The sequence below is a fragment of the Mauremys mutica genome, chromosome 2 (genome assembly GCF_020497125.1).
Source record: "Mauremys mutica isolate MM-2020 ecotype Southern chromosome 2, ASM2049712v1, whole genome shotgun sequence".
Taxonomy (NCBI): Eukaryota; Metazoa; Chordata; order Testudines; family Geoemydidae; genus Mauremys; species Mauremys mutica.
The window spans coordinates 5,823,388-5,963,565 of record NC_059073.1 but is presented as its reverse complement, the minus strand read 5'-3'; the positions used below and the strand labels follow the sequence as shown (position 1 = coordinate 5,963,565).

General features: G+C 55.9%; 4 protein-coding genes across 8 annotated transcripts in view; 2 read left to right on the top strand and 2 right to left on the bottom strand.

Annotated features, from left to right (window-relative positions):
* Positions 1–35,227, top strand: part of LOC123365225 — a 111,526-nt gene extending 76,299 nt beyond the window's left edge. The window contains exons 11-14 of the mRNA XM_045007931.1: positions 32,872–33,032; positions 33,723–33,879; positions 34,103–34,243; positions 34,990–35,227. Of these exons, the coding sequence (XP_044863866.1) occupies positions 32,872–33,032; positions 33,723–33,879; positions 34,103–34,243; positions 34,990–35,212 (682 nt within the window). The 3' untranslated portion in view covers positions 35,213–35,227. The remainder of the gene's footprint in view (positions 1–32,871; positions 33,033–33,722; positions 33,880–34,102; positions 34,244–34,989) is intronic.
* Positions 35,228–46,816: 11,589 nt separating this feature from the next.
* LOC123365218 lies at positions 46,817–85,372 on the top strand. Its single transcript, XM_045007922.1, has 13 exons — positions 46,817–46,945; positions 51,297–51,388; positions 52,477–52,774; positions 56,658–56,818; positions 57,432–57,729; positions 60,251–60,411; positions 61,024–61,321; positions 63,990–64,150; positions 64,767–65,064; positions 74,056–74,216; positions 74,673–74,970; positions 79,546–79,706; positions 85,208–85,372. The coding sequence occupies exons 1-13, from the start codon at positions 46,899–46,901 to the stop codon at positions 85,306–85,308; spliced, it is 2,535 nt and encodes an 844-aa protein (XP_044863857.1). The 5' UTR covers positions 46,817–46,898; the 3' UTR covers positions 85,309–85,372.
* Positions 85,373–86,972: 1,600 nt separating this feature from the next.
* LOC123364343 (alanine aminotransferase 2-like) lies at positions 86,973–101,699 on the bottom strand. Of its 4 annotated transcripts, none has more exons than XM_045006391.1 (11): positions 101,501–101,699; positions 100,327–100,416; positions 96,029–96,137; positions 95,497–95,630; positions 95,048–95,291; positions 94,068–94,147; positions 92,075–92,211; positions 88,917–89,088; positions 88,157–88,312; positions 87,932–88,054; positions 86,973–87,125 (listed from the first exon to the last, which is right to left on the bottom strand). In XM_045006391.1, the coding sequence occupies exons 1-11, from the start codon at positions 101,621–101,623 to the stop codon at positions 86,982–86,984; spliced, it is 1,512 nt and encodes a 503-aa protein (XP_044862326.1). In that variant the 5' UTR covers positions 101,624–101,699; the 3' UTR covers positions 86,973–86,981. The 4 variants fall into 4 exon arrangements, with proteins under 4 accessions (XP_044862326.1, XP_044862327.1, XP_044862324.1 ...); XM_045006392.1 differs by having other exon boundaries at positions 87,942–88,054; positions 101,501–101,698; XM_045006389.1 differs by lacking the exon at positions 101,501–101,699 and having other exon boundaries at positions 100,327–100,960.
* Positions 101,700–109,173: 7,474 nt separating this feature from the next.
* On the bottom strand, positions 109,174–134,475 carry GPT (glutamic--pyruvic transaminase). 2 transcript variants are annotated; one of them, XM_045006405.1, is made up of 12 exons: positions 134,321–134,475; positions 126,613–126,751; positions 120,134–120,223; positions 119,360–119,468; positions 117,888–118,021; positions 116,454–116,697; positions 115,181–115,260; positions 114,682–114,818; positions 111,772–111,946; positions 111,306–111,461; positions 110,631–110,743; positions 109,174–110,290 (listed from the first exon to the last, which is right to left on the bottom strand). In XM_045006405.1, the coding sequence occupies exons 2-12, from the start codon at positions 126,742–126,744 to the stop codon at positions 110,200–110,202; spliced, it is 1,461 nt and encodes a 486-aa protein (XP_044862340.1). In that variant the 5' UTR covers positions 126,745–126,751; positions 134,321–134,475; the 3' UTR covers positions 109,174–110,199. The 2 variants fall into 2 exon arrangements, with proteins under 2 accessions (XP_044862340.1, XP_044862339.1); XM_045006404.1 differs by lacking the exon at positions 134,321–134,475 and adding an exon at positions 127,084–127,157.
* Between the last annotated feature and the right edge of the window lie 5,703 nt (positions 134,476–140,178).

Here is a 140,178-nt window from a genome sequence, read left to right as displayed (position 1 = left end):
GGAGTCACATGGGCCAGTCCCTGCATACTTTGCTGAGTCACAAGGCGTGTCTGCCTTCTCTCCATGGGTCCATTGTGTAGCTGACGGTCCTTAATGGGCCATCAAACAGGCTAGGCAGAGCTAACACCAGCTTGTCTGGGAGGCTTCCCCCAGAAGCACAGCACAAACTTGAAATACAGACAGCATAGAGCCAACATTCATAACTTCAACTAAAAATGATACAGACATATAGACAGCATAATTATAATCAGCAACCCAGAACCTGGTCTTAGACACCTTATATGACCCCCTTTACTTAGGATTTGGAGCCACTACAGGACCTTGGTTGCAACCCATGTTCTATATGGTCCCCATTTATATCAATAACGTCACACCCCCAACGCAAAATTGATGCAGGAAGGGATGACAAAACATCGCTGACTGCATCCCAAGAGCCCCCTTTCCTTGGGTCTGTCTCACTACAGCTAGTGTTGGGCTAGAGGCCGTACCAGTGTATAATCGAAATGGTTTATCAAAGTCATGTTCAATAACATGAATGGATCTCTTTACAAACTCAAGGTATAACTTGGTTAGCTTTTGCAGCATGGTTCCTGTATGTTTCATGTGATCTTGCCAAGAGCTAAAGAAAATTGCTACTTTATCCATACCAGTTCTGGCCAATGTTTTGAACCCAAATAACATTAAACCAATGTAGATATTGAGGTTGTTCATAGTACAGGAATCTTGGCATTTAGCCATGAAAGCAATATGGTAGTGTGCCTCAGTTTCCCCTTTCATACAGCACATCAGGTCTGGAATGTATTTTCCCCTGTGAAAAGTTCCAACACTGTTTACATGCATTAACTGTGAAACATCAGTATAGCAAGGCCCTTTAACATAAAGTGTGTTTTCATGTATTCCTTTCAACATGTTTAAGGGATTTTCCAAAAGATTAGGCACATTGTACATTGTTACAGTTCTTGGCCATAGCAACACATTAGTTACAAAAATTAGCATTAGCAATAACAACAAATTCATTGCAAGTGTCCATTTACAATCATGTTTGTCATGCCACACCCTTGGCTCAATACCATTGGAGTTTGGGCATTTTAGGGTTAACCTGTGGCTTCCCTTTGCAAAATTCAGTCTTCTCTTTCCTTCTGGATTAAACCCTGATTTCTCTTGCTTAACAGAATTCACTGGCTGATGGGGCGGGCCCTCTGTGCTAACAGCTATTAGCAATTCTGTCTTCTCCCTGCCAGCCAAGTAATTCGCATCAACCCAGACACTAGCTTTTAACTGTTCAGCTGCTATGGATTCCAAGGCTGGACTTTGTCTCACAGAGGTACCACACCAATCCAAAGAGTCTGAGGGTGAGAGCTGGCTTGCTCTCCCCTGCCTCCTCAAGCATTTAGCCATACAACTGTTCTGCTCTGAAACACCAGTAACTGAATCTGTCCTCAGATCCTGAAGCACAGACTGCTCACTTACAGATTCAGCATGGAGACATTCCTGTCCCAACAGCATTGTCTCCCCACCAACAAGCTGGCCACACACAGCCAGGTGGTTATAGGGCTGCTCAACTTCCTTAACAGCTTCTACTCCACCTGAGACCTTTTCAAAGCTGCCCACACTGGATCTCTCAAAAGGAAAGTCAGTGGATCCATTCACAACAGAAAATTTCTGGCTGTTAGGAACTGAAACTTTCTTGATTAAATCACTTTTACACCCTTCAGTTGCAGTAAACTGCTTGCACAGGCTACCATGAGGATTCCTTTCCCTAGGAGCTTCTCTAAGCAGCAATTCACCCCTCACAGAAATTCTGCCCTTCCCCTCTTCACCTAGGGCTTGCTCTACAGGAACACTTCCCTGAGCAACCACAGATGCTACAGACTTTCTAGATAACAGGTTAGAAACAATCTCCTTCCCTTGGCCATGAACAAGTTCAGGAATCTTTTCCTTCTTGCTACAAGTTGTCAAACTGTCAGTCGGTAACACAATTAAATCACCTTTATGCTCTCCTTGTGCCCTGGCTGGGGTATCACCCTGATCAGACAGAGCTGCTACACCCTTTTCCAACCACACATTAGCAACTGGCAAACCACAAGCACCAGAATTGTCTGTTCTCTGGGATTTTGCTAAGACACTAACTGGATGCAACCTAGTCACAGTGCCATTCTCCCCAGCAGACCCAAACTCAGGACCATTCCCTTCCTGGGCTTTAGCTGTATTTACAACCAACTTCGAGACAACTGAATCACCCTCAACCATCACAGGCTGACAGGCACCTTCTGTCTGCTCCACAGACACAGAAGAGCCGGAGACACATTCTCCTTCACCAGACACACAGCTTGGGATTTCATTTCCCTCGTCCCAGCACACAGGGCTGTTCACAGACAACTGCTTGGAGACTGGGGTAGCTTCCTTCATAGGCAAGTCAATACTCCTGACAGAGACAGGCACATTCCCTCCACTGTCACATTTCTCCACACAGGAAACAGGTAAGGGATATGGACACTCATCTTCCACTATCCCTCCCTTCCCAAACTGCTGATTAGACAAAGCCATCAGCTCACAAGGCTGCCTAGGCTCCTCCAAACTTTCCCTACCAGGCACATTGCCACTCCCAACAGATAAGCTGCTGCTCTTTTCACTACACTGAGCTACTTTTAGCAAATCACAGTTACCCATTTCAGGTTTACTTCTACAAGCTGCACTAGCCACCAATCCATTACCCATTACAAATTTACCCTCTCCTTCCTTAGTTAGGGCTTTAACCTGACCATCTACTTTAATCTGCTCCTGAGAAACATTTTCCTCCCCAATGAGATCTTTCTGCTCTTGATCTAACTCCAGATTAACTTCTGAGACATTAGACAGACATTCAGAAACTTCATTTCCAGACACACTGCTTTTTTGCACAGACAAACCTTTGGAGCAACCCACCTCAGGCAAATTATTGCTCACAATAGACACAGGTTTAAGATTATTCCTCTCCTGTGACTGGCTACCTGGATTGAACAAAGCTTTAACATTTTCCCCAATTAAAAGATCTTTAGGCAATAACTTCCTGACGCCAGCTATCGCCTCATGCTGAGCCCCATTCCACTCAAGGTGGATTCTGGCTAAAGGCACACGGACAGTAAACTCACACAGAGGATTACAACATTCACACTCTGATTTGGTAAATAATCTTCCTCTTTGACCAGATCTGCTCTAACAAGAGTGATGTTAGAAGCCATAATTTGCCCTAAACAGCTTTTACCATTGACTTTTACACACTCTATGAATTTTCCATTACCATTCCCATCCATAGCACTGGCACAATTTATGGGGCCACCCCCTACTGAACACACAGTAACAGCATTGACATAAAAGGTGGCATTGTTGGGGTACATTTGGTTACCCCCAGACAACTGCTCAGAGTTATACAACATACCAACATTGTTACAAACTGGACTTTCAAGAGGATACAGTTTCTGCCGTTCTTCCCTTGCTTTTTTGACTTGGAGTTGGAGTCTAGCTGTCTCCTGTTGCATCTGTCGAGTTTTCTCCTCAGCAGCCAGCAGCTCCAGACGCCTCTTACGAGCTTTTTCTTCTCTCTTAGCAACTTCTTTCTTTCTCTCATCAGCCTCTTTCTCCATTCGAATTTCTGCCAGTTCTTGCTCATAATCAAACTGCAGACTGTCTCTCAAGGCTTGCAGTTTCCTTGCTTTTCCTGATGCTCTCTGTCGCATGGTCACTGATCTTTAACCAACCAAACTCTCAATCCCAAAGTTAAAATTTGGATAGCGTGGGGTTCTGACCCAAAGCTTAATTGACCTGGTTCTGTGGATCCTAGCACGACTACGCCACTGTGACGGAGCGATTCTGGCGGGACCCAACTGAGAGTGCCAAATCAGGACCAATTGCTCAAACAGGGCAGTCACAGCCCTAGGCTGGGGTTTTTCCACCTCTAAGGCCAACCAAACCAGCCAGACAAAAAGGACTTTGGTCTCACCCCACTGGCTAACCACAAGTCACACAAGCAATTTCCTTAGACACTCCAGTCTCCCAGCATCACCACCAGTGCACTCGTCCTGGGGATGAATGGTTATGAAAACCAACACCCCAATAAAAGAAAACGGTTCCCTCGATCCCAAAGGACCAAGCCCCAGACCCAGGTCAATATACACATCAGATCTTACCCACAAATCACGCTGTTGCCAATCCTTTAGAATCGGCTGGACTTTGTCTCACAGAGGTACCACACCAATCCAAAGAGTCTGAGGGTGAGAGCTGGCTTGCTCTCCCCTGCCTCCTCAAGCATTTAGCCATACAACTGTTCTGCTCTGAAACACCAGTAACTGAATCTGTCCTCAGATCCTGAAGCACAGACTGCTCACTTACAGATTCAGCATGGAGACATTCCTGTCCCAACAGCATTGTCTCCCCACCAACAAGCTGGCCACACACAGCCAGGTGGTTATAGGGCTGCTCAACTTCCTTAACAGCTTCTACTCCACCTGAGACCTTTTCAAAGCTGCCCACACTGGATCTCTCAAAAGGAAAGTCAGTGGATCCATTCACAACAGAAAATTTCTGGCTGTTAGGAACTGAAACTTTCTTGATTAAATCACTTTTACACCCTTCAGTTGCAGTAAACTGCTTGCACAGGCTACCATGAGGATTCCTTTCCCTAGGAGCTTCTCTAAGCAGCAATTCACCCCTCACAGAAATTCTGCCCTTCCCCTCTTCACCTAGGGCTTGCTCTACAGGAACACTTCCCTGAGCAACCACAGATGCTACAGACTTTCTAGATAACAGGTTAGAAACAATCTCCTTCCCTTGGCCATGAACAAGTTCAGGAATCTTTTCCTTCTTGCTACAAGTTGTCAAACTGTCAGTCGGTAACACAATTAAATCACCTTTATGCTCTCCTTGTGCCCTGGCTGGGGTATCACCCTGATCAGACAGAGCTGCTACACCCTTTTCCAACCACACATTAGCAACTGGCAAACCACAAGCACCAGAATTGTCTGTTCTCTGGGATTTTGCTAAGACACTAACTGGATGCAACCTAGTCACAGTGCCATTCTCCCCAGCAGACCCAAACTCAGGACCATTCCCTTCCTGGGCTTTAGCTGTATTTACAACCAACTTCGAGACAACTGAATCACCCTCAACCATCACAGGCTGACAGGCACCTTCTGTCTGCTCCACAGACACAGAAGAGCCGGAGACACATTCTCCTTCACCAGACACACAGCTTGGGATTTCATTTCCCTCGTCCCAGCACACAGGGCTGTTCACAGACAACTGCTTGGAGACTGGGGTAGCTTCCTTCATAGGCAAGTCAATACTCCTGACAGAGACAGGCACATTCCCTCCACTGTCACATTTCTCCACACAGGAAACAGGTAAGGGATATGGACACTCATCTTCCACTATCCCTCCCTTCCCAAACTGCTGATTAGACAAAGCCATCAGCTCACAAGGCTGCCTAGGCTCCTCCAAACTTTCCCTACCAGGCACATTGCCACTCCCAACAGATAAGCTGCTGCTCTTTTCACTACACTGAGCTACTTTTAGCAAATCACAGTTACCCATTTCAGGTTTACTTCTACAAGCTGCACTAGCCACCAATCCATTACCCATTACAAATTTACCCTCTCCTTCCTTAGTTAGGGCTTTAACCTGACCATCTACTTTAATCTGCTCCTGAGAAACATTTTCCTCCCCAATGAGATCTTTCTGCTCTTGATCTAACTCCAGATTAACTTCTGAGACATTAGACAGACATTCAGAAACTTCATTTCCAGACACACTGCTTTTTTGCACAGACAAACCTTTGGAGCAACCCACCTCAGGCAAATTATTGCTCACAATAGACACAGGTTTAAGATTATTCCTCTCCTGTGACTGGCTACCTGGATTGAACAAAGCTTTAACATTTTCCCCAATTAAAAGATCTTTAGGCAATAACTTCCTGACGCCAGCTATCGCCTCATGCTGAGCCCCATTCCACTCAAGGTGGATTCTGGCTAAAGGCACACGGACAGTAAACTCACAGAGGATTACAACATTCACACTCTGATTTGGTAAATAATCTTCCTCTTTGACCAGATCTGCTCTAACAAGAGTGATGTTAGAAGCCATAATTTGCCCTAAACAGCTTTTACCATTGACTTTTACACACTCTATGAATTTTCCATTACCATTCCCATCCATAGCACTGGCACAATTTATGGGGCCACCCCCTACTGAACACACAGTAACAGCATTGACATAAAAGGTGGCATTGTTGGGGTACATTTGGTTACCCCCAGACAACTGCTCAGAGTTATACAACATACCAACATTGTTACAAACTGGACTTTCAAGAGGATACAGTTTCTGCCGTTCTTCCCTTGCTTTTTTGACTTGGAGTTGGAGTCTAGCTGTCTCCTGTTGCATCTGTCGAGTTTTCTCCTCAGCAGCCAGCAGCTCCAGACGCCTCTTACGAGCTTTTTCTTCTCTCTTAGCAACTTCTTTCTTTCTCTCATCAGCCTCTTTCTCCATTCGAATTTCTGCCAGTTCTTGCTCATAATCAAACTGCAGACTGTCTCTCAAGGCTTGCAGTTTCCTTGCTTTTCCTGATGCTCTCTGTCGCATGGTCACTGATCTTTAACCAACCAAACTCTCAATCCCAAAGTTAAAATTTGGATAGCGTGGGGTTCTGACCCAAAGCTTAATTGACCTGGTTCTGTGGATCCTGCCGACTACGCCACTGTGACGGAGCGATTCTGGCGGGACCCAACTGAGAGTGCCAAATCAGGACCAATTGCTCAAACAGGGCAGTCACAGCCCTAGGCTGGGGTTTTTCCACCTCTAAGGCCAACCAAACCAGCCAGACAAAAAGGACTTTGGTCTCACCCCACTGGCTAACCACAAGTCACACAAGCAATTTCCTTAGACACTCCAGTCTCCCAGCATCACCACCAGTGCACTCGTCCTGGGGATGAATGGTTATGAAAACCAACACCCCAATAAAAGAAAACGGTTCCCTCGATCCCAAAGGACCAAGCCCCAGACCCAGGTCAATATACACATCAGATCTTACCCACAAATCACGCTGTTGCCAATCCTTTAGAATCTAAAATCTAAAGGTTTATTTACAAAGGGAAAAAGGTGGAAATGAGAGGTAGAATTGGTTAAATGGAATCAATTACATACAGTAATGGCAAAGTTCTTAGTTCAGGCTTGCAGCAGTGATGGCATAAACTGCAGGTTCAAATTGAGTCTCTGGAATACGTCCCCCACTGGGATGGGTCGTTCAGTCCCTTGTGTAAAGCTTCAGTTTGTAGCAAAGTCCTTCCAGAGGTCAGAAGCAGGATTGAAGACCAGATGGAGATGAAGCATCAGCCTTATATAGACTTTTCCAGGTGTAAGAATCTCTTTGTCTTCACTGTGGAAATTTACAGCAAAATGGAGCCTGGAGTCACATGGGCCAGTCCCTGCATACTTTGCTGAGTCACAAGGCGTGTCTGCCTTCTCTCCATGGGTCCATTGTGTAGCTGACGGTCCTTAATGGGCCATCAAACAGGCTAGGCAGAGCTAACACCAGCTTGTCTGGGAGGCTTCCCCCAGAAGCACAGCACAAACTTGAAATACAGACAGCATAGAGCCAACATTCATAACTTCAACTAAAAATGATACAGACATATAGACAGCATAATTATAATCAGCAACCCAGAACCTGGTCTTAGACACCTTATATGACCCCCTTTACTTAGGATTTGGAGCCACTACAGGACCTTGGTTGCAACCCATGTTCTATATGGTCCCCATTTATATCAATAACGTCACAGCCCTATACAGGCGCCTGGGACAGCGACAAGGAACTCTTTAAATACCAGCGAGCAGCGAGCAGCGTGACCTGTGACTGTTCAGTTTCTTTACAGAGAAGCTGAACCTGCCCCTGTTTCTTTACCCACTGACTGTTGACTCTCCTCTTCGGTTAAATACCCCGTTCTCCCCGTTTCCCCCACTTCCAAGACACGTGTAAAAATAAAATACATGTCACACTGTTACTGAGGAGAGCTTTCTTTATTCATGACTTTTCGTTAAAGGGTTGAAACTGGAACGCAGACTGTGGTGGGTAGGGTGTGCGCTGATGTAAAGACCGCCTCTAAACTCAAGGAATGACAGGCTTCTGCTCCTATAGCGGTCCCCATTGCCAGACTGCTTGTTTCAACGGAGCCTGCCATCCCTCCTTTTTGGGATTCTGTGTGCAGGGGGCTATGTGGCCTTGTGGCGGAGGAGGACGGATACAGATTCCTCTGCTGCATGACTCAGCGGTCCAGGACAAGGACCGCTGTATAAGATCTGTAACAGCCCTCCCCCGCTAAAAAGTCACATCCCCACCGCCCACACAGAACCTGGAAACCACCTCCCATACCGACCACGGTGCCTACTGACTGCACTGTGTGTGTGACCCGCTGCTGATCCGGCCCCCGTGTCCAGGGCCGGCTTTAGGAAGCGCGGGGCCCGATTCGAACAGTTTTGACCGGGCCCGGCAGGGATGACTAAAAAAAAAAAAACACGTTAAAAAAACAAAACAAAACACGTGGCGCTTGTACTCACCGGGCGGTGCTCCTAGTCTTCGGCAGCGGGTCCTTCACTCGCTCCAGGTCTTCGGTGGCACTGAAGGACCTGCCGCTGAAGTGCTGCTGAAGACCCGGAGCGAGTGAAGGACCTGCCGCTGAGGACCCGGAGCGCTGCCAGGTGAGTAAAAATTTAAAAGGAGCCTCTAGCCAGGGAAGGGATTTTGGCCACTTGCCCCACCCCCCGGTGGCTCTGCCACTGGGCACGGGGCCCTCTTAGGTGCGGGGCCCGATTCGGGGGAATTGGTGGAATTGGCCTAAAGCCGGCCCTGCCCGTGTCTGTACCCTGGGAAAGGTGCCTGTCCTATGCAATTAGCAACGCACTTCCCCACGCACCCCATTCAAACACAGTCTTCAGTGAAAAAACATGACGGAAACAGTACTTAACAGCAAAGTATTTTTATTACTTAAGTACACAGTTATGGGATGGGACTGGGATTGGGACTTGTTTGAGTCCGGAAGGGAAGGACTTATGCAAACGTAGGGTATGAGAGCTTTTGGTTACTTGAGCACTCTGCTGGGGTGCAGTGACAGTATTCACGTCCCAGGGCGGGCATCCTCCTGGTTATTTAGGGTGAGGGGGGTATGTGACTTTGTGGCGGGGGAGGGCGGTTGCAGAGATACTGCCGGGGGCTCTGTCCTGCAGCGGTCCTGCAGAACATACACAAGTCGCCGGAGCGTGTCCGTTTGCTCCCTCACTAGTACAAGCATTGCTTGAGTCGCCTGCTTGTGTTCCTCACGCCACCTCTCCTCCCATTCGCTGTGTGAGCGCTGGTACAGAGAGACTTTCTCCCTCCACTGCCTCTGCTGGTCCGCCTCGGCTAGGTAGCAGCCCACACATTCATCGAAAATCGTGTCCCTTGTCTTTTTCTTTCACCGCCTAATCTTCGCCAGCCTCTGCGAGGGGGATGCTGTGGAAGGTCTGGAGACAGTGGAAGCTGTGAGATGGGAAACAGTTAGTGAATTCCTTGCAAAGATACTTTTTTGCGAACAATTAACTGAGTCTAGGCTGTCTCTGTGAATTTTTTGTTGAGACCCCTGTGCCTGCTGTTGCACAAATCATTTGCGTGGTGGATTCTGGGTAAATGTCGGCAGTCATTCCTTCCTCCGGGAAAGCAACGGCAGACAATCATTTCGAGCACGTTTTCCATGAAATGCCCTGGCACACGCCATAGCGTGGCAACAATGGACCCTATTTTGCCTTTTGTGTATGTCACCGTATGTGTACTAGATGCCGCTGACAGAGGCGGACCAGCAGCGCTACACAGCAGCATGCTTTTGCTTTTGCATGACAGCAGTGATGGTTACTAGGCATACTGTACCGTCTACCATACCATGAACTGGTAAGAATATGGTAATAAGATGGTCATGGTTACCTGTCCTTTTGCACTGCGCCATTTGGTGCTGTCATAAGTGCCCCTGGCCGATCAGCCAGGGGCGCAAAAGCAAAATTTGGGAATGAGTCCCCGAGTCAATCCCTCCTTTTTGGGTATCTAAAAATAGAATCAGTCCTGCCTAGAATATGGGCAACTGTACTAGAGAACCACTGTATCATAGAACCAGAGAGCACAGCTGCTCTCTGTCCAATCATGCATAAATTTTGAGCTGAATGCTATTCACAGGGTGTGCTCCTGAAACAACCCCAGCTGTTCATTCCGTTCTTCCCCCAGCCTTCCTGGGTTCTAATACCATTGTCCCCCCACTTGTGTGATGAAGTAATATAGAATGCATGAATAAGACACAGGTAGTCGTTTGTGAGAAATGAGTGGAAGGAAGCCTCCAGCTGCAATGATAGTCCAGAGATGACATTAAGGGGTGTGGAGGAGGGAGCCAATCATCCCTCTGCTAGTCCAGGGGCAATTGAATCTTTTCTTTACAATGAAGGGTGGGGGCTGATGGAGCTCAGCCCCCTGTTGCAATGATGAGGACGGTTACCAGCCATACTGCACCATCTACCATGAAAAATTAGGACCAGGCGACCTTGATCGACCTGTCCCAAGCAAGTTGGTATGGTTACCAGTCCTTTTGCACTGCCCCATGTGCCAATAGGCTGATGATGAGGACGGGTAGCAGTCCTATTGTACCATCAGCCACCCATGGCGGGGTGGGAGGAAGGATGTTGTTGTTGAGTGCTGCAGCAGCGCGTCTATCTGCAGCATTCAGTACAGATACGGTGACATGTAAAAGAGTCAACAGAGGATTGTTTTCCCTTTAACTTCTGGGGGTCGGGGGGGGGTGCGTAAATTGCCGAGCTATGCCCCGACCCACCGCGGACACTGTGTTTGACCCTAGAAGCATTTGGAGATCAGCCAAGAATGCAAATGCTTTTCGGAGACAGCAGGAACTGTGGGATACCTTGCGTCCTCGTTCCCCCCTCCCTCCATGAGCGTCCATTTGATTCTTTGGCTTTCCGTTACGCTCGTCACGCAGCTGCGTGCTGAGTCTGTGCTATGCCGTCTGTCCGTTTATTTATTAAAAATACTTTGGACCAGGCGTAACGTAACAGTTCTTCCCCTACTTAGATGCAGGAGTCTCCGAGCGAGATAACCGTGAGGACGGGCACTGAAGGAGATAGAGAGCGCATGCTGCGTGAAATCTAGCACGAACCACGGACCTATGCAGCCGTGCTCTGGGAGGCAGTGCTCCCTGAATACCGCATGAAAGCCTCGCGTGGAAAAGTGTGCTATCACGGAGCACCCAATAAGGCAGCTCTCCCCAGGAACCTCCTGCTGATGCTTATCGATTAACGGCAGGAGAGCTTCGTGGAGATCTCCCAGGAGGATTTCTGTTCTATCACCATATATACAGAGACCTCCTTTTCACACACTTCAGATTCCTGTTATATTAAGAATAAAAGTTAACATGGTTAAAGCACTTACCGACTGCTCCTACCCCTGATTCAGGATCCGGGTTCATGGCCGGGGAGGGTTGGTAGGGGATCTCCGTGAGGGTGATGAAGAGATCCTGGCTGTCGGGGAAACCAGCGTTGTAAGCGCTGTCACCTGCCTCGTCCTCCACAAACCCTTCCTCATCTTCCCCGTCCGTGAACATCGTCGAGGAACTGTCCGTCGACACTGTCCCATCATCAGAGTCCATGGTCACTGGTGGGGCAGTGGTGGCAGGCTCTGTAGCATCCGTTGGCCGCTTTGATTTTTTGGTAGGCTTGTCTGGGGTCCTTGATTTTCACGCGGCACTGCGTTGCATGACGGCTGTATCCTCTGTCTGTATCATGGCTTTGGAGACCTTCTCGTAGGTCTTTGCATTCCGTTTGTTGGAGCGCAGCTCCGAAAGCACAGACTACTCGCCCCCCACACCGATCAGATCGAAGAGTTCCCGGTCAGTCTATGCCGGGTCCCTCTTTCTATTCAGAGATTACATGAACTCCTCTGCTGGAGAGCTCTGCATTGCTGCCGGTGCTGCTGAGCTCGCCCCGATGTCCAACCACAAAATGAGATTCTAACTGTCCAGAAAGGAAAAGGAATTCAAATTTTCCCGGGTCGTTTCCTGTGTGGCTGGTCAGAGCATCGAAGCTCGGACTGCTGTCCAGAGCGTCAACAGAGTGGTGCACTGTGGGATAGCTCCCGGAGCTACTAAGTTCGATTTCATCCACACCTAGCCTAATTCGAACTAGCCATGTCGAATTTAGCGTTACTCCACCTGTCGGGGTGGAGTACCAAATTCGAACTAAAGAGCCCTCTAGTTCAAATTAAATGGCTTCCTGGTGTGGACGGTTGAGCGGTTAGTTCGAATTAACGCTGCTAAATTCGATTTAAAGTCCTAGTGTAGACCAGGCCTCAGAGGGGACATGATAGCAGTTTTCAGGTATCTAAAAGGGTGTCATCGGGAGGAGGGAGATAACTTGTTCACCTTCGCCTCTAAGTATGAAGCAGGAAGTAATGGGCTTAAACTGCAGCAAGGGAGGTTTAGGTTGGACATTAGGAAAAACTTCCTAACTGTCAGGGTGGTTACACACTGGAATAAACTGCCTAGGGAGGTTGTGGAATCTCCATCTCTGGAGATATTTAAAAGTAGGTTAGATAAATGTCTCTCAGGGATGGTCTAGACAGTATTTGGTCCTGCCATGAGGGCAGGGGACTGCACTCGATGACCTGTCGAGGTCCCTTCCAGTCCTAGAGTCTATGAATCTATTAAATAAATTATCAAAATAATTGAAACTGGCATGATTATATGGTATTATTTTGACAAATAAAATATGAAGAATTTTGCAAAATTTTAAAATAATGTGCACAACATTTTTAATATTTTGGTGCAGAATTCCCCCATGTTAGGTACAAGAACTAGAATGGATAAGGCAGCAGGGAGCCCCTAACAATCAATGAGCTCTCAGTCCTTTACTGTGAGACCAGCATCTGTCATCTGGTTGGCCATCACCCCCTACCATGTAATTTCCCTCCCCCTTCCTATGATGGGTAATGATAGGAGTGAAGACAGGCGTGTGTAAACCAAACAGAAAGTGTTTGTTTGGGGTCAGGTATACAAAGTGGGGACAAGGGACGCGAGTAAACATGAACTGAAACTTATTTTTCTACAGGTACAGTAACCTAGTGAACGCGTGGTGTGAAGCCAGCACCCAAATCAATACCAGAGGGGGTACAAGGTCAGTGTGACATACATATGTCACCCTCCGTCGGTCACTCAGGGCATCTATCCCTTAGCTCGTATCGAGCCTCGAGAGAGGAACACCGGGGCGATCCCTTGTTGGTCTGTTCTTCCTTGATGACACCAAGGCAGGTATCCACGATGACAGCGGGCGGCTGGAGGCAGCTGAAGGCGGCTGTGACTGTGACAGGTAACTGGTCTGGCGTCTAGACGGCCTGTTGGAGCAAAACGGGCGCACCAGCCTCTGGGAGGTCTGAGCTCACTGCCGGCCTTATAAAGATTCTAAGGCGGGAAACCCCGTAGAATCCTCGCACAAAACCGGTTTGAGCTGGTTCTTGTTTACCACTGTACCACTGATGACCGTTGAAAAGGGCGGGAAGCATTCTAGCTAACCCTCGGGTCACATGACCAATACTCTATTTTAGACTATAACACGGATGCCACCCAAATACAATAAACTATGATAATACAAACACAGACTTTAGGATTTTGCCCCTAACACCCAGGAGTACCTGGACTGAAACACAAATTATTTGCTTGCACCCAGTTTGCCAAGCAGTCTCGAACGCTCTGTATCACTGACCTGTCCTCTACATTATTTACCTCTCCCCCAACTTTTATCATCTGCAAACTTCATCAGTCATGATCTTGTGTTTTCTTCCTGGCCACTGATAAAAATGCTAAATATCATGGGCCCAAGAACCAATCTTGAGGAACCCTTCTGGAAACAGAGCCACCCAATAACAATTCCCCACTTACAGTTACATTTTTGAGACCAATCACCTGCTCCATTATCTTGCCCAGGATCGATGACAGACCTATAATTACGCTGGTCATCCTGTTTACCATTTAAAAAACAGGCACAACATTAGCTTTCTTCCAGTCTTCTGGAACTTCCCCAGTGTTGCCGGCCCAAAGGGCCCGAGGGGGCAACAGTGGGTTCGTTGCCCGGTGTGCGTCGCACTAATTAACACACCAGGGTGGAGAAGCAAACCAAGTTTATTCAAGATCTTGAAAAAGGCACTTGGAGAAGCAGTATCTCAAATCAAGCGCACTAATTACAAGCAAGTCCCCCTTTTATATTTCAAGCTGTCTGTACAAGCCTTTGTTTCTCCCTGTTTTTCCCCCTTCCTCCCTCCCCCTTGCAACAGTTACACTAAACACTATATTGTAGCTTGTTAGAACTGTTCTCATTCACATGTTTATCTATGGCCTTCTCAGCACAGACGCATGCAGACTTCCCTCTCCCTTCTTACTGCCGCTTTTTGCTGTTTTGAGTTGTACTGCAGCTGCAAGCTAAAAAAGCTGACAGTTACAAATTTTGCTTGCTGTTTATTAGCATTTTAGGCTGGTTAAAGTTCACAGCATGGAAGAACTTTGGTTCACTCAGGCCTAGAGTCACAACTTTGGTTCACTTAGGCCTAGGGACACCAACAATTGTACTCCAAGTCTTATGAAAATCAGTGCTAGCAGTCCAGCTAGCTCCTCAGCCAGCTCTTTTAAAACTCTTGGGTGCAAGTTATCTGGATCTGCTGATTTTAAAATGTCTGACTTTATTAGCTTCTGTTTAACATCCTCCAGAGATACTAGTGGAACAGAAAGAATATTATCATCACCATATGACAAGAGTGTTTCATTAGTTGCCACCCCAAATACAGAACAGGAATATTTATTGAACACTTCTGCCTCTTCTTCATTATTATTGATAATTCTCCCATTTCCATCTAATAATGGACCAATACCATTGTGAAGATTCTTTTTGTTCCTAATACAGAATATTTTAAAAACGACTTATTGTCTTTAGCACTGGTGGCCTTAGATTTCTCTTTGTATTCCTAGGCTTCATTGTCAATTTTCTACAATTCCTAACTTCTGATTTATATTCATTACTATCATTTCCTCTTTCTTCTATTTGTTGTATATTTTTATTATGATTATTATTTTACAGATGCCTTCACTTCCTCTCTAAACCAGGTTGATTTTTTAACCAGCATGGCCTTCCTCCACTGCGGAATTGTGACTTATTGGACACACAGTATGTATGAGAGCAGCAAAGAATCCTGTGGTACCTTATAGACTAACAGATGTTTTGCAGCATGAGCTTTCGTGGGTGAATACCCACTTATGTATGAGAGTCATTTAAGAACACCCATTATTCAGATTTTTCTGATTAAATTTTTCCTCCCAGTTGATTTCACTCATAATTGTTTTCAGCTTTGTGAAATTGGCCCTAGTAAAGCACCAAGTATGTATATTACTGGTCTGGACTCTATTCTGTTTGCACATTTTAAATGCGATCAAGTCATGATCACTTGTACCTAAGTTACCATTCACTTTTAGTTCTGTGATCAGTTCCCTTCTGTTAGGACATTGCTAACCTTAACTACTGGCCTCAAGTTTATATGACAGGTGTCAGGGCCGTCAGCTCCTCCATTCCTTTTGTGAATGCTGTCTCAGTACCAACTTCTTTTTCCCCCCAAAAAAACTATTTGGTGAATTCATGTCAAATTTGTGGCTAGTTCTGGCTCACCGCAACATGCATGTTTCAGTGAATTTATTATTAGCAGAATAAATAAATCACCCACCTCTAATTCTCAGGTCAGAACTGGAGCCAAAAGCAGTTTAGCACCATCTGGGATGTTCTATGCCTGGGGTAGCCAAACTGTGGCTCCGGAGCCAGATGCGGCTCTTCAGAAGTTATTATGCGGCTCTTTGTACAGGCACCAACTCCGGGGCTGGAGCTACAGGCACCAACTTTCCAATGTGCCGGGGGTGCTCACTGCTCAACCCCTGGCTCTGCCACAGGCCTTGCCCCCCTACACCCCTTCCTGCCCCTTCCCCTGAGCCTGCCGTGCCCTCGCTCCTCCCTCTCAAAGCCTCCTGTATGCCAGGAAACAGCTGATCAGGAGGTGTGGGGAGAGAGCGGGAGGTGCTGATCGGCGGGGCCGGTGGGTGTGAGGTGCTGGGAGTGCGGGGAGCTGATGGGGGGCTGCTGACATAGTACTGTGGCTCTTTGACAATGTTCATGGAGAAGCTGCGGACAGGGGAGCGCCGTTTCTGGGCCCGCAAAACCAGCATTGACTGGTGGGATTGCATCATAATGCAGCTTTGGGACGATGAGCAGTGGCTGCAGAATTTTTCAATGCGAAAGGCCACATTCCTGGAAATGTGGGCTGAGCTTACCCCAGCCCTGCAGCGCATGGACACCGGACGGAGAGTCGCATTGACAGCAGAGAAGTCAGTAGTGAGAGCACTCTGGAAGTTTGCAACAACGGATTGGAATCAGCCAGTGGGAAATAGTTTTGGAGTTGAAAAATCCACAGTGGGGGCCGTTGTTATGCAAGTGTGCAGGGCCATTAATGGTCTCCTGCTATGCAGGACTGTGCCTCTCGGCTATGTATAGGACAAAGCAGATAGATGTGCAGCAATGGGGTTCCCTAATGGTTGTGGGGCAGTAGATGGCACATATATCCCTAGTTTGGCACCACCCCACCCTGCCACAGAGAACATCAACAGAAAAGGCTCCTTTTATCTGGTTATGGAGGTGTTGGTGGATTACCAGGGTGTAGTGGGGTGGATTGCCCCACTCCCTGTGAGAATGGGCTGTGGCAGGCCAGGGCGCCTGTGCAGACAAGGCTTATTGTGAGCCAATCAGAGAGGGGCTTATTGTGAGCCAATCAGGGCCCAGTTTAGAGCCAGCCAATCAGGGCCAGGCTCAGAGGTATATAAAGGCTGCCCAGAGCAGGAGCAGTCAGTCTGTCCCAGGCCTTTGACAGGGGAAGGTCAGTCTCCAAGAGAGGAGATTAGCACCGTGGACAGCGCAGTGCTGGCCAGGCTCGGGGAGGCTAGGGAGCTTGAACCCGTAGCCTGCCAGGCTGCAGGCCCCTGAAGGGAAGGGCCTAGCGGGTGCAAGGGGCCATGTAAGGGAAGCGGCCCAGGGAAACAGACAGCGGAAGGGGAGAGAAGGACAGCGAGGCTGATGCCAGAGGGTCCCTGGGCCGGGACCCAGAGTAGAGGGCGGGCCTGGGACCCCCCTTTGCAGTGCACCCAGCCATTGGCTGTAGGGAGCGGCCATCTTTCTACGCCAGGTCCCTGACAGGAGGGATTAGACTCAGAGGGCGATTGCACATAGTGACTGGGGTGTAAGACTGCTGAGCACTGACCCCCCAGAAGGGGGCGCAGAAGGACTAAGGGGCACTACCGGAGGGCAGTGGCCTCGAAGAGGACGCCGCCGAGCACGCAGCAACGCGGGTCCAGAGACAACAGAGGACAGAACGACGGACAGGACACCACCAGGAGGAGGCGCTCCACTGGAAAGAGCTAATTCCCAGAGCAACCAGCAGGAGGCGCCGCAGGGGTGAGTCCCAACCCGTTACACAGGGACATTTCACCAATCTCAGTGTGGGTTGGTCAGGGAAGGTGCACGGTTCTTGCACTTTCAGAACACAAGACTGTTCAGAAAGCTTCAAGCAGGGACATTGTTTCCTGACGGGTGGATCACCACTGGCGATATTGAAATGCCAATAGTGATTCAGGGAGACCCGGCCTCCCCCTTTCTCCCCTGGAGAAGCTGTATATGGGCTACCTTGACAGCACCAAGGAAAGACTCAGCTTCTGGTTCAGCAGCTGCAGAATGACACTTGAATGTGCTTTTGGTAGATTGAAGGGATGCCGACAAATGCCTGGCTGACTGGCCTTGCTCACATGCTCCGGGTTTAACTGACCGCCCGACTTGGCATCAGGAAGGAATTTTTCCCCAGGTCACACTGGCAGTGCAGCCGATGATTTTAATTTAGTATCCATTCATTGTGTGATGTTATGATTAATCAATATGTTATATTACAGATCTTTGTTGTATGTTGTCAGAGAAAAACATAGTTCTCACTTTCTGGTTTTGTGCAGCAAAGTCAGATACTTTATTTTCAAGCGATTGCATAGAGGGAGAGAGTGCGCTAGGACACAGGGTTTCCCCCTCCTAGGAAGGTCTCTCTGCAGGTAAACGATTACAGCAAAGATTTATACCTTTATTACAGACAATAATAAGCAACACTGTACAGACAGTAGCAAGCAACAGCTGCATTTTGTTTATACATAGGTCATCCTGATAACTTATTTTTCTTGTTTATTTTGACTCTAGTCCACATTCTATCTTATCTACACAAGGTCGCAACAACTTCTCACACATTTCTTTCCCTCTTGCCTCACACAATCCTCGCTTCTACAAATCTCGCATTATTAGAGTTACAGTTAGCCTGACTCTTGCTAACAGATACTGTCTGCATTGAAATCCCTTTCAAATCCCTGTCAGTTCTTTCTCTACTTCCACATCTCCCCTTTTGTACTTCTAGTACAACAAATATTCTCAAACCTCTATTTGCATTAAGCCTCGGATTTCAGATTCTACATTAGATGTTTCAACCATAATAGCATGGACATGAAAGGTGTTACTATTATCACGTCCTTTACGACAACAATAACATAATCCAAAAACTAACTAATAGCAATACAAGCAATAACATTCCCATGGCAATAATACGATGGGGTCGTTGTACAGTTTTAGTCACAAAGCACAATACATCATACTTAGTACATAAAGCAGACATTCTATAAGCTGTATGAAAGGCATTCTTTTCAACTTGAAGCATGGGCATTTTCCCTTGGACTTCAGAGATTCTTTGAACCTCTAGTAACAATGAAAGCAAATCTTGAAACCAATCAGGTACTAAACTAGTCCAATTAAAGAAACCTAAGGGCTACTTGTAAGATTCTATCTGCAAGCCCGTAAATAATATGATTGCCTGCAGCAGTAGTGAGATTAAAATGTGTATCTTACAACGTGGTGGCTTCAACATACACACAGCTATCATCATTCGCTTGAAAAAGTAGGTGTCCTGTCAGGGTAGTTCCTTGTCCCCTACCCTCCCAGCAAACGTTGTCATGAACAGTGACAACTTCCCCTGGCTTCAGTTTACAGATACACTGAAGCTGTGGGGGTTCTAATGGCCAAAATGTCCATTGACTCCCTAACCCCATCCAAATGTCAGGTGTTATTCTAGGGGCCCTGACTATAAATCAGTTAGGCATACCAGGAGGTCAAATCTTCCAGATGTCACGGTGAATAATCCAGTCCCACATGCATCCTCTCCATGGACCCAGCAGGTTTGGTATGTGGGAGCCCACACCCCTCCTACCGGCCCATATGCTTGGGAGGAGCATTGTGAGTATATACAATTCCATCCTGAAAGTCTCCAAGTATGTCTCCATGGCCACAGATCAGATGATACTCTTGAAGTGTCTGTAAGGGCAGTGGGCCAAGCCTGGTGCTCAAGATCATTCTGAATGGCCATCAGCTGGTCATTCAGGAAATCCTGAATTTCTGAACATGCTAGATACCACTGCAATGCCTTCCCAGCCTCAGTGATATTCAATACCATCTCTGTCAGTAACTTCTGGGTCATAGAACTAAGGGCGGAAATAACATGTAACTCACCCACTCCGGTTTGTACTTGGGTTAGCTGAGCCCGAGAGATAAGGCTAGTGGACTTTTCTAGTTGCCCCAATTTCTCATCATGTTCTTGGTTCTTAAAAATATTCCAAATGGCTGCTGCACTACTGACCCCATCCCATAGGGATCCGGTCCAGTCCCTCTTCTTCTAGACTCAGAGGAAATAACCAAGCCCTCTGTTGTGCTAATCTAATGGCAGCCCCTTGTGAGCAATTTGGGTATGTAGAGGTGATCTGGAACCTGGATAAGGGCAATGTAAATTTGACAGTCCCTAGTGTAGTATTAATCACAGTCCATCGATATCCTAATACATCTCTCTTCGGTGTAGTACTAATCATATCTGTTATTTAACTAATATGAGGCACTTTCAAGAGGCATTAACATTAATAGCATAGGAGGGGGTGTATTGCAATAAGGTATAGGTTACATTATTAGTCACTGGAATAATTTCAATACTGGTAAAATTTCCACTGGCAGAACAAACTCTTTGGATATTCGTTTGATTATTTACTAATTGGTGACCACATAACAATAAGGGCCTCTTTCATCTAACACATTGCAAACTCCAGGAACAGCCATCATATCTACTTCACTATGGAACCCATTGATTTCAATTACAGATTCTTGGGGTTCATTTGTAGTGATGGCATAGATTTCTATTTCCACTGATCCATTTATTTTCCACTCAATTGTTCACTTATATGGGATATCCTGAACTTTAAATTTTCTTTTTCCAAACAGTCTTTAAATACATCACTAAAGTGTGAAGGCCTTGGCCATTGGTTTTATCAGATATATGCCATTGTCTTTATTTGGATGTATTACAGGGATAATAGTGTAATGGAGGAGATGGCAGGGGCAGTGGCAACAAGGTGCCTTTGATACTTGTCATTTAAAATCCAATTAGGGAGGGCAACACATGCTGAAGGATTTATCCAAACCACAGGGCGCATCCTGTAGAATAAACCCCAATGTCCAATCAATACCACATTCCCAAGCACAGGTCCCACAAATTTCTTCCTGCCAGCGTATAATTCTTTGTTTCTTCACCAGGGTCAGTTCTTAATATAATTTCTAGTCAGGAATTCCTGGACTTTGGCAATTTCAGTGGAGCGAGTGTTCCTTCTTCTTTCCTGAAACAGTCGTGATTCAGCATCCTACAGGGGAGAGGTTACCAGCACATCACCCTGTAATGGTCTTGCTTCTTCTAGAAAAAATCCAAAGGCGCAGTAGGTCTGTTAGTGGACAAGGAAGAGGTTACTAGCACTTCACCTTGTCCTTTTTCCCTGTTGTCCAGAAGGCACAGCAGAGCTAGAAGGAGAAATAGGCTAATCATCAGTCGGAGAATCCTCCCGAGGTGGAGGGGTCTTTTTGCAGTGAGAAGCATGGGTCCATGCAGTCAGTCCTTGGTACTTCATGGCAGTGTTGGTGGTTAACAGGACTTAAAAAGGGCCCTTCCAGTGTGGATCCAGAGCAGTCTTTCGCTGATGGACCTTTACATAGATCCAGTCTCCTGGTTCCAAGGAGTGGCAGGGCTGCTAGGGTCTTTGGGTAGCGCTTCTTTACCTGTGAGAAAAGAAACCTAACACATTTCATTAATGCCTAGCAGTGTTTTGCAGATCTCATAGCTGCTTGGGCACATTCAAGCCCCCCTTTTCTTGGTTGTCAGCCAAGCCTTAGCTGTGAGCAGTGTCCTTGAGTGGGGCCAGCATCTTATCTTTGGACTGAGTTTGCTAGCTATTTTTTTTTTCCAGTTAATTCATTCTGTTCTTTTCCCTTCTCCCCTTCTTAGCTTCTTTTAACCTACAAAGGAAATTTCCACTCTTCACTCATACACTTTTTCCAACAATGAACACATACACATTGAATAATAAGACTAATGTACTGTATAATGGCAATGTATGCCACATATACCCTTCCACTAAAATAACTTTATTACAGAGCTTTGGAGCAACAAGCCAGGACAAGCACACCCACTTTGAGGAGTCCACTCAGTACAATCTCTGGTGTCCAATAGCTTCCCACCCTCCCCAGCCCTCTGGCTAGAAATCTGAGGTAGCCAGAAGGATCCCATGTACAATATGGAGAGTGGGTTAACCTTTCATGTCCTTGCTTCCAAAGACTGTTGGTATGCAAATTTAACAACATTTTTTTCAATTAAAAGATCTGGCCAACGAAATTTCTTTTTCCTTACTTAAGCAAATGTATTCGACTTTAGTATATCACATTTTCTGGATTTATCCAAACGCTTTGTATTTCAAGTTGAATAAAACAAGTATCTGCATTTTGATTTAACCCTTCTGTTTGATTTTAAACTAGACTATCCGATTAAAATATTAAACACAACAATTCTGGCCACGAGACAAACACCACAAGACAGGACATAAAACACAGAACATAATTCCTATTGTGCCAGTAAATGCATGGTACGTTGAATGCTGTTCAGCTGGCATCAGTTTTCTCTGGTTATCTGAAAGACAAAAGAACAGAGGTCTACCCCTTCCAGGCAGTCAGTTATTGCTTAAAATATACAAATACCCTTGTTGATTTCAGGCAAAACAGAGGAATTACCCCATATTTTCTTACATTTGTTTCATAGGCAGACCAGGTTTCAGTGGTTTCTACCTTTTTCACTAGTAAGGTGGTGAAGAACTGGAATGGGTTACCTAGGGAGGTGGTGGAATCTCCTTCCTTGGAGGTTTTTAAGGTCAGGCTTGACAAAGCCCTGGCTGGGATGATTTAGTTGGGTTTGGTCCTGCTTTGAGCAGGGGGTTGGACTAGATGACCTCCTGAGGTCCCTTCCAACCCTGAGATTCTATGATTCTACCTTATCAGTTAGATAATTTGCATTAATAGAGATGCTTTCTGGCTTGCTTCTGGATCCAAAGCTATTCACAGCCTAAAGATTCTTACTTAAAAAGGGACACAATTAACTTTACCAGAATTTTCGTGGCTTTTTACTTCTAACTCCTGCTTTCAAACACACAATGATCTGAAAGAAAAACACTTCTTATAGTGCCCCTTAAACCCTAATAGGATTTCAATTACCTAGCACTGTATACATTTCTTTAGCTAATTCGACTAAATTGTTCATAGTCAAATGCTTGCAATCAAATAATTTCTTTGCCTGGATTTATTTACAAACATTTCAAAGACACCAAGAACTTTAGCATTTTTACAAAGTTCAACTGCTGTTCCCTCCAGCAACTAGAGTTAACTTCTCATTTCTTCCTTAAATCACTTGGTTGTCTCCCAACAGCCACTTTTATCAACGCAAATCACCATTTCAAGTATTATCCTGGGTATTTGAAATCCCCATGCTTATACTTACTTATTCCTTCCTTCCACTTTGCGCTCAAACTTTCCAACCTATTTTCCAATCACTCTATCTGTTGCCTGCCCCCTTGGGCCCGATCCTGCTTTTCTTGCAGAACCGTCCCTTCAATGGGTGCCGGCTTGTTCCAATACCAGTTTAGGAGAGTGGGCTTCTCAACTAGCCCCCACCTTTCCTGGTCTCCTCCCTTAAACATTCTTACTCACAAGGCTACCCGAGTCCTCCCCCATGAGGCTCGCCACCTGGACAGAACACATGGCCCATTGGCGTTTAACTGTTTAATTTCCGCTTGTGGCAAACACACTGCTGCTACGGCGTATGCTGAGCACAAATGGTTACATTTTGACAAGTCCCTGAAGGACCGGTACTTGCTCAGCCAGTGCTTCCTTTTCTGCCTGGAAGTCCTGTCTCAAGGCCTGCAACTTGCCCTGGGCGTAGGTTTGAGTTGCTGCCTAGTTCATGATCTATGCTCTTAATTGCTCAATTCTAGTTATCAAGTTGTGACGATGCAGTTCTGGTGGGACCCAACTGAGAGTGCCAATTCAGGACAGATCGCTTAAACAGGGCAGTTACAGTTCTAGGCTGGGGTTTTTCCACCTCTAAGACAAACCAAACCAGGCAGACAAAGAGGACTTCGGTTTCGCCCCACTGGCTAACCACAAGTCACACAAGCAATTTCCTTAGACACTCCAGTTTCCCAGTATCACCACCAGTGCCACTCATCCTGGGGATGAGTGGTTATGAAAACCAACGCCCCAATAAAAGAAAAAGGTTCTCTTGATCCCAAAGGACCAAGCCCCAGACCCAGGTCAACATACACATCAGATCTTACCCACAAATCACGCTGTTGCCAATCCTTTAGAATCTAAAATCTAAAGATTTATTCACAAAAGGAAAAAAATATAGATGAGAGCTAGAATTGGTTAAATGGAATCAGTTACATACAGTAATGGCAAAGTTCTTAGTTCAGGCTTGTAGCAGTGATGGAGTAAACTGCAGGTTTAAATCAAGTCTCTGGAACATCCCCCGCTGGGATGGGTCATTCAGTCCTTTGTTCAGAGCGTCAGTTTGTAGCAAAGTCCCTCCAGAGGTAAGAAGCAGGATTGAAGACAAGATGGAGATGAGGCATCAGCCTTGTATAGGCTTTTCCAGGTGTAAGAACCTCTTTGTCCTTACTGTGGAAAATTACAGCAAAATGGAATCTGCAGTCACATGGGCAAGTCCCTGCATACTTAGCTGAGTTACAAGGCGGATCTGCCTTCTCTCCATGGGTCGACTGTGTAGCTGATGGTCCTTAATGGGCCATCAAGCAGGCTAGGCAGAGGTAACACCAACTTGTTTGGGGTGTCTCCCAGAAACACAGCACAAATTTGAAATACAGACAGTATAGAGCCAATACTCATAACTTCAACTACAAAATGATACATGCACACAGACAGCATAATCATAACCAGCAACCCATAACCTGGTCTTAGACACTTTATATGACCCCCTTTACATAAGATTTGGTGCCACTACAGGACCTTGGTTGCAAACCATGTTCTATATGATCCCAGTTTATATCAATAACGTCACACAAGTACACATCTCTTCCCTTTTCTCCAGCTTCTCTATTGCCCAGTCCTGCTATGACTGGGGTAGATCCACCTCCACCCTTCCCCATCAACTGGGCTGGAGTGAGGAATGCTAAACCCCTCTCTGGTTCTCAGACTTACTGCGGCTGAGAGTGAGCACATTTTTAATCATGCAATCCTCAACATACAACACCAACAGTACCAAGCAAAGCAAACATAAAATAACAAGGGTAAAACAGATAGATGGTGTAAATTCTGCAGGGCTCCCCCCTTCTCAATTGCCCACTAAACTGTGACAAATTTCCATAACCAATCTATTGCTCGTGTCAGGTGATCAGGCTGACACCGCAGGATCATTGGGGGAAGATAAAGACTTCACCGTATGACTGAATTTTAAAGCTTCATTAATAAAATAATAAAACAACAACAGAGAGTGTTGGGAATGCTCCCACATCACTCAGGAAAAATTTTAATGCCTCAAGCCCTAAGCCACTTTCATACTCACACATGTACGTCCAGACTGGCCATGTCTGTGTATAACGTTCAGAGAAGGGGGAGAGGTAGACGGGAGATTATCCTGTATACAGCTTGTCCAGAATTTCCAACATGCTTCCGCTCTTGGTAGGGCTGTTCTTTTACACCCTGGGATCTCCTGTGGCGTCTCTGTCAGAGATTCCAGTCCAGGTTGGCTGTCTGTGGCTTCTTCAGCATCCCCATACCACACCGGCCCCACCCATTTTCCAATCCCACACAGAGAAAACACCCTGTTCGCTAGCAGCTGATAAACTAAGGATCTCATCCTACAGGGCACTCACACAGGAGAGGCACTTGGAGAGAAAAAGGAGGAGGGAAGATGGGTTCACACACCCCTAGACCCAGGTAGCTGCCACGCCGGACGATGCCAGGCCGAGTCAGCCCCCGTGGGTCGGATCTTCTACAGATCCTCTAGATGGAGTTACTGGATTTGCTTTAGAATATTTCTGGTCACGAGCTATTGCTTCGCAGAATACTCTGGGCGTCTTCCGGCTCTCTCTCTCTCTCTTTCACACACACACACACACACACACACACACACACTTTGTTTCTAAATACCACAGTGCATCTGTACCTTATGTCCGGACTCAATACACTTTCCCTTATGAGGTGGTAACAACCCCTCTTGAGGCAGTAAAAACCCCTCAGCACAGTCAATAAGTTCAGGGACAGACGACCCCACGGACAGTGCTCCTCCGATACCCCAATAGAGATTTCAAAAGGTCTCATACCTCTCTTGTGGCACGATGGGGTTCGAAGGGGAACGATCCGCAGCAGCTGCCGTCATCTCAGTAGGCATTGCCATCCTGGACGAGCCCCCAAATTGTCGGAGAAAAACATAGTTCTCACTTTCTGGTTGGGTGCAGCAAAGTCAGATACTTTATTTTCAAGCAATTGCATAGAGGGAGAGAGTGCGCTAGGACAGAGGGTTTCACCCTCCTAGGCAGGTCTCTCTCCAGGTAAACAATTACAGCAGCATTTATACCCTTTATTACAGACAATAATAAGCAACACTGTACAGACAGTAGCAAGCAACAGCTGCATTTTGTTTATACATAGGTCATTCTGATAACTTATTTTTCTCACATATTTTGACTCTAGTCCACATTCTATCTTATCTACACAAGGTCGCAACAACTTCTCACACATTTCTTTCCCACTCGCCCCACACAATCCTCGCTTCTACAAATCTCGCGTTATTAGGGTTACAGTTAGCCTGACTCTTGCTAACAGATACTATCTGCATTGAAATCCCTTTCAAATCCCTGTCAGTTCTTTCTCTACTTCCACAATGTTAATTGGAGTTGATTTATAGGATTATAAAGCTTTAAGACTGATCAGTATTTAGAGGAACTATGTAGTAGACATGAGTGAGACAAACTGAAATGCAAGAAACTGTGGGCTGAGGCCTGCAAGACTTTAGCTTGGCTATTTTAGGCCTTGGGACAAGAAATGATGGTGCAAGTCAATGACCAAGAAATAACCCGAAAGATTATGGGAAAGACGTACCAGCTGGTCATACTGTGAAAGTATAGCTGGGAAGATTATATTTACATTATAAAATGCTGTAAGGACAAATATTGTCTCTAGCACCTGCCTTAACCGCAAGATAAATGTGGCATGTCAATGTTAACAAGAACCTACCCAGCCTACAGAATTTGGGGTCCCTTGTGTTTCCAGGGGACAAAGGCCAATAAGAAAGAGAGGGTTGTCACTTCCATGTCCATGGGCAGAATGTACGTATAGACAGACTCACAGGATAAGGAAGGGTGCCCAGAACAGGACAATTGAGCTTCCTCTGGGAAACTCCAGCAGGAACCACGCCCGTCTTGATGATCAATCCGTAAGAGGGCCAACAGCCTCCAGTACCATCTAGGGGGATGTGAGTACATCTGTAGGTATAATGGGCGCATTGTACTTATCTCTAGGAATTGTCTAGGCTGTGACATTTATAACTTTGTTGGCAACTTTAATAAAACTACTAAAAGATAGACACTCTTGTAACTGTCTGTTATTTGCCTATGATTTCATGTGTTCCTATGAGCTCTAGATCCAGAACAAACAGAGATAACCCTGTTGAACTCGAGACTGTAGCCATCACAGCTGAACCCACTGAAGTCTGATTAATATTAAATAGAATAAAAGGCCACAGCAGGGACCTGCTTTCAGCTTTCTGAATAGTACTGTGTTCTTAAAGTGCGAGCATCAAGCACCTTCCCTGACCAGCCCACAGTGATACTGGTGACGTGTCCCTGGTAATCCACCAACACTTCCATAACGCCTTCCTCTGCAGCGTGGGGTGTGGATCACCCAGGCAGGTATCACCGAACCAGTTCCCTGCCATTGCAGCTGCCTTGGGTACTTGGGTACGAACGCTTTAATGGTCGGTCTCAGTAGAGTTCTGTGCTGGAGTGTTCTCTGGGCCTGGAGCCTTGGGTGCTGCTCAGAATTGTGTAGTGCTTTGCAGATCATGTCTAAATACGACCAGGTATTTTCCTGAAGTGAAGCTATGAATTATATGGTGCTTAGTGTGTATTTACATGGACTGTTTGCTTTGGCTACTGCTATGCAGTCTGCAATATTTGTTGTGTGCTAATAAAGATAATTCAATTCTCCATAAACCCAGCTTCACTCAGTGGGGGGAAAAGAATGCAGAAAAGTAATGTGCAAAACCCCCACACAGCCAATGTCGTACAGCTTTTTAACATAAATTAATGGGGTGAAAAGTTAAAATTAGAAAGGAAGTAAACCCTTAGGTCCTTTTGAGTGCACAAATGTCCTGTGTTGTGACTACGTAGAAGCTGAGCTGTGAGAGCCACGTTTTGCACATGTGGAGCTGTGGCTGGTTTTCCTTGCCGTCCCCTGTGCATTTCCCTCTCCTTGCCCTGATGGGAGTCCTGGGCCTCTTTCCTGTCCTCTTTCTTTTTCCATGCTGTTGATCCTATTGGCCCTCCAAGCCCTGTGTTCATGGTCTAATGCAGCGCTGGGTCCCAGGCCCCCACAGAACCCCTCATCAGGGCCAGGCATTCTGAGGGTGCCCAGGGGGCACCCCTCAAGGCAGCCATGCCAGAAGCTGCTGATAAAAACAGACAGAGATAGCACTGGATTTAGTCACAATGGAAAGGGAAATGTAAATTTCAAAGCTCCCTTCACTTATTCCCATAAACTCTTTTAAGAAGCACAGCACCGCTCTCCCACCCCAGCTACGGTGAGTACAGCCCAGAAGGGGTGAGAAGGCGGTGTAACAATGCTGGCTTTGGTGGGACCCAGCTGAGAGCACCAACTCAGGACAAATTGCTTAAAGCCGGGCAGTGACAGCCCAAGGCTGGGGTTTCTGTGCACACCAAGGCAAACCAAACCAGCCAAACAGAGAAGACTTTGGTCTCACCCCACTGGCTAACCACAAGTCACACAAGCAATTCCCTTAGACACTCCAGTTTCCCAGTATCACCAACAGCGCCACTCGTTATGGGGATGAATGGTTATGAAAACCAACACCCCAGTAAAAGAAAAAAGGTTCTCCTGATCCCAAAGGACCCAGACCCATACCCAACTCAATATACAAATCAGATCTTACCCACAAATCACGCTGTTGCCAATCCTTAGAATCTAAAATCTAAAGGTTTATTCATAAAAGGAAAAAAATATAGATGAGAGCTAGAATTGGTTAAATGGAATCAATTACATACAGTAATGGCAAAGTTCTTGATTTAGGCTTCTAGCAGTGATAGAATAAACTGCAGGTTCAAATCAAGTCTCTGGAGTACATCCCCCGCTGGGATGGGCCATTCAGTCCTTTGTTCAGAGCTTCCGTTTGTAGCAAAGTCCCTCCAGAGGCCAGAAGCAGGATGGAGGAGCTGCCGCAGCCTTTTATAGTCTCTTACCATGTGACTTTCTTTCTTTGTCCCAAAGACAAGCTATCCAGCATATGGCATGAAAAAACCTCCGAGTTCTGTCCATAGGCATGTCCCTGCATGCCTTGCTGAGTGACAAAGTGTATCTGCCTTCTCTCAATGGGTCAGTTGTATAGCTGATGGTCCTTAGTGGACCATCAAGCAGGATAGGCAGAGCTGACACCAGATTGTCTGGGGTGTCATCCAGAAGCATAGCACAAGTTTGAACTACAGACAGTATAGAGCCAATACTTATAACTTTAAATACAAAAATGATACACACATAAAGATATCATAATTATAACCAGAAAATCATAACCTTTCCATAGACACCTTACATGACAACCTTTGTACAATGTTTGCTGCAAATATATAACAGTGGTTGCAACAATGATCTATACGGTCACAGGTTATGTCAGTAACGTCACAGGCGGGCATGGTTTCATTTAGGGATCTGGGGCAAAAATCTGTTGGGGGATGGGTCCTGCTTTGAGCAGGGAGTTGGACTAGATACCTCCTGAGTTCCCTTCCAACCCTGATATTCTATGATTGGCTGCAGCACTTTCCAAGTTAGGAAATTCTCATCTATTATGTGTAGCAATTCCAGGGATGTTTTAGTATGTTTTAGCATGAGCCCTCCAGCACATAGTCAAACTGACATCCCCCATGATCACACAGCTTTTATTGGTACACATTGTAGCTAGGTGCATAAAGCAGCGCTTGTCCTGTTCCCTAGTGGGGTGTCCTGGAATAAGAGGGTATGACAAAGAGAGGCATTTTCTTGAGGTTTTTTTGTTTTTCTTTCAATGGTTTGCATGCAGAGGAGGTGGGACTCAGTTTCCCTGGGTGTTACTGGACTATCCTTGTAGCCACAAAGGGTTTCCTAATATTTAATCTAAGTCTTCCTTGCTCCAGGCTAAGGAGATGACTTCTTGTCCTACTGTTGGTGGACATGGAGAGCAATTGATCACCGATCTCTTTGGAACAATCTGGTCTGCTGGTCACATGCCCCTGGAGCAGCACTGACCGTCCGAGTGCAGAACTGTGGTTGTGTCCTTGCCTGTTTCCCCTTGTTGGCTTTCAGGGAATTCAATGCGGGTTGGATGTAGTGAACATTAGTGCCCCATCAGAGGTCTAATTTATTTAACCAAAGGCCAAAGCGCGTTGCACAAGCCAGCGTCCATCCCCACGAATCCTAGACGAGGGAGGAGGGGAGTTAACCTTCGTCTGTCTGCCCCGCTTGGCTCCATCCGTCTCCTTCATCCAGGCTCCTCACCTGTAAACAGGGCAAGATGTGCACCTTACGCGCCCCTCGGCACAGCATCTTCAGCGCCCCTCCTCCCTGCCCATGTGCCCTGGGCCACTCCAGCAGCCCTGTGTGGCCCCCTGCCTCCTAGCCTGGCCCCAAGAAGGCTGCTGTGACCTGTCACCTGAGGACAAAATGCCCCGTCACCCACCGGCCAGCTGCCACCCACCAGACCTGTCACCCTCAGCCAGCTCAGGGTGCTCTGGAGCCCCAGCGACCTCTGGAGGGTGAATGGTGGAACTGCAGCACATTTTCTGCAGAAAAAATAGATTTGACTTCTCTCGGGCAAGAATTCTGTGCATGCTGCAAACGTCGCCTAAGGGGAGAGGACATGACATGAGACAAGCAGCATGAGGGGCATCTTGGCAGGGCACGGGGCAGCCCGAGAGGCTCCCTCCCTCCCGAGAACTCCTGAGCAATGCGGCCAGCGTCGGCATGGCAGCAAAATAGCCCCAAATATCGCAACTGCTAAAAAACCTGGCAACTGACAGCTAAAAATAGCCCAGTTGGATAAAAAATTGCAAACTTGTCAATCTTGGGCACCCCTAGAATGCCAGCTCCCCTAGGCACATCTCTACTGTGCATAATTGGAAATCTGGCCCCACTCAACCTGGGGCCCCACTCTGGACTCAGCCCTCCTGCCATCACCTGGAAAGAGTCCCCTCTGGATTCAACACCTCCCACCCACCCCCAGGGTCAAACCACTGCAGCTCTTCTCCGCAGGACGTGTAGTTCTGCTGCAGTCTGGAGCACTGCCCTTGTCTGGAAAGGTCCCTTCTCTATGGCCAGCTCTCCCTCCAGACTTGGCATCTCCCCGCTTTTAGCATCTCTTCCATCCAGGACACCTTTCCTAGGTTCCCTTTCCTGGGAAGCTCCCTAACCAGCTCCCCTGAGAAGCCCCTTGCCTCAGGAGCTTCCTCTCTGATCTGTGTCCTGACTCATAACCCATTGTTAGGCCCAGGATTTCCTTAGCTAATTGACGGACACCCAGCCACCTAGGGAATTAACTGCTCACAGGGGGATCTGGCTTGGCTCCTTCTCCTTTGCTGAGCTTGTCACGAGGAGGCTGGGTGCCTGACCTCCTCAGGGATCTGCTACCCTGGGACACAGCCTGTGACTTGTCTGAATACTAGTAAACTGTGTTTTCAAATGCAAAGTTTTATGTGGGGATTATAGAGGTATTGTTTCCTTAAACTCAGAGGTGGCATTGTATTTTGAGTTCTGCAGCAAACCACATTGAATTCTGTTCATCAAAGCATTAATCTACTGAATCCTCCCCCACCCCGCCCAGTCCTTCCATCCACCAAAATAAACCTCCATATTTATGCAGAGAAATTAAGTTTTTTCCATTGATTTTCACCTGTTTTTGTTGTTCTAATAAACATAGATAAATACCAGGAAAAAATTAAATAACCCTCCCCCTCCCCCCAAAAAACGAAGGGCCCTAGATACAGTATTCCAGCTGAGGCCTCACCAGTCCTGAATAGAGCAGGACAATTACCTCCCATGTCTTGCATACAACACTTTTGTTGATACAGCCTAGAATGACTTTTGCTTTTTTTTTTTTTTGCAATGAAATCACCCTCTTAAGTCATAGTCAGTTTGGGATCCAGGATAACCCAGATCCTATTCAGCAGTACTACAGCTAAGCCCCCTTTTGTGGTGGTGCATTTTATTTTTCCTTCCTAAGTGCAGTACTTGGCACTTGTCTTTATTGAATTTAATCTTGTTGATTTCAGGCCAGTTCTCAAATTTATCAAGGTCATTTTGAATTTGAATCCTTTCCCCCAAAGTGCTTGTGCCCCCTCCTGCTTGGTGTCACCCATAAATCTGATAAGCACACTCTGCACTCCATCATCGAAGTCATTAATGAAGATATTGAACAGTACTCAAAACAGGACAGACCCTTATGGGAAACCCCTAGAAACGTCCCTCAGTTTGACAGAGAACCATTGATAACTACTCTGAGTGTGGTTTTCCAACCAACTGTGCACCCACCTTCTAGTGATATCATCTAGAGCACATTTCCCTTAGTTTGCGTATGAGAATGTCACATGGGACTGTGTCAAAAGCCTCACTGAAGTCCAGATATATCACATCTGCCTCTTCCCCTATCTACTAATCCAATGCAAAGAAGGAAATTAGATTGTTTGGCATGATTTACTTTTGACAAATCCATGCTGGCTACAAAATAGAACTTTGTTATCCTCTAGGTTTGAACAAATTTCTTGTTCAATAAATTGTTCCAGTCTCGTTCCAGGTATGGAATTTGGGCTGATTGATCTAGAATTCCTGACATCCTCCTTGTTCCCCTTTTTAGAGAGAGGTTCTATGTTTCTCCTGTTTCATTCCTCTGGGACCTTACCCTTCCTCCATAAATTCTTGAGCAAATCATTAATAGTTCTGAGATTGCTTAAGAACTCTAGGGTGAATTTCATCAGACCCTGTCGATTTGAATACATCTATTTTGTTTTGTCTTCTTGTCTTCTGCTCTGTTTTTAGCTGCGGGACCATCACCAACACTACACTGGGATCCGTCAGCACCATCCCCTGCAACGGGCTGGAGGGCCGTTACGTCACCATCGTCATCCCAGGCAGAAGGGGGATTCTCACTCTGTGTGAGGTCGAGGTCATAGCTCAGGGTTGTCCCCGACCACCAGTGGGTAAGGAGCTGGCACAACGTGAATGGAAACTTGTCCCCTTTTTTGTTATACCCCATTCCCTTCGACCCCAACCTCTGCCTAATGAGACAGCAGAAATCCTGGATCACTCTTCCCTTCCTACCACTGGCCTGGGCAGGGGGTCCTGCTGGCAGGGGCAGACAGGAGAGGCTCCATCTGAACATCCTGTCCCATCCCTGCCTTGGGGAGCAGTGCCAGCTGGGTATGGGATGTGGGGAGGCTGAGAGGGGCTCACCCAGGGCTGAGACCCCAGCACAGATCTGCTGTCACTCCTGTCTCCGGGGGCCATGGCTCCCACTGTGAACCTGGCTCTCATGCAGTGGCTGGTTTGTGTCACTGCCGGGAAGTGGCTCTGGCTCTGTGTGGGATACAGGGTGTCTAGAGGCTCTCAGCAGAGGTGGTGGAAGCTTCCTAACAGGTGGGGTGGGGTGGGGGGGGGGGGCACCAGTGCCTGAACTGAGATCCCCACCTTCATGCCACCCCTTCCCCCCAGTGTATGTTCCTGCACCACCTCTTCCCCCCCCCAAGACTCTGCCCCCTCCCCCTGTTGCTTGTCCTTACAGCCAGTAAAAAATGGGAGGGCCCTGTTCCCCTGCCCCGCCTTGTTCCAGCGCCCCTGTCCCCTAGCCAGGGGCATGTCCCACTTCCCCTCTTCCCGCCCTTTGATTCCAGGTTATAACTTGGCACGGGAGCAGCCTGTCTCTCAGTCCTCCACGCACAAGGAATACGGGCTTGAAAAAGCCGGGCCTGGAAAGGCCGTGGATGGAAAATGCGATGGGATTTTGGACCATGGCTCCTGCAGCCACACCCAGGACGAGAGTGATCCATGGTGGAATCAACAAAGAATCCTGTGGCACCTTATAGACTAACAGACGTTTTGCAGCATGAGCTTTCGTGGGTGAATACCCACTTCTTCAGATGCAAGAAGTGGGTATTCACCCACGAAAGCTCATGCTGCAAAACGTCTGTTAGTCTATAAGGTGCCACAGGATTCTTTGTTGCTTTTACAGATCCAGACTAACACGGCTACCCCTCTGATACTTGACACCATGGTGGAATGTGGACTTGGGCAGTCGGTATTCTGTCTCCACGGTGATCGTGAAGAACAGGGAAGACTGCTGTGGAGAGAGACTCAAGGGGGCCCAGATCCATGTGGGAGACTCCAAGGATGGCCAGGGCAAGCAAGACCCCATGTGAGTTGCTTCCCCGTCCCCTGGAGTGAGATGACTCCTCCCAGCTCAGACACAGGCGTTGGGTCTCATTGCCACCGGGGCCATGGCATAGTCTATTCCCCTCGGAGCTGCCTGGGGCAGGGAGCGCGGTGCTGGCGGTGCTCTCAGCTCCTGGATGGAAGGGAACCGCATGTCACTGAGCACAGCGACCCCTGCAGGGCAATCCAGGGAAGAGCCGATCTCTCTCCAGGCTCCTGCGTGTTCTCTCTCTGCCCTCACAGCTGCTCTGTGCCTAGAATCACCTCATCCAAGTCAACAGGAGCTGATTTTCCTGGAACCCATAGATTTCTAAGACCCGAAGGGACATTTCCGACCCCTTAGTCTGACCTCCAGTATCACACTTGTCAGAAAACTGCACAGAGTGATTCTGTGCTGAGCCCATAATTTCAGTATGAGCTGCAGTGTATCTATTAGACAGACGTCTAGTCTTGATTTCAAGACTACAAGGGAAGGAGAATCCACAATGTCCTTGGTTATCTGCTCCCTCGGTTAATGACCTTGGCTGATGAAATGTAAACCTTATGTCTAGTTGGAGTTGGGTTGTGATGGGGAACAGGGACACGGTCACCCCTGCGTCTATTACAGTCTGTCATTCACTCCGTGCTTTGGCCTCTGCGGGCTCAGAATTAAAGGGTCGTCAGTCCTGCTGCCAACTCGCCTGTGCTCCCTAATCTCAGCCTCTAGCTCTTGTCTTCTGCTCTTTGCAGCTGTGGGACCATCACCGACACCGCACCAGGATCCCTCAGCACCATCTCCTGTGATGGGAGGAAGGGCCGTTACGTCACTATCACCATCCCGGGCAGGGTGGAGGCTCTCACCCTGTGTGAGGTTGAGGTCTACGGCCCTTCCTGCGTCTCTCCTGTCGTTTGTCTGCATCCCACGCTGTTCTGCCCATGTCTCCCCTCCCCTTCCCTGGCAACGTGGTTCTGATCCCACAGGAGCCAGAGGGGCCTTGGCCAACTCTCCCCAGACAGACTTTGGGTTAATCCTGTCCTGCAGCTGCTGCTTCCAGACCTTCCCTCCTCCCACTGCCCATTCCCCAGTCTGCTCCCCCCTCTGAGTACAACCCACTCTCTGGCTCCCCTGCCCCTTCTCCCAACCTGGGGCTGAGGCGCCTGTTCTCCATTCCCCCTTCAACCCAACACTCCTTCACAGCCCTCCCCCGAACTCCAACTGCCCTGCTGTCACTGCTAGCCCTGGGCCATCAGCAGAGCGGGGCTGGCTTTGGCCTGTTTATCTATGAACTCTGCAGCTGCTTGGGCCCTGCTGGGACGCCTCTGACCCTGAGGAGCCCCGGGAGGTTGGAAGAGCAGAGCTGACAGCTGATATGGGGCCAGATGCCAGGTGGGTGCAATTGGGCACAATTCCACTGGTGGCCCTGGGATTGCAGCCGCTTATGCCAGGGCTGAATTTCACCCTTATATTGTGCACAGTGAACGTGAGCCAGGCAGCAGCAACAAAGCGGTGCCCAGCCCCGAGCCTGGGCCGCCAGGTGACTGTCAATGTGTGGAGGAGTACGGCCAAGTTCCCGTGGTAACAGTTTGATGTACGTCTGCTGTCATCATCCTGGCGTCCCCCCCCCAGCTCGGCTGATGCCCCTCAGTCCTGCCCCCAGCCTCCTGCTATCCCAGAGAGCCGTGTTTGCTGAGCAGACACAGACATTCCTGGCACTTTGTATTGTGACTCTGCTGTGGGCAAATGGCCAAAGGAGACATTGATTTTCTATAGACTCATAGGCTTTAAGCCCAGAAGGGACCAGCATGATCATCTAGTCTGACCTTCTGCACATCACAGGCCACAGACCCTCACCCACCCACTCCTGTAACAAACCCCTAACCTCTGGCTGAGTTACCGACGTCCTCACATCATGATCTGAAGACTACACCTTACAGAAAATCCATCATTTGCACTCGTTTAAACCTGCAAGTGACCGGTGTCCCATGCTGCAGAAGGGGAAAAATCCACAGGGTCTCTGCCAATCTGACTCAGGGAAAAATTCCTTCCCGACCCCAAATATGGCCAATTAGACCCTGCGCATGTGGGCAAGACCCACTTGCCAGACACCCAGGAAAGAATTTTCTGTAGTAACTCAGAGCCCTCCCTGGCTAGCATCCCATCACTGGCCATTGGAGATACTTGCTGCTGGCAGTCACAGATCGGCTACATGCCATTGTAGGCAGTTCCATCATATCATCCCCTCCATAAACTTATCAAGCTCAGTCTTGAAGCCAGTTAGTTTTTTTACCCCCACTGCTCCCCTTGGGAGGTGGCTCCAGAACTTCACTCCTCTGATGGTTAGAAACCTTCACCTAATTTCAAGCATAAACTTGTTGCTGGCCAGTTTATATCCCTTTGGTCTTGTGTTCACATTGCTGCTTAACGTAAATAACTCCTCTCCCTCCCTGGTATTTATCCGTCTGATGTATTTACAGAGATCAATCAGATCTCCCCTCGGTCTTCTTTTGGTTAGGCTAAACAAGCCAAGCTTTGAGTCTCCTCTCATAAGGTAGGTTTGCCATTCCTCGGATCATCCTAGTAGCCCTTCTCAGCTCCTGTTCCAGTTTGAATTCATCTTTCTTAAATGTGAGAGACCAGAGCTGCACACAGTGTTCCAGGTGAAGTCTCACCCCAGTGCCTTGTATAAGACACTAGCACTTCCCTGTCTCTACTGGAAACACCTCGCCTGATACATCCTAGGACTGCATTAGCCTTTTTCATGGTTGCCTCACATTGGAGGCTCATAGTCTTCCTGTGATCAACCAATACACCCAGGTCTTTCTCCTTCTCTGTCAATTCCAACTGATAAGCTTATAGCAAAAATTCTTATTAGTCCCTAAGTGCCTGACCTTGCACATTGCACTATTAAATTTCATCCTATTGCTATTACTCCAGTTTTCAAGGTCATCCAGATCTTCTTGTATGATATTCCAATCCCCCTCCATATTGGCAATACCTCCCAACTTTGTGTCATCTGCAAATTTTATTAGCAAACTCCCACTTTTTGTGCCAAGGACATTAATAAAGGTGTTAAATAAGATTGGTCCCAAGACTGATCCCTGAAGAACTCCATTTGTAGCCTCCCTCCAGCCTGACAGATCACCTATCAGTATGGCTTGTAGTAGTCTCCCCTTTATCCAGTTTTTTGTCCATCTATCAATTCTCAAATTAATCCCCATCTTCTCCAATTGAATTAATAATTTCCTACGTGGAACTGTATCAAATGCCTTATTGAAATCCTTGTAGATTAGATCTGCTGCATTTCCTTTGTCTAAAAAATCAGTTATCTTCTCAGAGAAGGAAATCTGGCATGATCTACCTTTTGTAAAAGCATGTTGTATTGTATCCGAGTTACCTCTATGTCCTTAGCTACTTTCTCTTTCAAAATTGTGTGCCCTGGCACGCTTGGCAGATCTCCATTTGGTGGGAGGACACTTGATCCCCCGAGTTATGAGCCAAGTTCCATGCAAGCTGCGCGGCAGCCTTCTTAGCATCATGCAGGTGGTCAAGGAACCCATCCAGGGACCTGCGCTCCTCCCCCAGACCCAACTTAGCCCACCCCCCAACCTGCTGTCACCGGGGCATCCTTCCCCCAGCCCCAACTGTGCCCCGGCCGGGGAGTCTGGCCTGGCCAGGGCTCTCCTACCCCAGCCCTGACCCAACCGCAGCCAGGGCGGCCCAGCCAGGCCCAAACCCAGCTGTGACCGGTGTGGCCCGGCCCCGCCCTAGCTGCGGTGGAGGTGGCCCGGCCCAGCTCAGACCCAGCCGTGGCTGGCACGGCCCAGCCCGGCCTGGCACCGGCCCCAGACCCAGCCGGGTGCCCCTGTTGTACCAATATAATAAAAACCAGCAGGATCTTATTAAGAGGGATAAGGCAAAGATGCCACATTTATTGTAAATACCATAACAAAACAAAAGACAATGTTTTTCTACTTATTTCTATCACTACTTATTCCTTATACACACACAGACACAGACACACACATATTCATTCACACAATCATTCATTCAGGTTCTGTATAGATGTTATAGTTACCAGCCTAGATGTTGCTCATGCCAAGTTACTGGCCAGGTATCTTGGTCATGAGGATGGAGCCGAGTCTGTGTCAGATGCATCTGATGCTCCTGGAGGTTGGTATCAGAACCATAGACTCAAAGTCCTTATTCTTTAGAGTCCAGTTTTATAGGGATTTTTCCCTATGTTAGTTGATAGGAGTTGCTTCATTCTGCTGTTGCTAAATCAATCAGCAGATGGCTGGCTCCATTCTGTCAGATGCTTGTTTTTCCTTCCTTTGAGGTGTGGTGGGTCATCTGGTTGATCCCACTTGACACCTTCTTCAGCCAACACTGAATTCTTCAGACTGGTAACTCCCTAACCATTCAGTCACATACATTCTCTATCTTAATCACATCTATTTCACTGTTTTGGCTTACTTAGAGTTAATTAATGTTTAACAAGTTTTATACAAAGTATTTCTTTGAGCAGGCTTCACACAGACACAGCTGGTGGCTTGCAGGTTAGAATCACAAATTTACTTTTAACATAAACCTTTAGTTATGAGGCATCAATTAACAATAAGTCATTTTTCATATAAACCATGTCTAATATAAACCTTCTTTAATATCCCTACACCCCTCCTCTGGCCCAAACCCAGCCCCAGCCCATATGTGCCACAGTGCCCCTTCCCCCGCCCGAAAACAGCCCAGACCTGCTGGGGGAGGGGCGCCTTTCCTACAGCCCCAGCCCCAGAGCTGCCGCGGCGGGAAGAGGTGCCGCTCACCCCCAGCCCAGGTGCTGCTATGGGGCTAGAGAGCTGGGGGGAGTCCTTTCTCACCGCCGTAGCCCCAGAGCACCCTGCTGCATCCCAAACCCCTCATCTCTGGCCCCAAGCCTGCCTGCATGTGGACAGTCACTCCCCTCCCACACTAGCCCCTCTACACTGCCCACAGCCCCCCCAGAGTTTCGTGGTCCGGTCAAAAGCCTCTAGGGGTCTGGATTTGGTTCACAGTCTGCCTACTGACTACCCCTGCAATAGGCCCTGGCTATGTTACACAGCGTTGTCTGTGTTTGCTGAACAGGGGCTCTTGCGGTGTGAAAACTGTTTCTCTGGAGTCTGGACCTTGGCTGTAGCTTGACCAAGAAATGTGGATCTTGACAAATAATAATTGGCTACCCCTGCTCCCCTCAGGCAGGGAGAGACAGTCAGGGGATCTCCCACATCCCTCAGGCAGGGGGGAGACAGGCAGGGCAGCGTCCATGCTCCCATCAGGCAGGGAGAGACAGTCAGGGGATCTCCTGCATCCCTCAGGCTGGGGGGGAGACAGGCAGGGCAGCGTCCATGCTCCCCTCAGGCAGGGAGAGACAGTCAGGAGATCTCCCGCATCCCTCAGGCCGGAGGGGGAGACAGGCAGGGCAGCGTCCATGCTCCCCTCAGGCAGGGAGAGACAGTCAGGGGATCTCCTGCATCCCTCAGGCCAGGGGTGGGAGACAGGCAGGGCAGCGTCCATGCTCCCCTCAGGCAGGGAGAGACAGTCAGGGGATCTCCTGCATCCCTCAGGCTGGGGGGGAGACAGGCAGGGCAGCGTCCACGCTCCCCTCAGGCAGGGAGAGACAGTCAGGAGATCTCCCGCATCCCTCAGGCCGGAGGGGGAGACAGGCAGGGCAGCGTCCATGCTCCCCTCAGGCAGGGAGAGACAGTCAGGGGATCTCCCGCATCCCTCAGGCCGGGGGTGGGAGACAGGCAGGGCAGTGTCCATGCTCCCCTCAGGCAGGGAGAGACAGTCAGGGGATCTCCTGCATCCCTCAGGCTGGGGGGAGACAGGCAGGGGACAGTCCATGTTCCCCTCAGTCGGAAGGGAGAGAGTGAGGGTACCATCCATGCTCCCCTCAGGCCAGGGGGGACAGGCAGGGGAGCACCCACACTTTCCTCAGGTGGGGGGAGAGAGAGTCAGAGGAGCGCCTGTGATCCTCTCAGTCAGTGGGGAAAGTGAGGGGATCGCCCGCATGTCCCTGAGTCGAGTGAGACAAACAGGCGTGCCCGCACTCCCCTCAGGTGGGGAGGAGACAGAGAGGTGTTGCCGGCACAAAGGCCCGAGGCGACAGCAACAGTGGTTCGTTGCCCGGAGTGCCTCGCTCCAATAGACACACCAGGGTGGAGAAGAAAAAAAAAAGGTTTATTTGAGCCCAAATAAGGTGGTGCAAGGGAGACATAGCAATCTCAAATCCTGCACACAGATACAAACAGCTTTCTCTCTTTATACATGATTTTAGCTAAGCATCTTTATTACCCCCCACTACCTACCCCTCCCTCTACTCACCCCCCCTCCTTCCCCTTGCGTTCCCATACAGCAAGCACATTATAAAGACTTGGCAGCAAACATATTATCTCGTTAGTAACTTTTCTTGACCGGTCATTCTGTTTCACTCCCTTCAGCCAGGTGCAAGCAGGCTGTATAATTGCCTCCTGGTACTGATAACTAGTTGCCACACATTCCATTCTTTCCATCTGGCCTGTGGGGTTAATTAAAGTCTAAACATGGAAGCGGTTCGGGCAAGCAGAGGCCTGATACAGGGAGCCTTCGTTGGCACTGTTGTTTTCCACCCCTCTGTCAACACTGGGCCATGCCTGGTGACACCAACAGAGGGGATCGCCCCACTCCCCTCAGGCAGTGGGTAGATAGTGAGGGGATCAACAGTGCTCCCTTCAGGTGGTGGGGGAGACAGTAAGGGTATTACCTGTGCTTCCCTCAGGCAGGCGGAGGGGGGAGTGAGGGGACTCCCTATGCTCCCATCTGTTGTGGGGGAGAAAGTGAGAGGAGCACCCACTCTCCCCTCAGTTGCGGGACAGAGTCAGAGAAGCACTCACACTACCCTCAGGTTGCGGGGAAGAGAGTGGGGGGACGAGGGGGAGAGTCAGGGAAGTGCCTGCACTCTCCTCAGGCGCGAGAGAGAGACTGAGGGACCCCCCACACTTTCCTTAGGTGCGGGGGAGACAGTGAGGATATCGCCCTCGCTCCCCTCAGGCAGGGGAAGACAGAGGGGCTCTCCCACGCTTCCCTGAGTCGGGAGTGAGACAAACAGGAGTGCCCGTGCTCCCCTCAGGCAGGGGGAGACAGTGAGTGCATTGCCCGCATTCCCCAGAGGCTGGGGGAGTCAGTCAGGGGATCGCCTGTGCTCCCCTCAGGCCTGGGGAGGGAGTCTGGGGATCGCCCGCGCTCCCTCAGGCAGGGGTGCGTCTAATACTTGTCTTTGTATGTGGAGCCACCATGGTCAGTTGGGCAGTTGAACACAAGGGTGAACTGCTAGGTATGCTCGCCAAGTTGGGGAACCAGGAAAAGTCATTTCAAAATTAAATGGGGGTGTTTAAAGGGGACAGACGGGTGTGTAGCTTCTGGTCTGTGTGATCCTTGGACAGTAAAATTTAAAATTGTGACCTGGGTGGTCACCATTGCAGAGAATGGGACGTTGTGGACAGCTGCTGGAGGACTGCTAGGGTGAACCCAGGCCATGCAGTGTCTACACTTGCACTGCATCGATGTCAGTAGGTTCACCAGGGCTCTGTGCTATTGGAAGAAGTGGTTTTACTGCAATACTTGTAACCGGTCTTACATTGGCTGGAGAACAATGTGAGGTTAGACACTTGCATGATTGTAAGTCGCCTTCAGGGACCTAACTTTGTAGTGTAGACCAGGCCTCAGTAAAGCTAAATCACTAATCTGGGTTAAGTATCAGGGCGTAGCCATGTTAGTCTGTGTCGACAAAAAATCCAGTTTTGTAAACTGGGTTAGATGGTGGTGTGGCGAACTGGGAATGTTCTTAATGTTTTCTCTGAATATGGTGTTGGTGCCTCAGTGTCCCCTATGCAGTTCTTAAGTATCCAGATGGTGGAATCAGGGTATATGGTTGCTACAGAGCAAAGGGCCAGTGCACCTAAATGCCTGGCACTCTGTCTTCTAGCAACTGATGGCCTGGGCCCCTCCTCTGCAAAGGTGCCAACTGAAGGTGTTGGAGACAAAGAGGTCAGATGACCTCCTGGCAGGGGCGGCTCTAGACCCCAGCGCGCCAAGCAGGCGCGTGGGGCGGCCCTTTCCCGGGGGGGCGGCATTTGGCTCCGGTGGACCTGCTGCAGGCATGCCGGCGGCCGGTCCACCGGAGCCCGGGACGAGCGGACCTGCCGCAGGCATGACTACGGCGGGTCCCCTCTTCCCGCGGCTCCGGTTGAGCTCCCGCAGGCATGCCTGCGGGAGGTCCACCGGAGCCGCGGGACCACGGCACCCGCCGCAGTCATGCCTGCGGCAGGTCCGCTCGTCCCGGGCTCCGGTGGACCTGCCGCAGGCATGCCGGCGGGAGCTCAACCGGAGCCGCGGGAAGAGGGGACCCGCCGCAGGACCGGGGAAGGGCGGCGCAGCGCACCGCGCTGCTTGGGGCAGCCTACTTTCTAGAGCCGCCCCTGCCTCCTGGCCCGGGAAAGGAACTGAGCAGAGGAGGAGGGGCTGGAGGTGGTTTGGGAGTCTGGAGCTGGCTGGGGATGAGGAGTGAAGTGCAGACGTGGGGGTCTGGCTCACTGCCCCCCAGAATGGACCCGGACGAGGGGTCCCGTTCACGGTACCTACAAGCTCTGTTTTAAGACCCTGTTCCTGACATCGAATAAACCTCTGTTTTACTGGCTGGCTGAGAGTCACGTCTGAATGCGAAGTGGGGGTGCAGGACCCTGTGGCTTCCCCAGGACCCCGCTGGGGCGGGCTCGCTGTGGGAAGCGCACGGAGGGGCAGAGGATGATGAATGCTCCAAGGAGAGACCCAGGAGGTGAAAACGTGTGAGCTTCTTGCCCTGAAAAAGTCTGCTCCAAGAGAGAGGAGGCTCCCCAAAGTCCTGACTGGCTTTGTGGGGAGCAGTTCCAGAGCAGCGCCCGGGGACTCCGTGATAGGTGGCACCTCTGTGTAAGCAGCTTCCTGAGGACCAGGGACAGAATTGCAAAGAGAGACTTGGATGTTGCCACTCTCTGATCTCATGAGTGGGGCTTGATGCATGAGAGAGGTGGTGCAGCCAAGGGACCTGTGAGACATTCTCACTGGCAGATGGGAAGGGAGTTAGATGGACGGCTGCCAGAGTTACTGGAAGGGCATGGGTATTTTGCTATTTATTTGCATAGTCTGTTGCTGTCTTTCTTCCCAAAGATATTCATAGCTTCATATAGTTTAAAGCCAGAAAGGCCATTAGATCATCTAGTCTGACCTCCTGTATATCACTCAATTTCACCCAAACACCCTATGTTGACCCTCATTACTTGAGATTTTAGTCCTCAAGAAACTACATTGTTGAGGGCCACGGGCAGAGAACAGGAGAGACCGAGGTGCCACTGATGCCTGAGGCCCCTGAAATGGTAGGGGATTGACTAGGGGAGACACGGTCAGATGCTTCCAGCAGATGATCCATGCCCCATGATGCAGAAGAAGGCAAAAAAAACCTTAAGTCCCTTCCAATCTGACCTAGAGGAAAATGTCTGACTGGTCCCTTTCCCCTGAAAAGGATGTCCTTGTTTGCACACTCCTCCCTGTTTGTAACTGAAGAAGGGCTGCCAGTTAATGGTACCTGGGAAGGGTGTGTTTAGTTTTCTCGGGTTTCTGGAGGATCAAGCAAAGGTAGTTGTTTGTCAAGGGTGTGTGTTTAGTTTTCACAGGTTTCTGGGAAACTGGTACCCCAGGTTTCTGGAGGCGTAAATGGATTTAGTTTGGCAAGGTATACAAGACATTTGATATATTTGAACCCAGACCTTATTGTACTGTTAACCACAAGGTAGAAGGGTTACATACAGAGGGGGCACAGCTTGTATTCAAATTAGGCAAACTTGACTCTTCATTAGAAGCACAGATCACATCCTCATTGGTCCATGTCAGCTTGTAAACTAATAACCAGTCGCTGAACCACCCATCGGGAACTGAATAAAAGCAGCTGGACTTCGCTTCCCAAGCGCAGTCGCCCACAGACCGTGGCAATATCAGGGAACAAGGCTGTAGCTGTTGAAGCACCTGGAAGCGAACTGAAGTTTCTGGCTATCTCACAAAATTGGTCACTGAGCTGCCCAGGTGAGCTGGAGAGTCCCTCTTCCCCTTTTCCCCAGCTGGTCAGTAGCTTTGTACCTGCCTTTCCTTTCAGCCAAGCGAGGACATGAGCCTCCTAATGTAAACCCTTCCCAGAGGACGTGCACTGAGCTAGCAATTCAGGGAGGGTGCAATTCACCCCAGTGCCATGAGCCAGCAACAGAGCCAGGCTCCAGCTGAGTCCTCAAACGAGGGTGACAGTGGGACTGCAATGGTGATTGGGCATCTGCCCAAGGGAATTTCTCTCCAAGTAGGGTGACCAAGCCTCCCATTTTTAAAGGGACAGTCCCATATTTAAGCCCTCCTGCAGGTGTCCTGACTTTTTCTTTAAAAATGGACAAATTGTCCCATATTTTCTGTCTCCTCCCCTCCCCCATCAGTACTGGGAGGTCCTGCTGCTTGCCAGCTGCCCGCCCACCAGCGGTGAGTGTGAGGGGGTCCAGTGGTTGACGACGGGGGTGGGTGTGCAAGGCTAGTGGCGGGGCGAAGATGTAGTGAATGGGGCCAGCCACTCCCCCACTGGTCCATCAGCGCAGCCCCTGCTGCATGCCAGCTCTCGGCCAGCAGGGCCCCAGCCACCATCCCATTTCTGGCCAGCACTGGCCACGTGCTATGAGCTGCAGAGGCTGGTGTGTGTGGGCAGGCGCCAGACGGTGGCTGGCCATGTGTCTCCTCTGCTGCCCAGCCATCGGCCCTTTACGTGCTCCCCCTCTCACTCTCCTCTCCCTGCCTTGCCCCTTCACCCCTGCAGGGCGGGAGCTATTTCTGGCCTGTTCACGCCCCAAACCTGCAGGCTCCATAGCAGCCCCCAGGGCAGGAGCTTAGCACCATCTTCATCCCCCACAGCCCCACCCATGGTCCTGCCCAGGGAGCGCGGGGCTGCTCCATCCCCTAGGCACCCTCCCCTGCTGAGCCACCTCTCTGGCCAGGTTCGCTGAATCCCCTGCAGTCAGGTTCCCTGGGCCCTGGTGCACAATGCATCCTTCGGTCTTAACTCCTTCCTGCCTGCGCTGGAGGCAGCTGGGTTATGTTGGCGGCCTGGTTATGTCAGTGGCCAGCAGCTGTCTGGAGGTGTTAGCTGCCTTTTGACAGCCCAGGCAGGAAGGGACAAGCTGCTTCCAGTCACAGGTCAGTAGGGGTAGGGAAGGGATGAGCTCTGCAAAGACATGGGCCAGGCCCCACGTTGTGGCTGGAAGCAGCTCCCATCCCTTCCCTCCCGCACAGCGCCGAAAGGCTGCTGCTGGCCACATTCTGGTGGGAACCCTGGCAAAAATCTGGGGAGGGGGTCATGTGACCCTGTGTGCCCCCCCCCCCACATGTTGCCTCGGGAAGACTCTCCGCCAGGTACCAGGAGAGGCAGGTCTGTCCTGGGGGGGCAGAGAGCATGGAGGGCAGAGAGCGCCAGGCAGGGAGCGTTGGGTTGGTCAGTCACCCCCCCCCATTTTGTGAGAGAGTTGTATGGGAGTGTGGGTGTGTCATCTCTCCGTGTGTGTGTATGTGGGGATTGCGGGGGGTGTCACCCCTCCCTGTGTAAACCCTAAAGCCTTAAAGATCAGAAGGTAAATAGAAAGAATCCAACTACACAGGGACTCAGTCAACCTGATGTTAATTTGAATGTTTGTACTGCATAGTTCTAACCTGTAAGGGATTAAGAAGCTCAAATTACCTAGTTGACACCCGACCAGAAGGACCAACGAGGAAAAAAAATTCTTCCAAATCTGAAGGGGAGGATTTGTTTGTCTCTCTCTCTTTGTTCCCTCTCCGGACGGAAGGAGAGACCCAGCAGGTACAACATTTCCTGAAAATATACCTGGAATAATAGATCTAAAACCACAGAAATTGTAAGTAGGCAAGGAAATGCACTAGATTATCTTTTGTTTTAGCTTGTGAATTTTCCTATGCTACAGAGGTAGTTTTATTCCTGTTTTTGCAACTGTGAAGCTAAGCCAGAGGGGAATCCTCTGTATTTTAAATCTTTTATTTACCCTGTAAAGTTACCCTCCATCCTGATTTTGCTGTGCAGTGAGATGGTGTAGCTCCCGCCGCCCCAGACGGGGAAGAGCCCATCCCAAGGCCGGAGTGGGCGAAGCTAGGGAGCTCTGAGCCCGCCCCTCAGAGGGTCAGGTGGCGACCCGGAACTATAAAGGCCGGCCCTCGGAGCTCAGTAGGAGCCCAGCCGCCGGAGCGAGCAGACATCCCTAGCAGAGCCCGCGACGGGGAAACCCCCACGGCCCCAGGTGGCTGCCCAGGTTGGCCGGATCTGCCCGGCGCCCGCTACCCGGAGGAGTTGCCGGACCTGCCCGGCGCCCGCTATCTGGAGGAGTTGCCGGACCTGCCCAGCGCCCGCTACCCGGAGGAGTTGCCGGACCTGCCCGGCGCCCGCTATCTGGAGGAGTTGCCGGACCTGCCCAGCGCCCGCTACCCGGAGGAGTTGCCGGACCTGCCCGGCGCCCGCTATCTGGAGGAGCTGCCGGGCCTGCCCCGCGCCCGCTATCCAGAGGACTTGCCGGACCTGCCGATGAACCCATGCTCCTGGATCCCCCAGAGGCCAACCCCAGGACCCAGGTAGGTCCCGAGGGGGAGTACGGAAGTAGCCCGGGGGCAGCCGACCCCAGTCTGGCTACAGCACAACCAGAGCCCATGTCGGTGTGTTGCGGCCAGGATCCCCACTGACTAAGCAGGGGGTCTTTGGCCGCTGCTAGGGCCCCGGGCTGGAACGCAGTGGAGTGGGAGGGCCTGCGTCCCCCCTCCCACCCAACTCCTAGGTGGCAGACTCCCCCTCACCCCGGCCTGAGCAGGCTGGAGCCTGTTGTTACTGCTCAGCCCTGCCCGAGGGCCTGAGCCCCCTGACTCAGCATTTGTTGCCCTGCCCTGACCTAGGGCCTGGGCTTAATACCATGTACTACTATTGCTCAGCCCTGACAGAGCCCGAACCCAGACTTAGCGGTGTTGCCCCGCCCTGAGCCAGGGCCGGGCTAACCGCATTTCGGCTGGCTACAGCAAGGGCTATCGAGGGGAGACCCCCGGGCCGGACTAATTCCCCGGAACCAATGGGGTGTAGTGAGCCAGTGTGGCTCCCCACCGCCCCGGAGAGGGTCGAGCCCTGGCAAACTATTGTACATGCAGATATGATTCTTTTACTTTTTCTTTATAAATAAAGTTCTTCTTTTAAGAACCTGATTGATTTTTCAGTGTCCTAAAGACAAAGAGTCTGGCCTGTGCTCACATTGCTAACCAATGGGCTGGTATATTATTCTCAAGCCCCCCAGGAAAGGGGGTGAACGGGTTTGGGGGGATATTTTGGCTGGGGGGATATTTTGGGGGGATAGGGATTCCAAGTGACCCTTCCCTGAATTTTTGTGTAAACCACTTGGTGGTGGCAGCAATACTGTCCAAGGACAAGGAAAGGAATTTGTGCATTGGGGAAGTTTTAACCTAAGCTGGTAAAATATAAGCTTAGCTGGTCTTTCATGAGGGTCCCCACATCTGTACCCCAGAGTTCAGAGTGGGTGGGGGACCCTGACATGGTGGTAGAATGGGATCATTTTGAACCAGAAACACAGACCTCGGGGTTTTAAAAGGACACTTTTTTTTACGCTGAGAGTAGCTGGAGTTTGTTTTTTTTCCTTTGCCTGAAGGCAGAGTAGTTAAGCTACAGCAAGAAAATTCACAAGCTAAAACAAAAGAGAACCTAACACATTTCCTTGCCTACTTACAATTTCTGTGGTTTTAGATCTATTATTCCAGGTATATTTTCAGGAGATGTTGTACCTGCTTGGTCTCTCCTTCCATCCGGAGAGGGAACAACAAAGAGAGAGACACAAACAAATCTTCTCCTCCTGCCACCACCAGATTTGAAAGTATCTTCTTTCCTTGTTGATCCTTCTGGTCAGGTGCCAACTAGGTTATTTGAACTTCTTAACCCCTTATAGGTAAAGCGATTCAGTACAGCTGCCAAGGAGGGATTGTATGCTACCCTTCTCTCTATGTTTATGACAGTACCCAAACAGCCTTAACTCTGCCCTGCCACAAACTCTTCCAACTTCCCATACAGTTAAAACTCACTGCAATCTTGTGCCTGGGCTACACTTGAATAGTCTAGTATATGATTAATTATAGCTTGTTCCCGTTATTCTTCATTGCAAAAATGTTCTTTGTTAGCATAATTCTGCCCTACCATGGTGCCATGCAAACCCATACCTTTATGATTAAGACAATTTAGTGGGTGGGAGCCCAGATAACATTAAATTGATTGTTAAAAACATATTAATTTTTTTTCTTATTTTTTCCTCACAGACAACTACAAGCTAGAGTTAAGATTATTTGGGCGCCTTAACTGTGCATTTTCATACCTTAACATGTGTGAATCTTTTTTATATTTAACCCTAGCTGTGAATTTCCTGGGTTTTTAAGGCTTGTTTTTTGGATCATCATAACAGCTCTGTAATGTACTTTACCTAAATGACCGATATGTGATCTCAACCTTAACTAAAGTACCTATGATTCTACTAACAGGTGAATTTCCAGATGAACCAAAAATAATTTGATAACGTTTCTCAATTCTAACTTTCTAATAATCTTTGGCTGAGCTGTCACTGACCATCCCATAATTTGATTGGCATAAAAGCCTGATTTCCAGATGGATAAAGACCTGTATTAAAGGTGTGACGGGATCCCCAGGGTGCAGCCTATGACTGTGGGACCACTGTGCCCCTGAACTCTCTCGAGCCTGGGCTGTCTCTCACAATGCCTTGCTAGTGACCAGCAGCAAACCCCTCCAGATACTGTTATCACTCAGCACAACCACATGTGGGGATCCCACACCCAGCTAGATTGCATGAATGCTCCCAGAGCCACTCATGATTCACACAGAGAAAGGCACCAGCCAAATACCCCCAGCACTGTACCTCAGGAATATACCATTTTGCACTGCTTAAGATGGGCAGTGCAGATTTATTAATTGGTTCTCCACCTCATCAATGGAGAGTGGACATACACTAGCCTTTGCAAAAGCTGAGCAGATTTACCACACACTTCAAGCAAACTCACTGGTGAAGATAAACGGTAAAACAAATTTATTGACTACAAAAGATAGATTTTAAGTGATAGGCAAAAAGTCAGAGTTAATTACCAAAAGAAATAAAATATAAGCACGCAGTCTAAACCCTCAGCCCTATTAGACCGGGCAGCAACTAGATTAAGCAGTTTTTCTCACCCCGGTGGATATTGCAGTCCTTAATATACAGGTTTGTCCCTTAAATCTGGGCCAGTCTCCTCTGTTGGAGTCTTCAGTCTTCTTCTCAGTGTCGTTGTTGTTTGCAGCATGGGTGGGGGCAAGAGAAAGGCCCCGTATGGGCCCCCTGTGTTCGGTTTCATACCCTCAGTCCATGTGCTTGGAAAACACAAGTCCAGGCATGTCTGGGCGCATTGCTGAGGGCTTGGCTACACTGGAGAGTTGCAGCGCTGGTGGTGGCTTTACAGCGCTGCAACTCACTCACCGTCCACACTTGCAAGGCACATACAGCGCTGTATCTCCCTGGCTACAGCGCTGGCTGTACTCCACGTCTGCCTGGGGAATAACGACTGCAGCGCTGGTGCTGCAGCGCTGGAGTGCCAGTGTAAACAGTGATTAATCTTACTATGCTGTAACTGACCTCCGGAATTTTCCCATAATGCTTTTAACTAAATAACTCTCTTTGTTTTGTTATGATGCCTCTCTTTGTTTTGTTGTGAACTCGGGGCTCCCGCAGCTGCTTGTCTAAAAAACAAACACAGCTCCTGTTTGCTGTGAATGAGGCAGGCAGGGGGATGAATGTCCACAGCCTAGTGTTTGCTTGAGGAGAGAAACAGCACGGCGGGGGGGGGGGGGGGGAAGGGAGTCCGTCGGAGCAGCTGCTTATCTGGTCTGCAGGCTATTTGCATTTAAGAGTGAATGAGGGGTCGGGGAAGTGGTCAGAATTTGCAAGGCAGGGAGCTGACAGTGTCGGCTCCAATAATCCCCTCTCTCTTTCTCCCCCACACTCCCTGTCACACTCCACCCCACCCCCCTCTTTTGAAAAGCACGTTGCAGCCACTTGAACGCTGGGATAGCTGCCCATAATGCACCACTCCCAACACCGCTGCAAATGCTGCAAATGTGGCCACACTGCAGCGCTGGTAGCTGTCAGTGTGGCCACACACCAGCGCTTTCCCTACACAGCCGTACAAAGACAGCTGTAACTCCCAGTGCTGCACACCTGCAAGTGTAGCCAAGCCCTAAGTCTCCAGGCAAGGTTGAGCAATTCCCCTGGTGTGGCCTCATGCAGGTGAGTCATTGCATTGTAGCTCCCTTGCTGGACAATGGTTGTTGATGGGTTGATTGATACCACGACTAGGTGTTGGCTTCTTCCTTTGCTGTTGCTTCTGGGGAGCTAATATCTGGCTGGTTCCCCAATTTACAGCATATTTTAGTGACCACCCTACAACACAATTCTCATAACTTCATATGCATCAATGATACACATCTATGGGCAGAGAAATGACTTTCAGCAGATCACAACATTTCTCCTGATACTTTACAAGGCATGCTTTATATGTAAGCTCACAATTATATAAAAATGAGGAATATGGGGGTGCCAGGATGCTCCCCCAAGGTATAGAATGTCACAAAAGGATCTAGCCACCCTGAAACAGGTTCACTGATTCAGGATGGTCTAGTAGGCAGAAGAAGGGAATAGACTTTAGTGGACCATGGTTCTATTCACAGGTCTGCTCTTTACCTGCTTCAGGATCTCAGACAAGTTGCTGGTTCCCTGTGCCTCAGTTTCCCTCTCTGTAAAATGAGGATCATTGGTTGTGTGAGGTGCTCATCTGAAACTTGCTATGGCCATAGGTTTTTTTTCTAATAGAACATTCATGTGATCTCCTATGCTGACAGTGCAAGGATGGAGTTTCTTTGGCATCTGTTCATGATGATTGGGATCCTTGCAAGGACTGGGATGTCTCAGGGCTGCACCCCACCACCAGGGGGTAAGGAGCTGGCACAACTTGAATGGAAACTTCTTCTCTTTTATTTCATACCTAGGGCCCTACCAAATTTATGGTCCATTTTGGTCAATTTCAAGGTCACAGGTCAATTTTAAAAATCATAAATTTCATGATTTCAGATATTTTCATCTGAAATTTCATGGTGTTGTAATTGCAGAGGTCCTGACGCAAATGGGATTTGTGGACGGGTCGCAAGGTTATTGTAGGGCAGGTTCCGGTACTATTCCCCTTACTTCTGCACTGCTGCTGGCGATGGCACTATCAGAGCTGGGTGGCTGGAGAGCGTCAGCTGCTGGCCGGGAGCCCAGCTCTTAAGGCAGAACTTCTGCCAGGAGCAGCACAGAAGTAAGGATGCAATGGGATGATATTGCCACCCATATTTCTGTGCTGCTGCCTTCAGAGCTGGGCCCTTGGTCAGCAGCCACCACCCTCTGGCCACCCAGCTCTGAAGGCAGCTCTGAAGTGAGGGTGGCAATACTGCGACCCCCCTAAAATAACCTTGCAACTCCCCTGTAACTCCCTTTTGAGTCAGGACCCCCAATTTGAGAAAAGCTGGTATCCCCAATGAAATCTGTATAGTGTAGGGTAAAACCACACAAAAGACCAGATTTCACCATCCGTGACGCGTTTTGCATAGCCGTGAATTTGGTAGGGTCCTTTTTATACCCCATTCCCTTCTGCCCCAACCTCTGCCTAGTGAGACAGCAGAAACCCTGGGAGACACTTCCCTTCCCACCACTGGCCTGGGCAGGGGCTCCAGCTGGCAGGGGAAGATGGGGGAGGCTCCATGTGAACATCCTGCCCCATCCCTGCTTCAGGGACCAGGTCCAGCTGGGTATGGGATGTGGGGAGGCTGAGAGGGGCTCAGCCAGGGCTGAGACCCCAGCACTCACCTGCTGTCACTCCTGTCCCCTGGGGCCATGGCTCCCACTATGAACCTGGCTCTCATGCAGTGGCTGGTTTGTGCCACTGCCGGGAAGTGGCTCTGGCTCCATGTGGGACAAAGGGCATCTAGAGCCCCCCAGTGAAGGGCACGTCCCACCTCCCCTCTTCTCGCCCTCTGATTCCAGCTCAGAACTTGGCGCTGGGGCGCCCGGCCACTCAGTCCTCCATATTTGAAGATGTGACTGGAAAAGCCGTGGCTGGAAAGGCCGTGGATGGAAAACGCGATGGGAAATGGGTACAAGGCTCCTGCAGCCACACCCAGCTCGACACAGAGCCGTGGTGGAACGTGGACTTGGGCAGTCGTCAGTCTGTCTCTGCGGTGATTGTGAAGAACAGGGAAGACGAATGCTGTGGGGAGAGAATCAGAGGGGCCCAGATCCGCGTAGGAGACTCCCTGGCCGACCATGGCAAGCAGAACCCCATGTGAGTTGCTTCCCCATCCTATGGAGTGAAACGACTCCTCCCAGCTCAGAAGCAGCGGTATCATTGCCAGCCAGGGCCAGGGCGAGGTCTCTTCCCCTTGGAGCTGCCTGGGGCTGGGGGTGCTGTGCTGCTGGTCCTCTCAGCTCCTGGTTGAATGGAACTGCCTGTCACTGAGCACAGCGACTCCTCCAGGGCAATCCAGGGTAGAGCTGATCCCTCCAGACTCCTGTGTGTTCTTCCTCTCTCCTTACAGCTGCTCCTCCCATAGAATCATCACATTCATGGCAATAGGATCTGATTTTTCCAAGACCCATAGACTTCTGAGTCCAGGCACGACCTTTCCCATCATCTACTTCAGTGGTTCTCAACCTGTGGGCTGCTTGTGACCCAGTCAGCTCAGAGCTGCGGCCCAGGTGACATCCTTAGGGTGAGGCAGGAGGGGTATGTGCCCTTGGTGCAGAGCCAGCAGGGGGATGCAAAAATGGGGCAGTGGAGGATCAAGCCCAGCAGCAGTTCCCCCCTCCCCCCCCCAGCAGCATTGGCAGGAGGCCAGGATGCTTAGCACCCCTCCAACCCACAGGATTACGGGTCCAGTGGTCCCAGCTGGAGCAGACTCCCTGGCAATAGGACCATAACAGCAGGAGCGCAGGGCGGTCTGCACGGCTGAGCTACGTGCAGCTGAGGGAGGAGACCAGCGGGTACAGGGAGGGGGTACAGGGCACTAGGGCCACATGGGGAGGGAGTACGAGGGTCTGGGTGAGGGAAGACATGCAGAGAGCTAGGGTTGTGGGGAAGGGGGGGCAGCCGGGGCATGGGGCACAGACTCTGGGTGTGGGGACTGGTGGCTGGATGCCGTCCCTGGATGTGGAGCTAGGTACTGGGACAGTCACTTGATTGGGGGTTGAGTGCTGGGGGGTGCTGGGAGCAGTCCCTAGGTGGGGCACTGGATGCTGGTGGGGGCAGACGGACTCCACAGCCACACTCTCCGTGCGCTCAGCCGCACCTCCAGCAGCAGTGTTGAAGGGAGGGTCACAATACACCATGGCACCCTTACAGTAAATTAATTCATTTTAACAGTTAATGTTTTGACTTATTTTGCTAATTTAAAATGCTCTTGGTAGACATTTGCCAGTCTTGAAATGAAAGGTGCTATATCGATTTGAATCATATTGCTGTCATATAACAAATACTAAACCTTAGTTCTTTCATAGATGTCCAGGTAGCAAATACATTGTGTGGATGCGACCCACATAACACATACAGAGCTGCATATTTGGCCCACAATGGCAAATAGGTTGAGAACCACTGATCTATCACCCAGGCCAGAGAACCTCATGCAGTGATTCTGACTGAGCCCATCATTTCTGTGTAATCTGCTCCAGCAAATAGCTCCCCTGTGAACTGCAATCCTCAGGAGCTTCCCCGGTGATCTGTGCATCCTGACTGAGCCCTCATAATCCTTCATTAGACCCTGGTGTTCCTTAGCTAATTGGCAGCTGCCCAGCACCTGGGGAATTAACTGCTCACAGGTGGGTCTGGTTTGGCTTTCTCCTTAGAGAAGCCTGTCACAGGGACACTGACTTCCTCAGGGGCCTGCTACCCTGTGACTGTCTGAGGACTATTACCATGTCCCCCATCGGCTCTCTCTTCTGTAGACTAAATACGCCCAGTTCTGTCAACCTTTCCCTAGGGGTTGGGTTGTCTAAACCTCTCATCATTTATGTTGCTCCCCTCTGAACTCTTTCCACTCTTTCCACATCTTTCTTAAAGTGTGATGTAAAAAACTGGACATTGTTTTCCAGCTAAGGTTTCACCAATGCCGAGTAAAGTGGACCAATTACCTTCCACGTCTTAAAACATCCCAGAGTGGCATTTGCCTTTTTCACAACAGCATCACACTGTTGACTCAGATTCAATTTGTGATCCACTATAACCTAAGATCCTTTTCCACAGAGATACTGCCTCACCAGTCATTCCGCATTTTGTAGTTGGGCATTTGATTTTTCTTTCCTAAGTGCAGTACCTTCACAGCATTTCATCTTGTTCATTTCAGACCAATTCTCCAAATTGTCAGTCATTTTAAATTCTAATCACTTCCTCCAAAGAGGTCTCAACTGTACTGAGCCGGCATCACCCACAAATTTTATTAGTGTACTTTCCACTCTATCATCCAAGTCATTAATTAGATGGATGATGGATTATCCCATTCCTTCAACAGATGTATTTTCAGCTAGTGCTAACTTGAGTCCTGAGTTTATTTGTTTCTATGGCTTCTCACATGAGTAGTGACTGTAATCCTGGATTTACAAGTCATTAATGAAAAAATTGAATAGTACCAGACCCAGGATGGACCCGTGGGGAACTGCACAAGATACATCCTCCCAGGTTGACAGTGAACTAATGATAACCACTCTTTGAGTATGTTTTCTCAACCAGTTGTGTACCCGCCTAATGGTAATTTCATCTAGACCAGGGATGGGCAAACTATGGCCCGCGGGCCGGATCCGGCCCTTCAGGGCTTTGGATCCGGCCCGCGGGATTACCCCTGGTGGTGCTGCGGGCCCAGCGCTGCTCTCAGAAGCAGCCCCCGGGCCGGGAGGCAAAGGGCTCCATGTGCGCACGCAGAGCCCTCTGCCCCCCCCCCCCCCCAGGGGCCGCAGCACTTCCTGGAGTGGCGTGGGGACAGGGCAGGCATGCAGGGAGCCTGCCCTGGCCCTGGTGTGCGCCACTGCCACCCCGGAGCCACTTTAGGTAAGCGGCACCGGGCTGGAGCTCAAACCCCTCCTGCCCCCCGCCCCCCAACTTCCTGCCCTAAGCCCTCTGCCTGTACCTCGCACCCCTCCTGCACCCAGCTCCCTGCCCTGAGCCCCTTTCTGCACTCCTGTGCTTTCCAACCACCTGCCCTGAGCTCCCTGCTGCACCCTGCACCCCGTGCACCCCAACTCCCTGCCCTGAGCCCCATCCTGCACTCCGCACCCCTCCTGTACCCCAACCCCCTTCCCTGAGCCCCCTCCTACACTCTGCACCCCTTCTCTGCCCCAATCCCTTGTCCTGAGCCCCTTCCTCCACATCCCGCACTCCACCCCCCCGCCCCGGCCCTGCATACAATTTCCTCACCCAGATGTGGCCCTCGCCCCAAAAAGTTTGCCCACCCCTGATCTAGACCATATTTCCCTAGTTTGCTCATGAGAGTGTCATGTGCGACTGTGTCACAAGCCTCACAAAAGTGCAGATCTATCACATATATTGCTTCCACCTCATCCATAAAGCCAGTCAAAGAAGGAAATGAGATTGGTTTGGCATGATTAGTTCTTCACAAATCCACGTTGGCTACATAAGAACAATGTGGGTCAGACCAAAGGTCCATCTAGCCCAGTATCCTGTCTTCCAACAGTGGCCAGTGCCAGGTGGGAATGAACAGAACTGGGCAATTATTGAGTGATCCATCTCCTGTTCACCAGTCCCAGCATTTGGCAGTCACAGGTCTGGGGACACCGAGAGCATGAGGTTGCATCCCTGACCATCTTGGCTAATAGCCATTGATGGACCCTGTCCTCCATGAACTTATCTAGATCTTTTTTTAACCCAGTTATAATTTAACTAGGCTATTGCATATCACCTTATTAGTCTCTAAGGTGCTTACAAATTGATTGTTTGATAATTTGTTCCAGTTTCTTTCCAGGTATCAAAGTTGGGCTGATTGCTCTAGACTTCCCCACGTCCTCTTTGTTCCCCTTTTCCATTCTCCTGGGATCTCACCCGTCTTCCATGAGTTCTCAAACAAAATTGTTAATGGACCTGAGAAAGTTCAGCTAGCTCCTTAGGAACTCTAGGGTGAATGTCATCAGGCCCTTTGTCTTCTTGGCTTCTGCTCTGTTTTTAGCTGCGGGACGATCACCGACACCAGACCAGGATCCGTCAGCACCATCTGCTGCAACGGGCTGGAGGGCCGCTACGTCACCATCGTCATCCCGGGCAGGGCGGAGTATCTCACCCTGTGTGAGGTTGAGGTCCTAGCTCAGGGCTGCACCCCACCACCCGGGGGTAAGGAGCTGGCACAATGTGAATGGAAACTTGTTTCCCTTTATAGAATCCTAGGGTTGGAAGGGCCCTCAGGAGGTCATCTAGTCCAACCCGCTGCTCAAAGCAGGACCAATCCCCAGACAGACTTTTACCCCAGTTCCCTAAATGGCCCCCTCAAGGATTGAGCTCACAACCCTGGGTTTAGCAGGCCAATGCTCAAACCACTGAGCTATCCCTCCCCCATTTCCTTATAGCCCATTCTCTTCTGCCCCAACCTCTGCCTAGTGAGAGAGCAGAAACTCTGGGAGACCCTTCCCTTCCCACCACTGACCTGGGCAGGGGCTCCAGCTGGCAGGAGCAGACTGGGGAGGCTCCATCTGAACATCCTGCCCCATTCCTGCCTTGGGGAGCAGCTCCAGTTGGATATGGGATGGGATATGAGACCCCAGCATCGACCTGCTGTCACTCCCATCCCCGGGGGCCATGGCTCCCACTATGAACCTGGCTCTCATGCAGTGGCTGGTTTGTGCCACTGCCGGGAAGCGGCTCTGGCTCCATGTGGGACAAAGGGCATCTAGACCCCCCCCAGTGAAGGGCACGTCCCACCTCCCCTCTTCTCGCCCTCTGATTCCAGCTCAGAACTTGGCGCTGGGGCGCCCGGCCACTCAGTCCTCCATATTTGAAGATGTGACTGGAAAAGCCGTGGCTGGAAAGGCCGTGGATGGAAAACGCGATGGGAAGTGGGTACAAGGCTCCTGCAGCCACACCCAGCTCGACACAGAGCCGTGGTGGAACGTGGACTTGGGCAGTCGTCAGTCTGTCTCCGCGGTGATCGTGAAGAACAGGGAAGACGAATGCTGTGGGGAGAGAATCAGAGGGGCCCAGATCCGCGTAGGAGACTCCCTGGCCGACCATGGCAAGCAGAACCCCATGTGAGTTGCTTCCCCTTTCTCTGGAGTGAGACGACTCCTCCCAGCTCAGACCCAGGGGTATCATTGCCCACTCGGACCAGGGCTTGGTCTCTTCCCCTCGGAGCTCCCTGTGCTCTCAGCTCCTGGTTGGAAGGGAACCCCATGTCACTGAGCACAGCGACCCCTGCAGGGCAATCCAGGGGAGAGCCGATCCCTCAAGGCCCCCCTGCGTGTTCTCTCTCTGCCCTCACAGCTCCTGCCCAAGTAGGATTATCACATCCAAGGCAACAGGAACAGATTTTTCTGAAATCCATAGATTTCTAACGCCAAGAGTGACCTTTCTGATCATCTAGTCTGACTTCCTGTACCACACGGGCCAGAAAATCTCTCACAGGGATTCTGCACTGAGCCCACAATTTCCCTGTGAGCTGCCACGTATCTATTAGACAGACGTCCGGTTTTGATTTAAAGACTCCAAGGAAAGGAGACTCTACTGTGCTCCCCAGCAATATGCTCCAGTGGTAAATGGCCACCGCCGATAAAAACATGAACCTTATGTCTAGGCTGAATTGGGTTGTGATGGGGACGAGGACAGGCAGGGTCTCTCTCAGTGTTCCAGTCACACCATACAGATACCCAGAGATGTAGGGCAGGAAGGGATCTCAAGAGCATATCTAGTGCATCCCCCCATGCTGAGGCAGGGCCAAATATACCTAGACCATCTAACCTCTTCCTAAATCCCTCCAGTGATGGGGATCCCACAACCTCCCTTGATAACCAATTCCAATACTGAACTATCCTTATAGCCAGAAAGATTTTCCTAATATCCAACCTAAATCATCCTTGCTCCATACTAAGCCAATTATTTCTTGTCCTACACCGGGTGGACAATTGATCACCGATCTCTTTGTAACAACTTGTTCTGGTGGGTACACACGTGTGGTGCACCACTTGCTGGCCCGGTGCAGAACTGTCGTTGTGTCCCTGCCTCAGTTTCCCACTGTGGGCTCTCCATGAGTTCAGTGAGGCTGTTATATGGAGTACAGTGTCCCTTCAGGGTCTGATTTATTTAACCAAAGGCTAAATCATAGTACACAAGCCAGCCTTCACCCCAGCATCCTAGCTTGGGGTGGGGGAAGGAGAGTTAATCTTAGTGTGTCTGCCCCACCAGAGACGGAGTCCATCTATCTTCTCCATCAGGCTCCTTACCACATCCCAGAGTGGCATTTGCCTTTTTCACAACAGCATCACACTGTTGACTCAGATTCAATTTGTGATCCACTATAACCCAAGATCCTTTTCCGCAGTGCTACTGCCTCACCAGGCATTCCCCATTTTGTAGCTGGGCATTTGATTTTTCTTTCCTAAGTGCAGTACCTTCACAGCATTTCATCTAGTTCATTTCAGACCAAATCTCCAAATTGTCAGTCGTTTTAAATTCTAATCACTTCCTCCAAAGAGGTCTCAACTGTACTGAGCCGGCATCACCCACAAATTTTATTAGTGTTCTTTCCACTCTATCATCTAAGTTATTAATTAGATGGATGATGGATTATCCCATTCCTTCAACAGATGTATTTTCAGCTAGTGCTAACTTGAGTCCTGAGTTTATTTGTTTCTATGGCTTCTCACATGAGTAGTGACTCTAATCCTGGATTTACAAGTCATTAATGAAAAAATTGAATAGTACCAGACCCAGGATGGACCCGTGGGGAACTGCACAAGATACATCCTCCCAGGTTGACAGTGGACTAATGATAACCACTCTTTGAGTATGTTTTCTCAACCAGTTGTGTACCCGCCTAATGGTAATTTCATCTAGACCATATTTCCCTAGTTTGCTCATGAGAGTGTCATGTGCGACTGTGTCACAAGCCTCACAAAAGTGCAGATCTATCACATATATTGCTTCCACCTCATCCATAAGGCCAGTCAAAGAAGGAAATGAGATTGGTTTGGCATGATTAGTTCTTCACAAATCCACGTTGGCTACATAAGAACAATGTGGGTCAGACCAAAGGTCCATCTAGCCCAGTATCCTGTCTTCCAACAGTGGCCAGTGCCAGGTGGGAATGAACAGAACTGGGCAATTATTGAGTGATCCATCTCCTGTTCACCAGTCCCAGCATTTGGCAGTCACAGGTCTGGGGACACCGAGAGCATGAGGTTGCATCCCTGACCATCTTGGCTAATAGCCATTGATGGACCCTGTCCTCCATGAACTTATCTAGATCTTTTTTGAACCCAGTTATAATTTAACTAGGCTATTGCATATCACCTTATTAGTCTCTAAGGTGCTTACAAATTGATTGTTTGATAATTTGTTCCAGTTTCTTTCCAGGTATCAAAGTTGGGCTGATTGCTCTAGACTTCCCCACGTCCTCTTTGTTCCCCTTTTCCATTCTCCTGGGATCTCACCCGTCTTCCATGAGTTCTCAAACAAAATTGTTCATGGACCTGAGAAAGTTCAGCTAGCTCCTTAAGAGCTCTAGGGTGAGTTTCATCAGGCCCTTTGTCTTCTTGGCTTCTGCTCTGTTTTTAGCTGCGGGACGATCACCGACACCAGACCAGGATCCGTCAGCACCATCTGCTGCAACGGGCTGGAGGGCCGCTACGTCACCATCGTCATCCCGGGCAGGGCGGAGTGTCTCACCCTGTGTGAGGTCGAGGTCCTAGCTCAGGGCTGCACCCCACCACCCGGGGGTAAGGAGCTGGCACAATGTGAATGGAAACTTGTTTCCCTTTATAGAATCCTAGGGTTGGAAGGGCCCTCAGGAGGTGATCTAGTCCAACCTGCTGCTCAAAGCAGGACCAATCCCCAGACAGACTTTTACCCCAGTTCCCTAAATGGCCCCCTCAAGGATTGAGCTCACAACCCTGGGTTTAGCAGGCCACTGCTCAAACCACTGAGCTATCCCTCCCCCATTCCCTTATAGCCCATTCTCTTCTGCCCCAACCTCTGCCTAGTGAGAGAGCAGAAACTCTGGGAGACCCTTCCCTTCCCACCACTGACCTGGGCAGGGGCTCCAGCTGGCAGGAGCAGACTGGGGAGGCTCCATCTGAACATCCTGCCCCATCCCTGCCTTGGGGAGCAGATCCAGCTGGATATGGGATGAGATATGAGACCCCAGCATCGATCTGCTATCACTCCTGACCCCGGGGGCCATGGCTCCCACTATGAACCTGGCTCTCATGCAGTGGCTGGTTTGTGCCACTGCCGGGAAGCGGCTCTGGCTCTATGTGGGACAAAGGGCATCTAGAGCCCCCCAGTGAAGGGCACGTCCCACCTCCCCTCTTCTCGCCTTCTGATTCCAGCTCAGAACTTGGCGCTGGGGCGCCCAGCCACTCAGTCCTCCATATTTGAAGATGTGACTGGAAAAGCCGTGGCTGGAAAGGCCGTGGATGGAAAACGCGATGGGAAGTGGGTACAAGGCTCCTGCAGCCACACCCAGCTCGACACAGAGCCATGGTGGAACGTGGACTTGGGCAGTCGTCAGTCTGTCTCTGCGGTGATCGTGAAGAACAGGGAAGACGAATGCTGTGGGGAGAGAATCAGAGGGGCCCAGATCCGCGTAGGAGACTCCCTGGCCGACCATGGCAAGCAGAACCCCATGTGAGTTGCTTCCCCATCCTATGGAGTGAAACGACTCCTCCCAGCTCAGAAGCAGCGGTATCATTGCCAGCCAGGGCCAGGGCGAGGTCTCTTCCCCTCGGAGCTGCCTGGGGCTGGGGGTGCTGTGCTGCTGGTCCTCTCAGCTCCTGGTTGAATGGAACTGCCTGTCACTGAGCACAGCGACTCCTCCAGGGCAATCCAGGGTAGAGCTGATCCCTCCAGACTCCTGTGTGTTCTTCCTCTCTCCTTACAGCTGCTCCTCCCATAGAATCATCACATTCATGGCAATAGGATCTGATTTTTCCAAGACCCATAGACTTCTGAGTCCAGGCACGACCTTTCCCATCATCTACTTCAGTGGTTCTCAACCTGTGGGCTGCTTGTGACCCAGTCAGCTCAGAGCTGCGGCCCAGGTGACATCCTTAGGGTGAGGCAGGAGGGGTATGTGCCCTTGGTGCAGAGCCAGCAGGGGGATGCAAAAATGGGGCAGTGGAGGATCAAGCCCAGCAGCAGTTCCCCCCTCCCCCCCCCAGCAGCATTGGCAGGAGGCCAGGATGCGTAGCACCCCTCCAAACCACAGGATTACGGATCCAGTGGTCCCAGCTGGAGCAGGCTCCCTGGCAATAGGACCATAACAGCAGGAGCGCAGGGCGGTCTGCACGGCTGAGCTACGTGCAGCTGAGGGAGGAGACCAGCGGGTACAGGGAGGGGGTACAGGGCACTAGGGCCACATGGGGAGGGAGTACGAGGGTCTGGGTGAGGGAAGACATGCAGAGAGCTAGGGTTGTGGGGAAGGGGGGGCAGCCGGGGCATGGGGTACAGACTCTAGGTGTGGGGACTGGTGGCTGGATGCAGTCCCTGGATGTGGGGCTAGGTACTGGGACAGTCACTTGATTGGGGGTTGAGTGCTGGGGGGTGCTGGGAGCAGTCCCTAGGTGGGGCACTGGATGCTGGTGGGGGCAGACGGACTCCACAGCCACACTCGCTGTGCGCTCAGCCGCACCTCCAGCAGCAGTGTTGAAGGGAGGGTCACAATACACCATGCCACCCTTACAGTAAATTAATTCATTTTAACAGTTAATGTTTTGACTTATTTTGCTATCCCTCCCCCATTGGCTCGCTCTTCTGTAGACTAAATACGCCCAGTTCTGTCAACCTTTCCCTAGGGGTTGGGTTGTCTAAACCTCTCATCATTTATGTTGCTCCCCTCTGAACTCTTTCCACTCTTTCCACATCTTTCTTAAAGTGTGATGTAAAAAACTGGACATTGTTTTCCAGCTAAGGTTTCACCAATGCCGAGTAAAGTGGACCAATTACCTTCCACGTCTTAAAACATCCCAGAGTGGCATTTGCCTTTTTCACAACAGCATCACACTGTTGACTCAGATTCAATTTGTGATCCACTATAACCTAAGATCCTTTTCCGCAGAGCTACTGCCTCACCAGTCATTCTGCATTTTGTAGTTGGGCATTTGATTTTTCTTTCCTAAGTGCAGTACCTTCACAGCATTTCATCTTGTTCATTTCAGACCAATTTTCCAAATTGTCAGTCATTTTAAATTCTAATCACTTCCTCCAAAGAGGTCTCAACTGTACTGAGCCGGCATCACCCACAAATGTTATTAGTGTACTTTCCACTCTATCATCCAAGTCATTAATTAGATGGATGATGGATTATCCCATTCCTTCAACAGATGTATTTTCAGCTAGTGCTAACTTGAGTCCTGAGTTTATCTGTTTCTATGGCTTCTCACATAAGTAGTGACTCTAATCCTGGATTTACAAGTCATTAATGAAAAAATTGAATAGTACCAGACCCAGGATGGACCCGTGGGGAACTGCACAAGATACATCCTCCCAGGTTGACAGTGGACTAATGATAACCACTCTTTGAGTATGTTTTCTCAACCAGTTGTGTAACCGCCTAATGGTAATTTCATCTAGACCATATTTCCCTAGTTTGCTCATGAGAGTGTCATGTGCGACTGTGTCACAAGCCTCACAAAAGTGCAGATCTATCACATATATTGCTTCCACCTCATCCATAAGGCTAGTCAAAGAAGGAAATGAGATTGGTTTGGCATGATTAGTTCTTCACAAATCCACGTTGGCTACATAAGAACAGCCATACTGGGTCAGACCAAAGTTCTATCTAGCCCAGTATCCTGTCTTCCAACAGTGGCCAATGCCAGGTGGGAATGAACAGAACTGGGTAATTATTGAGTGATCCATCTCCTGTTCACCAGTCCCAGCATTTGGCAGTCACAGGTTTAGGGACACTGAGAGCATGAGGTTGCATCCCTGACCATCTTGGCTAATAGCCATTGATGGACCCTGTCCTCCATGAACTTATCTAGATCTTTTTTGAACCCAGTTATAATTTAACTAGGCTATTGCATATCACCTTATTAGTCTCTAAGGTGTTTACAAATTGATTGTTTGATCATTTGTTCCAGTTTCTTTCCAGGTATCAAAGTTGGGCTGATTGCTCTAGACTTCCCCACGTCCTCTTTGTTCCCCTTTTCCATTCTCCTGGGATCTCACCCATCTTCCATGAGTTCTCAAACAAAATTGTTCATGGACCTGAGAAAGTTCAGCTAGCTCCTTAAGAGCTCTAGGGTGAATTTCATCAGGCCCTTTGTCTTCTTGGCTTCTGCTCTGTTTTTAGCTGCGGGACGATCACCGACACCAGACCAGGATCCGTCAGCACCATCTGCTGCAACGGGCTGGAGGGCCGCTACGTCACCATCGTCATCCCGGGCAGGGCGGAGTGTCTCACCCTGTGTGAGGTCGAGGTCCTAGCTCAGGGCTGCACCCCACCACCCGGGGGTAAGGAGCTGGCACAATGTGAATGGAAACTTGTTTCCCTTTATAGAATCCTAGGGTTGGAAGGGCCCTCAGGAGGTCATCTAGTCCAACCCGCTGCTCAAAGCAGGACCAATCCCCAGACAGACTTTTACCCCAGTTCCCTAAATGGCCCCCTCAAGGATTGAGCTCACAACCCTGGGTTTAGCAGGCCAATGCTCAAACCACTGAGCTATCCCTCCCCCATTCCCTTATAGCCCATCCTCTTCTGCCCCAACCTCTGCCTAGTGAGAGAGCAGAAACTCTGGGAGACCCTTCCCTTCCCACCACTGACCTGGGTAGGGGCTCCAGCTGGCAGGAGCAGACTGGGGAGGCTCCATCTGAACATCCTGCCCCAACCCTGCCTTGGGGAGCAGCTCCAGCTGGATATGGGATGAGATATGAGACCCCAGCATCGATCTGCTATCACTCCTGACCCCGGGGGCCATGGCTCCCACTATGAACCTGGCTCTCATGCAGTGGCTGGTTTGTGCCACTGCCGGGAAGCGGCTCTGGCTCTATGTGGGACAAAGGGCATCTAGAGCCCCCCCCCCAGTGAAGGGCACGTCCCACCTCCCCTCTTCTTGCCCTCTGATTCCAGCTTGGAACTTGGCGCTGGGGCACCCGGCCACTCAGTCCTCCATATTTGAAGATGTGACTGGAAAAGCCATGGCTGAAAAGGCCGTGGATGGAAAACGCGATGGGAAGTGGGTACAAGGCTCCTGCAGCCACACCCAGTTCGACACAGAGCCGTGGTGGAACGTGGACTTGGGCAGTCGTCAGTCTGTCTCCGTGGTGATCGTGAAGAACAGGGAAGACGAATGCTGTGGAGAGAGAATCAGAGGGGCCCAGATCCATGTGGGAGACTCCCTGGCTGACCATGGCAAGCAGAACCCCATGTGAGTTGCTTCCCCTTTCTGTGGAGTGAGACAACTCCTCCCAGCTCAGACACAGGGGTTATATTGCTATTCACCCTAAGTTCTGAAGGACTCTTGAAGCCACTGGCAATAATATTTGCAAACTCATGGATGACAGGAGAGGTTCTGGAAGACCTAGAGAGGGCTAGCGTAGTGCCCATCTTGGGAAAAGGGGGAGCTGGGGAACTACAGACCAGTCAGCCTGACCTCAATACCTGGGTAGCTACTTGAACAATTGTATAAGAATTCAATTTGTAAATACCTGGAGGCTGAAGGGATGATCACTAGCAGCCAGCATGGATTTACTAAAAACAAATCATGCCAGACCAGCCTGATTTCCTTCTTTGACAAGGTAACTGGCTTGGTGGATAGAGGAATGCGGTGCATACAATATACCTGGACTTCAGCAAGCCTTTTGGCACAGTCCCACACGACATTCTCATAGGTAAGCTGGAGAAATGCAGGCTTGGTGGAACTACCATTAAGGGCTTGGCTACACTTACAAGTTGCAGCGCTGGGAGTTACAGCGCTGGTCATGCAGCTGTGGAAGGGCCAGCGCTGGAGTGTGGCCACACTGACAGCTACCAGCGCTGCAGTGTGGCCACACTTGCAGCACTTTCCAGCGCTGTATTGAGAGGTGCATTGTGGGCAGCTATCCCACAGAGCACCTCGTCCCGTTTTGGCGCCGTTTTGGCGCTGAGTATTGTGGGAAGGGGAAGGAAGTGTGCGGGTCATTCCGCTTCCTGTTTGCCAGCGCCCCGTGGTGCATCGCTTCACATCCCAGCATTCACTCTTTCCAGCAGCGTTTGGCGCCATTGTGAGTGTCTTTCTGTTACTCTCTGTGTGAATCGCGATTTCTGTGGCAAATGGAGCCCGATCTGCTGAGGACTCTGCTGATGAGTGTCACCAGCACAACACGTTTGGCAGTCCAGCTATTCCTTCAGCTCCAAAGTGACAGTGAGGATTCCGACGATGATATCAATATGGATTTGCCTGCCGCGTGTGACACTAAAGTGCTTGCGGCATTTACGGAAATGCTCAGCACCGTTGAACGCCGCTTTTGGGCTCGGGAAACAAGCACTGAGTGGTGGGATCACATCGTCATGGAAGTCTGGGATGACGAGCAGTGGCTGCAGAACTTTCGTATGAGAAAAGCCACTTTCATGGGACTGTGTGCTGAGCTCGCCCCCACTCTGCGGCGCAAGGACACAAGATTGAGAGCTGCCCTGACGGTGGAAAAGCGAGTGGCTATTGCAATCTGGAAGCTGGCAACTCCAGACAGCTACCGGTCGGTCGGGAACCAGTTTGGTGTGGGAAAGTCGACCGTGGGAATCGTTTTGATGCAAGTTTGCAAGGCAATTAATCGCATCCTGCTAAGAAAGACCGTGACTCTGGGGAGCGTGCAGGACATTGTGGATGGCTTTGCACACATGGGTTTCCCTAACTGTGGAGGGGCGATAGATGGGACGCATATTCCTATTCTGGCCCCCCCCCACCTGGCATCAGAGTACGTTAATCGGAAGGGGTATTTCTCTATGGTTCTCCAGGCGCTTGTGGATCACCGCGGGCGTTTCATTGACATTTACACAGGCTGGCCTGGAAAGGTGCATGATGCACGCATCTTTCGGAACAGTGGCCTGTTCAGGAAGATGCAGGCAGGGACTTTTTTCCCAGACAGGAAGATCACAGTAGGGGATGTCGAAATGCCCACTGTGATCCTTGGAGACCCCGCGTACCCGTTACTGCCTTGGCTCATGAAACCCTATACAGGGAAGCTTGACAGGAGCAAGGACCGGTTCAACTACAGGCTGAGCCGGTGCAGAATGACTGTGGAGTGTGCTTTTGGGCGTTTAAAAGCCCGCTGGCGTTGCTTGTATGGGAAGCTAGACTTGGGGGAAAGCAGCATCCCCGCGGTTATATGCGCTTGCTGTACCCTCCATAATATTTGTGAAGGGAAGGGTGAAACATTCAGTGAGGCATGGACCACCGAGGTTCAAGTCCTGGAGGCTGAATATGCACAGCCAGAGAGCAGGGCTAATAGAGAGGCCCAGCACAGGGCTACAAGGATTAGGGATGCCTTGAGGGAAGAATTTGAGGCTGAAAGCCAACAATAATGTTTGCTGCCTTGCATGGGAGTGAATTGCACTGCTTACACTGTTATTCTATTATCCATAATAATAATATGATTTGTAGTGCCTCTTTCTTTACTGGGCTAAGGTATCTTTCACTATCTGCTATAATAAAGACTGTTTTCAAAGCCAAGAATTGTTTTATTGAAAAGAAAAAAACTTCCTTGACAGACAGACAGACACACAACATTTCATGAACACAAGAGGGCAGGGGTGTGGGTTGGTGAACTGTACAGTCACAAGTTTGCATATGCCCTGTCTGGATTGCTGTTTAATGAATCCTGCACTTCAGGGTTCATATACTGCATGGTGATGGGGGTTGAATGCAGAGGGTAAGGGTGGTGGTAGGTATCAGGGCTGGTTGGGGAACATACAGGTGTTGGAGGCAGCTGGTGGTGGTAAGAACCTGGATGCTGGGGAAAGGTGGTTTGAGCTGACATTGGGGCACAAGGCACAAAGGACGGGGCGGGTGGGGGAGTAGCACGGTAGTGCTCTGCTTGCATGGCAACGAGTGACTCTATAGACTCCGCTTGGCGCTCCAGGATGCTTAGCAGCCGCTCCGTGGTTTTCCTCTTGGCCACTGCATTTCTCTTGCGTGTCCTGCTTTCTTTCTCTCGCCAATCCTTCAAGTCCTTACTCTCTCGAGCAGACTGATTAAGAACAGTTTTCAGCATGTCTTCTTTGCTCTTTCGGGGATTTTTTCTCAAATTTTGAAGCCTCTGTGATGTTGAACATCTGGGCAGTCCAGTAGTCAAGGTCACTGTAGAAACAGAAATGACAACATTTAACACGGGCAGCATTGTATCCACTATCTCCAGACATGAATTGTTACACTGAGGGAGTGAGTTCTTATTTAAGCATTCTTTTACCCACACGCATAACACTACAGAAGCCACGACATGGTGAGTGAGCAGTGCTTATATGGGGAGAAGTGGGGCTTGGGTGTAAGAGGGGAGCTGGTTGCTTCGGGTAATCTGGAGTGCTAGAGGGGTTGAGTGAAATGCAGATGCAGGGGTGATCTTATCTCCCTATCTCTTCACTAAAGAGTCTCCCAACATTTTTCACAGGACTTAATCCTGGAAGATGTTTCCCTACTGCGAGTCACTAGGGAACAGCGGGGGGCTCTTTTAGAGCAATGTGGATTCCGCCCGGACCCTATGCGGCTTGCCTGTGTTCAGAAATGGTCCCCCCACCACTGGCAGAAGAGTGGCGCGGACGCGTCACCGTCACTGGGACAAGGGACACAGTGGCTCTGCCTATAAACCTGCGCAGGCATATTGCCCACGCTCTGGATGAAGCTTTTGCTGAGATAACTGAGGCAGATTACCGCGACGTGATAGACCACATCAACGGGCTATTCCACATCTAGAGGCTGGCATGCATGCATCCATAACCCCCCCTCCTCTCCAGAAACATTTCACCCAGAAAATAAAAGCCGCTTACCGGTAACACGCTCCTCTGCTTGTCCTTCTGCAACTGCTGGCTGCTGCGATTGGGTGCTTTCCTCCTGGCTTGAGAAGAGCTCCTGGCTGCATGCCTCCAGGGAATCTGCGGTTTCTTCCCCCATGCCAGGAGCTTCACTCGCGGTTTCCTCCCCCCCCCACGCCTCCGCCTCCGCCGCCTCCTCCTCCTGTCCCCCAGCCTGCTCAGAAGTGTCCATCGTTATCCTGGGATTGGCAGTGGGGTCACCCCCAAGTATCTCATCCATCTCCCTGTAAAAACGGCAGGTCGTGGGAGCAGCTCCGGATCGTCGATTCCCCTCTCGGGCTTTGTAATAGGCACTCCGCAGCTCTTTAATTTTCACCCTGCATTGTACTGCGTCCCGATCATGGCCCCGATCCAGCATGGCCCTTGATATCTGCTCAAAGATATCGTAATTCCTACGGCCGGAGCGCAGCTGTGCCTGAACAGATGCCTCACCCCAAACACTGATGAGGTCCTGCAATTCACCAGTGCTCCATGCTGGGGCTCGTTTGCCGCGTGGAGGCATGGTCACCTGTAACTGATTAAAACTGATTGCACTCCACACCTGGCTGCAGCAAACAGGAAGGAGATTTTTAAATTTCCCGGGGCATTTACAGGGCGGGTCACCTGAGCCAAGAGCAGTAGAGTGCAAACTGATGTGCAGAGTGGCTGAACAGGAATTCTGGGATACCTCCTTATTCCCTGGAGGACAGGTAAAGCGCTGGTGAGTGTCCACACCTGCTGGGCAGCGCTGGATCACCAGCGCTGCACTCCTTATACCCCTGCCGGGATGGGTTTTCAGCCAGCGCTGCAACCAGGGAGTTGCAGCGCTGGTTGTGCCCTGCAAGTGTGGACGGGGTGTTGTTGCAGCGCTGGAAAGCCTCCACCAGCGCTGCAACTTGTAAGTGTAGCCAAGCCCTAAGTGGATACAGAATTTGTTAAACAACCACAAACAAAGAGTAACTATTAATGGGATGATGTCAGACTGTAGGGAGATCTCAAGTGGGGTTCCACAGGGATCTGTTCTGGAGCCAGTGTTATTTAGCATCTTTATTAATTACCTGGATATAGGAATACAGAGCATACTGATCACATTTGCAGATGACACAAAGCTGGGTGGGTTGCCACTACTTTGGAGGATGGAGCTAAAATTCAAAGATATCTTGACAAATTGGAGAACTGGGATATAGACAAGAAAATGAAATTCAACAAAGACAAATGTGAGGTGCTACACTTAGGGAAGAAAAACCAAATGCTCAAATACAGAACGGGGGAAAACTGGCTTGGCAGCAGCACTGCTGAGAAGGATCTGGGAGTTGTGGTGGATCACAGCCTCAACATGAGCCAGCAATGAGATGCCGTTGCAAAAAAAGCAAATGCAATTCTGGGTTGTATTATCAGAGGCACAGCGTGCACGTCACGGGAGGTGACAGTACCGCTCTACTCGGCGCTGGTTAGGCCTCAGCTGGAGAACTGTGCCCAGTTTTGGTCACCGCCATATAGAGAAACTGGAAAGGATCCAGAGGCGAGCGACAAAGATGATCAAAGGGCTGGAACACAAGCCAGATGAGCAAAGGCTGAAGGAACTGGGCATGTTTAGTTTGGAAGAGAGGAGATTAAGGGGGACATGATAGCGGTCTTCAAATACTTGAAAGCCTGCCATAAAAAAATGGAGAAAAGATGTTTTCTCTTGCCACAGAGGACAGGACAAGAAGTGATGAGTTTAAGCTACAGCAGAGCAGATTTAGATTAAATCTCAGGAAAAACTTCCTAACTGTAAGAACAGTAGGACAGCGGAACAGACACCTAGGGAGATCATGGAAGCTCCTTCACGGGGGGGGTTTCAAAAGGAGGCTGGAGCCATCTGTCTGGCTCAGACACAACAAATCCTGCATCTTGGCAGGGGTTAGACTAGATGTCCCTTGCAGTCCCTTCAAAGCCTATGGTTCGATTCTATGGCTGCCAGCCAGGTTAAGGCTGTAGTCCCCTCCCCTTGGAGTTCCCTGGGGCTGGGAGCACGGTGCTGGCGGTGCTCTCAGCCCGTGGATGGAAGGGAACCGCATGTCACTGAGCACAGCGACCCCTGCAGGGCAATCCCGGGTAGAGCCGATCTCTCTCCAGGCTCCTGCGTGTTCTCTCTCTGTCCTCGCAGCTCCTGCCCAGGTAGAATCATCTCATGCAAGAAACAGGAACTGATTTTTCTGACATCCATGGAGTTCTGAGGCCAGACGAAACCTTTCCAATCATCTAGTCTGACCTCCTGTATCACACAGGCCAGAGAAACTAACACGGTGATTCTGCACTGATCCCATAATTTCTGTGTGATGTGTGGTGTATCTTTGAGACAGACATCCAGTCTTGATCTAAAGGCTCCAAGGGAAGGAGAATCCATTGTGTCCTTCATTAATATTCTCCAGCGGTTAATAGCCCTCACTGATAAATGTGTGTACCTTACATGTATTCTAAACTCGGTTGTGATGGGGACTCAGGCAGGCATGTTTCTTACAGTGCTCCATTTGCTCCACCGAGACACAGAAATGTAGGGTGGGAAGCGATCTCAAAGGTCATCTACTCCATCCCCCCACTCTCACCAGTTTTTCCACATCTATCTTAAAGTGCAGTGCCCAGGACTGGACGCAGTTCTCCAGCTGAGGCCTCACCAGCACCGAATAAAGTGGGACAGTTACCCCCCCATCTTACATACAACACTCCGAATTGATCCCAGAATGACATTTGCCTTTTTTGCAACAACATCACACTGTCAATTCATATTCATACTTAGGCCATCCTTGGCAGGGGCTTGGTCAACCTGTTCTTCAAAACCTCCAATGATGGGATGCCACAATCTCCCTTGGTAACTTATACCAGTATTTAACTATCCTTCTGGTTCAAAAGCTTTTCTCTATGTCTAAACTAAATCTCAATTTCTCCAAGTCCATATACAGGCGATTAGTTCTTGTCCTGCCCTTGATTTGGCAATTGATCTTTGATTATCAGCAGGTAAGTATGCCCAGTGGTCTGGGATGGGATGTTAGATGGGTGGGATCTGAGTTACTACAGAGAATTCTTTCCTGGGTGCTGGCTGGTGAGTCTTGCCCACATGCTCAGGGTTTAACTGATCACCATATTTGGGGTCGGGAAGGAATTTTCCTCCAGGGCAGATTGGCAGAGGCCCTGGAGGTTTTTCGCCTTCCTCTGCAGCATGGGGCATGGGTCACTTGCTGGGGGATTCTCTGCAGTTTGAGGTCTTCAAACCACAATTTGAGGACTTCAGTAACTCAGACATAGGTTAGGGGTTTGTTATTGAAGTGGATGGGTGAGATTCTGTGGCCTGCATTGTGCAGGCGATCAGACTAGATGATCATAATGGTCCTTCTGACCTTAAAGTCTATGAGTCTATGGACATGGATAACAGGTGATTACAGTCCTCTTTGTAACAACCTAACACTGACTTTTGGAGCGCCCCTGCTGGCCCAGAGCAGAATAGTGGTGGGGTCCCTGCCTCAGTTTCCCCATATGGGATTTCAGGGAGATCAATGAGGCTTTGATGCAGTGAACAGTTCCCCTTCAGGGGTACAATTGATTTAACCCAAGGTCAAAATGAGGTACACAAGCAAGCTTTTATCCCCACACATCCTAGATCAGGGAGGAGGGGAATAAAGGATTTGCCCCACATGACTCCATCCTTCTCCTCTGTCCAGGTTCCTTACTAGGAAGGCCCTGTCATCCTGGGGCCTCCCTATGGAGTTGGGCCTCCTGCCATCACCCGGGAAATGTTCCCGCTCTGGACTCAGGTCCCCTGCAGAGGTCAAAGCACTGCAGCTCTTTTGCACAGCAGTTTGTAGTTCCACTGCAATCTGGAGCACCTGCCATTGTCTGGAAAGGTCCTTTCTCTGGGGCCAGCTCTCCCTCCGCACTTGGCTTCCTCTGTGATCTGTGTGTCCTGACTGAGTCCTCATAACCCTTTGTTAGGCCCAGGATTTCCTTAGCTAATTGACGGACGCCCAGCCACCTAGGGAATTAACTGCTCACAGGGGGATCTGGGTTGGCTCCTTCTCCTTAGCGGAGCCTGTCACGGGGAGGCTGGGTGCCTGACCTCCTCAGGGATCTGCTACCCTGGGACCTGTTTGAAGACTATCATGTCCCCCATCAGCCATCTCTTCCCTAGACTAAACACACCCCATTCTTTCACCCTCCTGAGAGGTAGGGTGACCAGAGAGCAAGTGTGAAAAATCAGGATGGGGGTGGGGGTAATAGGAGCCTTTATAAGAAAAAGACCCAAAAATCAGGACTGTCCCTATAAAATCGGGACATCTGGTCACCCTACTGAGAGGTCAGGTTGTCTAAATAAGGGTTTCTCAACCCAGGGATTGGGACCCAAAATTGGGTCATCAGAATGTTTCAAAGGGTCATGTGCAGCTCCTGTGGCTCCTGTCCCATGGGGCTGGCTGGGCTCGTCTCCCTGCTCCAGGCACTGCAACCTCTGGGGTCCATCCTAGGTGCGGAACTTGGCACTCGTCTTTATTGAATTTTATCTTGTTGATTTCAGACCAGTTCTCCAATTTGTCAAGGTCATTTTGAATTCAAATCCTTTTCCCAAAAGCATTTGCAACCTCTCCCAGCTCAGTGTCACCTGTACATTTTATAAGTGTATTCTCCACTCCATCATCCAAGTCATTAATAAAAATATTGACTGGTACCCAAAACAGTACAGGCCTCTACTGGACCCCCCTAGATACGTCCCCTCAAAACAACAGGGAACCATTGATAACTACTCTTTGAGTATGGTTTTTCAACAAATTGTGCAGCCATCTTATAGTAATGTCATCTAGACAGTATTTCCCGAGTTTGCTGATGAGACTGCATCAAAAGCCTCATTAATCTCCAGATATATCACATCTACCATTTCCCCTTCATCTACTGGACGGCTGACAAAGAAGGAAATTAGATTGTTTGGTATTTGCTCTTGACAAATCCATGTTGGCTATTACTTATCTGCTTATTATCCTCTAGGTTTGAACAAATTGATTGTTTGATCATTTGTTCCAGGTATCGAAGTCGGGCTGATTGGTCTAGAATTCCCCACATCCTCTTTGTTCCCCTTTTTAAAGATAACTACTATGTTTGCCCTTCTCCAGTCATCTGGGACCTCGGGCATCCTCCATGAGTTCCCAAACAAATTATTAATGTTTCTGAGATTGCTTCAGCTATTCTTTAGTACTCTAGAGTGAATTTCATCAGGCCCTACCAACTTTAATAGATCTGCCTTGCTGCGGTCTCCAGTGCTGTGTGCTCAGAGTAACAAGCTCACCAACCCTGCTTCTGACTCCCCTGTGCTCCCTAATCGCAGCCTCTCACTCTGGTCTTCTGTTCTCTGCAGCTGCGGGATCATCACCGATACCAGACCAGGATCCGTCAGCACCATCTGCTGCAACGGGCTGGAGGGCCGCTACGTCACCATCGTCATCCCGGGCAGGGCGGAGTATCTCACCCTGTGTGAGGTCGAGGTCCTAGCTCAGGGCTGTGCCCCACCACCCGGGGGTAAGGAGCTGGCACAATGTGAATGGAAACTAGTTCCCTTTTATTTTCTACCCCATTTCCTTCTGCCTCAGCTACTGCCTAGTGAGACAGCAGAAACCCTGGGACACTCTTCCCTTCCCACCACTGCCCTGGGCAGGGGCTCCAGCTGGCAGAGGCAGAAGGGGGAGGCTCCATCTGAACATCCTGCCCCATCCCTGCCTTGGGGAGCAGCTCCAGCTGGGTATGGGACATGGGGGGGCTGAGAGCGGTTCTGTCTGGGCTGAGACCCCATCACTGAGCTGCTGTCACTCCTGTCCCCTGGGGTCATGGCTCCCACTATGAACCTGGCTCTCATGCAGTGGCTGGTTTGTGTCACTGCCGGGAAGCGGCTCTGGCTCCATGTGGGACAAAGGGCATCTAGACCCCCCCCAGTGAAGGGCACGTCCCACCTCCCCTCTTCTCGCCCTCTGATTCCAGCTCAGAACTTGGCGCTGGGGCGCCCGGCCACTCAGTCCTCCATATTTGAAGATGTGACTGGAAAAGCCGTGGCTGGAAAGGCCGTGGATGGAAAACGCGATGGGAAGTGGGTACAAGGCTCCTGCAGCCACACCCAGCTCGACACAGAGCCGTGGTGGAACGTGGACTTGGGCAGTCGTCAGTCTGTCTCTGCGGTGATCGTGAAGAACAGGGAAGACGAATGCTGTGGGGAGAGAATCAGAGGGGCCCAGATCCGCGTAGGAGACTCCCTGGCCGACCATGGCAAGCAGAACCCCATGTGAGTTGCTTCCCCTTTCTGTGGAGTGAGACGACTCCTCCCAGCTCAGACCCAGGGGTATCATTGCCCACTCGGACCAGGGCTTGGTCTCTTCCCCTCGGAGCTCCCTGTGCTCTCAGCTCCTGGTTGGAAGGGAACCCCATGTCACTGAGCACAGCGACCCCTGCAGGGCAATCCAGGGGAGAGCCGATCCCTCAAGGCCCCCCTGCGTGTTCTCTCTCTGCCCTCACAGCTCCTGCCCAAGTAGGATTATCACATCCAAGGCAACAGGAACAGATTTTTCTGAAATCCATAGATTTCTAACGCCAAGAGTGACCTTTCTGATCATCTAGTCTGACTTCCTGTACCACACGGGCCAGAAAATCTCTCACAGGGATTCTGCACTGAGCCCACAATTGCCCTGTGAGCTGCCACGTATCTATTAGACAGACGTCCGGTTTTGATTTAAAGACTCCAAGGAAAGGAGACTCTACTGTGCTCCCCAGCAATATGCTCCAGTGGTAAATGGCCACCGCCGATAAAAACATGAACCTTATGTCTAGGCTGAATTGGGTTGTGATGGGGACGAGGACAGGCAGGGTCTCTCTCAGTGTTCCAGTCACACCATACAGATACCCAGAGATGTAGGGCAGGAAGGGATCTCAAGAGCATATCTAGTGCATCCCCCCATGCTGAGGCAGGGCCAAATATACCTAGACCATCTAACCTCTTCCTAAATCCCTCCAGTGATGGGGATCCCACAACCTCCCTTGATAACCAATTCCAATACTGAACTATCCTTATAGCCAGAAAGATTTTCCTAATATCCAACCTAAATCATCCTTGCTCCATACTAAGCCAATTATTTCTTGTCCTACACCGGGTGGACAATTGATCACCGATCTCTTTGTAACAACTTGTTCTGGTGGGTACACACGTGTGGTGCACCACTTGCTGGCCCGGTGCAGAACTGTCGTTGTGTCCCTGCCTCAGTTTCCCACTGTGGGCTTTCCGTGAGTTCAGTGAGGCTGTTATATGGAGTACAGTGTCCCTTCAGGGTCTGATTTATTTAACCAAAGGCTAAATCATAGTACACAAGCCAGCCTTCACCCCAGCATCCTAGCTTGGGGTGGGGGAAGGAGAGTTAATCTTAGTGTGTCTGCCCCACCAGAGACGGAGTCCATCTATCTTCTCCATCAGGCTCCTTACTAGTAAGGCCCACTTGACCCATGATCCCCCTCTGGAGTCAGGCCTCCTGCCCAAAGCTGGGAATGGTTCCCTCTCTGGGCTCAGGGCCCCTGCAGAGGTCAAAGCACTGCAGCTCGTCTCCAGAGCAGCATGTCGTTACTCTGTGATCTGGAGCACCTGCCATTGCCTGGGAACAGGGTTTTTCGCTGGGACCAGCTCCCCGCTAGGTGCTTGGCACTCGTAGCTCTCCCCTTTTGGAACCTCTTCCCTCCAGGCCACTTTTCCTAGGTTCCCTTTCCTGGGGAGTCCCTAACCAGCCCCCCTGAGAGAGAACCGCAATCCTCAGCAGCTTCCTCTGTGATCTGTGCGTCCTGACTGAGCCCTCACAGACCTTTATTAGTGCCGGGTGTTCTTTAGCTAATTGCCTGGTGCACTGCCACCTAGGGAATTAACTGCTCACAGGGGGATCTGGGTTGGCTCCTTCTCCTTAGCGGAGCCTGTCACAGGGAGGCTGGGTGCCTGACCTCCTCAGGGGCCTGCTACCTGTCTGAAGACTGTTATCGCGTCCCCCATCGGCCTTCTCTTCTCTAGACTAAACACACCCAGGTCTTTCAGCCTTTCCTCAGAGGTCAGGGTATCATTTTGGTTGCTGCCCATTAGACTCTCTCCAATTTTTCCACCACACCTTTCTTAAAGTGCAGTTCCGAAAGCTGGACACAGTGCCCAGCTGAGGCCTCCTCAGTGCTGAGTAAAGTGGGCCAATTACCACCCGTGTCTTACATACAACACTTCTGTGAATACATCCCAGAGTGACACCTGCCCTTTTCACAACAGCGTCACACTATGGACTCAGATTCAAGTTGTGATCCACTATAACTGAAGATCCTTTTCCGCAGTGCTACGGCCTCACCAGTTGCTCCCCATGTTGTAGTTGGGCATTTTCTTTCCTAGGTGCAGTACCTTGCACTTGTGTTTATTGAATTTCATCTTCTAAATTCAGGCCAATTCTCCACGTTATCAAGATCATTATGAATTCTAATCCTTTCCCCCAGCAACCCCTCCCAGCTTGGTATCACCTGTAAATTTTACAATAACTCCTTGCTTAACGTTATAGTTCTGTTCTTGAAAAATGCTACTTTAAGCGAAATAATGTTAAGTGAATCCAATTTCCCCATGAGAATTAATGTTAATAAGGGGGGGGTTAGGTTCCAGGGAAATTTTTTTCACCAGACAAAAGACAGTATAAGTTTTAAACAAACAATTGAATACTGTACACAGCAATGATGATTGTGAAGCTTGGCTGAGGTGGTGAAGTCAGAGGGTGGAAGAGGGAGGGCTTTTCCCCAGGGAATGCCTTACTGCTAAATGATGAACTAGCACTCGGCTGAGCCCTCAAGGGTTAACCCATTGTTGTTAATGTTGCCTCACACTCTACAAGGCAGCATGAATGGAGGGAGGGGACACCGCATGGCAGAGAGAGACTCACACACACGGTGTGTGTGAGAGAGACGCACTTTGCACCTTTAAGTACGCTGATCCCCTCTAAGTACTTTGCCTTTTTAAGTAGATCAGCAAGTTGAGACAGCAGCTGCTGCCAGCAAGCTCCCTCCATCCTGAGCCCTGTCGTGTGTCGTTCCCCACCCACTCTGTGGAGATGGGGGCAGAAGCGGGGGGAGGGGGACACCCTGATATTAACACCCGTTTCCCCCACACACACACACAGCAAGCAGGAGGCTCCCTGGAGCAGCTCCCAGGCAGAGGGCAGGAGCAGCACAGGGCAGTGGGGGGACAGACAGCTGAACTGCCTGGCAACTAGGCAGCTGCCGCACAGGGAACTTAGGGGAGCTGGGAGCTTATAGGGGGGCTGCTGGTCCATCCTGGTTCCAAGCCCCCACCAGCTAGCTCCAACGGGATGCTCTTTCTGCAAGCAGTGGACAAAGCAGGCAGCTGCCAAACAGCGTTATAAGGGAGCGTTGCACAACTTTAAACGAGCATGTTCCCTAATTGATCAGTGACATAACAACGTTAACCAGGATGACTTTAAGTGAGGAGTTACCGTATAAGTGCACTCTACGCTCCATCATCCAAGTCATTAATGAAAACATTGACCAGTACCCGATACAGAACAGACCCCTACAGGACCCCGCTACATATGTCCCCTCGATTTGACCATAAAACTATTGCTAACTACTCCCTGTGTATGGTTTTTCAACCAGTTGTGCAACCACCTGATAGTCATTTCATCTACACAATATTTCCCTAGTTTCCTTATGCAAATGTCATGTGGGACTATGTCAAAAGCCTGACTAAAATCAAGACCTATCACATCTACTGCTTCCCCCCATCCATTAGGCTGGTTCGTCTGTCAAAGCAGGAAATTAGATTGGTTTGGGATGATTTGTTCTTCACAAATCCATGATAGCTCTCAGTAAGGCTACAATTTAGTCAGGGAGGTCACAGCAGCCACCACACCTCCTTGACTTCTTGAGCTTCAAGAGGAGGAGTTGCCCTGCAACTGGGGCTGGCTGGAACCAGGACCCCCCCACCAGGGGCTGCATACGGGGCCATGCGCTCCAGCCCCGCGGTGTCCAGGGCTTGGCGGGGGCTGCAGTTGGGGCCGCACACTCCTGTCCCGCAGCTGGGCCAGCTCTGAAGCAGGGGCTGTGTGCCCCCATGGCTGTGCCCCCGCCCCGCTGTGGCCACTGGAGTCGGGGCTGTGCCTCTAGCCATGGCGGGAGGCTCAGCCCGACAGTCCCCCCTCCCCATGAGACTCCATTCCTCCCCCTACCTAGCCCTGCCCCCGCTTATTTATAGTCAAGTAATGGACAAGTCTCCGGCTTCTGAATTTTTGTTTATTCCCCATGACCTGCTCCTGACTTTTACTAAAAATAACCATGAAAAAATCTTAGCCTTAGCTAGAAGGTGCTTACAGATGGATTGTTTGAGTTCCAGTATCTTCCGAGGTATCTGAAGTTGGGCTGATTGATCTAGAATTTGCCACGTCCTCTTTGTTCCCCTTTTTAAATATATGTACACCTCTCCCTCGATATAACGCTGTCCTTGGGAGCCAAAAAATCTTACCGCGTTATAGGTGAAACTGCGTTATATTGAACTTGCTTTGATCCGCCGGAGTGCGCAGCCCCGTCCCCCCGGAGCGCTGCTTTACCCCGTTATATCCGAATTCATGTTATATCGGGTCGCGTTATATCAGGGTAGAGGTGTACTATATTTGCCCTTCTCCAGTCCTCTGGGACATCACCTGTCTCCACGAGTTGGCAAACAAACCATTAATGGTGCTGAGATAGCTTCAGCTAGATCCTTAGGTACTCTACAGTGAATTTCATAAGGCCGTGTTGACTTGAATACATCTATCTTAGTTGGCCTTCTTGGCTTCTGCTCTGTTTTTAGCTGCGGGACCATCACTGACACCAGACCAGGATCCGTTAGCACCATCTGCTGCAACGGGCTGGAGGGCCGCTACGTCACCGTCGTCATCCCGGGCAGGGCGGAGTATCTCACCCTGTGTGAGGTCGAGGTCATAGCTCAGGGCTGTGCTCCACCACCCGGGGGTAAGGAGCTGGCACAATGTGAATGGAAACTAGTTCCCTTTTATTTTCTACCCCATTTCCTTCTGCCTCAGCTACTCCCTAGTGAGACAGCAGAAACCCTGGGACACTCTTCCCTTCCTACCACTGCCCTGGGCAGGGGCTCCAGCTGGAAGGGGCAGACTGGGGAGGCTCCATCTGAACATCCTGCCCCATCCCTGCCTTGGGGAGCAGCTCCAGCTGGGTATGGGACGTGTGGGGGTGAGAGAGTATCCGTCTGGGCTGAGATCCCAGCAGAGACCTGCTGTCACTCCTGTCCCCGGGGGCCATGGCTCCCACTGTGAACCTGGCTCTCATGCAGTGGCTGGTTTGTACCACTGCCGGGAAGCGGCTCTGGCTTCACGTGGGATAGCGCGATTCTTCTTCAAGTGCTTGCACACGTCCATTCCAACGCAGTGGTGCGAGGGCCTGGAGCGCAGCTCCCCTCGTGGTATCCATCAGCTTGGCGCTGGTGCCCCCTGGTGTCGTGTGCACATAGCACTGGTCTAAGGGGCCCCGCTGAGCCCCCGCTCGCCTGTGGCAGCTGTTGGAGCGCCCCACCTTTGCCTTTGCAAAGTGTTTTAGAAGTTTTCCTAGTTAAAAATTCGGTAAATAGTTTATATTAGTTAGTGTAGTTGTACTAGTTGTAAATAGTATAGAGCAGTAGTTAGGCCTGCTCTCCGTGTCTGTAGAGGGGGTCCGTGCCACCCCGGTACTGGGACATGCCTTGCTCGCCGGGGTTTAAGCAGTGCTCTTCCTTCTGCCTCGGCACTGAGTACATCTGCATTGGTGCAGAGCTCGTAGCACCGCTCTCCCTCGCCGGTGCCCAGGAAGAGGCACAGAGGACATCAGGAGAAGACCAGTTCCCTGGCACTGAAGGCGGGCAAACGGGCAGATAGGGATAGAGCAAGTACTGTGCCTGGCTGCTTTCCCTCGCCAGTAACCCTAACCCTAAGGCACCTGAAGCAGCATCGAACCTACCACTTTCAGGCCAATCTCAAGAACGGCCTCTAGGGGAAAGTCTCCATTTTTTACCTCGCCAGAGATGTCCCCATGGCACTAGTCCCCGGCACAAGGAGGATTGGCACCGCCGTGGTCACCTTGGTCTTCCAGCTTTTCCTCATCCTTAGGGCCTGATTTTGGGTCTGACCTTCCGAGGCACCGTCGCCAATCCCCCCACCCATCTCTGACTTTAGTAGCCCTGACAGCCACGATTCCTCAAAGCGCCTGGCCCACGGGGCCCAGAACCAATCCAACGGCCTTTTTGGAACCCATGGGGGTTTCCCCTGGGCCAAGGGACCAGCTCGAGGCACTCCTATTTGGTGCAGTTGGAGACTTGGGAAAGCACCAAGAGACTCCTGAGCCGAACACCAGGTCGACACCAGAGGCGACACCACAGGACCTGGTATTGAATCTATGACACTCCAGGTACCAAGGCGGGCGCCAGTACGAGTAGTGGCCAGCAGGTGCAAGCTGGCCAGGAGGAGATTCCCCTGGAGGCTGGGACAGCACATGCCGCCTCCTCCTCATCACCAGAAGACAAGTTAATTCTTAATTCTCCTCCCCAGGATGATCTGAGAGCCCACCAAGACTTACTTAAGCGGGTCGCCTCTAATTTGAGCCTTCAGGCAGAGGTTGTCAGGGAGCTGTCTGATGGTTTCCTGGACATTTTGACGGGCGCAGCACCTGCAAGGGTCACTCTCCCCTTGCACAGCTTCATTATGGGGCCAATAAAGACCCTTTGGCAAAACCCAGCATCCATCCAAACTTAAACCCCTCTGCCTGTAATCTATTTCTAATAGATGCTTGGGTGTGTTCAAATTCATCAGCTAGAGTAGCAAGTTCGTTAAGTTTTCACCTTTTTATCCCATAAACACTGTTTCACATCATCACTACATATACTCAGGAAATGTTCCTGAGCCACCAGATCACATATTTCTTCAAAGCTGGTAACACCTTTTCCCTTTACCCACTTATCCATCAAATCTCTCGTCTGGTTTACATGCCACATTACTCATTCCAGCTCCCCTCTTAAGGTTTCTAAATTGTACTCTATATGTTTCAGGTGTAATCTGAAACTGTTTTAAAACCATTTCCTTGAATTTACCATAATCTGAAGCATCTCTAATTGAATATATCCAGAGTTCTCCCAGACAAATTTGCAACCAAAGTGGGCATCTTTTGGTCTTCAGGAATCTCATGGAGCACACAAAGCCTCTCAAAGGTGATGAAATATTCAGCAATATCCCCTGTCTCACTGTATGCAGGGCACAACCATTCTCACTTGTGGGTTTTTGGAGAGGTGGGACTCCCTGGTGTGTGGGGTTCCACCTCTCTATCAAGTCCAGTCCATGCTTCCTCTCTTCTTCCCTCTCTTCCATGGCTAGCTTCCAGGCCTCCATTTCTTTGGCTTGCAGTTCCAGGGCAGCCTTTTGCTTGGCCTCTTCTGCTTCAATCTGCAATTGCTGTAATTCCATATGTCGTTTGTGTTCCTTCTCGTTCTCTTCCACGTGCAGTCTGCACAGCTTCAGCTTCTTACTGGTTTCACTTTCACTCATTTTCCTGCTTTTCTGTCCCTACTTCCCTTGCCCAAAATAAGCAAACAGAAAATAACAAACTGGCAACCTCTTTGACTGATCTCGCCCACCTGACCACCAGCCTCGGCTCCCTTTACACTGCACTGCCGTGACAGGCCCCTCAAGCCCCCTCCAGCAGACACACCCACTTGCAGTTACAGTGATCAGCTCTGCATGGGAAGGCTTCAGCTAAGGAACTTTCCAGCTGCTCAGGCACCCCCCCCCCCTTTGCCTTCGGAGTGTAAACCCAAAATTATATGTCATGCGCTGCACAGGGAACTGTACAGCGTAAGCTCATGAAATTCGCCCCCTCCCTCAATGTGAAGAGGAAGATCCAACAGCTTTCTGCCCCCAGTTATGACTCCCCCACACACACAGGTTTTAGATAAAGCAAAAATAAGTTTATCAACTACAAAAGATAGATTATAAGGGAGAGCAAACAGATCAAAGCAGATTACCTAGCAAATAAGCAAAAACGCAAACTTAGCTTAATGTACTAAAGAGGTTGGATATGAACAGCAAATCCTCACCCTAAATGATACCAGCAGGCGGCACGTTCTTAAGGAGGAAGCTGCGCAGGCTTATAGCTTGGAATCCCCGTGTGTTCCATTCACAGGCTAAAACTCCCTCTGGCCTGGGCCCAGCTTCCCCCCAGCTCAGTCTGTTCCTCAGCTGTTTCCAGGAGTCTCTTTGGGTGGGAAGTCATTGAAGAACCATGATGATGTCACTCCCCTGCCTTATGTAGCTTTTGCATAGGGCGGGAACCCTTTGTTTCAAAGCTTGATTCCCACGCCAGTCAGTGGAAAAACACTGATATCCCAAGGTGGAGACCAGCACCGGGTGACCTGATCACATGTCCCTGTAGTGTCACAGCAGCCATGAGTCAGAGGCTGTTTGTAGCGTCCCCAGGAAGGCTTCCCACCCCCACCCCCTATGGCAAGCTTCTTCTGAGGCCTATTGTTCTCCCCAATGGTTCATTAACTTGAATGGGTCCTTCCCAGACAGGCATCTAGACTGGGAGCCTTTTGTCTAGTGGGCGTTTCCCCTGTGTAAACACCTTTGTAATACAGATACATAGTCAACATTCCTAACTTCTACAATAACGATACATGCATACAAATAGGAGAAGCATATCCAGTAAATCAGAACCTTCCCATGATATCTCACATGACCCGTCTTGCGTAAAATGCATTATGGTTATGTTATAATCATATCATAGTAATATCTCTATGCAGAATATGGGGCGCAGTGTCACACATCCCTCCCATGGCCAGGAGAACTGAGAGAAACTACTTTGTGCCGGCCAAGGGATGGGAGTTTCTATTTTCACACCCTCCATGCCTGGGTCTCTCATTGTAGTGGCTGCTAAGGAGAAGAACTGTCAAGGCAATAAAGGGTAGACTCCAAAGCCAAAGGAGCTGAAAAAGATGGATCTTCTGGGAAGAAAGGCCTATGCCAGGGGAGGACCCCCCGCCACCAAAGACCTGGAGCGGAAGAAGCTCGGGGCCCGGGCCCCGCGAGAGTTTTCCGGGGCCCCCGGAGCAAGTGAAGGACCCCGCTCCAGGGGCCCTGAAAAACTCTTGTGGGGGCCCCTGCTGGGCCCGGGGCAAATTGCCCCACTTGCCCCCCCCGGGCGGCCCTGGGCTCGGGTCACTCTCATAGCTCCAGACACCATCGGTACAGCTCACGCGTTTGCCTCTCTCGCAAGACCCAATCGAGCTTCCACTGTACCCAGATCTGATCTCGCAGGACCACGGTCAGTTGCTCCATTCAAATCTCAGCTCTCTCCATCTGACTGCTTGGTATCTTCATGGCTGAGCCCCGATGAGCAGGCTTGTTCAGAGCAGGTCCAAAAAGTTCTCCTGGGCAGCAGGAAGGCTTCCGCGAGGATGGCTAACTGTGCAAAGCTGGAAACGTTTTTCTCTCTGGTTGTCTGGTCATGGGTCCCACCAATGCATTATTTGGTCCCACTTATCCTGAACTACCTCCTATCTTTGAAGGAACAGAGCCTAGCCCCTTCATCCATAAAGGCCCACCTGGCGGCCATTTCAGCATTCCACCCGAAGGTCGACAATAGGTCAGTGTTCTCACATGAAATGGTAACTCGCTTCCTCAAAGGTCTGGAGAGGGCATTCCCTCAAGTGAGTGAACTGCTCCTTCCAGGGGATTTGAACCGCGTCCCCTCAAAACTGACGGGGCTGCTGTTTGAACCCATGGAGACGTGTTCACTCCTACATCTCTCATGGAAGACAAGACAGCCTTTCTGGTGGCGATTACTTTTCAGAACTTTGGGCCCTTGAGGTGGAACCATCCTATACAGATTTCTTTAAGGACAAGGTGCAGCTTCGGCCGCACCCTAAATTCCATCCAAAGGTTGTGTCCCAATTCCACTATAGCTGGCCGATCTTTCTGCCAGTCTTTTCCCCTAAACCTCACGCCACTAGGGAGGAGCAGAGCCTGCTCTCCTTGGACATCAGCCAGGCTCTGGTATTTTATATTGAAAGGACCAGACCATGTGCAGACATGTGCAACACATCACCAAGAACAACAGTTATGAGAGGTAAGTAACCATTTTTTTCTACCCTCAGCCCATAATTTTAGTGTGAGCTGCAGTGTATCTTTTAGACAGACGTCTAGTCTTGATCTAAAGACTGCAAGAGAAGGAGAATCGATTGTGTCCCTCAGTTATCTGCTCCAGCAGTTAATGACCCTGGCTGGTGAAATGTGAACCTTATTTCTAGTGGGAATTGGGTTGTGACGGGAAAGAGACACATCCCATCTCTTACAGTCTGTCATTCCCTCCGTGCTTTGGCCTCTGCGGGCTCAGAGTTAAAGGGTCGTCAGTCCTGCTGCCAACTCGCCTGTGCCCCCTAATCTCAGCCTCTCGCTCTTGTCTTCTGCTCTTTGCAGCTGCGGGACCATCACCGACACCGCACCGGGATCCCTCAGCTGAAGGGCCACTAGGTCAGACTCAGCGTCCTGGGCAGGGCGGAGTGTCTCTCCCTGTGTGAGGTCGAGGTCTACGGCACCCAGCTGGGGGATGAGTGCTAGGAAGCGGGAGTGACAGTCCATGGTGCAGGGAAGCACCTCGCCCTGCGCTGGGGGCAAGGGAAGGGGGGGTAGATGTGGAATAAGCCGCAGTCCCCTAATAAACTCCACTGGTCCCTTCCTGCATCTCTCCTGTCATTTGTCTCCATCACCCGTGTCTCCCCTCCCCTGCCCCTACAGGCAACGTGGTTCTGATCCCACAGAAGCCAGAGAGGCCTCGGCACCAAACCCCAGATGGGCTTTGGGTTAATCCAGCTCTTCTGCTGCTGCTTCCAGACCTTCCCTCCTCCCACTGCCCATTCCCCAGCCTGCTCCCCGCTCTGAGTACAACCCGCTCTCTGGCTCCCCTGCCCCTCCTCCACCCTGGGGCTCAGGCGCCTGTTCTCCATTCCTCTATTCAACCACAGGTGCCGACTTTCCATTGTGCGCGGGGGGTGCTCAACCCCTGGCTCCGCCCCAGGCCATGCCCCCACTCCACCCCTTCCCTCGAGGCCACACCCCTGCCCATGCCCCACCTCTTCTCACCCCGGCTCCAGCCCCGCTTGGCCTCGTCCTGCCCCGTTCCACCCCCTCCCCGAGCACACGGCATTCTCACTCCTACCCCTGCCCCCAGCCTCCTGCATACCGCAAAACAGCTGATTGTTGTGGGTGCGAGGCGTGGGGAGGGAGGGGGAAGCGCTGACCAGCAGGGTCCGCCAGCGAGCAGGAGGCGCTAAAGGGAGGGGGAGGTGCTGATAGGGGGCTGCTGGTGGGTGCTCAGCACCCATCATTTTTTCCCCATGGGTGCTCTAGCCCTGGAGCACCCACCGAGTCGGCGCCTATGAACCCAATGCTCCTTCACAGCCCGCCCCCAAACTCCAGCTGCCCTGCTGTCACTGCTAGCCCTGGGCCATCAGCAGAGCGGGGCTGGCTTTGGCCTGTTTATCTATGAACTCTGCAGCTGCTTGGACCTTTCTGGGACGCCTCTGACCCTGAGGAGCCCCGGGAGTGTGGAAGAGCAGAGCTGACAGCTGATATAGGGCCAGATGCCAGGTGGGTGCAATTGGGCACAACTCCACTGGTGGCCCTGGGATTGCAGCCGCTTATGCCAGGGCTGAATTTCACCCTTATATTGTGCACAGTGAACGTGAGCCAGGCAGCAGCAACAAAGCGGTGCCCAGCCCCGAGCCTGGGCCGCCAGGTGACTGTTAATGTGTGGAGGAGTACGGCCAAGTTCCCGTGGTAACAGTTTGATGTACATCTGCTGTCATCATCCTGGTGTCCCCCCCACAGCTCGGCCGATGCCCCTCAGTCCTGCCCCCAGCCTCCTGCTATCCCAGAGAGCCGTGTTTGCTGAGGAGACACAGACATTCCTGGCACTTTGTATCGTGGCTCTGCTGTGGGCAAATGGCCAAAGGAGACATTGACTTTCTATAGACTCATAGGCTTTAAGCCCAGAAGGGACCAGCATGATCATCTAGTCTGACCTTCTGCACATCGCAGGCCACAGAACCTCACCCACCCGCTCCTGTAACTAACCCCTAACCTCTGGCTGAGTTACCGACGTCCTCACATCATGATCTGAAGACTACACCTTACAGAAAATCCATCATTTGCACTCGTTTAAACCTGCAAGAGACCCATGTGATTAATGTAATTAACTCCATTTATTCATTGGGCAAAGACACCCCCCACCCGCCCACACACTCTTCAGGAATATCGCTGCAGGAACTCGGAGTGGAAGTCTGCGACGGTTTGTAAGACAATCTTCAGCGTCTCCACTGGGAGCAGCAGCGTCACCCTGGGAGTGGAAGGGAAGGTCACTGGGGAGAAGATGCTGAGCTGATCCCTCGCTCCTGCCTGGGCTGGGGGGTTTTCCCCAAGCGACCCTCTGAAGAGAAGGGCTGAGAGCCTTGGCGCTGGGCCACTGAACCCTCAGCTGGCAGAGCCCTGGGACTCTGCTGCAGGGAGCACTGCTGCCCTGGCCCTAGATGCAGGTGGGCCGGCTGGTCCCTGCCGGTGCTCCTCCATCTCTCATGGCCCCAGTGCAGGGATACAGGAGGGCTCGGCTCTGCAGGAGCCTGCGGCCTAGGGCCTGATTCATGGGGAAAGCCGGATTATGAAAAGGATCATATTGTGGGTGCGATGAAGGGACTTGACCCCATCTGAGCTGTGTGGCCAGCCTAAGCTCATTCAGAACCCACCACCAAACCCCACCCCATCACCCAGGGCCACCCATAGGGGGGAGCAAGTGGGGCAATTTGAGAGTTTCTTGGGGTCCCTGGAGCGGGGTCCTTCACTCGCTCCAGGTCTTTGGCAGCAATTCGGCAGCAGGGGGTCCTTCTGCCCCAGGCCCCGCCGCCGAAGACCCCAGGCCCCCTGAATCCTCTGGGCGGCCCTGCCATCACCCACTCCCCAAACAGTCATTGACCCTGACTCTATCACCCCACCCCACCCTGTCATCCATCACCCAACCCCCCACCTTCTCACCCATCCCCACGCCTCCATCACCAAACACTGAACCTGACCCCATCACCCATCACTGAACCCCACCCTGTCACCCTAATCAAACCCCACCCGTCCTGTCACCGAAATGGAACTCCTCACCCTGCGGTACCTGACGTGGTGGGTGCCCCGGCACTGCCCGAAGGTGCTCCCTGGGGCCAGTACGATCCCCGTCGCCTCCAGAAGCTTCTGACAGAAGAAGAAATCAGGCTCCAGACCGAGGGCCTAGGAGGAAAAAAGGGCATCAGGAGGGTCACTCCCTACGCTCTTAGCCGGGCTGGGCCTGCTCCCCACACCCCACTGGGCTGCTCCGTGCCCGGCTCTCACCTGGGCCTCCTGCACGGCCCTGGCGGGGATCTGGATCCTGGGGAAGGAGTACATGGCGCCCTGCACGGGGTTAGAGCGGATCCCGGGCACCTGGCTGAAGATCTCCTGGGTCAGCTGCGCTTTGTGGGCCAGGTTGCTCAGCACTGCCTGCTTCTCCTGGGAGCCGCCAAGAGAGAGAACCACAGCGCTGAGTGTGGGAGGTAGGTGTTATCCTCTGGGAATAGAACCCAGGAGTCCTGCTTCTTGCTCTGACCACTAGACTCCTCTCCTGCTTAGAGACAGGAGTAGAACCCGGAGCCCTGACTGTCAGATGCTGCTCTAACCACTAGTCCTCAGCCTCAGAGCAGCTGGGGGCGGGCACAGTTCTTCCCCGACACCTGCCCAGGCCGAGCGTTGTCTGATGGGCTCAGCTCAGCACCAGAGGAGACTGTTTCCTCCTGAGCTGGACACCAGCCTGGCATCCCTCGATGTGACTCTGCCACACCCCAGCTGTCGGCTGTGCCCAGCACCAACCCTCAGCGCCATGCACTCTTCCTTCTTCACCTGCCATGCCCTGGAGCCACCTGTGACCTCCCCCCTTACCTGTGCTCTGGACCTGCCCTTGCCATGTTCTGACTAGTGTCTCTGCCTCTCCCCCTGCACCCAGTCCCAGACCAGCCTGCCCTGCTTTCCCCCAGCACGCCTTTCCCTGCGCCCTGCAGCTGGGCCCCTCCCCACTCCCCCAGCCCTCCCGCCCTGCCGCGCGGCATGCAGCACCCACTGCCATGAAGGTCTGGCAGGAGGGCTCCCCAGGCAGCGGCGGCTCCATCAGGGCATCCAGCAGGACCTGGCCCAGGATCAGGGGGTAGACGGACATTCCCCAGGAGCAGAAGCATTTCATGATTGCTGGGTCGATGTTCACAAGCTCAAAGAAGCCGGCCCGGAAACCGCCCCTGCCAGAGCAGAGAAGAGGTGAGCTCCAGGGGCCACACCCACCCCTGCACCCCGCTCACTGAGAGTCAGAGTCCTGGGGCACAGCTGGGGGGCTCCTGGATAGAGGGGGGCTGGACTGGCCAGGGCTCTTGTACCTCTAGAGTCAGTGCCATCGGCTGCCAGCGAGGCCCTGCCCATGGAGTTGGTGCTAGAAGAGGATTCTGCCCCAAGGCCCATTGGCACTAGGGGTGGATTAGCCCCCTCCCCCCCAGCTGTCACTATAGGATCTGTGCCCCTGATGAACCCCCCCCCCCCCCGATCCATGACCCCTAGGATGGACACACAGGCACATACCCCTGCCCCCGGCGGTGACCTGGCACATGGGGAAGAGGGGCAGTGGCTCTGTGGCGAGCTGAAAGCAGATCGGACACCAGGTGCAGGGAGCAGACCCCAGGGACCTGTGTGCAGAACCAGCTGCCGAGGAGACCAGACTAGAGCGGGCACCCAGGCACTTCTGTCCCCCTCCCCCAGACTCCCAGCAGGGACCCCAATAAGAACCGCTATTGTCTCTCTTTCCTAGCTTCCCAGAGCCAAGGCCAGAAAGGCCCATTGTGATCACCCAGTCTGATCCCCTGTGTAACACAGGCCAGAGCCCTGCCCCCAAGCCATTCCCAGAGCAGAGCTGCTAGAAACGCAGCCCGTCTGGATTTAAAAATGGTCAGTGGTGGAGAAACCCACACTGCCCTTGGTAAATGTTCACCTTATTTCCAGCAGGAATTTGTCTAGCTTCAGCTTCCAGCTAGTGGATGCTGTTAGACCGGGGTCGGCAACCTTTCAGCAGTGCGGTGCCAAGTCATTTATTCACTCATTTAAGGTTCCGCGTGCCAGTCATATATGTTAATGTTTTAGAAGGTCTCTTTCTATAGGTCTATAATATATAACTAAACTATTGTTGTATGTAAAGTACATAAGGTTTTTTAAATGGTTAAGAAGGTTAAGTAAATGCAGAGCCCCCCGGACCGGTGGCCAGGACCCAGGCAGTGTGAGTGCCACTGAAAATCGCTCACGTGCCGCCTTCGGCACCTGGGCCATAGGTTGCCCACCCCTGGGTCAGACCTTTCTCTGCTAGATCAAAGAGGCTGTTGTCAAATATTTGTTCCCCTGTAGATAGTTACAGACCATGATCAAGTTATTCCTTAACCTTCTCTTTGGAAAGCTAAATAGATCGAGCTCCTTGAGTCTATCCCTGTAAGGCAGGTTTTCTAATCCTGGAATCATTCTCATGGCTCTTCTCTGACCCCTCTCCAATTTATCAGCATCCTCTGGGGAGGCTGGAACTGGTCCCAGGACCCCAGCAGCGCTCACACCAGGGCCACATACAGAGGTGAAATCACCTCTCTGCTCCTCCTTCTTCCAGCACAGCCACCAACGTGCACCTCAAGCACAGAAAATCCCTCCCGGCCTCAGGCCGGAGAGAGACCATGGCACATCCGAGGCAGGTGTTCCATCCCTTCCCTCGCTGGCCATCTCAATTTCACACGTCGTGCTGAACCAGGAAGGAAAGCCTCCCATGCTCCCTCCAACACCTCTGTGCGCTGCCTCAGTGACTCCCGAGTATGCCCAGCCAGGGCCACCGGCTTTATGAACGGCGGGGCCCGATTTAAATACCCGGCAGCGATCCGGGGCTTCGTCGGCACTTCGTCGGCGGGGGGTCCGCTCCGGGTCTTTCGCGGCACCAAAGGACCCCCCCCCCACCACTGAAATGCCACTGAAGCCCTGGAGTGGACATCTCTCCCCACCCCCACCCCTGCCACCGAAATGCCGCCGAAGCCCCGGAGCGGACACCACTCCACCACCCCACCACCGGGTGAGTAAAAAAAAAATTAAAAATTAAAAAGACGCCTAAGGCAAAGGGCCCGATTCCGGAGAATCGGGGGAATCGGCTTACAGCCGGCCCTGCGCCCAGCAAGTGACTTTTTATACCAATTCTTCCTGGCTCAGCTCCGCCCACCCCACCAGGGAGCGATTTACATCAAACAGCTGGGCTGGTCACAGCTCCAAGGATGGGAGCTCCACGCACACTTGCTTTGAGCGGTCACTGTTCAAGGCCCCGGTACCTAGGGTATCTGTAACTCCTCACCCCATGTGGCTGAGTGTTATTGGGACCCCCAGGGCTGGCACCTACAAGGCCTAGCTGCTGAAGCACCTACGGTGTTTGCCTCCGAGTCGCGGTACGCCTGGCACACTGGCACCCCAGGGGCCTGGGGCAGGTCAGCACTGACAGCCAGAACAATTACAACTGCGTCACGGGCTCTGCCCCAGATGGCACTTGTCCCTGACTGGTTTTGCAATCTGTGTCCCTGAGCTGACCATGACGGGGGAGCCTCCTCCCTCACTGGCGCCACCCACCTGCCCTCCCAGCTGGCATCGCAGACCATGTGCCAAAGAAAGGCCAATGATTTTGTATGTGCTGGGGCAGGAACTGCCCATACCCTTGTAATCCTGGGGGTGGCACCGGGGCGAAGGGGCACATAGACCCATAGACTTTAAGGTCAGAAGGGACCATTATGATCATCTAGTCTGACCTCCTGCACAGCGCAGGCCACAGGACCTCACCCACCCACTCCTGTAACAAACCCCTAACCTATGTCTGAGTTATTGAACTCCTCAAATCATGGTTTAAAGACCTCAAGGTGCAGAGAATCCTCCAGCAAGTGACCCGTGCCCCATGCTGCAGAGGAAGGCGAAAACCCCCCAGGGCCTCTGCCAATCTGCCCTGGAGGAAAATTCCTTCCCAACCCCAAATATGGCGATCAGCTAAACCCTGAGCATGTGGGCAAGACTCACCAGCCAGCACCCAGGAGAGAATTCTCTGTGGTAACTCAGATCCCACCCATCTAACATCCCATCATAGTCTCAGAGTGGGGTCGGGAAGGACCCACCATCTGGAGCATCCACAGGGGGAGTAGGGGCATTTCCAGGCCTGGCAGAAGGGGGTGCACTTACTCTGCGGCGAAGCCCTTGGAGACAGAGTAGAAGGAGATTAGCTGCACCGCGCTGGAGACCACGGGGCCTAGCTCACACAGAACCCGCTTAAAGGAGAGGAAAGGGGAGTCTGGGGTGAACACGCTGTCCTGATGAACCTGCCGGGACAGAGAGGAGGATCAGGCTGACACCTGGGGGGCGGGGAGAGGAGCCCAGCGTGCTGCCCATCAAGGATGGTGTCAGGTCTGAGGCTTTTGTCTGCAGCCATGTAAGGACAGCAGCAGCCATGAACCAAGAAGCAGAAAGTCACTTCCTCACATTCCATCTAAATCATATCAAAACAATGTCAAATCGTACTGTGGGCAAATTGGAGAGTCCAGCGGAGGGCAATGAAAATGATTAGGGGGCTGGGGCACATGACTTATGAGGAGAGGCTGAGGGAACTGGGATTGTTTAGTCTGCAGAAGAGAGGAATGAGGGGAGATTTGATAGCTGCTTTCAACTACCTGAAGGGGGTTCCAAAGAGGATGGTGCTCGGCTGTTCTCAGTGGTGGCAGATGACAGAACAAGGAGCAATGGTCTCAAGTTGCAGTGGGGGAGGTCAAGGTTGGATAGTAGGAAACACTGTTTCACTAGGAGGGTGGTGAAGCACTGGAATGGGTTATGTTGGGAGATGGTGGCATCTCCTTCCTTAGAGGTTTTTAAGGTCAGGCTTGACACCTGGCTGGGGTGATTTAGTTGGGGATTGGTCCTGCTTTGAGCAGGGGGTTGGACTAGATACCCCCTGAGGTCCCTTCCAACCCTGAGATTCTACGAGTCTATGATTTCAGGCTGTTAAGAAGGTGCCCTCCTAATAGCACTCACCACCATCAGATAAGCAAGGAATCTCTTAAGTGGATGTTTAAAGAAAACTCTGTTTGATGGCATCTGTCTGGCACGGACTCACTCATCAACAGCTGTGGGTGTGAAATCTCTGCGTCTCTATTGTTTTGGTTTTATGGGCCCCACTTCTCCAGTGTTTATCTGTCTGGTCTCTATCTGGTTCTTTGATTGCCGTTGTCTGTTGCATAACTAATTTTGCAAGGTGTAAATCAACTCATATGGTGGGGTATGATTGGTTAAAGAGCTGTTTGGTAATGGGCTAGGATTGGTCAAAGAATGATTTTGTAATACTTCAGTGAAATGACTGGTTACCTAAGCAGGACTCTGGTTTCACTATATAAACTGGGGTCCAAAATGAAGTTCTTTGGGAACCAACTCCAGGACCCAGCCCCAAGCCAATGACCCCGGGCAGAGACTGGAGTCCCCGGCTGACCTGCTCCTGCCTGGCCAGCAGGGAAAGTGCCTCTGTCGCATGGGGAGCGGTGAGCAGTGTGTGGTCGGTTTTGGTAACTGTTAATAACTAGAGGTTAAGGATATTACTGTGTGAGGCTCTTTCACTGGGAAAAGATCCTGAAAACCCGCAGCCGAGCACCCCCTGAGCCCTAGGCAGGGCCATCCCTAGCGGGGAGCAGGGTCTGGGACAGGAGTGACGGATACGTCTCTTCCGGGACCGACCGCACCGGCCAATCGCACCGGCCTGTGGGGCCCCGCAAAGCGCAGGGCCTGGAGCGGTTGCCCTGATTCGCCCTACCCGAGGGACGGCTCTGGCCCTAGGAGCTGGGTACGGGTATGAGTGGCTATGGGTGGCCTGGAGCCCTAGGAGCTGGGTACGGGTAGGTGCCTTTCGCCCGGGGCCCTAGGAGCTGGGTACGGGTATGAGTGGCTATGGGTGGCCTGGAGCCCTAGGAGCTGGGTAGGGGTGGCTGCCCCGGAGTGTGTGGGGAACAATGGAGAGGGGTCAGGGTGCTTCCTGGGGATGGAGGGCAGGGCCAGGTGCTTAACACCAGCTCCTCCTGTCGGACCCCCCCACACGCAGCCAGTGGCTAAGGGCTGCTCTCCCAGCTCCCCGCCCCCACCCGGTGCTGCGTTCCCTCCCCAAGGGTACCGGATACCAGGGGCGGCCGGCACCCACCTCATCCGCCAGCAGAAGCAGCCTCTCCTGGGCGGCCAGCTGAAGAACATCCTGGATGTGCCTCCTGCTCAGCACATGGCCTGCGGGCACAAGCAGGGTGGGTGAGGGGCCTGCAGGTCCCTTTGATCCTGGCCTCCTCACACAGTGACCCTGGACGAGGCTGAGATCCAGGAGTCCCCTGGCAGAGGGTGGGGTCGCCCAGTCTGCCAAGGCCAGGACTGAGTCAGGTGTGGAGCCATCCTGCCAGCCTGGCCTGGCTGCTCCCGTCCCGATCGTTCCAGCCAACGCCACCTGCTGAGAACCCCTCTGCCCCTCGGCTGCCAGCTGGGGCCCTGCTACCCAGCTCCCCCTGCCGCCCAGTTCTCCCTGCCAGCCAGGGCCCTGCCCCCCCGGTCCTCCTGCCAGCCAGGGCCCTGCCCCCCGGTCCTCCTGCCAGCCAGGGCCCTGCCCCCCGGTCCTCCTGCCAGCCAGGGCTGCTGCCACCCGCTTCCCCTACCAGCCAGGGCCCTGCCCCCCGGTCCTCCTGCCAGCCAGAGCCCTGCCCCCCGGTCCTCCTGCCAGCCAGCAGGGCATGTCGCTGGTGCTGGGTGCTGAGTCTCCCTCCCCTGACCCACAAAGCTTTGACGTCACCTGGGCAAGGCAGGCCGGGGAACGGGGTCTCCTCTGTGCCACGGGCCTGTGTCTGAGGCAGCAGCTGTGTCCTGTTCTCCTAGCTCCGTCCTGCCCCAGAGAGGCTCTGCACATTGACTGCCCTGGGCACATCCCTGGCTCTGATCTCTCGCCCCATGCTGGGGGCCCTGACCCCACTGGGCTCTCCTGCTGGGAGGGGCAATGCTGGGAGAGCCAGGGCCCTGGCGTCTGGGTGCCATGGAAGAGCCCAGCAGATCCCCACGGTGCGTCCCTGCTCTCCAGCATCCTCCCACGCTGGAGGAGAGCTAATGAGGACGGGGTTGGGCAGGGGGCCGCTCTCTCCGACTCACCCGTCGGGTCCCCGGGGTTGATGACACAGAGCACTTTGGGGGTGCAGTGCCCCCTGGCTTGGCCGAGCACCCGCCTGATCTCCCCAACGTCCAGGGCCCAGCCGCCCTCCTCGTCCAGGTGGTACGGCACCCCGACGGCACCGGCCAGCGCTACGGCGTCCGCAAAGAGAGGGTGCCCGGGCACCGGCAGCAGCACACCCGCCCGGCTGGGCTCCTGCTCATTGACCACCAGGGAGAGGAAGTCCTGGAGGAGGAAGAGAGAGCACAGGCTGCCCCGGGCTCACGCAGCACCACTGGGGGGAGGGAGGACAAGGGCCGGCAGGCTAAGGGTTAATGACACCCGGACCAGCATCAGCAGGGCACTGGGGCCAGGGAGGCTGCCCGGCTGGTGGGGCTGGCTGGTCCGAATCCCCCTCCCCCAGGCTGGGTCTGGGTCACACTGGACTCACCACTATGGCCGTGGTGATGCCCCCGCACGTGACGATGTTCCTGGGGTCGCAGCGGATGCCCCCGTCTCTCCTCTCCAGGTAGCGGGCCACCCTCTGGGGGACAGCAGTGGTGATGTACTCCATGTTATACGCCCCTTGGGAGAAGGACCCAGCCCAGCGTCAGGCACAGACTCTGGCGCTTAACTGCAAAGAGCAAGGACCCTCCCTCTCCTTCTGCCCCCAGAACCGGGGCAGGCAGCCAGCCCCTGGTCCTGGCAGAGCCCCCCACTCTGTGGCACGCAGCCCCCACCACCGCCACAGGCAAAATTCACTGGATCAGCCACGGGGGAGGCCCCCCACCTCTGTTCATGGCCAGTCAATGGGCCAGTGGGGGACGCAGATGGGGCCCAGTCCACTGCCTCCCCCACCCACAGCTGGCACGAATGGCCCCGCTCTCTGAAGGTTCCAGCAGTGACTCCAGGGAGCGGCTGGGCCCGGAGACCCAGCTCCCAGGGCGAGGTCTATCCCGATGGAGGCTGCGGTGCTCAGGTACCGGCACTGGAGCCGTGCAGCTCCTGCAGGATGCGGCTGGCTCGCTGCTTGGCGTCCCGTGGCATGGAGTCGGCATGCAGCAGCTCTGGGTAAGCACAGATGGCAGCCACCTATAACGGCGTAGCCCAGAGACAGTCAGTGCACGGGGTGGAATGGAGTGAAAGTGACTGACAGCCCAGCACCCCAATAGCCAACCCAGCTGAGTGCCCTTTGGAAACCTCCCCTTTCCCTGCATTCTGCCCCCAGCCCGCCCCAGCAGCCGCCCCCCGCAACCAGGGGCGGATCAGCCAGCAAGGAAGGGCGGGACATCCAACCCTTAGCCTGGACCCAGCTCCCTGCTACCCCGCCCCTGAAAGGTGCCCCATTCCCCCTCCCCCCCCATGGTGAGGTTATCCGGTCACCCCCAGCTGGGGGCTAGGAAGCCCCTGCCGTGGCAGAGCCTTGCATGGTGAGGGCTGGGAATGGGCTGTCAGATCTGTGCGACTGAGCAGGGCAGGGCTGCACTCGACAGGGATTTGCTCCTCAGTGGGTGCAGAAGGGTTAAAATGCTCCTGGGCAAAGCTCCTGGGTGGGGGGGTCTCGTGACATAAGCGGCTGGGGAGGTACCAATGGGTCATTCAGGCCTGGCTAGGACCAGCTCCCGCCAGGGCAGGTCCGGGAAAGCCGACGGGGCCTGGGACAGGAGGGAGGAGATTCCCCCACCTGGCTGCAGGACCGCAGAGCAAGGGCCTCGAGATGGGGAGCAAAGGGGGCAGGGCCGCCCCTCGGAGAGACGCAGCAGCTCCCCCCAGGGACGGACAGACGGTGCCAAACCGGAGGTGACAGCAGCTTGGAGAGGTGGAGCCCTTCACCGTCTCTCTGCTGACCTAAGGACTTGCGAGGCCAGGTGCCCCTGGGCTCATAAATCCTGCTCCGTTCGGGGTGTCCCTGCAAACCCTGCTCACGTGCATCAGTCCCTGCCCCCCCCCGGGGGGAGCGACCCGGAGCGCCTGGCTGGCTGCCACAGCTGGACTCACAGGGCAGAGCTCGGGGGGCGAAGCTGGATGGTCACAATGATCCCTTCTGGCCTTGGAATCTATGACTCTAACTTGGTGCCCATCATTACAGCATCTGGGCGCTTTGCGTCTCGTACTGGCCATTACTCAGGGACAGGATCCTGGGGCCACTGGCCTGTTGTAGGGCGGCAGGGGATGCCCGAGCTGCGGCCAGCTCCGGGACAGCTGATCTTACGCCCTCCCTGCTCCGAGGACACCACAGCAGGGGAGCGTGCCCTGCCGAGAGGCTCCGTGCACAGCTGGATGGGGATGATCTTCAGCTAGTATCCCGCCAGGTGTAGGCCAGCGGCCGGCCGGACTGGCCCCGTGGCTTTGCCCCAGTCGAGATCACTAGCCATCCCAACTCCTGCCCAGAGCACAGCGCCAGCTGTAACGCCACACGGCCCCTCGCCCTGTGGCGCGTGAGCGCCGCCCAGTGGCCAGAGTAGGGAGTCCAAGGGAGGGTTTGCTCAGGCTATGACAGGGGTGGGGAAACTTTTTGGCCTGAGGGCTGCATCAGGTTTCCAAAATTGTATGGAGGGGGGGTTAGGGGAGGCTGTGCACCCCAAACAGCCCGGCCCCTGCCCCCTATCCGACCCCCCTGCTTCTTACCCCCTGACGGCCCCCCTGGGACTCCTGCCCCATCCAACCCCCCTGTCCCCGACAGCCCCCAGAACCCCTGCTCCTGTCTGCCCCCCGCCACCCCCTCCAACCCCCTTCCTTCCTGACTGCCCCCCCGGGCACCCCTGGCCCCCTTCAACCACCCCTGCTCCCTGACCGCCCCAGGAAACCCTGTCTCTGTCTGCCCTCCACCACCCCATCCAACCCCCTTCCTTCCTGACTGCCCCCCCGGGCACCCCGGCCCCCTTCAACCACCCCTGCTCCCTGACCGCCCCAGGAAACCCTGCCCCTGTCTGCCCCCCGCCACCCCATTGTGACGTTATGACTGTGATATAATATCTCATTGAAAGGTGACAGGGCCAGAAAGAGTTAATTAACTCATAGACTGACCTGACCCATGGGTGAACCTTGAGGACTGGTTAGGAAGATCTGTAAATGACTAGAGCTCTGAAATTCAAGTCTGCATTGTTAGAGGTAGAAGGGGAGATGTTTGCTCAGGTCTTGTGATGTCAGCAAACAAGTCTTGTCTATTGCTATAGTTTGAATTCAAAGATCAAAAAAGGAATATTAACATTTATGATGATACTTGAGTGCAATAGTATTATTGTCTATGTGTCTCTCTGAAGGTTGTGGTAACCTGTATCTGAACTGTTTAATGGATAAATTACCCTGTGCTCATTGCCAGGATGTTTGGGAGAAGGAGTTAAGCCTATTGTTTTCTCAGGCCGAAAGGCTGCTGGAAATGTATAAGAAGCCTGGGACACAATCCTGCTTCATCTCAGATCTGCTCTGGGTTTCAAGAGGGGGAAACCTTAAGCCATAAGGATTGAGATCCCCAGTCACTGACTGGAGCCACCCTGAATATGGACATTGGACTATAACCTATGAACTATTTCTGAAAGGACTTTTGGCAACTACAAGCTCACCTCTGCTATGTATCTGAACCTCAAGAATTGAATTCAAGTCTGTCTGTAGATTAATCTTTTAACCAACACTCTCTCTCTTTCCTTTGTTAATAAATTTTAGCTTAGTTAATAAGAATTGGCTGTAGCGTGTATTTTGGGTAAGATCTAAGTTATAATTGAACCTGGGTATGTGGCTGATCCTTTGGGGTTGGAAGAACCTTTTCTTTTATATGATGAAGTAAGATTCTCAGGAATCATCATCATATCTGACAGGTGTGTCTGGACGGAGGCCTGAGGCTGGGCACTTTAAGGGAACTGCGGGGTTTGGACTCTGAGTGACCAGTGAGGTGCTGTAGAAGCTGTTTTGTGCTGGTTGGTAAATCTAAGTATTGGAATAACCACCAGCGTTTGGGGTTTGTCTGCCCTGTTTGGTTTGCAGTTCACCCTGATTGAGTGACCTCAGCTGGCTCCCACGGGCAGCACCGTCACACCCATCCAACCCTCCTCCTTCCTGACTGCCCCCCGGGGACCCCTGCCCCCCTTCAACCACCCCTGCTCCCTGTCTGCCCCAGGAAACCCTGCTCGCGCCATCTGGCTGGAGCCAGCCCTGCCACCACGCAGCACCGTGCAGCACAGAGATCACGCCAGGGTCTGCAGCTGCGCTGCCCGGCAAGAACTCGCAGCCCCGCCGCCCAGAGCGCTGAGCCAGCGCTGGAGCGAGCTGAGGCTGCAGGGGAGGGGCCAGGGCAGGAGTTCAGGGGCCGGGCAGGAGGGTCCTGCAGGCCATAGTTTGCCCACCTCTGGGCTATGAGGACACCTTGGCCCTTGACCACTCAAACCCAATCCCTGAACCGCTGCCCGAGTGGGGTTGTTGTCAGCTATACAATGACCAAGGACCCAATTAGCCACTAAGGGGCAAACCCCGATGGCCGTGGAGACAGCCGGGGGCTCTCCTGGTCTCGCAGACAGGAAGAGGCACAAGCTGTGGCATTGGGGTCAGGCAGAGGATCGGGGGATCGGGCCCGGGGCTGGGAGTCACGAGATCTGGGCTTGAGTCTCCTGCCTCCCCATGTGACTCACGGGGCTCGGGGCTCACTCCCCCTTCCTGCCAGGCCCAGTGCACTGGGGGGAGGGAGGGGGAGGTTGGCACAAGGCCACCACTCAGGCCCGAGTCTGAGGGCAGACTTAGGCCTTCCACGGGGCTGGGTCTCCGCCCGGGGATGACTGTCACCCCAGGGCTTGTCCCGTGCGTTGGGATCCTCGGCTGGAAGCTGGCAGAGGAAGGCCAGGGGCGTAGAGAGGGGGGCGTGTGTGCTGTGGGGGGCTCATGCAGACGCTCGATGACATGGGTTGTTGTAGCTCATACAGGTGGTGGTAGCTCATGCGCAGGATGACCCTGAGCTCTGCAGCTGGGTGACTGTGGGCCTCAGTTTCCCCTCATGCCCTTTGCATGTCTTGCTATTTCAGCTGGTCTCCCCAGGGCAGGGGCTGCTGGTCGCTGGGTTTGTGCAGCTCCCCGGGGCCCAGGTCTGGGAGCTGCTGGGGTCACTGCATGGCACCGGGGGCAGGGATGGGCAGGCGGCTGCTGTCTGCATTGCAGCTGGGTGGGGGAAAACCCGGCTGGGGCTTTCCCACTTGCTGCTCCCGCCCACACGGGGTGTGGCAGGAGGGGACGTGGGGGGCATCCCTGCTGGTCTCTGCTCTCCCCAGGGGCTGCAGGGGGGATCCGTGCTCCTCACCTGGCGTAGGAAGGTGATGGGTCTTTGGCCTGCAGCGTGGGGGTCCCCCGAGTGGCACCAGATAACCTCCCGGAAGGGCTTCTCCTCTCCCTGGGGGCAGAGAGCAAAATGCCCCCACCAAGGCGGGGGGGGCTCTGAGCCATCATCAACAGAGCTGGCCCCTCCTTCCTCTGGCTCCCCTGGGGTGAATGCCTGCCCCAGATGGGCACGCTGACCCCTTCCCCTGGGGACGGGCTCCCCAGCACAGGCTGCATTTTCCTTCTCCCTGGGGTAGCTCTGGCACAGGTTGGCCGGCCCAGATTCACTCTCGCCCTGTGGCCCCTTTCTGCTAGCCAGGCTGGTGCACCCCACCCCGGGGAGATGTGTGGAGGTGTGACTGGCTCGGGGCAGGGAGCCGGGGGCCAGCTCCATGAGCCCCGCAGGGCCAGCCCAGTGACAGGGCAGGGAGCCGGGGACTGGCCCTGAGAGCCCCGCAGGGCCGGCCCAGTGACAGGGCAGGGAGCTGGGGGCCCCGTGAGCCACGCAGGGCCGGTCCAGTGACAGGGCAGGGAGCCAGGGGCCCAGTGAGCCCCTCAGGGCCAGCCCCATGACAGGGCAGGGAGCCGGGGGCCCCGAGAGCCCCGCAGGGCCAGCCCTGTGACAGGGCAGGGAGCCGGGAGCCCCGCAGGGCCGGCCCAGTGACGGGGCAGGGAGCCGGGGGCCCCGAGAGCCCCGCAGGGCCGGCCCCGTGACGGGGCAGGGAGCCCCGCAGGGCCGTCCCAGTGACAGGGCAGGGAGCCAGGGGCCCCGTGAGCCCCGCAGGGCCGTCCCAGTGACAGGGCAGGGAGCCGGGGGCCCCGTGAGCCCCGCAGGGCCGGCCCAGTGAAGGGGCAGGGAGCCGGGGGCTGGCCCTGCCCAGGTGTGACTGACAGAACCGGTTGCCAAGGCCCATCACGGCAGGGCTGGGCTGCGGGACGCTCGATGCCGGGGGCAGTGGCACTGGCAGTTCCACTGGTCGCCCTCTGACTGGCCATGCAGGCAGCAGACAGGCAGCCCAGGAGGCCGGTGCTGGAGCCACTGTTGAGCACAGACCCGCCCTTCCAGCGCCTGCAGCCAGGGCCCAGGATGCTGCCACATGCCCTGAGCCCCGGCAGCCCCAGGAACACCCCGAACGCTTTCCCAGAACCCCCCTCACCTGCGCCAGCTGGCGCTGGATTTCCCAGGCCCTCTCCAGCAGGGGCCCCAGCGTGGGGAGCCTGGTGCCTTTGACATGCGGATTCACGGAGTCCAGGGTCAGGACCTTCCTCCCCGCCGCCATCCTCCCGCCCGGCTCCGGCGCACAGAGGGGCTGGGAACGCCTGAGCTGCGGCTGGGGGGAAGGTGCCTGGGTCGCTGCAGGGCTAACGAAAGCCCCGCCTGGGGGGGCAGCCCAGGGCTCGAAGGTCCAATTCACCTTCCCTGACCAGAGTACAAAGGTGGCCCTTTGGGTTACTCGTTAATGAGCCAGAGAGATGCCCTCAGCTCCGGCACTGCTGGGTTTGCCATTAGGGCAGGGAATGAGCCTGGCTAGTAACTACGAATTCTGAGCCCCTCAGGCGGCTGCTTGTGTCTCCGGACGTTGCCGAGAGGCAGCCTGGGGTGGCAGCCCGAGGGGGCTGGCTGGAGCGCCAAGCCTGCGGCCCCTGCGGCCCGGAACCGCGCCTGCCTCCCCCAGAGCACTGCACCCCAGGCTTGGCGCTCCAGCCAGCCCCCTCGGCGGAGCTGCCCCCTGCAACAGGCCTGAGCATCCTTCCCGGCCAGGGTCCCCGCAGCATCACTGATGCTCTAGACCAAGGGGAAGACGCTGCCCCCTTGGGGCACTCGGGGCATTACAGCTCTAGAGGGGCCTGAGTCCTTGTCCCCGGGCTCTGCTCTGCGCAAAGGGCTTTGCAATGCCCTCCCGTGGGTCTGCTTCCCCCTCGGCAAGGGCTGGGCCAGGGCCTGCCTGCCCCACGGCTGTGACCAGCCCTCCCCTGGGACTGTGTCCCCCAGGCATCCCCCCGCACTAGCGAATGGTGTGTGGCCCCTCTCTGGTTCTGGTGGGGCCAGGCCCGGCTTGGCCAGTGTGGCTCTGACCTGGCTCGGCTCCGCTGGGGCCCACGGGCGGCGGAGGCGCCGTATGGGACCCGGCTAATGCCTGGGATCAGGTGTGTGATCACGGCTCCCTCTAGTGGCCGGCCCCAGCACGGCCGGCTAGTCACTCAGCCAAGGGCTGGAGCTGCAGCCACCAGTGGTTTGGTGCTGTGTGTCGTGGGTTCAATCCCCGCCGCTGCCTAGCTGCGTCTGGCCAAGGGGCACGTTCCTTCCACAGGGACCGCGCCTGCTCCTTGGGCACCAGATGCCTCTGCCCCGGCCAGGCTCCTGCCAGCTGTCCGGGATGGGCACAAAGCTTGGTGGCCTGGGTGCCTGGAAGGGGTAGCGTGCCCATCTGGGGCAGGCATTCACTCCAGGGGAGCCAGGCTGCCATGGACCTTGGCCTCTGGTGCCAGCTGTGCCCGTTTTGTGCCAGACGGATGCCTCTCCTGGCTGGACGGTGATCGCCCCCCCTTGGCCCCGGACTAGCTCTGTGATGCCTTAGCGCTGCAGAGGGAGGTGGGTCAGCCGGACAGGCCTGCAGGTCGCCAGCAGCCGCACTCGGAGGCTTTGCTCCCCGGAGCAGGGCTGGGTGGCGTTGTGAGCCACTGGCATGGGATCAGAGCGGAGACACTCACCCTGTTCCCAGGCCAGGCCCGTCCTGTCTCAGTGCCCATGTGGGCACAGCCCATGCAGGGCCGGCTCCAGAGCCCAGCGGGGCAAGCACCCGCCTGGGGCGGCCCTTTCCCGGGGGGACGGCAGGCTGGGCCGGCGGACCTGCCGCAGTCATGCCTGCGGGAGGTCCACCGGAGCCCCGGGAGCAGCGGACCTCCCGCAGGCATGACTGCGGCAGCTCAACCAGAGCCGCCGGACCAGCGAACCGCCCGCAGCTGCGGGAGGTCCAGCTGAGCCGCGCGACCAGCGGACCCTCCGCAGTCAGGCCCGCGGGAGGTCCGCTGCTCCCGCGGCTCGGGGGCACCTCCCGGGCATAACTGCTTGGGGCGGCCAAATTTGTAGAGCCGCCCCTGAGCCCATGCCCCCTCTCTGCCCAGCCTAACCCGGGCCAGACAGCAGGGAGTGAGTGGAGCAGCCTGCCAGGCTGAGAGCTGGGGGAATCGGTGTGTGGGGAGACCTCGGGTTGCTTCCACAGGGAGAGGCGGATCTCCAGGGCCCCGGACGGGTGGCTGCCTGTGTGCTCTCCTCTGCCCAGCGTTGGCGTCATGGGGCTGTGTGAGCAGGGCCCCTGCAGTCACCAGCCTGGCCTGGGGGCACTCTGCCCTCGCCCCGGTGCTCAGAGCAGTCCTGGAATCCCAGCGCCGGGATGAGCCGGAGGAAAGGGCAGACCCTGGAGCCCTGGCCCCCACTGCCGGGGGCTGGAGCTGTGCTGGGGCCTCTCCTGGCAAGGGCTGCAGTGTGAGCTGGGCAAGCCTGTGTCACGGAGTCCCCGGGCGCTGCTCTGGAACTGCTCCCCACAAAGCCAGGCAGGACTCTGGGGAGCCTCCTCTCCCTCGGAGCAGCCTGTCTGCAGGGCAAGAAGCTCCCACGGCTTCACCTCCTGGGTCTCTCCTGGGAGCATTCAGCATCCCCTGCCCCTCCGTGCGCTTCCCACAGCGAGTCCGCCCCGGCGGGGTCCTGGGGAAGCCAGAGGGTCCTGCCCCCCCACTTCACAGTCAGACGTGACTCTCAGCCAGCCAGTGACACAGAGGTTTATTCGATGACAGGAACAGGGGCTAAAACAGAGCTTTTGTAGGTACCGCGATCGGGACCCCTCAGCCGGGTCCATCCTGGGGAGCAGCGAGCCAGACACCTCCTCACTCCCGGTCCCCAGCCAGCCCCAAACTGAACCCCCTCCAGCCCCTCTTTCTCGGCTGAGTTCCTTTCCCGGGCCAGGAGGTCACCTGAGCTCTTTGTTCTCCCCCACCTTTAGCATCCCCTTGCGGGGGGGGGGGGGAAGGGCCCGGCCATTAGTTGCCAGGCGACAGAGGGTCGGCCAGGAACTGAGGCCCCCCCCCACAGTATTCAGAGGAAACATTAACCACAGCCCCACTTCCTCACACCGGGTCAGACCAAGGGTCCATCCAGCCCTGTGACGGTGCTGCCCGGGGGAGCCAGCTGAGGTCACTCAGTGAGGGTGAACTGCAAACAGAACAGGGCAGACAAACCCCAAACGCTGGTGGTTGTTCCAATACTTAGATTTACCAACCAGCACAAAACAGGTTCTACAGCACCTCACTGGTCACTCAGAGTCCAAACCCTGCAGTTCCCTTAAAGTGCCCAGCCTCAGGCCTCCGGCCAGACACACCTGTCAGGGATGATGATGATTCCTGAGAATCTTACTTCATTATATAAAAGAAAAGGTTCTTCCAATCCCAAAGGATCAGCCACATACCCAGGTCCAATTATAACTTAGATCTTACCCAAAATACACGCTACAGCCAATTCTTATTAACTAAGCTAAAATTTATTAAAAAAGAAAAGAGAGAGAGTGTTGGTTAAAAGATCAATGTACAGACAGACTTGAATTCAATTCTTGAGGTTCAGATACACAGTAGAGCTGAGCTTGTAGTTGCCAAAAGCCCTTTTAGAAATAGTCCATAGGTTATAGTCCAATTTCCATATTCAGGGTGGCTCCAGTCAATGACTGGGGATCTTAATCCTTATGGCTTAAGGTTTCCCCCTCTTGAAACCCAGAGCAGATCTGAGATGAAGCAGGATCGTGTCCCAGGCTTTTTATACATTTCCAGCAGCCTTTCGGCCTGAGAAAACAATAGGCTCAACTCCTTCTCCCAAAAATCCTGGCAATTAGCACAGAGTAATTTATCCATTAAACAGTTCAGATACAGGTTAGCACAACCTTCAGAGAGACACATAGACAATAATACTATTTCACTCAAGTATCATCATAAATGTTAATATTCCTTTTTTGATCTTTGAATTCAAACTATAGCAATAGACAAGACTTGTTTGCTGACATCACAAGACCTGAGCAAACATCTCCCCTTCTACCTCTAACAATGCAGACTTGAATTTCAGAGCTCTAGTCATTTACAGATCTTCCTAACCAGTTCTCATGGTTCACCCATGGGTCAGGTCAGTCTGTGAGTTAATTAACTCTTTCTGGCGCTTTCACCTTTCAATGAGATATTATATTATACTCATAACGTCACAAGCCCAGTATCTGTCTACCGACAGTGGCCAATGCCAGGTGCCCCAGAGGGAGTGAACCTAACAGGCAATGATCAAGTGATCTCTCTCCTGCCATCCATCGCCATCCTCTGACCAACAGAGGCTAGGGACACCATTCTTACCCAGCCTGGCTAATAACCACTGATGGACTTAACCTCCATGAATTTATCCAGGTCTCTTTTAAACCTTCATACCCAGGAGACACACGACAGAATATACAGGGACAGCCCCCTCCTGGGGCTCCCTGGGGGGAGGAGTCAGTGGGGCTACCCAGGGAGAGCAGGTTACCTGGGGAGTCAGAGGAATTACTTGGGGTGTCTGGGGTTACTCCCAGCGAGATTGGGGTTCCCAGGGGAGGGGGGCCATGGGGTTAGCTGGGGGAGGGAGCTTGGAGGCATTACCTGGGGGGGGACTTGGAGGGGTTACCTGGGGAGGGGGGCCATGGGCTGCCCAGAGAGGGGCTCATGGGGGCTCCTTTGGCCAGCTCTGCCCCACGGCTCTTGTTACATAGCAGGTGCCAGCTCAGGAGGCTGGTGAATCTCCGGCACCCTGGTGGCCTATTGGTTATGGTGGGGGGGGTCTTGTATATGACTCACCCCCCTCTGCCCCCATTCCCAGCCTCTCCTGGAGCCCAGGGCCAGACCTGCCAGCTGTAAATCAGCTGCAGTAATGGGAATGCCCATGGGCGGGGGTCCAGCAGTGCCCCTCCCTCCACGCCCAGCTCTACCCCCCACCACTGAGTTCCTGGGCAGGGCTGCACCGGAGGCTGCCAGACTGGGCCCCGGGAAAGAGGGTCCCTATTGGGGTGCCCCTCTCAGCTTGATTAGGGTCTCATGTGAACCCCTCACCTGCCTCTCAGTTAACAGTGAAAATACTGGGATGAGCTGGCTGGTGTGTATGTCACCCTGATGCCCTCTAGTGAAGAGAATCAGAATTGTTCTACTGTGTGTCCTATGCCCCACACTGCTAGCAGTTAATGGGGATTTCCCTACAGTCACACTGGGAGATAATATGGCTCACCCAGTTCCTAGGGCTGGACAGGCCCTGTTTGGAGGCTGTGGGGGTGTGACGTTATTGATATAAACTGGGACCATATAGAACATGGTTTGCAACCAAGGTCCTGTAGTGGCACCAAATCTTAAGTAAAGGGGGTCATATAAGGTGTCTAAGACCAGGTTCTGGGTGGCTGGTTATGATTATGCTGTCTGTGTCATTTTGTAGTTGAAGTTATGAGTATTGGCTCTATACTGTCTGTATTTCAAATTTGTGCTGTATTTCTGGGAAAAATCCAGACAAGTTGGTGTTAGCTCTGCCTAGCCTGCTTGATGGCCCATTAAGGACCCTCAGCTACACAATTGACCCATTGAGAGGAGGCAGATACGCCTTGTACTCAGCAAAGTATGCAGAGACTTGTCCATGTGACTGCAGACTCCATTTTGCTGTAATTTTCCACAGTGAGGACAAAGAGGTTCTTACACCTGGAAAAGCCTATATAAGGCTGATGCCTCATCTCCATCTGGTCTTCAATCCTGCTTCTTACCTCTGGAGGGACTTTGCTACAAGCTGAAGCTCTGCACAAAGGACTGACTGACCCATCCCAGCGGGGGAGGTACTCCAGAGACTTGATTTGAACCTGCAGTTTATGCCATCACTGCTGCAAGCCTGAACTAAGAACTTTGCCATTACTGTATGTAATTGATTCCATTTAACCAATTCTAGCTCTCATCTCTACCTTTTTCCCTTTATGAATAAACCTTTAGATTTTAGATTCTAAAGGACTGGCAACAGCGTGATTTGTGGGTAAGATCTGATGTGTATATTGACCTGGGTCTGGGGCTTGGTCCTTTGGGATCGAGAGAACCTTTTTCTTTTATTGGGGTGTTGGTTTTCATAACCATTCATCCCCAGGACGAGTGGGACTGGTGGTGATACTGGGCAACTGGAGTGTCTAAGGAAATTGCTTGTGTGACTTGTGGTTAGCCAGTGGGGTGAAACCGAAGTCCTTTTTGTCTGGCTGGTTTGGTTTGCCTTAGAGGTGGAAAAACCCCAGCCTAGGGCTGTGACTGCCCTGTTTGAGCAATTGGTCCTGAATTGGCACTCTCAGTTGGGTCCCGCCAGAACCGCATCGTCACAGGGGGTGAGCGAGCTCAGCTACTGAGGCGATGTAACTGCTGGGATGGGGGAATTCCACTTTCCTGGGGGCTGGGCGGTCAGAGCCGAGCTGTCTGCCTGGCTGACCTCTCTGACATTTAATTCCTTGTCCAGTTTGTCCTCTCCCTGGTGGTCAATGAGCAGGACCTCAGGAGGGCGGGCGTGGTGCTGCTGGTGCCCGGGCACCCTCTCTATGTGGATGCCACAGCGCTGGCCGGTGCTGTCGGGGTGCAGTACCACCTGGACGAGGAGGCCCCTGGGCCCTGGATATTGGGGCGATCAAGGCAGGTACTTGGCCAAGCCAGGGGGCACTGCACCTCACCCCCAAAGCACTGTGCGTCATCAACCCTGGGTGCCAACGGGTGAATCAGAGACAAGAGCCCCTCTGGGGCTGGCACGGTCAGTACTGGGGGCGAGCGCCCGGCCATTCTCAGCCTCTCCTTCTAGTCACGCTTCTGCCCACATGACACCAGCTGCCTGGGAACTCTGGCTACCAGTGCCTGGCACTGTCCTGGCAGAGGCAGCCTCATCTGATGGGTCAGGGCACGTCAGTGGGGGTCCGGACTCCTAGGTTCATTTCCCAGCTCTGCCACTGACTCGCCGTGTAATGTGTGACCAAGCCCCATCACTGCCCCGTGCCTCAGTTTCCCCTCCCTTTGCCTCAGTTTCCCCTCCTGTGACGCAGGATCGGGGATCCTTCCCCGCCCCAGGATAGTCCAGGGCAGGCCGTGCATGGACGGCACCATCCGGCTGGCTGCTGACGAGAACCTGCGTCTGCTGGCTGGGGCGATACGGCAGCTCCTTCCCCAGCGGTGCCCGCTGCTGCCAGCGCTCGTGCCCCGTGGGCTGGCCTTGCCGACCAACGCCAGGCGCGCAGCCTGGCCGGCTTCCGGGCTGGGGACATGGGCCAAGGCCGCGGCTTCGGTTCAGGCGGCGCCTCGGACCAAGAGCAGCTCTGCTGGCTGAGCCCTCGGGCTGACGGGTGCTGAAACGAGGCCGACCCCTCCCCGTGCCTGACATCGAGGTGGTGCCCTGACCCCCTCGTCCGTACCCCCAAGCAGCACCAGACCCCCGCTGGGGTGGAAGGTGGCGAGCTCCCCAGTGTCGCCGTGACCACCCCGGCCCGCCCCACACCCAGACACAGCAGCCCCTAGGGCCTGACATGTGGGGCAGGTTCCTGCTTAGTCGGGCTGTTGCTCTTCATCCTTCAGCCACCAGGAGGCTGCAGAGACCCACCGTGGGGCAGCAAGACTGGGGCAGAGCCCCACCACTGCCACCTGCCTGACGGTGCCCAGCCGGTGCCAGGGCAGCAGCAGCGTGGCCTGCGGTGCCCCACAGGGAGTGGGGTGGCCGTGTGTCCCAGTGCCCCCCCCCCCGGAGCAATGCCCCCCCACACACACACAGCACGGCAACCCAGGCTCCGTCATTAACTGTTTATTGCTGCTCTGGGGGGTCCAGGCCGGGCCCCCGTGAAGCCCCGTCTCCAGCTGACCATCACCCAGCCTCATGCACCCGCCCCCGGCCACGTCTCTGCCCAGGACACAGGCGTGAGGGGTGGGCACAGCAAAGCCCCACAGGCTCAATCAGTGACACTGGCACGTCCCTCCATGGGCTGCAGCTTCCATGCCACCCGCGGGCAGCTCTCCACCTGGGCAGGCCCCGTGTGCCCAGCCTGGGCCCCTGGGTGGCTCTGTCCTGCCCCGGGGAAGGGGGTGGCGCAGGGAGCCCTGCTGGCCTGGCCTAGGGGGCAGACAGAGCCGCTGGGCTGCCCCCTTGCAGGGCACAGGGCCAGTAGAGGAGGCGGGGGAACGAGGCACTTCAGGACAGTGGGTGAGGGGGAGCGGGTGGGCACCTGGAGTTTGGCATTGATGGGGGGGGCAGGGGCTGTGCTGGCCCAGGCAGGGCTGGTGATACAGCCTGGGCCGGGGAGCCGGAGTCCCGGCCTGGCCAGGCTCTGGCAGACAGAGCGTGGTGCCCCCTGCCCTGGCCCGGGGAACGGGCGTGAGACGGAGGACGGGGGAGCCCAGCACAGATGGCACAAAGGGTGCTGCTGGAACCCACCCGCAGGGCCCACCTCATCCAGCGGTGCCCAGCAGGCCGCACGGGGCTAGTGGAATTCAGCCAGCTGGGCCGCAGGGGGGGCAGGGGCTGCGAGCTCGCTGGCACACAGCTGCCTGGTGCTGGTGCAGCCCGTGCCCCAGCTGCCCCACCCCCAAAGGCCGGGGGGGGGGGTGATGGAGTGTCGGGGACAAGGCACAGCCCCCGAGCGCCTGGCACCCCTCAGGAGCACCTGGCGAGCAGGGCAGCTGGGCTGGCACAGGTGGGTTCCCAGTCGGGGGCATGGACACCTGCCAGTCCCACTGCCAGAGCGAGAAGTGGCCCCAGCCCCCGGCAGGCGCTGGACGGGCAGGCAGGGCAGAGCTGGTGGATGTCCCGGGCAGCACATTAGGAATATTCCTGGGTGAACTTGGCATAGAACTGGCTGAGTTTCTTCAGCACGATCCGGAGCTTCTCCACGTGCGGCAGGATGGTCATTCTGTGGGCAGAGAGATCCCTCAGCCCCGGGCACCTGGCTGAGCCTAATCTGCCAGCCCCTGCCCCCTCCCGGGAGCCAGGGGCCCGTTAACACCCCCCCCCCCGCCCCCGTCACCCAGCACAGCTGGGCACAAGAGAAAGCGGGAGTCAGGGACCTCCCGAGGGGGCAGGGCTGTAGGTCAGGATTGAGGGGCAGGGAGGCTCGGGGGGTGAGACCTGGGCAGAGGGGATGGGGGTCAGGATTCGGGGGCAGTGGGGCAGACTGCCGGGTCTCTCCCAGCTCCGCATAGCCAGCCCTTCCCAGGGGATCCGGGTGCGGAGTGAGGCCAGGGGGCCCTTACCTGAAGTGATAGGTGCCCTCTCGCTGCCCAAAGCCGCTCCCTGGCACCACGCAGATGCCCGTCTCCTCCAGCAGCTGGAGGCAGAAGAACATGTCGGGGGCAAAGCCCCGCGCCTGGGGAGGAGCGAGGGCCGGGTTAGGGGAGATGGGGGGGGAGGAGAGATGCCTGGTCCGTGCCCGGCTCTCCCTGGCCCTGCTCCCCTGCCCATGTCCTGGCCCCGCTCCCCCGCCCACGTCCCCGGCCCCGCTCCCCCACCCACATCCCCGGCCCCGCTCCCTCGCCCACGTCCCAGCCCTGCTCCCCTGCCCACGTCCCGGCCCCGCTCCCCCGCCCACATCCCGGCCCAGCTCCCCCGCCCACGGCCTGGCCCCGCTCCCCCGCCCACGTCCCGGCCCCGCTCCCCCGCCCACGTCCCCGGCCCCGCTCCCCCGCCCACGGCCCCGGCCCTGCTCCCCCGCCCACGGCCCGGCCCCGCTCCCCCGCCCACGGCCCGGCCCCGCTCCCACACCCACGTCCCCGGCCCCGCTCCCCCGCCCACGTCCCGGCCCCGCTCCCCCGCCCCCAGCCCCCAGGCTGCTCCATGCCCGGCTCTCCCCGGCCCCGCTCCCCCAGGCTGCTCCATGCCCGGCTCTCCCCGGCCCCGCTCCCCCAGGCTGCTCCGTGCCTGGCTCTCACCTGGGCCTCCTGCACGGCCCTGGCGGGGATCTGGATCCTGGGGAAGGAGTACATGGCGCCCTGCACGGGGTTAGAGCGGATCCCGGGCACCTGGCTGAAGATCTCCTGGGTCAGCTGCGCTTTGCGGGCCAGGTCGCTCAGCACTGCCTGCTTCTCCTGGGAGCCGAGAGACCCACAGCGCTGAGTGGCGGGGGCTGCCGTGGGGGACAAGGGGGGGCTGCAGGCAAGGGGAAGTGGGAACAGGCTCTTGGGTATAGCAGGGCCTGGGGTCGGGGGAGAGGCCCATGGGGTGGTGGAGGAGGTGGGTATGGGGCCTTCCCTGGAGCGGGGAAAGGGGCTGGTGCAGGGGGCAGCTGGTGGATCTGGGCTAAGATGCCCATGGGGCTGGTGTGGGGGGTGCCCCCCAGGGAGGAGCTGGCGCTGGTGGCCGGGATCGGGACCATGGCTGCGAGCCCCCCACACTTACCCGGATGAAGCTCTGGTACGAGGGCTCGCCAGGCTTTGGTGGGTTCATGACGACGTCCAGCAGCACCTGGCCGGGCACAGGTGGGCACAGCCGCACCGACACCAGCTTGGAGAGCTGCTGCTGCACCGCCGGATCCAGGTTCACCACCTCCATGTACCCCCCACGGAGCCCGCACCTGGGGGGCGAGAGGGTGAGACTGGGGCCTGGCTCCCCCTCCCTCTGGGACCCTGGGGGGTGGGGCCTGGCTCCCCTCCCTCTGGGACCCCGGGGGGCCGGGCCTGGTTCCCCTCCCTCTGAGACCCCTGGGGGGCCGGGCCTGGCTCCCCCTCCCTCTGAGACCCCTGGGGGGTGGGGCTTGGTTCCCCCTCCCTCTGAGACCCCTGGGGGGCCGGGCCTGGCTCCCCCTCCCTCTGAGACCCCTGGGGGGTGGGGCCTGGCTCCCCTCCCTCTGGGACCCCGGGGGGCCGGGCCTGGTTCCCCCTCCCTCTGAGACCCCTGGGGGGCGGGGCCTGGCTCCCCCTCCCTCTGAGACCCCTGGGGGGTGGGGCCTGGCACCCCCTCCCTCTGAGACCCCTGAGGGGTGGGGCCTGGCTCCCCCTCCCTCTGAGACCCCTGGGGGGCGGGGCCTGGCTCCCCCTCCCTCTGAGACCCCTGGGGGGGGGGGCCTGGCTCCCCCTCCCTCTGAGACCCCTGGGGGGCGGGGCCTGGCTCCCCCTCCCTCTGAGACCCCTGAGGGGTGGGGCCTGGCTCCCCCTCCCTCTGAGACCCCTGGGGGGCGGGGCCTGGCTCCCCCTCCCTCTGAGACCCCTGGGGGGGCGGGCCTGGCTCCCCCTCCCTCTGGGACCCAGGGGGGCCGGGCCTGGCTCCCCCTCCCTCTGAGACCCCTGGGGGGCGGGGCCTGGCTCCCCCTCCCTCTGAGACCCCTGGGGGGGCGGGCCTGGCTCCCCCTCCCTCTGGGACCCAGGGGGGCCGGGCCTGGCTCCCCCTCCCTCTGGGACCCCTGAGGGGCGGGGCCTGGCTCCCCCTCCCTCTGAGACCCCTGGGGGGTGGGGCCTGGCTCCACCTCCCTCAGGGACCCTGGGGGGCGGGGCCTGGCTCCCCCTCCCTCTGAGACTCCTGGGGGGCGGGGCCTGGCTCCCCCTCCCTCTGAGACCCCTGGGGGGGCGGGCCTGGCTCCCCCTCCCTCTGAGACCCCTGGGGGGGCGGGCCTGGCTCCCCCTCCCTCTGGGACCCAGGGGGGCCGGGCCTGGCTCCCCCTCCCTCTGGGACCCCTGAGGGGCCGGGCCTGGCTCCCCCTCCCTCTGAGACCCCTGGGGGGTGGGGCCTGGCTCCACCTCCCTCAGGGACCCTGGGGGGCGGGGCCTGGCTCCCCCTCCCTCTGAGACCCCTGGGGGGCGGGGCCTGGCTCCCCCTCCCTCTGGGACCCTGGGGGGCCAGGCCTGGTTCCCCCTCCCTCTGGGACCCTGGGGGGCCGGGCCTGGCTCCCCCTCCCTCTGAGACCCCTGGGGGGCCGGGCCTGGCTCCCCTCCCTCTGGGACCCCTGGGGGGCGGGGCCTGGCTCCACCTCCCTCAGGGACCCTGGGGGGCCGGGCCTGGCTCCCCCTCCCTCTGGGACCCCTGAGGGGCGGGGCCTGGCTCCCCTTCCCTCTGAGACCCCTGAGGGGCGGGGCCTGGCTCCCCCTCCCTCAGGGACCCTGGGGGGCCGGGCCTGGCTCCCCTCCCTCTGAGACCCCTGGGGGGTGGGGCCTGGCTCCCCTCCCTCTGGGACCCCGGGGGGCCGGGCCTGGTTCCCCCTCCCTCTGGGACCCCGGGGGGCCGGGCCTGGCTCCCCCTCCCTCTGGGACCCTGGGGGGCGGGGCCTGGCTCCCCCTCCCTCTGAGACCCCTGGGGGGTGGGGCCTGGCTCCCCCTCCCTCTGGGATCCCTGGGGGGCGGGGCCTGGCTCCCCCTCCCTCTGGGACCCCGGGGGGGGCGGGGCCTGGCTCCCCCTCCCTCTGAGACCCCTGGGGGGTGGGGCCTGGCTCCCCCTCCCTCTGGGATCCCTGGGGGGCGGGGCCTGGCTCCCCCTCCCTCTGGGACCCCGGGGGGCCGGGCCTGGCTCCCCTCCCTCTGGGACCCCTGAGGGGTGGGGCCTGGCTCCCCCTCCCTCTGGGACCCCGGGGGGGCGGGGCCTGGTTCCCCCTCCCTCTGAGACCCCTGGGGGGCCGGGCCTGGCTCCCCTCCCTCTGAGACCCCTGGGGGGTGGGGCCTGGCTCCCTTCCCTCTGGGACCCTGAGGTGCCGGGCCTGGTTCCCCCTCCCTCTGGGACCCTGGGAGGCGGGGCCTGGCTCCCCTCCCTCTGAGACCCTGGGGGGCGGGGCCTGGCTCCCCCTCCCTCTGGGACCCTGGGGGGCGGGGCCTGGCTCCCCCTCCCTCTGAGACCCCTGAGGGGCGGGGCCTGGCTCCCCCTCCCTCTGGGACCCTGGGGGGCGGGCCTGGCTCCCCCTCCCTCTGGGACCCCTGGGGGGCTGGGCCTGGCTCCCCCTCCCTCTGGGGCCCTGGAGCGAAGGGGCACGTCTTGGCGCCGCCCAGCATGTCATGCTCCCGCGAGACGCGAGCCAGGGGGGCATTGGGCTGCGTGTGCGCGTCTGTGAGCAGCTCGGCTGGGCTCAGCTCTGGGTCAGAACTGCCCCGAGGGGTGGTCAGGGGGTCCCGGGCAGGGCCTGAGCAGCTGGCTCAGGGGGCTGCCAGCTCCCTGCTCCAGCTGGCCTCCGGGGCTAGTCACCCTGGGGCCACAGCGCCGCCCATGGGGCTGGACTTACATCCCCCCTGGCCTCCTCCCTGCCCCCGGGGCCTGGCTGGGAGCCCGGCCGTGCTCTGCCCCATGCCCCTCGGCGCGGGGGGCAGATGGGGGGCGGGCGGGGGCACTCACTCTCCCATGAAGCCCTTGGAGATGGAGTGGAAGGATACCAGCTCCACCACGCTCGAGTACGTGGGGCCCATCTCGAAAAGGACCTTCTTGAAGGAGTGGAACTCGGAGCCCTCGGCGTAGACGTTGTCCTGATAGACCTGCGGGGCAGAGGGGGGGTCAGGGCACCCGCCGGGCCCACCGCTGGGCCCACAGCCGGTCTAGGGGTGCCAGCCCTCCAGGAGTCTCCAAGAGTCGAAGATGGATCTTTAATTAAGATGCTGTCGTGTGCTGATGAAACCTCCAGGAATAGGGCCAAGCCTACCGGCCATGCCAGGGCCAACGCCCACCCACGGGACCCTACAGCCCCGCCCACTCCTCCGGGCGGGGGCAGCCCCCCAGCTCTGCCAGCCCCTCTGGTGGGGGGCGCCGGGCTGGCTCCCCGGAAGAGACGCTCGGCCCCCCCAGGACAGGGAGCCCGGCCGTGGGGCAGCGGGGGCTGGGAGCCAGCCCTCGCCCTCACCTCGTCGGCCATCAGGAAGAGCTGCTCCTCCCACGCAAACTGGATGACGTCCTCCATGCATTTCCGGCTCTGGACCTGGCCTGTGGGCGCAGGACAAGCCCGTCAGGGGGACGCGGAGGGCCCCGCGCCAGCCAGCACCTCCCCCCCTGCGCTCACCCACCCTGGCACCGGGGAACCGCTCTGCACAGGGACCCAGGCCAGCCCAGACCTCCTGGCCCCCACACCGTCCTCCCCCCAGCACTGGGGGCATAGGCCAGGAGGCGGGCACAGCACTGCCGGGATGGCACCATCCCTTCCTCACCCCTCACAAGTCAGGGTGCCAGTGCCCCTTTCCTCTGCCCACCCACCGAGCTCAAAGCCCTTCACCAGCATTAATTCCCGGCACGGGCCCCCGGCAGGTCACTCAGGGTCACCCCCTGGCTTCCCGGGGGGGCCGATGGCAGGCAGCAGGCTGGGTTCCCGGGGGCGGGGGCAGCAGGCTGGGTTCCCAGGGCAGGTGGCAGGCTGGGTTCCCGGGGGGGGGGTGGCAGACTGGGTTGCCGGGGGGAGGGCAGCAGGCTGGGTTCCCAGGGGGAGGGCAGCAGGCTGGGTTCCCGGGGTGGGGGCAGCAGGCAGCGGGCTGGGTTCCCGGGGGGGGTGGCAGGCTGGGTTCCCGGGGTGGGGGCAGCAGGCAGCGGGCTGGGTTCCCGGGGGGGGGCAGCTGGCAGCAGGCTGGGTTCTCGGGGGGGGTGGCAGCAGGCTGGGTTCCCAGGGCAGGTGGCAGGCTGGGTTCCCGGGGGGGGGTGGCAGACGGGGTTGCCGGGGTGGGGGCAGCAGGCAGCAGGCTGGGTTCCCGGGGGGGGCAGGCTGGGTTCCCGGGGGCGGGGTGGCAGGCTGGGCTCCCAGGGTGGGGGCAGCGGGGAGGACGAGACAGGCCCAAGGTCACACAGAGCCTGGCAGTGCTGGGATAGAACCCAGGAGTCCTGGCTCCCCGTGCCCAGCTGTAACCCCTAGCACACCCTGCCTCTGTCTGACCCTGGCTGGGGGGCCCGGCTGCTCCCCGGACCTGGCCACCCGGCTCTGACCTCTCAGTGCCCAGCCCCACGGCTGGTGGGGGGGAAGCTGGAGCTTGTTAGAAGAGCCAGTTAACGAGTTTCGGGCTGGGGACAGGTGCTCGCTGGGCACCTCTGGAAAGCCGCCCGGGCCCCATTCCTGCCCCACTGAGCCGGCCAGTCCCTGCCCTGGGGCTGGATAGGAGCCGGCGCCCCCGTCCCATCCCCCGCCCCCGCGGTACCGGTGGGGTTCCCAGGGTTGATGATGCAGAGCACGCGGGGCTGGCAGTGCCCGCGGGCCTGGCGCAGCGCCCGCCGCAGCTCGCCGACGTCCAGCGCCCAGCAGTGCTCCTCGTCCAGGTAGTAGTTGACCTGCACGGCGTTCAGCTCAGCGATGCCAGCCGAGTAGAGCGGGTACTGGGGGATGGGGATCATCACGCCCGTCCGCGACCGGCCCTCCCCCGACACCAGCAGCTTCAGCATGGTCTGGGGAGAGAGGGACGGATGGGCAGGGGCCGCGCGGGGCGGGCAGGGACCGGGGTCACCGGGGCTGCAGCGCGGGGGGCAGAGGGGCACGAGGGTGCGGCAATGGGTCAGGGCTCCCCCCAGGGAGCAACAGGGCCCTGGGGGCTGCGACCAAAGGGCCATTGATGCTCTGGGCACTGCCCGCTGGAGCACCCCCACCCCGGTGACAGGGGGGCAGGGCAGGGCCAGACGCCTGCCCCCCATTGCCTCCCCATCCCCCATCGCCCCCCCTCTATCATCCCTCCCCCCCACTAGCCCAGCCTGTGAGTTCCCAGCAGGCCCGTGGCTGCCAGTCTGCCAGGGCTGTGCCAAGCGTGGCACAAAGGGCCCCTTGTGAGGCTGCCCGAGCGCCCGGGCAACGCTGGCATGAGAGCTGGGTCCCAGCCACTGGCACCTCACTGAGGGTAGCGCCAAGAGCGGCGGGGTGGGGGGGAATGGGGCTTGGGGGGGAGGGGTCCTGGGAGCTCCAGGGGCATCAACAACCAGGCAACAGAGCGAGAGGCCAATTCTTCCCTGGGCACAGGGGCACCGAGAGCTCAGGAACGGGAGAGAGTAAAGATCCCAATGGGAGCAGAGTCCCCATCCCCCCACACCCCGAGCTCTGCCGGTGCCCCTCACTCCTGACCCGCAGCCCCTGCTCTCCCAGCCCTGGGCTCCCCACACTACAGCTCTGCCGGTGCCCCTCACTCCTGACCTGCAGCCCCTGCTCTCCCAGCCCTGGGCTCCCCCCATCACAGCTCTGCCAGTGCCCCTCACTCCTGACCCGCAGCCCCCTGCTCTCCCAGCCCTGGGCTCCCCCCAGCACAGCTCTGCCGGTGCCCCTCACTCCTGACCCGCAGCCCCCTGCTCTCCCAGCCCTGGGCTCCCCCCAGCACAGCTCTGCCGGTGCCCCTCACTCCTGACCTGCAGCCCCTGCTCTCCCAGCCCTGGGCTCCCCCCAGCACAGCTCTGCTGGTGCCCCTCACTCCTGACCCGCAGCCCCCTGCTCTCCCAGCCCTGGGCTCTTTCTCCCCCAAAGCTCTGCTGGTGCCCCTCACTCCCAGTCCCCAGTCCTGGGCTCCCCCCACAACCCAGCTCTATTGATGCCCCTTGGTCCCAGCCTGCAGCCCCCCGAGTGTGTCCACTGCTGGCGGGGAGACGGGACACCCTACCATGACGGCGTCACTGGCACCCGTAGACAGGTAGATGTTGTCCGGGTTGGCGGGGATGCCCCCGTCCCGCCTCTCGATGTACCGGGCCACATCCTGGCGGATGATCTCGATGCCGGGGCTGGCAGTGTAGGCACCTGGTGAGGGAGAGACCCGAGCTGGGGGTTGCTGGTGAGCAGAGGAGGCACCAGGGGTGCTGCCCTCGGGGCCTGGCTGTGGGGGCTGCATCGGGGGGGTTAGTGCTCCCGGTGGGAGACATGCGGTCGGCCAGGCAGGGAACAGGGACAGCTTCTCCTGGACACCCCATCCGCCCTGGGGGAGCCCCTCTGAGGGACAGGGGATTGGGGGTATCAGCCGGAGCCCCCCCAAACTCATCTCCCCCAGAAGCCACCCAGTAGATTACGCAGCGATTTTAACACATTCCAGGGTCCTGCTCGAGGCAACAGCCAGGCTACCAGGCCGTGCCAGCCTGTGGGCACTGCGCCCCGAGCGGCCAGGCCTGGATCCTCAGCCAAGCAGACGCCCCGTGTGGCTCTGGACACGCCTGCAGGTGTCGTATGGGAGACGTGGGACTCTGCTGTGCCTGGGTGGGGGCCTGCAGCGTCCTGGGCCGGGGGGGCTGGGCAGCATACTGGGGGGGAGGGGTCTGCACGCTGGGCTGGGGGGAGGTGGGCAGCACACAGGGCTAGGGGGGCAGTGGGCTGCAGACTGGGATCCCAGGGGCAGGGGGTGTCAGGCACCAGGCTGGGTTCCCGGGGCGGGCAGCAGGCTGGGTTCCCAGGGGGGCAGCAGGCTGGGTTCCCGGGTGGTGGCAGGCTGGGTTCCCGGGGGGGGGGGATGGCAGGCTGGGTTCCTGGGGGGCCGGCAGGCTGGGTTCCCGGGGGGGGTGGCAGGCTGGGATCCTGGGGGAGCAGCAGGCTGGGATCCCGGGGGGGCGGCAGGCTGGGTTCCCCGGGGCAGCAGGCTGGGTTCCCGGGGGGGCGGCAGGCTGGGTTCCCTGGGGCAGCAGGCTGGGTTCCCGGGGGGGCGGCAGGCTGGGTTCCCTGGGGCAGCAGGCTGGGATCCCAGGGGAGCAGCAGGCTGGGTTCCCGGGGGTGGGGGGTGGCAGGCTGGGTTCCCGGGGGGGCAGCAGGCTGGGTTCCCGGGGGGGGGGGCAGGCTGGGTTACCGGGGGGGGGGGCAGGATGGGAAACCGGGGGGGCGGCAGGCTGGGTTCCCGGGGGGGCGGCAGGCTGGGATCCCGGGGGAGCAGCAGGCTGGGTTCCCGGGGGGGCGGCAGGCTGGGTTCCCGGGGGGGGTGGCAGGCTGGGTTCCCGGGGGGGCGGCAGGCTGGGATCCCGGGGGAGCAGCAGGCTGGGTTCCCGGGGGGCGGCAGGCTGGGTTCCCGGGGGGGCAGCAGGCTGGGATCCTGGGGGGGCGGCAGGCTGGGTTCCCAGGGGGGCAGCAGGCTGGGATCCCAGGGGGGGGGGTACTCACCGACGCTCTGCCCTCCGCACGCTGCCAGCAGTCTGCGTGCTCGCTGCTTGGCATCGTCGGGGAAGAGGGGTTCGCTCAGCAGCTCGGGGTACAGGCACAAGGCACTGACCTGTGGGGCACAAAGCCTTGAGACGGCTCCACGCTCCACCCCACAGCCACACAGCTACTGCCCGGCTCCCACTCTGGGGTCCCCATCCCCAGGAGCCCTCCCTGCCTAGCCGGGCTGACAGGGGACGCGGGGACCAGCAGGGCCCCCCGGTCCATGTGATGGGGCTGCAGGGAGCAGCCTCGAGTTCAGGGCTGTCTCAGTGTCTAGCCCATCCCCAGAGTTACCAAGCTCCTGCAGCAGTGAGTTCCACAGGCTCCTGAGCCCTTTCACCCCCATTGTCTGTGCCCTGTGCCCCCTTGCTCTGGTCTAATGGCCCAGCAGGCCTGGCCAGTGGTTAGAGCGCGGGGGGGGGGGGCTGGGTGCCACAACTCCTGGCTTCTATTGCTGGCTCCGCAACTGGTGCCCTGAGCAATGTCAGACACATCCCCTCCCTCCCTGCGCCTCAGAGTCCCCCGCAAAGGCAGAGGGTTACTAGCCACCCTGGCTGGGTGTTATAGCCCGGCCCCCCCCTAGGCACAGGCTTTGCCCATCCCCCCCCCCCCCGAGCTGCAGGGGCCCAGCCCAAAGCCTGTCCCCCAGACTCAGATTGGGGGGGTGCCCCCTACACCCCCCACACCCCCCCCACACGTTTCCCGCTCCCGGCGGGTGGCAGGGCCCTGGCGTACCTGGCGCAGGAAGGTGATGGGGCGCTGGCCCATGGCGTGGGCATCGCCGATGTTGGCTTTAATCACCTCTGTGAAAGGCTTCTGCACACCCTGCGGGGGGAGAGAGGGAGGAGGGAGAATGGAGCCAACCCTGGGAAAGCTGCCTCTGCCAGGGCGCTACCTCCCCCAGCTACGATACCCAGCCTGCATCCAGAGGGGAGAGCGCCCCCTGCAGATCCACCCCCGCCCTGCAGCACAGCGCCCCCTGCAGATCCACCCCCGCCCTGCAGCACAGCGCCCCCTAGGGCCTGCATCCAGAGGGGAGAGCGCCCCCTGCAGATCCACCCCCGCCCTGCAGCACAGCGCCCCCTGCAGATCCACCCCCGCCGTGCAGCACAGCGCCCCCTAGGGCCTGCATCCAGAGGGGAGAGCGCCCCCTGCAGATCCACCCCTGCCCTGCAGCACAGCGCCCCCTGCAGATCCCCCTGCCCTGCAGCACAGCGCCCCCTAGGGCCTGCATCCAGAGGGGAGAACGCCCCCTGCAGATCCACCCCCGCCCTGCAGCACAGCGCCCCCTAGCACCACCCTGGGGCCTGCACTGACTGAGGGGAGAGCGCCCCCTGCAGATCCACCCCCTGCCCTGCAGCACAGCGCCCCCTGCAGATCCACCCCCACCCTGCAGCACAGCGCCACCTAGGGCCTGCATCCAGAGGGGAGAGCGCCCCCTGCAGATCCACCCCCACCCTGCAGCACAGCGCCCCCTGCAGATCCCCCTGCCCTGCAGCACAGCGCCCCTAGGGCCTGCATCCACAGGGGAGCGCCCCCTGCAGATCCACCCCCGCCCTGCAGCACAGCCTCCCCTAGGGCCTGCATCCAGAAGGGAGAGCGCCCCCTGCAGATCCACCCCCGCCCTGCAGCACAGCGCCCCCTGCAGATCCACCCCCGCCCTGCAGCACAGCGCCCCCTAGGGCCTGCATCCACAGGGGAGCGCACCCCCTGCAGATCCACCCCTGCCCTGCAGCACAGCGCCCCCTAGGGCCTGCATCCACAGGGGAGTGCCCCCTGCAGATCCACCCCCGCCCTGCAGCACAGCGCCCCCTGCAGATCCACCCCCGCCCTGCAGCACAGCGCCCCCTGCAGATCCCCCTGCCCTGCAGCACAGCACCCCCTAGGGCCTGCATCCACAGGGGAGCGGCCCCTGCAGATCCACCCCCGCCCTGCAGCACAGCGCCACCTAGGGCCTGCATCCAGAGGGGAGAGCGCCCCCTGCAGATCCACCCCCACCCTGCAGCACAGCGCCCCCTAGCGCCACCCTGGGGCCTGCACTGATTGAGGGGAGAGCGACCCCTGCAGATCCACCCCCTGCCCTGCAGCACAGTGCCCCCTGCAGATCCCCCCGCCCTGCAGCACAGCGCCCCCTAGCGCCACCCTGGGGCCTGCACTGACTGAGGGGAGAGCGCCCCCTGCAGATCCCCCTGCCCTGCAGCACAGCGCCCCCTAGCGCCACCCTGGGGCCTGCATCCAGAGGGGAGAGCACCCCTACTGATCCACCCCCTCCCTGCAGCACAGTGCCCCATAGCGCCACCCTGGGGCTTTGGTGTCCCCAAGTGGGCTGTGGTTGCAGGGGGCGAGCACATCCCGCTGCCCAGCAATGCAGTGAGGGGCTTGGATTGAGGCTCCAGGCCGGCAGATTCCTGCCGCACCTGCCGTGCTGCCCTCGAGATGCCCCGCAGCCGGCGTGCCCGCCCCACAGACCTAGGCTGGAGCAGAGCCGCTGGGAGCTGCCCTCCACCTGCTGGGTCCCCTGCCAGCCAGGCTCCTGCACCCTCCGACAGGCTGCACTCCTGCCCCCGCTCCCCACAGCGACCCTGGTGGGTGGGGCCGGGGCATCCCAGGCCTGGCTTCATGCCCAGCCTGTAACACTCCCGCAGGCAGGGAGGTCAGTGCCCTCAGGATGATGCATCTCGGAAGCAAGAATTCTTGCGTCACCCCGAGCACGGGACTCTGCACTCCGCTCCAGGATCAGCTGGGGAAAGTGCAGCCGTGCGCTGGCAGCCAGCACCCACCCCGCCCCCGGGGACTTTGCCCCACGCCACACGCCTGCCCTGACCTGTGCGGGTGAACCCACAGCGCCAGGCATTGCACAAGGGATACACACAGTCAGCCCGGCACGGCTGCGCCGCCCAGGCTGCTCATCAGGGACCGAGAGCCAGGGCAGCGCCCGACCCTGGCAGGGCACCCGAGCTGCAAGGAGCCGAGTGGCTCTGGGCTTGGCCCGCCTGTCCCAAGCCCATGCCCCCCCGCTGCCCCATGCCCCAGCCCCCAGGGACGCTTGCTCATCCCCATGACCCCAGGCAGGGCAGGCCTGTCTCAGCCCCATCCCTGCCACCCTCTGCCCTGTGCTGCCCCTCCCAGGGCCCAGGAGCAACCAGGGTCAGGGCGAGAGGGAGAGCGGGCCCCACCGTGTCCCAGGTGCTGAGATGGGACAGACTGTCTCCCCCACCCCCATCTGGGGCCCCAGGGGGCGGGGACGTGTGTGCAGAGCAATGGCATGGGCCTGGGGACGCGGGCTCCCTGGTGGAGACGTGACACGGGCTGAGTCAGCTGGACACAGTCCAGGACAGGCATGGAGGCCGTGCAGGGGACCGGGCCGTCCCTTGTGGTGGTTGGTTGGAGGCTGGCAGCAAGACAGGCTCCTTTGGGCCGCGAGCTGCAGGAGAGGCAGCCAAAGCAGCCGGCAAGGTGGCACCATGCCACGCAGCGCCGGCCACAGGCCTGGGAAAGCACAACCCGCTGGTGCCAGAGGAAGCCTCCCAGGCAGGGGCACAGCCAGCCTGCTGCCACTGCTACCTGCAGAGGGCACAACCTCTGCCCCGGGCACTGCACAGCATGCAGCAGTCACTGGGCAGCGGAGAGCCGCAGCCTGTTGGGAGGGGGTGAGGAAGTGGGGCTGGTCTTAATGTTTATCTGCACACTGTGGGGGGGCCTCAGTTCCTGGCCGACCCTCTGTCACCTGGCAACTAATGGCTGGGCCCTTCCCCCTGCAAGGGGGATGCTAAAGGTGGGTGAGAACAAAGAGGTCAGGTGACCTCCTGGCCCGGGAAAGAGACAAAGGCCAGAGAGGAGGGGCTGGAGAGGGTGTCAGTCTGGGGCTGGCTGGGGACGAGGAGTGAGGGCAGATGTGGGGGTCTGGCTCACTGCCCCCCAGGACCCGGCCGAGGGGTCCCGTTCTCTGCACCTACAAGCTCTGTTTTAGACCCTGTTCCTGTCATCGAATAAACCTCTGTGTTACTGGCTGGCTGAGAGTCACGTCTGACTGCAAAGTGGGGGGGCAGGACCCTGTGGCCCCCCCAGGACCCCGCTGGGGGGACTCGCTGTGGGAAGCGCACGGGGGGGCAGAGGATGCTGAATGCTCCAAGGAGAGACCCAGGAGGTGAAGCCGTGGGAGCTTCTTGCCCTGCAGACAGGCTGCTCCGAGGGAGAGGAGGCTCCCCAGAGTCCTGCCTGGCTTGGTGGGGAGCAGTTCCAGAGCAGCGCCCGGGGACTCCCTGACAGAGGGGATGGGAGGCCTGGCTGGTGAGACCACACACACACCCCACTGCCCTCCCCTGCATGGACTCAGCACTGCCCAGCTCTGTGTCATTGGCCCCGTACTGCTCACAGCTCACGGAGATTCTCCTCTAGCTTAAGTGGCAGGGCCTGGGTTTTTGGAGCAAGAGGATTCAAATCCCAGCCCGGGTGTTGACAAGTTATTGCAGGTGCCCATGCATGCAGCCCCGGGGGTTTCTGGAGCCCAAAGTGCCCACAGATTGACTCTGCGGCTAAAGGGCCGGGGTTACACACAGACCTGGAGCCTCTCTTTGGCTCTTCAGCCCCCAGTGCCATTGCACCCCCTAAGCCCTGCCTGGGCTGTCGGCCACGCCCGGCCCTGGGCAGAGGTTTCTGTTAGGCCAGGCTGGCGCTGCTGCCGGGTCTGATGCCCTGTGCCAGGGTGAACGAGGCTGTCAAAGCCCCGGTCCTGGTGTCTCCTGCGCGCCTGCCTGCACCTGCCAGATCAGACAGTGCCAGGATCGGCCCAGAGCCTGCTGCTGTCAGTAGCTGACACGCTGGCCGGGCAGGAGAGACGTCCCCAGCTGCCCTCACAGTGAGTGAGCGGCCCTCCCTGGCGAGGGGGCATGGAGCCTGCCTGGGCGGTGACTCTCACGTAATGCCCCCGAGCCAGGCCGTCGCACGCACATCGCCCCCGCTAGCACGCGCACCGGGGAGTGAGACGCAGCCCAGCCTAGCAGGCATGGACGGCACCTCGCTGAGCCCCCTGCCAGCACAGAGCTACCCCCTGGAGTGGCAGCCCTGGATCACCTCCCTCTGGGAGCCTCCTGCCTCCCCCCGGGTCCTGGCCCGGGACAGAGGACGGAGAGGGGAAGAGTGAGATGGGGATCGGAGCCAGGTTATGTAACTGAACCACCCATATCAGGACAGGGAGACACCTGCGCCCAGGTGTGCAGAGTACACGCCCAGGTGCAAACGTAACCCTGGTGACTGGCCCCGCCCCTGCCTCACCTCCCAGCTGGTGGGGTGGCCTGACCGGGCAGAAACAGACACGGTGCCGGATGAGGCCACGGCCAGTGTGGCAAGCCCGGGGGTCCGGCGGGATCTGTCAGTGTAGCAGGCAATGGGGTCCCGCTCCATCCCCTCAGGAGAGGAGGCCCCAGCCCCAGAGCTGGCCAGTGTCTCCCCTGCCCATCAGCTCCTCGGTGCCTGGACTATCACCCGGCCACAGAAATGGCCGGGGGCGAGCCCCAAGGCAGGAGGGGGAATTCCTCCTCCCCCTGCAGGCTTGGTAGCCTGCCGCCATGGCCCATCAGCAGCCTCGCTCGCCGAGCCCGTGAGCCCCCCAGCACGGTGCCAGGGGGCGCTGTGCTGCCGGGAACCAGACTGGGGGCTTAGTAGGGGTTGGGGGCGCTCTCCCCTGAGCCCACACAGACTCTAATGCCCCACTGCAGTGCTAGGGGCCTGTGCCACCGGAGGTGCCACCTTTGAACCCTGTGCTCCTTCCCGGTCCCACTGCACCTTTCCTAAGAGCTGGGTGTGACGAAGTGGGGGGTGCAGGGCCCTGACTCCCCCACGCGCCGTGACACTGGGCTAGCAAAACTGAACCCAGGGAGTCACGGGCCACTCCTGACCTCCCGCTGCACTTCCACGTGGAGTCTGTCTTCCCTCCCTGGCCACTGCCCGGCCTCACCGCGCGCTGCCCCTTTCCACCCCAGAAGTGGCTGCATTTCAGGAGTGCGGGTGGGACCCCGGGAAACGCACCTCCAGGGGCTGCCCAGGGCTCTGGCATGAGGGCAGTAAGTGCAGCTACTTGCTCCACACCCACCCACCGCCGGGCTGGTCCCAGGCAACTTCCAGGTGTTTGCTCAAGACTTTGTGCTCCCAGCGCACAGTGAAGAAATCAGCAGCCGGGCGCCCTCCTGCCCTCAGCCTGTTCCACACGGTGCCGGGGACGCAGGGAGTGGAAGGCAGCGGGCAGAGCAGCCGGGCGCTGTTCTCTCAGAGCAACGCAGGGCCCATGCCCAAGAGACACTTCCCACGGGCTTCAAGAGGAGCTGGGGGGGCCTCGCTCAGGAGCGGACCCAGGGAGGGGGCTCATGGGGCAGGGCCCATGCAGGGGGCTCAGGCACTGGGGGCCCAGGGGGGAGGGGGCCCAGGCACCGGGGGGCACAGGGGGCAGGGGGCCCAGGCACCGGGGGGCCCAGGGGGCAGGGGGCCAAGGCAGACGGGGCACAGGGGGCAGGGGGCCCAGGCACTGGGGGGCCCAGGGGGCACGGGGCACAGGCAATCGGGGCCCATGGGGCAGGGGGCCCAGGCACCGGGGGACCCAGGGGGCAGGGGGCACAGGCACCGGGGGGCCCAGGGGGCAGGGGGCCCAGGCACCGGGGGACCCAGGGGGCAGGGGGCCCAGGCACCGGGGGGCACAGGGGGCAGGGGCACAGGCACTGGGGGGCACAGGGGCACAGGGGGCACAGGCACCGGGGGGCACAGGGGGCAGGGGGCCCAGGCACGGGGGGCCCAGGGGGTAGGGGGCCCAGGAACTGCGGGGCACTGGGGGCACAGGCACTGGGGGCACAGGGGGCAGGGGGCTCAGGCACCGGGGGGCCCAGGGGGCAGGGGGCCCAGGCATTTGGGGCCCAGGGGGCAGGGGGCTCAGGCACTGGGGGCCCAGGGGGCAGGGGCCCCAGGCACCGGGGGGCACAGGGAGGCTAGTGGGCACTGCTGAGAGAACCTGCCCTTGGTGATGCCCGCCTAGCCCGCGGAGGGGGGGGTCTAACTCTTATTAACGACACTGGGTTTGTTCCGGCAGCGCCCCAGCTCCCCCCCCCCCGAGAGCGGGCGGCCGCGCGGTGCCAGGCGCTGTACAGACGGGCTGGCGCTCCAACCCGCCGGGACAGCCGGGGGTGAGGCCCCAGGAGAGCGATCCAGCGGGCGGCTCTGCCCCTTACCTGCCTCAGCTCCTCCTCCAGCTCCACCGCGCGGGCCAGGACGGGGCCCCGCACCGCGTACTCCAGCCGCTTGATCCAGGGGTTCATGGAGTCCAGGCTCAGCACCTTCTCCCGCAGCCCGTTCTCCGCCATCCTGGCTCTGCAAGGCACGAGGGGGCGGCAGCTGAGAGCGGGGGGCGGCAGCGGGGCGCGGGGGGCCGGGGGCTGCCCGCCGGAGCGCAGCCGGCAGCGCCTTGGTGCCGCGGAGCAGCGGGGGAGCGGCCCGGGAGCTGGGGCGCGGGGGGAGCCGCGGGTCCGGCCTGGGGGCGGCAGGTGCCCGGGGAGAGAGGGAAGGAACCTGCCCCGGGGAAGGGACCTGGGATCCGGCTCTTCCCTCCCCCCGCAGCCTCCAGGGACTTGGTCCTTGTCTTGCGCCCTCCTTCCCTGCCCCCCCCCGGAGCCAGGCGGCCCCCGCGGGGGGCGAGCACCTACCCAGCCGCTAGACAGGGCGCCCCGGGTCCCGGGCGCGGAGAAGGAGCGAACCGCTCAGCAGCTCTTTAATAGGGGGCAGACGGGGCAGAAAGGGGGCGGGGGGAGGAGACAGGCTGGTGCTGGAAGAGACTCCGGCCTGGGAGGGGGAAGAGAAGAGGGAACGAGCCGCGGGGGGGGGCCTGGGAGCCTGCCAGGACTGGAGCCGGGTTGGCACCAAGGCAGAAAGCCCCCCCCCCCCCCCCGCCTGCCCTCCCCACCCCACCCCCACACAGTGTTTGTCGCCAGGCTCCGGGAGGGAAACTGGGCTTTGTGTCTCCTGTCGGCTGGAGCGCTGGAGGCTGGAAGGGTAATGATGGGCCTGGGGGGTCCTGAGGCCCCTGTATCTTGCCGGTGGCTGTCGTGGTTGTCACGGTGCCGCCACTCAGAACAGGGGACCAGGCTCCCCACCACCAGGCTCCTGCAACTGGAGCTAAAGGAGACTCGCCACTAGCCGCAGGTGGTACGGGGCCTAGGACACACAGTCGAGCGGTTCTGATTCCATCCAGTAGGGGGCAGTGGAGCACACTGTAGACACACACACACCAGAGGCCTTTCTACAGGCCTGCGGGCTGTGACATGCCTGGTAACAGCTGTGGGGCTGCCCAGAGGGGCCGAGGAAAAGGGCTCCTCTCCCCAGAGCCTGCTCAGGAGGTATCAGACAGTCTGGGCCCTGCTGGGGCGAGGCCAGGGGCGCCGAGCGAGGGTGCGGCCCCACCCACCCAGCAGAGCCCCGGTGATTGTGTCCAGCAGGTCAGCACTGAAAGGAGCAAAACTCCCTCTGCACACGAGGCAGCGAAACCGGGGAACAGGTCCGCTGAACACGCCAGCCAACAGAGCACCCAAAGGGCTACTCGCTGCAGGGAGTCGGGGCGCTCTCCCCGCCGAGCCAGCGCTGATCCCGGCGTGCCCTCGGTAGGGGGCGCTCTCCCCGCTGAGCCAGCGCCGACCCCGGCGTGCCCTCGGTAGGGGGCGCTCTCCCCGCCGAGCCAGCGCCGACCCCGGCGTGCCCTCGGTAGGGGGCGCTCTCCCCGCCGAGCCAGCGCCGACCCCGGCGTGCCCTCGGTAGGGGGCGCTCTCCCTGCCGAGCCAGCGCCGACCCCAGCATGCTCTGCTGCAGGGAGTGGGCTGGGAGGCTCAGTAGGGGGCGCTCTCGTCTCTGAGTCACTGCTGATCGCAGTTCCCTGGTGTGGCAGTAGGGGGAGCTGTGCTGGAGGGGCAGAGGGGGCAGTGTGTCACCCCTTTGGGCCGTTCCTGGATGGGTCAACAGCCCCCCCCTGCTCCCCACAGCCGGTGCTGGGAAGAGGGTGAGGTCAGGTCCCCTGTTCTCCTCACCCCATTTCAACTCTGAGAACCTTGGGGCAAAGTGACCTCCAAATGGGACCTGCCTCCTTGGCCAACCCAGGCTTAATGCCCAACAGTGGGGAGAGAAAACCAGGACCCTTCTGCCACTAGGCCTGGATCACTTGATGTAAAGGAGACTCTCCCTTAGCTGCAGCAGTATAGAGCTTATGAGACACACTTGAACAGTTCAGCTGATCTGCCTAGGTTCTTATGTGGGCCACCTCACTGCAGCCAGGAGCAGGGGTGACACATACCCACCAGCCACAGGTCCCAGCCTCCAGAAACCACCGGCGAAGGGTGGATGGTTCATGGCCCCTCCCTGCCCCCAAACCATGGAGAGGGGAAGGGACTTGCCCACAGTCACACAGCGAGTCAGTGGCCCGGCTGGGAACAGAAGCCAGCACGTTCTGCTGCCCTAACGACACCCCCCTACAGCCACCTACGGGAACCCGCTGCAAGTCACCACGCACCTGCCTGAGCCTGAGACCGTCTGGGCCGTCTCCTAAGGACTGTACGTTAACGATGTCACCAACTGTGGAACCCTGAGCTTGGGTCCCGGCAGGTTAAACAATTCACATGGACTGATCTGGGGAGGCAGCCGGACACCTGGGTTCAATCCCTGACTTGCTGTGTAAGCTTGGTTGAGTCACATAAAATTGCGTTGTGCCTCAGTTTCTCCTTCGGTAAAATGGGAATAGTATCCATGACCACCCAGGACCTGCTGCCATCCTCCACAGGGCAGTTCAGATTATCCTGTCCCGAAAGCATTGGCTCCCACCACTTGGTGTAGAGGAGAATCTCCATTGTCTGTTGGCAGTATAGTGCATATGGCACACAGTTGAACAGTTTGTTACAGTGCTCACTCAGCTTGGTAAAGCGCTTTGAGGTGAGTGAGTGACTGTTACTGAGTGTTTAGGATGGGTGATGGTTTCCAGCTCACCCACGCGACCCATTAACGATGCAGGAGCTTTCCAATCAATGGGTGGCGTTTTTAAAGCATTTCAGGAATTAATCAATAGCCGTGGGAGGGGAAAAGCCTAGAACAGGGACGCACTGATAACTCCTGAATCGCCCGGGCATTGACCCTGTCTGAGCCTGGGCAACCAGCTGGGGTCTCCCGGGCCCAGCCTGCGCTGGCTGACCGAGGGCAGCCATGGTCAAGTCCCCCATGCACCCTTGAGGTGACCACAGGGCCAGCTCTGGGCACCAAGCCACCCCGCGTCCTGCGATCCGCTCCGGGGAGGCCGCTCCTCCCCAGAATGGGGCGATGGCAGCAGGGATGCTGACAGTGTGGCAGAATGGCCTCAAACACGGCACCACCTCCCTGTGGAGTGAAGGGGGCGCCACAGGTAGGGCCCAGGTCCTGGGGAGCGGGCTGGCCTGTGGGACGGGGGGCTCGCCCCTGGCCGGCAGAGCAGCGTGGAGCCGGACCAGCCCGGGCCGCAGGGAGTGGGGTGAGGGGCCAGCTGTGCAAAGCAGGGAAGCCAGTAATTGGTTTCACATTTGCCCTGGCCCGGGCGTAGGAGCAGGTACGACCCAAGGACGTGGTGCGGATGGGAGAATTTCAGAAGGGGGCAGAGGGTGGGGCGGAGGAGCCGGAGTTTTCAGCTGAGCCTGCTGAGCTGGAAACGATCCGAACCGGCTCTTCGGCATCTGGGGTTAGCGTGAGAAGGGCCCACCCCACCGCCGCAGGGATCCGCTGAGCGGGGGCAGGGGCGCCAGCTCAGCCAGCAGCAAACGGGGCTGGAGATTTTCCAGCCCTCAAGAGCTCTGGGGTTCACTTTGGGGCAATGGCTCTGGCTGATTCTTGCCCAATCCAAATGGGCTGGGCTCAGTGAAAGCTTGCCTGGGCCAGCCAGCCTGGGTGGGGACTGCGAGGCCCAAGTGCCCTGATCCTAGGCCAGACCCCCGGGCGCCATGGGGCTGGAAGCCGCTGTCAGGGAGCAGCTGAGCCATTCTCTCCCCAGTTCTGAGACTCCTTGGGGTGACTGTCACCCCAGTGTGCTCTGCTTTGCAGGCTGTGTATGGGGCTCCCTTCCCCCACCACTGAAATGCAGCCGTTTCTGGGGTGGAGCGTGGCAGCCGTTCAGCAGAAATATGGCACAGCAGATTGGGACAGACTGCCCCTGCACAGCACAAGGGGGCACTGTGCTGAGGGGAACACGGCAGGTGACTCAGTAGGGGGCGCTTTCCCCTCTGCCACTGCCAAGCTCTGGGGCAGAAGGGGCAGAAAGGGGGAGGGGGAGGGGGAGGAGACAGCCTGATGCTGAAAGAGACTCATGCCTGGGTCCCTCCAGCACAAGCAGCACGACTCCCCTCCAGGAATCTCAACACGCTTGACACCTCGCCGTCTCCTTGGGAGAGCAGGGTGGGCCCCATTTGCCAATGGGGAAACTGAGGCACAGAGTGGGGCCATGATTTGCCCAAGGTCACCCAGTGAGCCAAAGGCAGAGCCAGGGATCGTCCCTGGGCATCCTGGCTGCCAGTCCTCCGCTCTGATCATTCCTGCAGGGCTCCCAGCTATTACTGCAGCTTGCACGTGGCCGGGTCCCTGAACGCCAGGCTCTCTGTGCAGGAGACTCCCTCCTCCACTGCAGCGCCCCCTGTCTGGAGCAGCCGCCCCGTCAGGCCCTCACCCGCTGCCGCCTCTGCTCCTCCAGCCCTGGGCTCAGCTCCGTGCCCTCCCTGACCTCTGGCGCCTGTCGGTGCAAGCGCCTTCCCCTCTGTGCAGCTCTCCGCTCCGTTTCCATCTCCCTCCTCCCACCGGTCCCCCAGCTCGAGTTCTCCTCCCGGGGCAGCAATTTAACCCAGCACAGGGGCATCAGGAGGGGTGTTTCTGGGTCTTGCCGGGAGGTTGGCAAGGGAAACAGGGCCATGGGCAGAGCCAGCAGGGGTAAGATAGAGCTGAGCACAGTACAGCCTGCCCATTAGCCCTGGCGAGACGGTCTCTGCAGCATGGGGGGGGCGAGGGGACCGGGCCCCAGCCCAGGGAGCCAGGCGGGGAAGGACACGTGGGCCGGGGAGCACAGTGACACTGCAAGGATCCCAGCGTGATTAATACACCGATTACAAACGCTGACCCTGGAGGGATTCCTGCAGCCACTGCTGGGGTGCAGCGCCGCTGCCGTCCCAGTGCGCAGTAACGTCACCGAGCGCTTTAGGAGAGGAAGTGGAGAAGAATCCTGTGTCCAGCTGAAATTAAAGGGGATGCAGTGGAATCACGGCCAGTGGGATTTGTCCAGGGCACGGAGGTAGCTCCTGGACACCTGCAAACGCACCCTGGGATCCTTAATGGCCACCAAGCAGGCAGGACCTCAGTTGTAGGCTTCATTCAAACAATGGCGCCTCCTGCAGCACAGCACCCCCTAGTGTGGGGCTGGGCCATTGGGACCAACATTGCCTGCCAGGGGAGAGCGGCCCCTAGTGAGTCTCCCGGCAGCACAGCGCCCCCTAGTGCGGGGCTGGGCCATTGAGACCAACATTGCCTGCCAGGGGAGAGCGCCCCCTAGTGAGTCTCCCAGCAGCACAGCGCCCCCTAGTGTGGGGCTGGGCCATTGAGACCAACATTGCCTGCCAGGGGAGAGCGCCCCCTAGTGAGTCTCCCAGCAGCACAGCGCCCCCTAGTGTGGGGCTGGGCCATTGGGACCAACATTGCCTGCCAGGGGAGAGCGCCCCCTAGTGAGTCTCCCAGCAGCACAGCGCCCCCTAGTGTGGGGCTGGGCCATTGGGACCAACATTGCCTGCCAGGGGAGAGCGCCCCCTAGTGAGTCTCCCGGCAGCACAGCGCCCCCTAGTGCGGGGCTGGGCCATTGAGACCAACATTGCCTGCCAGGGGAGAGCGCCCCCTAGTGAGTCTCCCAGCAGCACAGCGCCCCCTAGTGTGGGGCTGGGCCATTGAGACCAACATTGCCTGCCAGGGGAGAGCGCCCCCTAGTGAGTCTCCCAGCAGCACAGCGCCCCCTAGTGTGGGGCTGGGCCATTGGGACCAACATTGCCTGCCAGGGGAGAGCGCCCCCTAGTGAGTCTCCCGGCAGCACAGCGCCCCCTGTTGCTTGCTGGGACATTAGGGTCAGCACTGACTGTGGGAGGAGAACGCCCTGTACTGAGCCCCACCCCGCTCCCTGCAGCACCGCGCCCCCTCACGCCGCACTGGGGCACTGGGGCCAGCCCTGATTCTCCTGCTGTCACGCTCGGCCGGGTCCCCAGAGCCGCAGCTGCTCTTTGTTAGGGTGGCTCTTGCTAGCGGCTCCACCTGCACAGGTGTCCAGCGAAGTCGCTGCTTCGAGGCCTGAGCGCCATTCCCAGCGTGTGGCTCTTGGGTGGCCTTGGGGGGTCTCAGCCAGCTCCCGGCCCCACGGCTCTCCCAGGGGCCGGCGCGTGTCCTTGGGGAGCAGCCCAGGCTCCTGTGCGGCGACGTGGTGCTAATGACCCTGGAGAAGCCCTTGAACTTCAGCCAGGTGCGCAGGAGCCGCAGAGCCGGTTTGGGCCACCCTGGCTCCATGGCGTCTATACGGCAAGTCCCTCTCTAGAGCCGGGGAGTTCCCCTGCCCAGCTGCTATGGGGGGCTCAGAGTCTGGGTGAGTTTGCACCCTTTGCATCCAGGGCCCTGCCGCCTGCCAGGGCTTGGCCCACAATCCCCGCCCCCCACCCCCCCGCTTGGGTCCATCAGACCCTGGCTGGCCAGGCCAAGGCACCGGCCCTCAGTGAGGAAGAGGCTCAAGGTAACACCCCAGAACGGGAGGGGATTCCAGAAATAGGGCAGGGCAGGGGTGCGATTCCCCTCCCCCCAGGTTCCAGCACTGGCAGGGTTAAAGGAGGAGTGGCACCCGCAGGTCCCTGCTCACACCCCCACCCGGACCTGACTGATTATCAGTCCCAGTCAGCTGAGCCCAGCCGGAGGCTGTGCCGGCCTGGGGGGACCTGATAGGCTGCGGGGAGCCTGCTGGGCCCCTCCTGCCTTGGGCCTCCTGCCAGCACTGCAGGTCCCAGCCCCACCCTCGCAGCTGTTGAGGCTCCAGGTCGGTTTCCAGACTGGCTCCGTCAGCGCCAGCCTGGAGCACCCGCAGAGCGAGCAGTCGCTCCCCCGCCACCCCCTCCAAATAAACAGACCCTCCCCCTCCACCCCCCAACTGATGCAATCACCAGTAATGACACTGCCCAGGTGACATGACGTGGGCAGAGCCCAGAAAGGACAGAGAACTAGCGCAGGGTACATGGGACACGGGGCAGGGCCCAGCACCGCGGCTGGAGACGCAGCGAGGACGGAGAACTAGCGCAGGGGAGACGGGACACGGGGCAGGGCCCAGCACCGCGGCTGGAGACGCAGCGAGGACGGAGAACTAGCGCAGGGTACATGGGACACGGGGCAGGGCCCAGCACCGCGGCTGGAGACGCAGCGAGGACGGAGAACTAGTGCAGGGGAGATGGGACAGCCACGAGGTTCTGTCCCACCAGGCCCTGCCCCGGAGCCGTGGGACCAGGGGACGGGACCATGGAAGGGGGAACCAGGGGGAACTGAGCGGAGGAACACGGGTGATGGGCACAGCCCTGGGGGCGCAATGTGGGGGAGGGGGAGCTCCGCCGCCTGGGACAGTCACAGCGGGACGAAGGAGAAGGGCCGCCTGGGCTGGGTGGTCCCACCCCATGGGTGATCTCCAGGTGAGCAAGGGGCTGTGACCCACCAGCCAGCGCCCCCTGCTGCCCTGCCCTGGTAGCTGCCCCAGCAAAGGTCCATGGGAGCTGCTCCCTCAGTGCCAGGCTGCAGGGGGCACTGCTGGGCATCAGGCACCCAAAGGACCCACAGGCTGGTGCCCTGCCCCCTCGGAGCAATGGGCTCCCCGCTGGGGCTGGCACTCACCTCGCTGGCTGGCACTCTCCTCGGCTCCCGGGGCTCCCTCCCAGCGCACGCTCCCCGAAGCCTGTGGCAGAGCTGCGGGCGGGCGGCTGGGAGGGCGTCGCCTGGCTTTGCGTGGAGCCGGAGCAGCTGCGTGACCTTTCCGGGAGCAGCTGCCTGGCGGGGGCAGCCCCTGCCGGGTCCGGGAATGTAAAGAGCCGGGTCTCCCCCGCCCACCCCTGCCGCACCCCCAGCCACTCCCACCGCCCGCCTCCATCCCTCCCCCGCGGGGGCTGGAGAGGAGCCGGGGCCAGAAGTGACCCCGGGGGCCAGTGGGCTGGGGCAGGCATCCGTCGAACCCAGATAACGCTCGGGGTCCGGCCTGCACCATCCCGCGCGACGCCCTTCGGCTGGTGGAGAGGAGACGCACACACCGCGCTCCCTCCGCGACGTGAGGTGGGGCGAGTTCGCCCAGCGGAGAGGGTGAACGCCCAGGGCTTGCCCTCTGGTGGGACCCCACAGGGGGCTCCGGCGGTGCCCAGGGGCTGGGGTGTGGATCCCTGCACTAGCACCCAAGGCCAGGCAGCCTCGTGCAGCCAGATTCCAGTCATTCTGTGTGCGCAGTTTTTGGGGGCCTGGGGGCCTGAGCTGAGACACCTTACAGGGGCCAACATTTAAGAGTGCCCAGCACCTGCTCTCTGAGACACAGGCCCCGCCTGTCTCTACCTCAGTTTCCCCCTGTCTAATGGAGGATAGTCCTGCCGCCCCCAGGAGGGCTGAGCGGGTTCCTAGGCTTGTTCCCATGCAGCCACGGTGCCCCCTCGCCTGTGGGGCAGGTGTCTGGGAGCCCGTCCCTGCAGCTGGCTGTGGTGGCCACTGGGATCCAGCGCTGGGAAGGGGCCGGCCCCACTGTTGGGACCTTGTCCCGTGCCCTCGGGGCGGGCGCAGCTCCGGGGCAGCAGGGAGCTCCTCACGGATTGCCAGCCATACCTGGAGGGAGGGGGCGCTCAGGGTCCACGGCCCAGCCTGCGCCCGGCCTTTCTGCCAGTCGCCACGCCCATCCCAGGGGCTCTGTGCTGGGACCCACCCACCCACACACGGACCACCTGGTGGGGGGCTGGGGGCTCTTAGAGCCTGGGGCTGCCCGGTGACCATCAGCCCTGGTAGACGAACCCCTCCTGGGCACCCCCTGGCCTGCCCCGCTGCTGCCCCCCTGGCAGGGGATCAGTTGCCAGCCATGAGGAGTCAGGTCCGGCTTGTCCTGCTTGGCCTGGCTGGGGCCGGCCCAGCCCAGCTGTCAGGCTAGCCCCACGGCCGCCAGCTGGCGCAATCCGTGGGGCACTCGGCGGGGGGGGGGGGTAGCGGCCTGGGGCCCTGCTCAGATATCAGCAGGTGAGGTGGGGAGATTCAGCTCCCAGGAGCCCAGCCCCCAGCAGCTCCTCCCCCCTCTGCTCTTCCTATCCCCAGACACCATTCTACTGACCTCCCTCCCCTCCCCCTGACACACCCCCACCAGCCCAGCACTGGGTGCCTCTGGCCAGCCCCAGTTCCCTCCCCACACAGATACCCTTGGCCCTCACCCTAAGGGGGGCAATGGAGGTGCAATGCCCCCCACCCCCCCCGGGCACGTGGGTGCAGCTGGGCACCGCTGGCCTTTGGGCTGGAGTGCCAGGCCTGCTTTAAACCACATCTGCCAGAGAGCTGGGGGGGGGCTGCGTGGCAGTGACGAGGTTAATGGTGGGGCAAGAGGTGCAGCTGATAAGAGCCCCCAGATGTCCGGAGGGGCCGTATCACCAGGTGCGAGGGCTCCCCCAGGCCTGGCAGAGACACCCTCTGCCCTGGGATGGGGGGGAATCTGTGCCGAGGCTGCAGGACACCCCTCGCAGAAAGTCAGGGGCAATCCCCCTGGGAGGCAAAGTGTGGGGGTGACAAGGGAGGGTATCAGCTCCCCCACCCGAGGGGCTCTGGCGACAGCTGGGCTCTCGCCATTCCCTCAGCAAGGCCCAGGGACGGGCACCGTGCCAGGACAACGCCCCTCAGCGCAGGGCAGCTGGCATCACAAGGTACATGCTGCGGTACAGAGACTGGGCCCATCCCCCAAAAACTGGGAAGACAGAGAGGGCCCGTCCCCCGATCGTGGGCGGCGTGATACCGCGGGTTGGGTGCAGCATGATGCTGCTTTCGCTCTGTCTTGGCAGCAGGCGGGGGAGGAGGGACAACCCCCCCACTCCTTCCCCTGGTTAATGACAAACCACCCCCCCCGGAGTGCAGAATCCCGGAATCCCGCCCCGCCCCCACGCTCCCTGGGGCGCACGGTGCCTCGGCACTGGTGGAGTTTGAACCGGCCAAGGGGCAGACCCGCTCAGGCAGGAGATAAGCCCCGTCAGCGCCGGGCACCACATCGCTCCGTCCCCGCCGTCCTCTGCCCCCGGGTGATGGCACGGATCGGCCTGTGATAGCCACCGCCGAACTCGCTGACCCGGGCGGGCCCTGCCAGCCCCACATCCCCCTCCGATGCCCATCCGGGCAGGGCAGGACGCGCCCCGGGGGCCTGTGGCAGGTGTGGAAGGACAGGCACACGGGTACCAGCCTGCCCTGTGCCAGGTATCAGCGGCTGACTGCTGCAGGGCCCCATGCAGGCAGCCCCTCCGACCCGCCTGCGCAGACAGGCAGAGCCGCCCAGGGGCCCGTGCCAAGGGCAGGCCACAAGGAAGGTTTTCGTGTCCAGCCCCCTCCCGGCCCTGCGGATCCCCCCAGAGCCAGCACGACACTTGGACCAGGCTGGCCCCACTCCGGTGCAGGGGGAGCAGCGACCCAGCGTTTGCCCTTCTCTGCCCTGTAGGGAAGTGGGGGGCATGGGCCTGAAACTGGGGCCAGACTAGAAGGGGGGCTTGGCTCCTGCCCCACCCCAGGGCCCGAAGGGCATCGGCTGCCGTGGGAGATGGCCCGGGCAGCTGGTGCAGCAGACAAGTGGACCGGCCAGAGGGTGGCAGGAGCAATCAGGCTGCTCCACACACATCGGAGGAAAGGGAAGGGCAGTGGAGCAGGGTGCCGGGATCAGAAGGGGGAGTTTGGGGGGGCAGGGCGTGGGGATTAGAGGGAGGTTTCCTGAGTAGGGGGCAGGGTGTCAGGATTAGAGAGGGGTTGGGGGGGGCGCAGGGTGCCAGGACCAGAAGGTGAAAGCTGGCCCAGGGTACAGACCAAGGCACAGCGCCAACCCCACCCCTCCCCCTATGCGCACAGCTTCTGGGGAGGGGGATCCCGGCAAACCCAAACCAGCCCCCACACCCTGACCGAGGCCCTGGAGTCAGACTCCCCCCACACACATTGGGCACATGGGGCACCCAGCCTCTTCTCCTGCAAGCCCCACGTGGGACGCACCAGGCCCGGGCAGCACCACCGTCACGGGGCTTTGGGGGGACGCTGGCCTCAGCAGGGCTAGTGCTGGCCGAGCCGCAGGCCCCGCCGACCTGCAGGGGCAGATGGAGGGTGAAGGATGGCCCTGGCTCTCTCTCGAGCACAGCCGGCTCCTCTGAGGGCCAATCCGGGGCAGAGTCCTAAGTTCCAGTTCAAAAGTGGCCACTGATCTGGGCTCGGGTTGCCAGGTGCCAGGTGCCTGGTGGCTCCGGTCAGCACCACTGAGCGGCCCGTTAACAGTCCAGTCACCAGCGCAGCGGGGCTAAGGCAGGCTGCCTGCCTGCCCTGGCCCTGCCCCGCTCCCCGCAAGCAGCTGCGATGTCTGGCCCCTAGGCGCAGGGGTGATCAGGGAAGCTCAGCGTGCTCCCCCCACCCCCAGTGCCTCAGGTCAGAACCCCCTCCCGTACCCTAACTGCCTCCCAGACCCCACACCCCCACCCGCACCCCAACTTCCTGTCAGAACCCCCTCCTGCACCCTAACTTCCTCCCAGACCCCAAGCCCCCACCTGCACCCCAACCCCTGGTCAGAACCCCCTCCTGCACCCTAACTGCCTCCCAAACCCCACACCCCCACCCGCACCCCAACCTCCAGTCAGAACCCCCTCCCACACCCTAACTGCCTCCCAGACCCTGCACCCCCACCCACACCCACACCCCTGGTCAGAACCCCCTCCCGCACCCTAACTCCCTCCCAGACCCTGCACCCCCACCCGCACCCCCACCCCTGGTCAGAACCCCCTCCCGCACCCTGACTGCCTCCCAGACCCCACACCCCCACCCGCACCCCCACTTCCTGTCAGAACCCCCCCCCGCACCCTAACTGCCTCCCAGACCCCGGAACCCCCACCCGCACCCCCACCCCTGGTCAGAACCCCCTCCTGCACCCTAACTGCCTCCCAGACCCCGGAACCCCCACCCGCACCCCAACTTCCTGTCAGAACCCCCTCCCGCACCCTAACTGCCTCCCAGACCCCACACCCCCACCCGCACCCCAACCTCCAGTCAGAACCCCCTCCTGCACCCTAACTGCCTCCCAGACCCCACACCCCCACCCGCACCCCCGGTCAGAACCCCCTCCCACACCAGGCTGCCTTTCTCCATTTCCAGCCCCGGCCGGGTTCACACGGGAGGATGGAGACTGGGGAACAAGATGGACAAAGGGGAAGAGAGAAGCTCCAATGAATTCACTCTCCCGTGATCACCCCCCACCCCAGCAGCTGCTCCAGGGTCCTAGAGCCATGGCTCCAGGCCATAAGAACATAAGAAAGGCCGTACCGGGTCAGACCAAAGGTCCATCTAGCCCAGTATCCTGTCTACCCACAGTGGCCAATGCCAGGTGCCCCAGAGGGAGTGAACCTAACAGGCAATGATCAAGTGATCTCTCTCCTGCCATCCATCTCCATCCTCTGACAAACAGAGGCTAGGGACACTATTCCTTACCCATCCTGGCTAACAGCCGTTTATGGACTTAACCACCATGAATTTATCCAGTTCTCTTTTAAACATTGTTATAGTCCTAGCCTTCACACCCTCCTCAGGTAAGGAGTTCCACAAGTTGACTGTGCGCTGCGTGAAGAAGAACTTCCTTTTATTTGTTTTAATAAAAGAAGAATGAGGGGGGATTTGATAGCTGCTTTCAACTACCTGAAAGGGGGTTCCAAAGAGGATGGATCTAGACTGTTCTCAGTGGTAGAAGATGACAGAACAAGGAGTAATGGTCTCAAGTTGCAGAGGGGGAGGTTTAGGTTGGACATTAGGAAAAACTTTTTCACTAGTAGGGTGGTGAAGAACTGGAATGGGTTACCTAGGGAGGTGGTGGAATCTCCTTCCTTAGAGGTTTTTAAGGTCAGGCTTGACAAAGCCCTGGCTGGGATGATTTAGTTGGGTTTGGTCCTGCTTTGAGCAGGGGGTTGGACTAGATACCTCCTGAGGTCCCTTCCAACCCTGAGATTCTATGATTCTAAACCTGCTGCCTATTAATTTCATTTGGTGACCCCTAGTTCTTGTATTATGGGAATAAGTAAATAACTTTTCCTTATCCACTTTCTCAACATCACTCATGATTTTATGTAGCTCTGCATATCCCCCCTTAGTCTCCTCTTTTCCAAGCTGAAAAGTCCTAGCCTCTTTAATCTTTCCTCATATGGGACCCTCTCCAAACCCCTAATCATTTTAGTTGTCCTTTTCTGAACCTTTTCACCTTTTGAGGTGAGGAGACCACATCTGTACACAGTATTCAAGATGTGGGTGTACCATGGATTTATATAAGGGCAATAAAATATTCTCTGTCTTATTCTCTATCCCCTTTTTAATGATTCCTAACATCCTGTTTGCTTTTTTGACCGCCTCTGCACACTGCATGGACATCTTCAGAGAACTATCCACAATGACTCCAAAATCTTTTTCCTGACTTGTTGTAGCTAAATTAGCCCCCATCATATTTTATGTATAGTTGGGGTTATTTT

Bases quoted from the DNA above. Each gene is read 5' to 3' on its own strand.
- LOC123364343 (XM_045006389.1), bottom strand. From the start codon at position 100,914: ATGGGGCTGGCCCTGAGGGGCTCACTGGGCCCCTGGCTCCCTGCCCTG. The intron at 95,631-96,028 runs GTACCTGAGCAC...CCTTCTCCCAAG, and splicing joins GCTGCACGGCTCCAGTGCCG to GGGCGTATAACATGGAGTAC. The intron at 87,126-87,931 runs GTGAGGAGTTCC...TTCCACTCCCAG, and splicing joins ACCACGTCAGGTACCGCAGG to GGTGACGCTGCTGCTCCCAG.
- LOC123365218 (XM_045007922.1), top strand. From the start codon at position 46,899: ATGAACCCATGCTCCTGGATCCCCCAGAGGCCAACCCCAGGACCCAG. The intron at 46,946-51,296 runs GTAGGTCCCGAG...CTATGCTGACAG, and splicing joins AGGCCAACCCCAGGACCCAG to TGCAAGGATGGAGTTTCTTT. The intron at 61,322-63,989 runs GTGAGTTGCTTC...CTCTGTTTTTAG, and splicing joins CATGGCAAGCAGAACCCCAT to CTGCGGGACGATCACCGACA.
- GPT (XM_045006405.1), bottom strand. From the start codon at position 126,744: ATGGCGGAGAACGGGCTGCGGGAGAAGGTGCTGAGCCTGGACTCCATG. The intron at 110,744-111,305 runs GTGAGAGCCAGG...GCTCCTCCCCAG, and splicing joins GGGCCGTGCAGGAGGCCCAG to GCGCGGGGCTTTGCCCCCGA. The intron at 110,291-110,630 runs GTAAGGGCCCCC...CTCTGCCCACAG, and splicing joins GAGGGCACCTATCACTTCAG to AATGACCATCCTGCCGCACG.